Genomic DNA, 144179 nt, shown 5'->3' on the forward strand with positions numbered 1-144179 from the left:
CAGAGGCTGCAGCTGGAACATCACTTGAGCTCAGGATGTCAAGGATGCAGTAAGCTGTGAGCACCACTGCACTCCAGCCTGGTTGACAGAATGAGATGATGCCTCAAAGAAAAACCAAATAGTAAACAAAAAGTTCACATCATAGTAATTGAAGAAATCAGGTAAGTAAATTACTGTACATGGTATGGTACAGTTTTTATTTAAAAATATTTTATATATACATACATACATATATTCATACTCATAATACTCTTCTCTTATATACAAAAATATATGTATCCATGCATGTAAACATTTCTATTACTTGATTTTATTACATCATTTGTACTGCTTATGTTGCAAAACTAAGTTTTTTTTTTTTTTTTTTTTGAGACATGGTCTTGCTCTGTTGCCTGGGCTGGAGTACAGGGGCGGGATCACAGCTCACCGTAACCTTGACCACCCAGGCTCAATGGATCCTTCCCGCTCAGCCTCCTCAGTAGCTGGGAACTACAGGCGTCCGCCACCACGCCCGGCTAAGTTTTTTAGTTTTTGTAGAGGCAGGTTTTACCATATTGCCACGCTGGTCTCGAACTCCTGGCGTCAAAGAATCTGCTGGCCTTGGTGCCCTGGATGCCCTGGCTTCCCAAAGTGCTGGGATTGATTACAGGCGTGAGCTACCGCTCCTGGCCAAAACAAAGTTCTTAAAAATAAAATATGAGCTTTTCGGGTGTATTAAGTACGGAGAAGTTTAAAAAATACACTATAACAAAGTTCACGCCTTTAGTGATCAGTAAATACGAGATTCTCGCTCCTCCCTAGCGACAGGGAGGCACTCAAGCATGAGTTAGAACACGGGGAATATGGATACAGCTGAAAAGATTGAGGCAACAGGTTCGCAGCGGAAGGCCTTTACAGCTTCTTTCGACTCCGATATTTCAGTATCAGCACAATTCTCCCCTATTTACCGCTGAAGCAATCAACTGGGATTATTTAAAAAAATGATTATTTGTATTGACTACTGGATAGTTGACTAGCACTATCGGTTTTGAATGGGGGGTGGTGTGTGAAAAAAAAATCGGGCAGGAGGGAGGGCACCTGTGAATCCCAGCCCACCGTCTCATTGACAGCTCTATGGCTCTCCTTTCCGTGAGTGAGCGGTGGCCCTTAGGCCTCAGACCCGACACCGTCAGTGAAACAGGCGTAACCTAGGAGACTGCTCACCAAGGAGCGGCCGGGGGGAACCGACGCAGAGGAGCGCGGCGCCCTCCCCGGCCGCCTGCGCGTGTCGGGGATGTTCAGGGCTCTTGGGCGTGCGTCAGAGAGGACGACTGCTTTATCTGATTGTAGGTACAGAGCGTGCGCCGCGTAAGGGCGGCTTCTCACTGCCAGGCGCCGGAAAGTCGCCCTGGCTGCTGGCTGACAGCCGAGGGCGCCGAGCGTGGGGACCTAGTCGAGCTCCCTCGCTGCCCCGCTGTGCGTGCCGCCGGGAGGCGGGGGCAGGCAGGGACCGCCGAAGAGGGGCGGGGCGAAGGGGGCGGGGCGGGGCGGGGCGCGCTGCGTGGTCCCGGCCGGCGCCGGGCTCCTCCCCCTCCCGCGCCCAGGCCCGCGCCCAGGCCCGCGGCTAGCTGAGCTCCTCCCCTGGCTCGGTCGCTCTCCCCTCCCCTTCGCCCGGCCGTTCCTCCCTCCCGCCGCCTCCTCTTCCTCGGTGAGGCGCTCCTACAGCGGGCAGACAGCATGGCGGCTGTGGAGACGCGGGTGTGCGAGACAGACGGTTGCAGCAGTGAGGCCAAGCTCCAGTGTCCCACCTGCATCAAGCTGGGCATCCAGGGCTCGTACTTCTGCTCGCAGGTAGACGCCCGCTGCCCCGCGGATCTGCCGCCGCCGCGGGACCCTTCTCGCCTTTCCCCTGCTGGCTCCTCCCGCCCGTGCGGCGAGTCGGGACGCGCTCCTCCTCTTCCTCTCGGCCGCGCTTCCTCCTCCCCCCACCCGCGTCGCCAACGCCCCCTCTGGTCTCCGGGGCCCCCGGTTCCACCCGAGTAGCGCGGGGCTCTCGCGGGGGCGGGGGCGCGGCCAGCCGCGGCCATGTGGGCTGGGGCGGAAGCGGGCGGTCTCGCTAGGGCTCTGCATTTTGCGGCCAGTTCTTTGCGCCGGGGCGGGGGCCGCTAGGTGTGCGGGCTGCCGGGGGGCAGGTAGCGGCGCCGGGATAGCCGGCAGCCAGAGCGCCGCGAGCCTCCATAGCCGCAGCTCCGTCGGGGCTCGGGTCTGGACGCTCTAGGCTACGGGGCTGGGCCGTACCTGGGGTCCCTGCGGGATGGGGGGGCGGAAGCCACCCGCCGGGCTCTGAGAGAGAGGTGGCCCGAGGACTGTCGGAGTCGCAAAGAGGAGGAACGGTAGCTAGCTCTGACCCCACTTCTTTGTGCTTTACTACTGTGGTTTGACACTTAAGCAACTTTGAGGGTGGGTAGGGAGAGGTCTGTGTAATTCATTCTTTTCCTTCAGCATCCAAAATTATTGATTTACAAAACTGTAAGTTAACGGGATTAGTCACCTCTCAGTGACTGAATTTCCCACAGTGAAAAGGACAGTTCCATTGAGGATTAGTCATGAAGGCTGTAGTGTATTAAGTTTTGTGCAGTAGAGAGCAAACCCAGCGTTGAATGGGGTCCTGACTGACGCGTGTGCTCGTGTTTCTGTTTACTAAAGAGTACTAGTGTTGCTGCTTTATTTAGAGACCCAGGATAAGGGCTGGGTGGTAGTAGTATGGCCCTTAGTTACAGTCCAGGTTTACTGAAGAGAGACACATGAATATTCAAATATTAAATTGGTAGTGCCCTGTGGGGAGGAGAGCAGGAATAGTTAGAAGGCCTGACTGGGGCCGTGTCCTTGCCAATTACTGTGAAATCTTGAATTTAGTCAAGTTACTTAATCTTTCTGAGTGCCAGTGTTACCCTGTACAGAAGGGATGATTACAGCTTTCCTTGTAAATTTCACAAGCTTCTTCTGAGACCCAAATTATACGAGGAACGTGAAATGCTGTTGCAATGTAAGGCCTTTTATGTTTTAAAGGATTGTAGTACGATTTGACACTGCCATAAATAAAAATATGAATAATGAAGGCAAATAATATGAACACAATACAAATAATAAAAAATATTTTCCAATATACAACATATATAAATGCAATCTTTACATCATAGTACTTGTAGCTAAGCCATTGCAAGAGGTCTTAGCTGTGTTATATAGTCTTGGTTTTAGATAGGATATGATCCTTGACCTTGTTAGTATCATTTGGAAAAACTTGCACGTGGAGTAGTGTTGCTGGATCTAAAAATAGCATTACTCAACAATCTAAAGGACCTGTACTAGGTTTAACATGTTGAGTATTACTGATGTTAAACCTAGTACAGGTCCATTAGATTCTTTAAAATTTCCAAATTCTGTCTTGTTGTGGCCAGTGTGGGACCTGAACTTAAGAAACAGTAGTTTGCTTTGGACAGTTGTGTGCCATCTGAGTAGAATAACTTTTAAACAGTTATTAATTCATTTATCATTGCATTTTGCAATGATAAATGAATTATATGTATAGACACTCTTCTATATAAAAATTTTAAAACTTAGCATGAAACCACATTCGTGAAACATTGGAGTTTGTGAAAAAAATGTTAGACACATTTGTGAAAACAAAACATTCAGGATTTAGTCTGTATTTTAGGATTGGAGGTTATTTAGATGTTGGATTCTGCAGTTATATTTCTGGTATCACTGTTAGACATTCACATATTCCCAGAGTGGCTGTTGCTGCTGTCTCTTCCGTCATTTCTGTTACCACATCCTATGGCCAGCTTTTAAAATTTCCCACCAAATCAGTTGTCGAGTCTCTTAATTTATTTCTCTACTGTAATTCCTCCCCTTGCAAACACCCACGAAAAACCCCAACCAAACAAAACCTTTTGTACAGAAGTTATTTTTCCCACAGTCTGTTTATGCTTATAACCCCATTGCTTTCAGGATTCCAGCCCCACAATCAGGGCCCCTCTTCTGAGTCTCTTGCTTTAGCCAAAGGCTGTGTTTATATTCTTTCCTTTCTTTTTTTTTTTTTTGAGACGGAGTTTCACTCTTGTTATCCAGGCTGGAGTGCAGTGGCGCGATCTCGGCTCACCACAACCTCCGTCTCCTGGGTTCAAGCAATTCTCCTGCCTCAGCCTCCCGAGTAGCTGGGACTACAGGCGTGCACCACCATGCCCAGCTAATTTTTGTATTTTTAGTAGAGACAGGGTTTCACCATGTTGACCAGGATGGTCTCAATCTCTTGACCTCGTGATCCACCCACTTTGGCCTCCCAAAGTGCTGGGATTACAGGCTTGAGCCACCGCGCCCGGCTTATTCTTTCCTTTCTAAAATGTCAGCTGTATTCTGAAATCACAGCTATTCCCTCAGTCCCAGGTTGAGACCTTGATCAAGTCACTGTAACTTATCCTAAGCCACTTCGTACATCTCTGATAAAATATGGGCTTGGCCGGGCACGGTGGCTCACTTGTGTAATCTCAGTACTTTGGGAGGCACAGGCAGGTGGATCACCTGAGGTCAGGAGTTCGAAATCGGCCTTGGCAACATGTCGACACCCTGTCTCTACTAAAAATACAAAAGTTATCTGGGCATGGTGGCACACACCTGTAGCCCCAGCTACTTGGGAGGCTGAGGCACGAGAATCCCTTGAACCTGGGTGGTGGAGGTTGCAATGAGCCCCGATTGCACCACTGCATTTCATGCTGGGCAGAAGAGTGAGACTCCAACTCAAAAAAGAAGAAATTAGGGATTTTCCTTAACACTTCTGATCATTTTTGCTAGAAGTGGTCTTTGTTCTTTTACTGCTCTGGTCCCTGGCCTGGCTGTCTCGCTTGTCTTTGGGAACAAACAGAACAAACCTGCAAGAGGCCTTTCTATCACACCATTAGCAGAAGTAAAGCATTCCCAGTTACCTGGTCACACCACCTTGTTTATTCCTTTATAATGTTTGTACAGTCTGTGATTACCTCACTTATTAGAAAAATGAGAATATCTGTTTTTTAGTCCTAAGGTGAACTTCATGAATGATCTATCTTGTTCACTGCCCTGTCCTCATTTCCTCATATAATGCTCTCTGTATGCAGTAGGTGGCCATTAAATGTTTGAATTAATGAATAAATACATCAAAAGGCAGAATAGAGAGATATCCTATCATTTACTGGTTATGTGACTTTAGGCAAATAACCTCTCTTTTTCAGCTGTGTCTTTTTACAATGGGGCTATTTATAATAACTATCTCAGGGTTTTGAGGAAGACTACATGCAAAATATGTAAAGCTCTTAGCATATTAGTAAACTTAATGAATGTTAGCTCATTTTACTGTTGTACTGTTTTATGTTTAAGAAGGTGGAAATATTTTATCTAGGATGCTTAATTTTTTTTTTTTTTTTTTTTTGAGGTGGAGTTTGCCCTGTTGCCCAGGCTGGAGTGCAGTGGCATGTTCTCTGCTCATTGCGAACTCCACCTCCTGGATTTAAGCAATTCTCCTGCCTCACCCTCCTGAGTAGCTGGGACTATGGGTGCATGCCACCGCGCCTGGCTAATCTTTTGTATTTTTAGAAGAAACGGGGTTTCCCTGTATTAGCCAGGATGGTCTCCATCTCCTGACCTTGTGATCCACCTGCCTCGGCTCCCAAAGTGCTGGGATTACAGGTGTGAGCCACCACTCAGCGTAGGATGTTTAATTTTAAGAAAAGCTTTTGTTCTTTAGAGGAGCACAACCAGTTTTACTTGAAAATGGAGTTTTCCAAGAGTTCTTGATGTTCGATTGTATTTATTGATAGAAGTGTTCCTTCCTATTTGTGTATGTATTTTTCATTTACGTGTAAGAATTTTTTGAGGACAGAGGGTGTGTGTTACTCATCTTTGTATTTTCCAAAGTGTCTTGCCCATAGTAGGCACTCAGTTCATTAAATGAAAGAAAGGAAGTTAGTGGTCTTGCAAAAGAAAACAAATTGTTTGTTTACATTTTCCTTTGTAAATGCTGAACAGTATACTATATTGTGAATATATTATCATTTATTTGCTTATGGTTGAATTTAGTTACTTTTTTGTTTTTTAGCTGCTGTTTAACTTTGTGAATCGCATAGGACAGTTACTATCTCCTCTGGTTAGAGGATCAGCTGGGAGGGACCTGAGTGATTTGTAGCTGTTTATATTTATAAGGCATAAAAACATAAAAGGTTTAGTAAGCATAGTATAAGTGTAAGGAGACCTGGATTTTGCTCCTGTGTCCCTGGGTAAGTCCCCTCCTATGCCTAATGAAGTATCCTGTTCATGGAGTTGACTGGAAGGTGAATAAGAGAGCGTCCAGAGTGCTTAATACAGTGTATAGTAAATTTGGGCTTTATTATGCATATAACCTCGTATGTAATGTTACTAAAATTAGTACCAAGGAAGGCTTAAAAATCTTTGAAGAGAAATGTTACTTGTTTATGAATATTTTTGATAAATCCCATAATAGATTCTTTAAAAGAAGTGGCAGGTACCATGATTAATGAATTCAGAAAGTCTTTTTTTTTTTTAAATAAGACAATTTTTCTTTTCTTTGAGATGGGGGTCTTACTCTGTCACCCAGGTTAGAGTGTTGGAGTGTGGTGGTATGATCTTGGCTCACTGTAACTTTCACCTCCCAGGTCAAGTGATCCTCCCACCTTAGCCTCCCAAGTAGCTAGGTCCACTGGTCTGAGCCACAACACCTGGCTAATTTTTTGTTATTGGTAGAGACAAAGTTTCTCCATGTTGCCCAGACTGGTCTTAAATTCCTGAGTTCAGGAGATCCACTTGCCTCAGTCTCCCAAAGTGCTGGAATTACAGTCATGAGCCACTGCACTCAGCTGCAAGAAAGTCTTGTTGAATGTCTTGTAGGTTGGAGTTAGAAGGTAGGGAAGGCATGCAGTATCTTTGAAATGCAACCCTGTCCTCTGAAACTTTCTCCTTCAGTAACAACGTTCCTGCCATTGCAGAGTGTTTCTGGAATTCATCTTCATCATTGGAGATATTATCAGTTTCTGCTTTTTTATTTATAGGCATTTTCTTTAAATTCTTCATATCACTTCAGACCACCCTTAGATACTGATTGTAGGTTAGCTGGATTTAGGTACAAATCTCATAGCTTCTTATGAGCAAAAAGGATGAAGGTAAAAGAGAAATGATGAGTCTTTTTAAAACAAAAATAATTTCATGAATTTTTATTATAGAAAAATAGAGAATATAGGTAAAAATAATTAGTTACCCAATGATCATTTCTGTGAAATTTTAAGAACATATTTGCATTCTTCAGAACATATTTGTGTATTTATTCATGTGCACATAGTTGTGTATGTTTTTACAAAAATGGCAACTGTAGTACATATAATCTTAGATAATTTTCTCATCCTTACGTCTTAACCAGTGTTTTGGTAGTGTCATGTCGTGGCTACATTTACATTATCCTTTATAAAGATTGTAATGAATGCACTGTCATTTATTCACTTATAGTTGAATTTAATTTCTTTTCAATTTTTTAGCTGCTGTTTACTCTTCAATAAATGTTCCTGGAAAATTTAAATCATTTTGACTTAGGAACGTAGAATAATGATTCATGAATTGGTACATGAACCCAGGATCGAACCATCCTAAGCTGATTCTATATCCTTGTCCAGAACAGTAGTTCTCACAGTGTACTTAGTGAATTATTATTGGTTTGAGGGCCTTCTGGTCACCTGTGAAGTTCTGGCATGAAGTATACCTGTATTAGAGTAGAATTCGTAAAAAAGAAAAAACAACAACAAAACAAAACAAGCATCATTTGGTTGGTAGGCAATCAAAAGTTATACAAGTCTTTGAGTTATCTTTTTGGAAATTGAAGAGCTATAGGAAATGTGATCTTATACTGTTCACTTAATTTGTGAATTGAAATCAAGTGTTAGTCACGGTTTTTTAAGGTGAATCTTTTTCATGCTTAGCATATTTGCAAAATTTTAGTTAGGTTTTAGTAAATTTGGTAGGGGTGACAGACATGAGTATGTAGCTAAGCTCATTCCGGCTCTAGATATTAGGAAGAAAAGCAGTGGCATGGTAACTGGTTCTGTAATTGTCTTTGGTATTACTATAAATAGCAAACCCTTTTAGATAGATATTAAATAGGCAGAAGTACTTTATAAAGCAACCATTGAGCCTCATTCTGTATTAAAGTTTTAATGTAATGGAATATAAATGTAATTATAACCCTTTCTGCTTGATCCTGAACTTCTCCTGACCTTGCAGTTTTAACACGAAGCATTCTTTTATTCATGCTTGGGCAGGTAGTGCTCCCAGCTCAACAATGATAAGTATTTTACTTTGATTTCTTTGATTGGTATCAGTCTTGTCTCTCGCTTTGAATAAAGAGCAATTCAAAACACTCTGTAAGCCAGGCCTGCTTTCTTCATTTTGTGTGTGTGGGGCAGCTTTTAGATGAAACTAGGATAGGGACCTCATGGACCTTCTCATGCTTTATAAGTTGTAAGTAAGTTCTCTCCTGTTTTTATCTCCAGTATCCTGACTTATTGCAAGTCTCAGTAAAGATTTCTTCCTGATACACCAGAGCTGTGCCATGTCTGTTAGAAAGTGTTTCTAAAAAGGCCAGGCTTGTGGTGGCTTATGCCTGTAATCCCAGCACTTTGAGAGGCTGAGGCATGCAGGTCTCCTGCCGTAAGATCAGCCTGGTCAACATGGCGAAACCCTGTCTCTACTAAAAATATAAAAATTAGGGCCAGGCACGGTGGCTCAAGCCTGTAATCCCAGCACTTTGGGAGGCCGAGGCGGGTGGATCACAAGGTCAAGAGATCGAGACCGTCCTGGTCAACATGGTGAAACCCCGCCTCTACTAAAAATACAAAAAATTAGCTGGGCATGGTGGTGTGTGCCTGTAATCCCAGCTACTCAGGAGGCTGAGGCAGGAGAATTGCCTGAACCCGGGAGGTGGAGGTTGCTGTGAGCCGAGATCGCGCCATTGCACTCCAGCCTGGGTAACAAGAGCAAAACTCCGTCTCAAAAAAAAAAAAAAAAAAAAATTAGCTGGATGGTGATGGTGCATGCCTGTAATCCCGGCTAATACTAAGGAGACTGACGCACAAGAATCGCGTGAACCCAAAAGGTGGAGGTTGCATTGAGCTGAGATTGCACCACTGTACTCTAGCCTGGGCAACAGAATGAGACTCTGTCTCAAAAAAAAAAAAAAAAAAAAAAAAAAAACAACCAGAAAAAGCCCTTGTTAATTGGGGTCTGCTATCTGCTAATGTGACATTTGTCTGGGTCACAGGCTCAAGCCTTTAAAGAGTGGTTAGGATATAAATGATAAGTGAAATTATAACTTCAGCAATTTCCCTTATCATTATAAAGTGGGAGGTAACAGACATCTCGGTGTTTTGAATGTGTGTTTAATGATTCTGCCTTGATTTAAGTTCAAAAGTGCAAACCCATCTTTGCATCACATTCTGAAGGTTAACCCTGTCTTATCCAGCAAGTTACAGGCTTTAAATCGTTCAATAAAATAGGTAAATGTAAGTGCCATTAGGTTTTAGACATGGCATAACTTTTTTTGTCTTCTGAGTGGGGATTTATGTTATTACTAATTATTTCACTAACTGGTAATTGGGATGGGATTGTTAGAATACTGATAATTTCTCACTGTTCTCTACTAAACAAATGATAGAATAATATAATATTGCTTTTGAATTAAAGTTTTAAGGACTATAAAGTCAGAATCTATAGATGTTTGTTTTCTAAATTGTTTTTGATATTGAGTAGAATAAAATATTAGTAAATGTTTGGGGAAAAAGCCTCAAACTTTATTCCCTCTGTTCTCATAGCACAATAGTCATCAACACAAAAGATTTCTATAACCAAATGTATGAGGTGTTTTTCTTCACTATCAAGTGAGCAATTATTTCTGCAGTAGACACCAACTAGGTGTCCTTCAGTTCATTTCCTACACCATTTACCTGGAGATAGTGTCAGATCCCACAGATTGAGGGCTTAGTCTTCAAAACTGCCCCTTTCCCACATCCTTCAGACAGCAGTCACAAGTTTGGACCTCCTGAACTTGAAACTTGACTAGCTTCAAGTTGGAGTTTGCATGCCCCCACTTTGGGTTTGATTGATTTGCTAGAGCAGCTCACAGAACTCAGGAACACTTACTTTGCAAGTTTATTGTAAAGGATATTGCAGAGGATATAGATGAAGAGATGCACAGGGCGAGGTGTGGGGGAAGGGACGCTGAGCTTCCGTGACCTCCACTAGTTCAGTGTTCAGCTAGCTATTTGGAAGCTCTCAGAACCCAGTCCTCTGGGGTTTTTATGGAAGCTTCATTCCTTTAGGGTACAGAGTGGGATATTCTCTGGAATGAGGGTCTTATAATCCACAATCTAAAAGGTGGGGGGTGGGGTTAGAGACCTGCCTTCAGGTAGAGTGAAAGGAAGAGAGCAGGAGAGGTTGGAATGAGTCTGTTTTCCCAGCCCTAAAGCACCCAATATTATGACAGGATTGCAGCAAGGGCTAGGGGAGTTACTAGTCAGGAACTGTGAACAGATACACACACACACACACACACACAATAACACAAGAAATCATACATGGGATCTAAATATGCATGCTATGCATGCTATAGTAATGCCCATTTACTTACCATCTAATTTATTAAAAAGAACATTACCAGGGAAACAAGTGAAAACAGAAGGCTCCTTTGTCCTTGTCCCTCATCCAAGAGGTACTCCGTATCCTGAATTTTGTGTTTGTCATTCATTTGCATTTTCATGTTTGATTTCTTAAAAAATGTATTTTTAATGTTTTCGAAATTTTTTTGTGAAAAATATCATTACATGTATTCTTCTACGACATACTTTTTTTGTTGTTTGTTTGTTATTATGTTCCTGAGATTTATTCTGTTTCAGTGTAGCTCTGGTTTATTCATTTCATTGTTTTCACTGCTGTGTGATATTCCAATGAATTAGTATGTCATAACTTTTTCATTCTTCTGTTAATGGAAATTTGGGTTGTTACACGTTTTTCTATTATAAATAGCACTTCTCTGGACATTCTTATGCCTGACTCTTGGTGCCTGTTTGCAAGAATTTCTCTTGGGTGTACTCCTAGGAGAAAATTTTTGGGTCATAAGTTATATGTTTAGCTTTACTTTGATGATACCAGATGTTTTCCAAAGTGATTGTACTTTAAAATAAAAAAAGGGACATAATTAAAAAGCTTCCGCATGGCAAAAAAAAAAAAAAAAAAATCATCATCAGAGTAAACAGACAACCTAAAGTATGGAGAAAATATTTGCAAACTATGCATCTGACAAAAGACTAATACCCAGAATACAAGGAGCTCAGACAAATCAGCAATAAAATAAAATAAAATAAAAAATCAAATAATCTTATCAAAAAGTGGGCAAATGAACTGAGTAGAACTTTCTGAAAAGATATGGCCAAGAAACATATGAAATATGCTTAATATCACTAATCATCAGGGAAATGCAAATTAAAACCACAATGAGATACCACCTTGCTCCAGCTAGAATAGTCATTACTAAAAAGTAAAAAAAAAAAAAAAAAATAGATGTTGGCATGGAGTGATGAAAAGGGAATGCTTAACTGCTGTTTTGAATGTAAATTAGTACAATCACCGTAGAAACCACTGAATACCCAAAGGAAGAGAAGTCATTATATAACAAAGACATCTGTACACATGTTTATTGCAGCACAATTCACAATTGCAGAGATACAGAACCAATCTAAGTGTCAGCTGATGAGTAGATAAAGAAAATGTGATATATATATATATACATCATGGAATACTACCCAGCCATTAAAAAAAGAATGAAATAATGTCTTTTGTAGCAACTTGGAAGGAACCAGAGGCCATTATTATAAGTGAAGTAACTCAGGGATGGAAAACCAAGTACCATGTGGTCTCACTTATAAGTAGGAGCTAAGCTGTGGGTACTCAAAGACATTCAGAGTAGAGGGAGGGTAGGCTGGAAGTGAGGGATAAGAAACTACATATTTAGTACAATATACAGTACTTGGGTGACTGCACTGAAATCTCAAGACTTCAGCATTAAACAAAAAACAGAAGTGGTTGTACTTATAGAGAGTTTATGTTGTTTCATATGCTAGCCAGGACTTGGTATTAACAGACCTTTTATTTTTGTCAGTTCAGAGTTGTGTATTACTCATGAACAGCAGTGTTCATTGGGCTATTTACATCAGTAAACTTGCAAAAATTTAAAAGGGCTTAACTATCTTTAAAGGGCTTATGTCATTCTTATATAGACAGGAAGTACTGGATAAAAGATAAATGACAAGGAAGTGCTAGTGAAAGTTATAGACAAGGAGCTATTTTTCCTTGAATTTTTAAATAATTTTATTGAGTTTCCCTTTTTATTGTGAAAAATTTCAAACAAATAGAAAGGTTTAAAGAGGAATATAGTATAATTGCAGTATACTCATCACCTAAGTTAACATATTGCTGTATTTATTTTATTTATGTGTGCTCGTGTGTGTATTGGGTGTGTGTATAAATGTATTTGTTGAAACATTTTGGAAATAAGACACAGGAAACACAACACTGCATCTATTAAATATTCAGCAGGCGTTTTCTAATGACAAGGGCATTCTTAACTATAATTCCATTATCACACCTAAGAAAACTAACAGGAATTCTCTAATTTCATCTGATAGGCCAATCTTAAATTTCTCAATTATCTCCCAAATGTCATTCATAAAAGCTTTTTTTGTTTTGCTTTTTGGTTTTAGAATCAGGAACCTATTAAAGCTCACATACAGCATTTGGCTGCCATGTCTCTTAATTTAGAACAGTCCTCTTATTTCCATGATGCTAACTTTTTGAAGAGGCTAGTCAATTGTCTTGTAGAACGTTACACATTTTTGATGATCTGATTATTTCCTCAAAGTATCTGTAAGTTGTTCTTTTGTCCCTTGTAATTTCTGTAAGCCAGAAATCAAGCCCAACTGCTTTATTAGACTTGTGAAACCCTTTTTTGAGAAAATATTTTATTCTGTTGTCCAGGCTGGAGTACAGTGGTGCAGTTGTGGCTCACTGCAGCCCCAACCTCCTGGGCTGAAAGGTTCCTCCCGTCTCAGCCTCCTTAGTAGCTGGGACCACAGGCATGCCACCATGCCTGGCTAATTTTTGTACTTTTTGTAGAGATCGAGATCTCCCTATGATGCCTGGGCTGCTGTCTAACTCCTGGGCTCCAGTGATCTGCCTGCGCCAGCCTCCCAAAGTACTGGGATTACAGGTGTGAGCCACCGCACCTGGCTGTGAAACACTGTTGACAAGACTCACAGGTGATGTTGTCTACCTCACATTTCATCATTTTAGGAGGCACAGAGGGGCTAGTGGTTCTATTCCTAGCAGATCACCGTTGGCACAGGTACTTTTTTTTTTAAGTTCACAATTGGCATGTAATCTGTGGGATGATACTCTGGCATTTAGAGAGTATGCATTTTATCAACAATCTTTCTCCAACTGGTTTTAGCATTGCAGTGATCCTTACCTCATAATTATTTCGGTGGGGGTGGCAAATGGTGATTTTCTCCCAAATTCTGTCATTTAATAGCTGATTTTTTTTTTTTTTTTTTCTGTAAGGAAGAGTTTTCCCTTATCAACTGGTGAATGAACTATGTTCCACCATTCCTACCAAGATAGATAATGGTTGTGTACCGGGCACTTCCAGTAGTTGCAAATGTTTGTTGTTTTCAGTTAAGACCTTTAGACTGTTTTCTTTTTCATATTCAAATTGTCTCAAATTTGATTAGCGTTACTACCTTTAAAGTGGCTTCTATATCCTTTTGAGTCTCTTCCATTACTCTCTGATTGCTTCCTAGCTTTCTGGCGTATGATAAAACACATTCTCTTATACTTTCCTTGCCCAAGATCTGCAATCAGTCTTGTTTCTAAGCAGCTCTGGTTCCTGGTAGGAACGTTTTCAGAAATCTAGATCGGAGTGCTAGGTATGCTTCCTCCTGTAGTGTCCTTGCCTTTGGAAGAAAGGGGTAGTGACATCTTCAAGGAACATGCTGATGTGGAGGACACAGATAAAACAGCTAAAGGACAGGTTTTAAAAGCAGCACAGTGTGAACAAGGGTATAGGTAAAGACAGGCTCTGAAAGGCCTCATGAAGGAGTTAAGAACTGAATTTTGATAAATGAAATAGGTGTGAAAATCAAATAGATGAGTAAATAAATAAAAAGGTGTATATTAAGGTGAAGGAGAGGACATTCTCTGCAGGGAAAGAATATGTTTATGGAAGTAGGAGCAAGCTGAGGCATATATGTGGTAGCAAGTAGATTAGCTTTACTTTAAGGAAGAGTCCAAGTACAGAAATACAAGGAAATGAAATGATTGTTGGAAGGGATAGAGACCTTGCTGTTCAGTTGAATATTTTTTTCCAAAATATGAGTATTTCCTTTAAAAAAATTTTTTTTTTTTTTTGAGATGGAGTTTTGCTGTTGTTACCCAGGCTGGAGTGCAGTGGCACGATCTCGGCTCACCGCAACCTCCGCCTCCTGTGTTCAGGCAATTCTCCTGCCTCAGCCTCCTGAGTAGCTGGGATTACAGGCACGTGCCACCATGCCCAGCTGAATTTTTGTATTTTTAGTAGGGGCGGGGTTTCACCATGTTGACCAGGATAGTCTTGATCTCTTGACCTCGTGATCCACCCGCCTCGGCCTCCCAAAGTGCTGGGATTACAGGCTTGAGCCACCGCGCCCGGCCTTAAATATTTTTTCATAAAAAGCAATACGTGATCTTTGCAGAAATTTAAAACAGAAGTGTGTTAAGTGAAAACTATCATAATTCTAGCATCCTAAAGGGATGGTAACTGTTTGGTTTCTTATCTTTCCAGACTTTAACATATGTATATATAGAGGTTAAGAGCATGGATGTTGTCTTAAGAGGCTTTGCCTTCAAAACCTGGACTTGTCATTAATTACCTCTGTGTTTTTTGGCCTGTTAATCTGTGCCTTAGCTTTCTTATTTGTAAAATGAGATATCTATAATAATAGTACCTACCTCTTGGTGGTGTTGTGAGGATTAACTGTTAATTCTCTGTTTTCTGTAGTGGTTGGATTGTTTTATAATTCCAACACAATGTGCAAGAGTTCTGATTTCTCCACATCCCTGCCAACATTTGTTGTTTTCTGTTTTGCTTTTTTCATAGTAGTCATCCTAATGGGTATGAGCTGATACTTCATAGAGGTTTTGATTTGCGTTTTTCTGGTGATTAGTAATGTTGAGCACCTTTCATGTGCTCTTTGGCTAGTATATATCATCCTTGGAGAAATGTCTATTTAAGTCCTTTGCCCATTTTAAAAATTGTGTAAATGCATTTATTTATGTTGTAGGAGTTTTAAAATACGATCTGGATATCAGGCCATTACCAGATACGTTATTTACAAATCTTTCCTCCCATTCTATAGGTTGCCTTTCACTCTGTACCATAGTGTTGTTATCCCCAGGGGATATTTGGGGAGGGTCAGAACCTTGTAGCCTCCAGCCGCGTGACTCCTGAAACATAATTTCTAATCTTTTGGCTAATTCCTTAGTCCTACAAAGGCAGTCTCGTCTCCAGGCAAGAAGGGTTTGGTTTGGGAAAGAGCTGTTAAATTTGTTTGTTTTAAGTGGTACCCAACCTATTTGGCACCAGGGACCAGTTTTGTAGAAAACAGTTTTTCCATGGACTTCGGGGTAATGGTGACATGGTTTCAGGAGGAAACTGTTCCGCCTCAGATCTTCACGCATTAGTTAGATTCTCATAGGGAGAGTGCAACCTGGATCCTTGCATATGCAGTTTGCAATAGAGTTTGTGCACTCCTGACAGCCTAATGCCACCGCTGATCTGACAGGAGGTGGAGCTCAGGCTCCACCTGGTAAAGCGGTAATGCCAGCCTGTCTGCTGCTCACCTCCTGTTGTGAAGCCTGGTTCCTAACAGGGCACCAACCAGTAGCAGTTCGTAGCCTGGGGTTTGGGGAACCTTTTTTTAAACTATAAGTTTCTCCTAAAGTTAGTTTGGCCTATGCCCAGGAATGAACAAGGACACAGCTTGGAGGTTAGAAACAAGATGGAGTTGGTTAGGTATAAGATCTCTTTCACTGTTTCAGTTACAATTTTGCAATGGTGGTTTCAGTAGGAAACGACTTGTTCTGGAAGTGAAATGAGAGTACCTTCTCTTAACTCTTGACTTTTTCACTCTTCAGTGATTCACAGTACTGGAAATAAGAATTATCTAATAGCAAATTCCCAGAGATTGTGATTTAATTTGAAGAGGAGAAAAGATGGCTCTTTATTTTTAACAAGAGGTCAAACCTCCTTTGTCATATAACCTAACATAGTTACACATTCCTCAGGTTCTGAGGAATAGGACATGGGCATCTTTGAGGGGCCATTATTCTGCTTACCACAATTCCCATCCTCCCCAAAAGACTGAGTTCAGTCTTAGCTTCAAAACGGAAAAATCTTTAATGTTGTAGATACCTTTTTATGCATTTGAAATCTGTTTAGGTTGTAGATTGTAGAGATAGGCTTGACCTGGATTTTCTTTACATAACTGTTGCAGGCTGTGGAGGCTACAGGAAGAGTAAAGAGAAAGTAGGGAAGATTCTAGCACAGGATAGAGAAACTCATTCTTCAGAGCCCCTTGGGCAAACCTTTACAGAAAGCAGCTTTAGTGTAATATGATTTGATCACTATGTCGTCCTAGGGATATTTTTTCTGTGTTTTTTTCTTAGCTTTTTTCATGTCCAAGTCTTACTAGTTTTATGTTTACAAAGATAAAACATCTGTAGGACTTTGTGAATTTTCTTAGTAGCATTTTAAGTAATTTATTTGAGTAATTTTAAACTGTTCGAAGAAGCTGTCAGCCTCAAAACATAAATATTTTAAGTCTATGTCTGGTTGAATTATTCTTTTCATTTATTACTTGAGTTCCTTACTTGAATTCAGTTAATTACTTGGATTCATTTTCCCAGTTTGTCACTTCTATTGTCTGAAATACGTTACATGAATGTTTTTTTATAAATGAAAAATCTTTCTAGTTATTAATCAGTCTGATCATTCAGTGAAGCGTTTGCTGAAACTCTAGCATGTGCCAGGCCCTCTGCTTGGCTCTGGGCAGTGACGGTAAACTTTGCTATAGTCCCTTCCCAGACATAGCTTATGGCCTTAGGGCTGTGTCACATAGCAATTACATGGTTGATGTGTGTATGTGACTGATTGGGAATCTAGTTACTATAAATAAGAATCTGCAAAAATTTTCTTCCAATTTTTTCCAGTGTATGATTGGATAATTGTCTAATGGTTCTTTTGAAATTCTTCAGAATAATTTGTTGACACAGAAATTGAAATATAACTACTATATAACATTTAGCCTAATGTTTCTTACTTGAAGTAAAGTTTAGGTTGCTTTTTGAAGTGAATATTGAACAGGTGTTAAGCTTTTCCCAAATATTTAATTTTTAAAGTTACAGGTCTTGGTTTTTGCAAATAGTTTACAAAAACTATTGCTTATTTTACAATATTTTTTAAAATGTTTCTCATTAAGGAAGACCTAACACTAATTTCCTTTTTTGTTCTTCTAGGAATGTTTTAAAGGAAGTTGGGCTACCCACAAGTTACTACATAAGAAAGCAAGTAAGTACAATCACATATTTTTATACCATTTGTCTTAGAAGTGAAATTAGTGCCAGAAAACAAGAATTCTTCCAGTTCTGAAAGCATAATCCCGAAAACTAGAATTATTACATATTTTAAATTCTTTGTGATATGTAATCCTGTAAATAAAATTTGTCTGAATATCTTAATCTTGCATTACATGTTTAACATGAAAACAAGAGATAATTGTTAGTATAGATGAATTTTGCTTGAGCCATACCTGATAATGCTCTAATCTTTTGACACCTTCTTTGCTAGAAGTATTTGCATATTATAGTCAGGGGTCATGTGAGTGATTTGGCTTCATTTAATCAGATCCTTTTTGCTGTGTTCTTTTTTTTTTTTTTTGAGACGGAGTCTCACTCAGCCACCCAGGCTGGAGTGCAGTGGCACATTCTCAGCTTATGGCAACCTCTGCCTCTTAGGTTCAAGAGATTCTCCAGTCTCAGCCTCTTGAGTAGCTGGGATTACAGGCACACACCACTATGTCTAGCTAACTTCTTTATATTTTTAGTAGAGATGGGGTTTCATCATGTTGGCCAGGCTGGTCTCAAACTCCTGACCTCAGGTGATCCATCCATCTGGGCCTCCCAAAGTGCTGGGATTACAGGCGTGAGCCACCGTGTCCGGCCCCCTTTGCCCTCTTTTAGTTTCAATTTGTATTGACTTTTCTACTCAGAACTCTTACTACTTTGCTTTTGGTGTTTTAATGTTATTACCTGCAGTCTAATGTTTAATTTTATATTTTGAAGTTTTTTGTGTGACACCACAAAGTAAAACTGTTAGCTGCTTCTTAGCTATTGCTGTCAGCCACAGTGATGTAGCTGAGATTCAAATAGGCTTTTTTTGCTCCTGCGAATTTATCCTGTAAATTCATGTCATTAGAGTGCCTGGTCTAAGACCACCTGTCACAGTTGCCGGGATGGATCAAAGCTTGGTGGACAGCATATGGTTCTTGGTATAAGGTCTCTGTTTCTACGTACCTGATCTTAGTGTCTTATATTCATCTTTTTGTGTATTTTTTTTTAGGAGTTAGCTTATTTAATGAAGTTTGAGTGTAGTTTGTTTTTACCAAAACAAATCTTAATTGAAGTCAGCCTAACCACCATTTGAAGGAACAGGGAAATACAAATTTAAAAAATATATATTTTCTGTGGTTGTATAAAGTGACATCTACATTTAATGGACATGCTAGGCTGTTGTGGGAGAAATGTGGTTAGAGATGAGGAAAAATGATGTGACTCAGTGTAAGTTTATCAAAGCATAAAAGGCAGGACTTGTTGATTTGTTGATTTTTGTTACCTCTGTCAAAGTGTAGACATGGATTTAAATAATCTCATTTAACTTTATTCATTCATGCATTACATCCTGTATTTCTAATGTGTCAGGTATTTTGCAGAGCTCTTTGAACCAGTTATTAGCATTTTATACCCAGGAAGTTAAAGCATTGGTAAGTAATAAAGGTTTGAGGTTAAACAGTATGTTAGTAAAAAGTTTAAAATGGGCCTCTACCTCAGATTTGCTAATTCATTGATGTGTGCTTGTTTCTTCACTACTGGATATCTAAGGGCAGGGCTATTTCCCTTTGACTTACACTGCAAAGGAATAAACAGCAGGTGTTCCCTATCTAAAAAGAAGGTAACTATTACAACATTGAATTTAGGCTATTTGCATTTTACTTATACTTCTAATGTTTAGTGTGGTGCCATCTTGTAGCAGGTGTTTTCCTGGTTCTTTTGAGATAACTTTTTTCAGTGATGAGCCTGTTGTTCTTAATCTCTTTGGCTGTGGTGGATAGAGATCATTCTCAGTTGGCCACCTCCGTATCTTTCATACCCTAATAAATTGATTACAAGGACACTGTTGTGAGTGACAGATCTAGAGGAGGGAATGGTGTAGGAAAGGGTGATTTTCAGAGCCAAGAAGAATCTCAGGAAAAGCAATGGGGAAAAAGAATGTTGTGCCAGGAAGGAACCAGTGCATCTTTAAAGTTAATACTTCATTCCAAGAAATGATAGTGAGATAACACATAGCAAGCAGTTCTTGTCATGAAGATGATATATTGGGTTTTTTTTTTTAATTGTAGTGTCTGCTGATCTCTGATTAATATTCATGTGGGATATTGATCTGTAATTTGCTTTTAATATAGTTGACTGCTTTTAGTATTTGAGCAATTCTAGTCTCATGAAATAAAATGGGATATATTTCTGACTTTTGTATTTTCTGGAAGAGACTATGAAGAATTGGTATTATTTGTTCTTTAAATGTTTGGTAGAATTTACCAGTGAATCATCTGGATCTGGAGTTTGTTTAATCATAGAAGCTTAATTTTTTTTTTCCTTTTCCTTTCTTTTCTTTTTTTACTATCTCCAGTAATGGGCATAAGCAAAGAAGCTTAATTTTTTATGCAGGCCTTAGGAAATGTTTAGAATTTGTTTTTTTTACTTGTCATAGTAAAGAAGACCATTCAAGATGGTAAAGTCCTTAATTAAAATGACATAGCGCTGATTCTTGGGTGCATGTTTTTTTACCCTGTATCTTCTGTCACAGTGTACCTTAAGCAGCATTTAATTTTTTAGTATGATCTGTAGAAGTTGTAGCATTTCACATCCCAAGTTGCAGCATTTCACATCTCAAGTGTATTATTGTACATTTTTAAATATATCACTGACATATTCAGTGTGTTTGTTTCTCATTTCCTGTAGTAAAAGGTTGAAGAATTTGACAAGTATCTTCAATAGCCAAAATTAAGGTATAAGAACCACATTTAATAAAAGAACTCTCAGTAATACTTTTTCTTCTACTCCCCTACCCATTCACATTATTCTGCCTGATTTTTGGATTACAGAGAGAAAGTTTTATTTAATGTCTTAAACTGGCTCCCCCAAACTTTTTGCCCATGAGTTACTCTAAGTCTTACCTCCAAAATGCCGGAATCATAGGTTTATGTGAGGATTAAACGGGCAAATCCATGTGAAGTATTTAGTGTGTGTACCATGCATACTAAGTAATCAAAAACTATCATCTGCGGAAGACTTGAGTCAGAATTTTCATCAGAAAATCCTGTCCCATGCAAAGCCTAGATATGTGTAGTTATTTTGTGTCAGCTCACCGGAGGAAGCAGCCTGCATAAAACTTTAATTTAAAGAATAAAGCCTGACTGTGATGAACTTTGGGCCAGACTTTGCATGTATCAGGTACTTAATTGACACTACCTGCATTTTACCTGTGATTGTTGCACTGTGATATTTGGAAGACAGCTTACAAGTATTTATTTACGCTTTCCTATTCTTGAGCAGTCTTTTCAAAAAGACTAGTTATTATGCACTTTTCCTACCAACATCAGCTCAAGTCAGATTTATTAGGTGTCTGTTAATGTGGTTAGCACTTAAGGCTCAGATCAAACTGATCCTAAAATGTAAACAAATTTTCTTTTCAAGTGTGAATTTCCGTTAAGTAAATTGCACCTAGAGATTAGAGAAGAACTTGCCATATTCAACTTTAGTTATCTTGGTAGCTTTTGGGTTATATTATTTGTTTGCTTCAAATTGTTTCTTTGTTTTTGGTTACAGGTTGTTGCTCTGTTGCCCAGGCCAGAGTGCAGTGGTGCGGTCATGGCTGACTGCAGCCTTGACCTCCTGGGCTTGAGCAGTCCTCCTACCTCACCACAGCTTTCCAACTAGCTTGGACTACAAGCGTGCGCCAACATGCCCAGATAATTTTTGTATTTTTTGTGGAGACAGGGATTTTTCATGTTATCCAACGTAGTCTTGAACACCTGAGCTCACGCAGTCTACCCGCTTTGGCCTCCCAAAATGGCTGGGATTACAGGTGTGAGCTGCTGCACCTGGACCTAAATTCTCTTTTGAATATAGACTGTGGGAGGGTAAAGTCCAAATCAACAGGAAGCTTTAAAAGATTTTTATGCCCTCACCTTCTCCCTTTTCCTTCCCCAGGAGTACGTTAGTGCAAAAAGCCTGCGTCTTGATTGCCGTTCTCTACTAGGTTTCGGGAGAAAGATATTCTTGAGGTTCATGTGTCAGACAAAATCAATTACTTGAGGCAATTCATAGCTGAAGCAGGCTCAGTTGGCCCCCATTTTGAACTGTTTTCTGTCATGTTTGACCGAAGTGGCAATGAATGAAGTTTGTTTTTGTCTTGTGATGAGAAAGTTTTCCTATTGATGTTAACTTTCACAGTGGCTTTCTTGAATTCCAGAGGTGAGGAAGCTATTTTAAAATTCAGTAGCATGGTAGAATCTTTCTATTCCTTTATATATTATCTTCCAAAGTAATGTGAATAGATTTTCTGTATTTTTGCATTCTTGTCATTTGTACCTTAAAGGCCTTTACAAAGTTGGTCACATGTTCTTTATCTAAGAGTGCTGGACAGGGGCTAGCATTCTTATGTCACTCTGCTAATGTGAACCACATAGTCTCTGTTTCCTCATGTGTACAATAAAGAAATGACACTAGATTGTCTTTAAGATCCTCTAGCTTTAACATTTTATGATTCCGTCTACTTTCCTTCATTTTATATTTTAAATAGATTGTTTAAGAGGGGTGTTGGTTTTTTTTCCAGACACTTTTAAAATCAGTTTGAAGTTTGACTTTTAAAACCTGTGGTGGAATAACAATAATCAGGAAAAGGTTTGAGTGCACTGGGAGATGTTTAGGCCAATACTTGGTCTACAAGGGACTTGTATTCCTGCTATTTAAAATCTTAGTGGTAGTTTCATTTTACTGTGTAGATAAGAGGTGCAGCCAGTGTGTTGACATTACAGGCACCAGAGAGGATCTTCTGTGTGAGTGGGATTCTTCTGTACATTGCAGTCAGTACACATAGATTAATAACTACATGATTGTGTGTATGGACGTGATTCTTAATTTTTCTGCTGAATTTTCAGTAACTTTAAACTGATTGTTCCTTCCTTTTGTCTTTGCTTTTTTCCTGCCTCTTTCCTTTACCACTTTCTGAAAAGAGGCAAATGATGGTCATAAAGTTGTCAAAGCAATTTGAAATACTGACTTGAAAGCCATTGGTCAGGTTCATGAGAAATAATTTTTTTTGAGACTGAGTCTCACTCTGTTGCTCAGGCTGCAGTGCAGTAGTGCGATATTAGCTCACTGCAACCTCTGCCTCTCTGTTTCAAGCAATTCCCCTGCGCCAGCCTCCTGAGTAGCTGGAATTACAGGTGTGTGCCACCATGCCTGGCTAATTTTTTCTTTTTTTGTATTTTTAGTAGAGATGGAGTTTGACCATGCTGGTTAGACTGGTCTCGAACTCCTGACCTCAGGCAATCCGCCTGCCTCGGCCTCCGAAGTGCTGGAATTACAGGTGTAAGCCACTGTGCCCAGCTGAGAAAGAATTATTTTTGATTTTAAATTTGCTTTGGGATTACTTAGGATCTGTTCTTTTAGTAAGAACATAATTCATTTGTAACATCTGATCTCACTCAGTTGGGTACATTTTATGAGGGCTTATGTTGCATATTTTAAAATGAGCTTTCTGTAAATTGGTGTGGCTAGAATGCATTTAGAAAAGCTGTCTATGCTTTCTTTTTGATGTTGTGTAAAAACTTAGAATTATGTTTACGTGGAGTTTTTTTTCTTCCCAACCCTTAGCTCTTCGAAAAGGTGTTAATGAGGGTTTTGAATATAGCAGTAACGTAGTAGCTTTGGTGATTTAGGTTTGGGCAGAGGTTTGGTGGATTTTTGTGCCTGGGCTTGTTGGCTTGGTTTTAAACAGGTGGTATTCAAAGTATGCTGCTGTTCACTAGCTTGACCACTGAAACATTCCTTTCCCTCCTTCTCCTGCCTCACATCTATTCCTCCGTCTCCCAGAAGATGAAAAGGCAAAGCGAGAAGTGTCTTCGTGGACTGTAGAAGGGGATATTAATACTGACCCATGGGCAGGTTATCGATATACTGGTAAACTCAGACCACATTATCCACTGGTGAGTAAGTAAGGTAATAAGAACTTAACATTCCAATTGTCTATTTTCCAAAAATGATACTTGTAATTTATTTTCCAATAGTGAATCATATAAGCAGGATTGAGTTTACAAAGGAACTTGCATTTTAGCGCTTCAGCTCTTATGGTGCATCATTTGGGAGCTGGTAGTTTGGCAATCATGGAAGAAGTGGAAAAAAAATTCAGGTGAAAGAACTAAAACCCCATCTCTAATAAAAATACAAAAAAAATTTAGCCAGGAGTGGTGGTGCACACCTGTAATCCCAGCTAGATATGGGGTTTCTCCATGTTGGTCAGGCTGGTCTCGAACTCCTGACCTCAGGTGATCCATTTGCCTCAGCCTCGCAAAGTTCTGAGATGAGACGCATCAGCCACTGCTCCTGGCCCACACTTTTTCTTCTTTTAAAATTTTTATTTTTTTCACACACTTCTTTTTAAATTAAAAAAGTTTTAGTTCTTTTCATCTAAATTTTTTTCCACCTCTTTCATGATTGCCAAACTACCAGCTCCCAGATGATGCACCATAAGAGCTTAAGAACTAAAATACAAATTTGAGCTCAAGAGCTAAATACAAATTTTGTAAAAATATAAAATTAGCTGGGCATGGTGGTGCATGCCTGTAATCCCAGCTAGTTAGGAGGCTGAGGCAGGAGAATCACTTGAACCTGGGAGGTGGAGGTTGTGGGGAGCCAAGATCATGCCATTGTACTCCATCCTGGGCAACAAGAGTGAAACTCTGCCTCTAAATAAATAAATAAAATAAAAAGAAGTGTGGGGTAAGGTAGAATAGATATTTTGTTGCTGGCATCATGGTGGTGTGTAGAGTCGTTCCTTGGTATCCATGGATGATTGGTTCTAGGACATCCTCCTCACTCCCCATACAGTTACCAAAATCCACTGATGCTCACGTCCCTTAAAGTGAACCTTCCGTATCATGGATTGTGCATCAACAGATGCGGAGCCCAGAGACGTGGAGGGCTGACCGTATTACACTTTTCTAAAATTACTTTATTATGATATATTTCTCTCTCTCTGTTCTTGGCAGATAGGACTCAGCGTTTTAATATAAGAATTCAAGTTAAAATCTATTTGTCACCCTTAAATATTTAAATTCTCTTTACTGATGATTTTCTTTTTAGAAAAGAAATACATCTTTAATCTTTAAAAATTGGAAATGTAGAGAAAAGTAAAAAAAAAAAAAACAAAAAGAAAAAAAAATTGGAAATGTAGGAAAAACATAACAAAATCTCCTTAATTCTGCCTTCCAGAGATAATGACTAGGAACATGTTGGTATATTTACTTTGAGACATTATTTTATTGTTTATTGTTGTTAGCTTGGCAGTTTGTTTGGAATAATGTGGGTGTCTTATTATTAGTCTCTGTCTAATCTTAAATCTTTGATGACCTTGGGCACTTTCCCTCTTTCTAAAATACTGAGAAAGGGGTGGCATTAACACCAGAAAAAGTAAAGTGTAATCTTAATGAAGTTGATATCTGTTATATTTAAGGTATCATTTAAAACTTTTAAATGGACTTTTTCTTCCCAGTTTTATTTATTTTTTGTTGATAAATCAGTTTTAACTAACTTCTTTGATGTGTTTAGATGCCAACAAGGCCAGTGCCAAGTTATATTCAAAGACCAGATTATGCTGACCATCCCTTAGGTAAGCTCTGCTATGTTGATTCTTCATTTTTCAATTTGTGGGCTTGATGACTACTGCAAAGGGAAGAAATGCTTTTCTTGTAGAATTTTTCAGTGCTATATTTCTAATAAATGTAAACAATGTGTTTTCAAGCAGCATTAAAATGTTGAAGAGAATTAAAGATTCTTGCCCCCATTAGAAATCTACCTACTTCTGAAAACACTGTTTATGTAGCTGTTAAAGACTATATTTAAAATAATACTGTATTTTATGTTGAAATAACAACTTCTAGACTTACTAAAAAACAGTTTTAATTTAAATATTTCCTCCTATCTAAACAATATCTATTTAGGTAAAAGCAGATGGTAGAGGCCTGAGTGAATGCATAACTAAAGACTTTGGACTAACATTAACAGAAGTAGTAATGTTGGTGATAGTGATAGTAATGATGAGAATGATGATGATGGTTCTCTTATAATAACTGGTATTTATTTTTGCTTAACTATGTGTCAGGCACTGTGCTAAGTTCTTTGCACGTGTTACTCCATTTAACACTTTCAACACTGCTGAGGTAGGTTCTGTTGTCTTCTCCATTTTTATAGATAATGATACTGAGACACCCAGTGAAGATAGGTAATTGGCAACACAGGTCAGTGGAACAATCTCTGACCTTAGTGCCTGTACATATAATTAATTTAGGCTTTGTGAAATTACTGATTTTGCATGTCAAAAAGGGTCGACAATCACCAATTTTGTGTGGTTTAATCCAGCAAGCTAAGCTGTGTTTGCTTTGTTCTCTAAGAAGTGGGGAACTGTATTACATACATTCTTATGAATATCATTTAAAAATTTTAGTTAAACTCTACTATTTCAGAAAAATTGAAGGGAAAGATAGTCTGAATGATGGAACACTGTTGAGGATGTATAATTTCATTATTTTTCTATTTAATATTCTTTAGCTTGCATTTAAGAAAAACAAACATAGATAAGGTAAATTCTAACAATAAAATGTTATGTAGTGGCCGGGTGCAGTGGCTCACGCCTGTAATCCCAGCACTTTGGGAGGCCAAGGCGGGTGGATCACGAGGTCGAGAGATCGAAACCATCCTGGTCAACATGGTGAAACCCCGTCTCTACTAAAAATACAAAAAATTAGCTGGGCATGGTGGCACGTGCCTGTAATCCCAGCTACTCAGGAGGCTGAGGCAGGAGAATTGCTTGAACCCAGGAGGCGGAGGTTGTGGTGAGCCGAGATCACGCCGTTGCACTCCAGCCTGCATAACAAGAGCGAAACTCCGTCTCAAAAAAAAAAAAAAAAGTTACGTAGTGAAAGTAAATTCTGTTCCTTAGAGGTAACCACTATTAACCTTTATGTGCAGAACTTTTCAGAACTATTCTATATGTTTAAACACATTAGGACCCCGTCCCTGCCATATGTACACAAATGCCAAAAACCGTCTATACCTTTTCACCTTGCTGTGTTTGCTTAATACGGTCTTAGAAATATTTCATATAAAGCTACCTCCTTTTTGGTGAATGAAGTATTCTGTTATATGGGTGTGTATCATATTTCTTAAGACAGGCTCCTACTAACGAATGTTTAGATCATTTACAGGTTTTTGCTTATTGCAATTTGGCTGCAGTAACTACTCATATCTTTGTCCATGTGTCAGAGTATTTCTGTAGGTTGTTGGTCTAAAATAGGTGGATCAAAGGATGTAGATAGACCTTTTTGATTTTGAGAGATAATAAATTTCAGATACTTTTTGCCAGTTGTTACTTCTATTAAAAATACACGGGAGTCTCTTTTCTGCTCTATTTTTCCCAGCATAGTATGTTACCAAGTTTTATGATCTCTGCTAATCTGAAAGGTGACAAATGTTACTTTGCAATTATTTTAATCTGCATTTTAAAATTATGAGTAAGGTTGAGCATCTTTTCATATATTAAATTCATTTATATTTGCTTCTCTTTTGAAATGTTATTTATATCCTTAGCCTTTTTCCTCTGTTAGATTACTAGTTTTTTCCATATTGATTTATAAATGTTTGTATATAAGGGAAAAGAATCTTTTGATGTATGTTTTTAAAACTGTTTTTTCCCAATTGACCATTTATATTTTGTCATTACATTTATTATAGACTGAGTATCCTAAAATAGTAAAATTTATCAGTGTTTTACAGTGTGTATGGCTTTATGACCCAAAAAGACCCTTTTGGTTCAGAAGTTATAAAAATACATTCCTGTGTTTTCTTCCAGCGTTTTAATGGTTTCTCTCTTTTTTATATATGATAAAAATCATTTCTATATCTGAAACTTACTTAGTATTAAGAGTTAAATAGGGATACAACTTAATTTTATTTTCTCAGAAGAATACCTGGTTATTACATCACCAGTTATTTAAAAAATAAATAAATTTTTAATTTATTTTTATAGACAAATCAGCCTTTCTTTACTGATTTGAAATGTAACCTATATTATTATATTACGTTCTCACATGTCTTTGGGTCTATTTCTGGATTCTGTTCTCTTTCATTAATCCATTTGTCTAATCATGTACCATTGCCAAATTCTTAATTATCATAGCTATATAACGTTTAATATTTGGTAGGCCTTGTTGCCCCTACCTTTCCTCTTTTTCAGAATTTTCCTGGCTATTCTTGCATGTTTGTTTTTCATGTGAAATTTAGCATCACCTTGTCTGGTTCCCAAAATTATCCTGTTGACATTTTTTATTGGGATAGTATTAAATTTATAGATTAATTTTGGAAGAGTTGACATCTTTACAATATAAAGTCTTCCTGTCCAGGAAGAGGGTATGTTTTTAAAATTTTATTTGACTCCTTTTATGTCTTTCAGTGGCTTTTTTAGATTTTCTTCATGTAGGGCTTTCATTGTTAAATTTATTCCTGGGTACTTTATTTTTTTAGTTCTTTTTGTACATAATATCTTCTGTATTTTTTAGTGCATTATTTGTATGTGGGAAAGTTACTGATTTAGATGTATATACTATGTGGGAAAGTTACTGATTTAGATGTATATACCTTACAATATGCCAACTTGCTGAATTCATATTTCTGGTCATTTACCAGGTAATTCACCAGGTAATTCTTATACAGATATGTAATCATATCTGAAATTGATAAGAATTTTGTTCTTTCCTTTCTAGTTTTACATGTCTTCTTTCTTTCTCTTGTTTAATTGCATCTGCTAGTATTGCCAGGACAGCATTAAGTAATATTGCTGATAATGGGCATTCTGTGATGTTGGTTCTCAATTTGAGATTTATATTTATCATGTCAATGTGGTAGTTGGCCATATTATCAGAATTAGTTTCGTTCTAGATGATTATTTATGTTTTATTTCTTAATTTATGAATGATGAATTGGATTAATAGATTTGCCAGTATTGAACTATCCCTGCCTTCTGGTATGAATCTCACTTGCATCCTGATGTATTATGTTTTTCTTTCCCATTAATACTTGTAAATAAGATTAGTTGATGACATTATTTTTGTTAGATTTTTGAGATAATTGGCATCCTGGCTTTATTGCTTTTCATGTATTTAAAATTTTAAGCTAACAAATTTTATTAGTGAAATTTTTTAGGACAGTATTTTAAAAACTTTATCATTAGAAATGGCTTTTATAACAAGATCTTTGTATGGGTATGTGTATGTAAATTAACAGATTTCATGGCAGTACTTATTCTTACTCCATATCATATGAGTATAATACTTCGTTATGCTGGTCTAATATTTTCTATCCCATTTATTTACTTTTAAAAAATATTAACTGTGGCCCAATAAAAGGTCACAAACTGTGGTTTAAAAAACACTTACTTTGGTTCCTGTTAGTGTAAATCATTAGCTGTTGATGTATAGTTGCTTCATGAGATGATTATGAAAGTAATTTGTAAATTCTATGGTACTTTTCAAATGTGTATCATGGACTGAGCTTGAATATCACACTGCCTGGCATATAATAAGTACTGCATAAGTATTGGCTGATTTCTAACAGGTCTGAAAATTTGTCCTGTAGAATTTTTCTTCAATTGGCTTAGCAAGTTTCCTTTTTTAAAAAAATTAAGTTACATTTAATTAATTATTATTATTTTTTTTGAGATGGGTCTCCCTCTGTTGCCCAGGCTGTAGTGGAGTGGCACCATCTAGGCTCACTGCAACCTCCACCTCCCAGGTTCAAGCGATTCTGCTGCCACAGCCTCCCAAGTAGTTGGGACTACAGGTGCGTGCCACCACGCCCGTCTAATTTTTTGTATTTTTCATAGAGATGGGGTTTCACCATATTGATCAGGCTGGTCTTGAACTCCTGACCTTGTGATCCGTTCTCCTTGGCTGGGATTACAGGCTTGAGCCCCTGCGCTCAGCCTATTTTTTAAAATTTTTTGAGATGGAGTCTTACTCTGTTGCCCAGGCTGGAATGTGGTGGCATGATCTCAGCTCACTGCAGCCTCTGCCTCCCAGGTTCAAGCGATTCTCCTGCCTCAGCCTCCTGAGTAGCTGGGACTATGGGCACGTGCCACAATCCCTGGGTAATTTTTTGTATTTTTAGTAGAGATGGGGTTTCACCATGTTGACCTGGGTGATCTTGATCCCCTGACCTCAGGTGATCCACCCGTCTCAGCCTCCCAAAGTGCTAGGATTATAGGTGTGAGCCACCTCACCCGGCCTGCAAGTTTCCTTTTGATGTTGAAAATGTTTTTTTAAAAAAATTTTATCTAGACCATCCCAAATTATGAGTTACTGTTGTGTGAAACAGTGAGACTACTATTTTTATGCCAGAGGTATATAATTATGCTAATAAATACTACATCTTTGCATTCATTTTAGTTTTACTTACCGATTTTTCCTTCCAGGAATGTCTGAATCCGAACAGGCTCTCAAAGGTACTTCTCAGATTAAATTACTCTCATCTGAAGATATAGAAGGGATGCGACTTGTATGTAGGGTAAGAGTTATTTTTTTCCCCATAGGGTAAGAAATGTTTAAGCAGTACCTGACATGGAGTCAGGGATTTGCTGATTTATAAACATAGCAAATGTTATATTGTTAGACTGACTCTCCACATTCTTCATTAAACTATTGTTAGTATATAATTTTAGTCAACAATTGTTTTTTCTTCAAAGCTTATTTCAAAATTAATATGGTGGATAATCTATATTTAGATGATAGTTCTTTACTTTCTGTATTCTTTTTTAAAAGAACCAGGTTTTTAATGATATATAAAAACATTTTTGTCATTTTATTTTCACAAGTCATAACATAGGAGTAAGTTTAAGGCTCAGAGAGTTACACTAAAGGCCTTTTTGTGAAATACCTATGATCAGTGGTAATAGTGGTTGGTACTTCTCAGGTGAAAAAACATATTCTGAAGAAAAATATAGTATGTTCATACTATTCATTTAGATATGATTCTGAAGGTTTTATTCAGTGCTTTAAAAGTGATTTGATTGTAATTTTGTTTGATATTCTGGAGAACTTTCTATTCCTATGATTTACTTGCTGTGATTCTTTGAGGAATTAATTCATGTTTTTTTTTTTTTTTTTTTTTGAGACAGGATCTTGCTGTCACTTAGGCTAGAGTACAGTGGCACAAGTATAAATCATATAGATCATAGCTCACTGTAATCCCAAACTCCTGGGCTCAAGCTACCCCTCCACCTCAGCCTCCTGAGTAGCTGGGATCACAGGCGTGTGCCACTACACCTGATTACTTTCTTTCTTTCTTATTTTTTTTCTTGTAGAAAAAGGATCTACAAAATCTGTTCTCTTCAGGATCTGTTCTTTTCTTTTCCTCCACTTGTCCCCATTATAGAAATGAGAGAAGACTACCTCCATGAGTTGATGATTGTTTAGATTACGTAGGATGTGTATTTTCACATAGAAATCAGCCAAGTTTACTCCTGCTTGCTCATTAGCCCAATTTTTTATAAAATTTACATGTCTGTTTTTATACATTTACATATTATATATTTATATATTTTCTTTAAAATTGTAATATTCAAGGGGAGATTCATTTTTACCATTCTTCCACAGTCGAACAGTAGAAAGGGCGTAGCTTTCTATTTCTATGTCTTTTTTAATGTATTAAGTATTCATTTTTTACAGCTTGCTAGAGAAGTTTTGGATATTGCTGCTGGCATGATTAAACCAGGTGTAACTACTGAAGAAATAGATCACGCTGTACACTTAGTAAGAACTTCACTTTTTTACTTTGAGAAATTTTGTTATGTTACTAGTTGCTTTGAACTTAAACTTAAGTAGACTTTAGTTCTGAGTGTCTAAAGTAACTTGGGTAAGCTCATTTGAAAGCAAATTTTTGCTTTCTTTCAAATATGGAAAACATTCATAATCAGTTTTCCTGTCTTTAAGAATCTATGATATTAAGGTTGGAGGTAAGGTTGAAAAATCTTGTTTCTGAAACAAGATGTTTATAATAAGCATTTCAGTTGAGCTTTTTATAAAATGATTTTTATCTGCTTTAAATAAATCCTGCTATTACAGACATCAAATATTCTGAAATAAAAACAGAATAACACTTCTTGTGCTAGATTAGTTAAATGTTTCCTTTTAAATCTATAGTATCAAGGCAATGAACAGTCCAGATAAATATCTGTAGTAAGTATAGGGATTTTTTTTTTTTTAAATAAAGATTGTCCATCAAAGAGAGACCATAAGACTTTAGTTGATGAGTGCACACATTATATGAATAAATCAAAAAAGATGAGTGATAAGTAATTAATATAACATGGAAAACAGATCAAATGTGTTCTTATAAACGAATGCAAATTATAAAGACCTAGTAAATTCGTAAGTATTTTAAAGATGCTTATATCCATTGATTTGTGGAATGAAGAAACTGGTTCTCTCTTCTGCTTGGTGATGGTATTGTAAATTGGAACAACCCTTTTGAAAGTATTTGACAATGTGTATTGAGCTATGAAAATATTTATAAATTTTTTATTCAGAATCTTATTAATCCTGACTTTTGGTTATTGTTTCATATGTTAGCATAAGATGTATGCAGTAATAGCATTTTGAGTATGTTCTGTAGGCCAGGTGTGCAGGTGCTTCTTTTGCATTAACTCATTTAATCTCACCAACAACCTCTTGAGGATAGGTAATATTGTAATCTCCATTTTATAGGTAAGGAAACTGAGGAGTAGAGAGGTTAATTAATTAAATTGTCCATGGTTACACAACTCGTAAGTGATGGAATTGGCACTTTCAATCGAGAAAGTCTAATTCTGTATACTCTAAACTATATAATGCTATGAGAAGTAGAGAAGTATATTCCTAAATGGGGGGAAAAGCCACAAAGGTAGTTATTGGTTATAAGATTTTTTTTTTCCTAGTTGAGGAAACTTCATATTAATTTAGATTTCCAGTAAGAGTGAAATTGCTAGTAAAATCTTGGTATATTCTACATATTCTACAAATAGTATATTGTGCAACCATTAAAAATATTAGCCTGAAGGCTCTGGAGCGGGATGGACAGAGAAATTATGTATTCTGTGATTACCACTGTATAAAGCATCCAGTAAAGTAAGACTTGTTATGAAAAAGCAGACCATGTTTTTCTCTAAAGGTTCTTTTGTTATTCCACTGAATGTGGTTATTAAAATGTCGGGAAGTACTTGACCATTTATTTTTTCTTTTCTTTCTTTTTTTTTTGAGACGGAGTTCTGTCACCTAGTCTCGAGTGCAGTGGTGCTATCTTGGCTCACCCCAACTTCCGCCACCCAGATTCAAGTGGTTCTCTTGTCTCAGCCACCTGAGTATCTGGGATTACAGGCGCACACCACCATACTTGGCTAATTTTTGTATTTTTAGTAGAGACGGGGGTTTCACCATGTTGGTCAGGCTAGTCTTGGACTCCTGACCTTGTGATCTGCCTGCCTCTGCCTCCCCAAGTTCTGGGATTACAGGTGTGAGCCAATGCGCCTGACCACCATTTCTTAATTATACTATTAGTCATTTTTGGGGCATAAGGATATAGGTTTGTTTCAAGATAAGAATTATAATTACATCAAAAATGCTTGTTAATATTGACTTTAAATATTATGTTTTTACTTTAACTTTTTTTTTTTTTTTTTTTTTGAGACACAGTCTCACTGTGTCACCAGGCACTAGGCTGGAGTGTGGTAGCACAATCTCGGCTCACTGCAACCTACGCCTCCTGGGTTCAAGCAGTTCTCTTGCCTCAGCCTCCCAAGTAGCTGGGACTACAGGTGCACGCCGCCACACCCAGCTAATTTTTTGTATTTTTAGTAGAGACAGGGTTTCACCATGTTGGCCAGGATGGTCTCGATCTCTTGACCTTGTGATCCACCCACTTCGGCCTCCCAAAGTGCTGGGATTACAGGCTTGAGCCACCACGCCCAGCCCTAATTCATAAGGACTAGTTAATTCTAGAGTAATTCTAAAGTAAAATCTTTGTATGTGGTAATATTTATATATATTTGTAATACAGGTTGAGTATCTCTTATCTGAAATGCTTTGGACAAGAAGTGTTTTGGATTTTGGATTTTTTTTTGGGAGGGGGGGATATTTGTATTATACATAACTGATTAAGTATCCCTAATTCCAAAATTTGAAATTCTGAATACTCCAATGGGCTTTCCTTGGAGTGTCCTGTTGGTGTTCAAAAAGTTTCAGATTTTGGAGGATTTCAGATATTTGGATCAGGAATACTTATATGTAATTTTACTTTTCCTTTGTGTAGTTACCAGTAAACTGGTTTGTATATGTGTATCTGACTAAAATAAAATATTAAGGTCTTTATAGTGGCATGTGTACAACTTTTTTCACATTTTTCAAATTTTAAAATCTGATTCATTTCATACAGTTTTTTCTTTTGTGTATCCGAGATTATTTTTTATGTGTTTATTATAGGCATGTATTGCAAGAAATTGCTACCCTTCTCCCTTGAATTATTATAATTTCCCAAAGTCTTGTTGTACCTCAGTGAATGAAGTCATTTGCCATGGAATACCAGACAGACGGCCCTTACAAGAAGGTGACATTGTTAATGGTAAGAAAAATATGTTACTTTCATTACTGTGGGCAAAGAAACAACAAAGCTTGGGGAATCTGATGGTGACTTACGTTTTCTTGACTTACTTCCTGAACTTAGACATTTTCCTGTTTAAAATTCAGTATCACCGTGACTCTTAAATCTACGGAAAGCTTTCTTAAGGTTTTGTGCATGTTCCCTTTAAGATACTTCTGGTGTGATGTGTTTGGTGCAGTGTGTATTTCTTTAATCCTAATCTCATATGTGATTGGTAGGTAGGTCAAAGATGTCAGTGAAATGTGTAAGTGATGGGGAGTCTAGTTGTTATCCACTAGAAGTTCACTTCTCTTCTTTGAAGAGACCAGGGCAGGCTTTGTTATAGATAAAAGAAAACCGTTAGTAATATATGAAGACCTAAAGAGAAAGCTGAAAATCTTGCAGAAGTGCCTTACTTGAGTGAAAGTAGCTTTAAAGACTCCCTATATTCCCCTATATTAAGTTACCTTGGGAAGCTATAAGTATAGAGAGTAGAGGAAGTAGCTTAAAAGACATTAACGAAGACTTTTCTAGATGATACTTGTTTTTGTTTTGTGTTTTATTTTTTTGGAGACAGGGTCTCACTGTCACCCAGGCTGTAGTACAGTGGCGCCATCATGGCTCACTGCAGCCTTGACTTCCCTTGCTCAGGTGATCCTCCCACCTCAGAAGTAGCTGAGACTACAGGCTTTTGCTACCATTCCCAGCTCATTTTTTGTATTTTTGTAGAGATGGGGTTTTGCCATGTTGCCCAGGCTGGTCTCAAAACTCCTGAACTCAAGCAATCTGCCCACTTTGGTCTCCCAAATTCTTGGGATTCTAGGCATGAGCCACCACGTCAGGCCTAGATGGTATTTTAATATTGATGAAATTAGACTCTTTGTTAATAAGATAACTTAAAGGACCTACGTATCAAATGAGGAAGTATGAGCCTAAGTGTTAGAGGCTGCAGATAACTGATTGTGATGCTAGCTGTGAATGATAGCTGAAATTTAACTGTGACACTATTTTTATTAGAATTGCTACTGCTTCAGTTAGGCTATCTGTTCATGAAGTTCCATAGGTTTTGAGGCCAACCCTATTTTTTATATAAACCCTGTTATTTTTATTATATGCAGAATGTATAAGGTTTTTCGGGAAAGTATGTGTTGTGCTAGAACCAAAATATCTGTATTGTGATGTTACAGGTTGATTGAAATATATGGTTTAAAAATACTCAGTGTGCTCCCTAAGTAGATTATAATGGTATAATAGTAATCTGTATTCTTAAACATGGGGACAAAGAGAAGGATGAATACTCACAAGTAAGTGAAAAGCAAATGAGTTTTTAAAAAACAGGTGTACATATATTCTCACTCATAGGTGGGTGTTGAACAATGAGAACACATGGACACAGGGAGGGGAGCACTACACACTGGGGTCCGTTGGGGGGAAATGGGGGAGGGGCGGGGGGGTAGGGAGGTGGGAAGAGATAGCATGGGGAGAAATGACAGATACAGGTGAGGGGATGGAAGGCAGCAAACCACACTGCCAAGTGTGTACCTATGCAACAATCTTGCATGTTCATCACATGTACCCCAAAACCTAAAATGCAATTAAAAAAAAAAAAACAAAAACAGGTGTAGAACAGTGTAAATTTCTGTTTTTCTTTAGCAAGAGTAAGGAACTTGTAGACGATAAATGAATATGGTATTTTGTATTTAATGCTATAATGTAGCAAAGTCTTCAATTTAATGTTACTCTGGTAATTTATCTTGCATGATTTTATCCCACATACATTTTTCTATAAGAGTATAAAAACCCCCATCTGTTTCATGTTCCATGGGCCACATTCCCGCTCTGCATGGTGAGTTCAGTTACATCACACTCAGGGAGCTTCTGTTGGGCGACAACTATCCATTGGTGTCTAACTTGAGAATACGGAAGTTATCTTTTTCATTAAACTGCTAGATGCTGTCATGTTGGACAAACACTTGAATTTTGAAATGAAAATAAGTATGGTCTTTATATTTGCACATTCTCTTGCAGTGGATATCACTCTTTATCGCAATGGTTATCATGGGGACCTGAATGAGACATTTTTCGTTGGAGATGTGGATGATGGAGCACGGAAACTTGTTCAGACCACGTATGAGTGCCTGATGCAAGCCATCGACGCAGGTCAGCCTCAGTGTTGGGCACCTGTTGGCAGTCCTGTGTGTTGATGGGCCAGGAATGACTAGGTGCTGCAGCTCTGTGCATTCCTTGTACCTTCCAGGTTTGCCCCCGTTCAACTTGAGTTAGTTTTGGGCGTTAGCAAGTAATGGATGAAAGGGTGATTTGGGAATCCTTTGGTGGTGATGGACCAGATGAATAGTTAGCGTTTTTTGTTTCTTCTGTGATTTATCTTCCCTTTCTTTGCCTGATAAATGAGGAGGACGGCGAAGATGGTTTTTTAGTGCAACTTTTACTCTGTTTTAAAAATTCAACTACATAAATATTATGTTTTCCTTATAAAAACTGGAGATCGTGAGTGAAAAATGTGATTCTACTTTACACTTGCCTCCCCCCTTTTAATATTTCTGTTTTCTCTAGAGATATCCACTGTTACCATTTAGGTTTTTTCTCTCTCCTATGAATTAATGCACACATGTATGTATGTGTTTAATTAGGTTAAATGGAATCATAATATTTGTAATGTGTAACTGGGCTGTTTTTTCAACTGTCATAGAGATCTTTTCAAGTTACCATATTACCTACAGACATAGATTTACCTCCTTCTTTTTTTTTTTGAAACGGAGTTTCGCTCTTGTTACCCAGGCTGGAGTGCAATGGCGCGATTCTGGCTCACCGCAACCTCCGCCTCCTGGGTTCAGGCAATTCTCCTGCCTCAGCCTCCCAAGTAGCTGGGGCTACAGGCGTGCGCCACCACGCCCAGCTAATTTTTGTATTTTTAGTAGAGACGGGGTTTCACCATGTCGGTCAGGATGGTCTCGATCTCTTGACCATGTGATCCACCTGCCCCGGCCTCCCAAAGTGCTGGGATTACAGGCGTGAGCCACCGTGCCCAGCCAGGAAAGCTTTTAACAGCATCTTGTTGGAGTTGTTAACAAACTGTTAATAAATGGGCAACAGCTTTCTAGTTAATCCTTATCATTTGAACTTTATTATCCAGTGTACTATCTACAACCCTCCCCAATCCCCCCAAATCTTGATGTCATCAACAGAGTAGTGAATAGGACAGAGTTCTTAGACAAATACACAATTATCTCTAATAACATTGATCCAGTTTTAAAAAATTGTTTTTAGTGCATTCTTCAATGTGTATGGGAGATGAAATTTTTACTCAAGTTGGAGGAATGGAAATGAAGGAATATGACATTTTTGTGTATCAATAGGTGAAAAATTTAAAACTTATTCATTGTTGGCTATTTTAATTAATGAATTAATTTACTTTTTTAAGTCGGAGTCTCACTCTTTCAGGCTCTCATCAGGCTGGAGTGCAGTGGTGCAATTTCAGCTCACTGCAACCTCCACCTCCCGGGTTCAAGTGATTCTCCTGCCTCAGCCTCCCAAGTAGCTAGGACTCCAGGCACGTGCCACCACGCCCAACTAATTTGTGTATTTTTAGTAAAGACAGGGTTTCACCATGTTCATCAGGATGGTCTTGATCTGTTGACCTTGTGATCTGCCCGCCTTGGCCTCCCAAAGTGCTGGGATTACAGGCGTGAGCCACCATGCCTGGCCAGATTGTTGATTATTGTTAATACAGGAGGTAGAATTGTGAGACTAAGATTTTTTTTTTTTTTTTTTTGAGACAGAGTTTTGCTCTGTTGCCCAGGCTGGAATGCAGTGGCATGATCTCAGCTCACTGCAACCTCCACCACCCGGGTTCAAGTGATTCCCCTGCCTCAGCCTCCTGAGTAGCTGGGACTACAAGTGCCCATTACCACGCCCGGCTGATTTTTTGTATTTTAATAGAGATGGGGTTTTACCATGTTGGCCAGAATTGTCTCAATCTCCTGACCTCGTGATCCGCCCACCTTGACCTCCCAAAGTGCTGGGATTACAGGTGTGAGCCACCGCGCCCGGCTGTGAGATAATATTTTAATGTTTAGTTTGTATGTGTAAAAGCTTATGTTTGAAATAATTTTTAGCGTTTCTGCCAGATAACATAGTCAGTGTTTCTATTATTTTTGTTTCTCTGTGAATCAACTGAAGAAACAAAAAGAAAAAAAAGGAAGGAAAAAACAGATAGTTAGAATGCTCCTTTATATGATGTATGACTGGAACTTGCCAACAGTCTTCATAACAGTAGCCAGGAAGGAACCTGAATGTTGCTTGCTCTTTGCAAAGTGCTGTGAATACCTTTGTATATGTCATTTTTGCCTCTTTCTTTGCCTCTTTTTTTGCACCCCCCAATTCCCCAGGCAGAGGGTTTGAAAAGCTGTTGAAATTAGGATTCTTTTTTTTTCTTTTCTTTTCTTTTTCTTTTTTCTTTTTATTTTATTTATTTACTTATTTAATTTATTTATTTTGAGATGGAGTTTTGCTCTTGTTACCCAGGCTGGAGTGTAATGGTGCAATCTCGGCTCACTGCAACCTCTGCCTCCTGGGTTCAATCAGTTCTCCTGCCGCAGCCTCCCAAGTAGCTGGGACCACAGGCACGTGCCACCATGCCCAGCTAATTTTTTTGTTTTTTTATTAGAGACGGGGTTTCACCATGTTGACCAGGATGGTCTCGATCTCTTGACCTCGTGATCAACCCGCCTTGGCCTCCCAAAGTGCTGGGATTATAGGCGTGAGCCACCATGCCCGGCCAATTTTATTTATTTTGATTTTTTTGATTTTTTATTTTTTTGAGACAGAGTTTCACTCTTGTTACCCAGGCTGGAGTGCAATGGCACGATCTCGGCTCACCGCAACCTCCGCCTCCTGGGTTCAGGCAGTTCTCCTGCCTCAGCCTCCTGAGTAGCTGGGATTACAGGCACGCGCCACCATGCCCAGCTAATTTTTTTGTATTTTTAGTAGAGATGGGGTTTCACCATGTTGACTAGGATGGTCTCGATCTCTTGACCTTGTGATCCACCCGCCTCGGCCTCCCAAAGTGCTGGGATTACAGGCTTGAGCCACTGCGCCCGGCCAATTTTATTTTTTTTTAAGAGATGGGGTTTTTGCCATGTTGGACAGGCTGGTTTCGAACTTCTGACCTCAGGTGATCCGCCTGCTGGGTTACAGGTGTGAGTCACCGCACCTGGCCAGAAATTAGGATTATTAAGTAGGGATTTTCAGTCTATGCATTTAGTGGCTTTTGGGCCTGATAATTTTTTGTTGGAGAGACCTGTTCTGTGCATGTAAGATGCTTCACAAGCATTTCTGGTGTCTACCCACTAAATGCCAGTTATACCACCACCCTGTGTTTAAAAACCACAAATACTAATGTATCTAGATACTACCCTTGGGGCCACAGTTGGCCCAGTTTGAAAAGTAAGGAAGACTTCCCCTGTCACTCCTTCTATGCAACATGGATTACAATTTTGTTCCCCCTCCTACCTCAGGCTGATAGGAAGGCCTGGATAGGAACGAAAGAAAATCATTATGAAAATCAGCATGATTTTGCTTGTTTGTTTGTTTTGAGATGGAGTCTTGCCCTGTCACTCAGGCTGGAGTGCAGTGACGCAGTCTCGGCTCACTGAAACCTTCGCCTCCCGGGTTCAAGCCATTCTCCTGCCTCAGACTCCCAAGTATCTGGGAGTACAGGCCCCCCACCACCAAACCCGTCAAACTTTTGTATTTTTTTTGTAGAGATGGGGTTTTACCATGTTAGCCAGGCTGGTCTCAAACGCCTGACCTCAGGTGATTCGCCCGCCTTGGCCTCCCAAAGTACTGGGATTACAGGCGTGAGCCACCATGCCCGGCCACAGCATGATTTTTCAAAACTAGAAACCTCCTTCCTTCTCCCCACAAAATCAAGCTGGAAGATGCAGTTAAGGGCAAGTAGAAATGTTAATTAAAATGATTCCTTGAGCTGTTTATCCTGAAATGGATGAGAAAGATACATTGTATCTGAACCTCAGGCTGGGAATCAGGCTGAGTAGGAGGCTCTAGGGAGAGAGTTAAGGATCCCCAGTCATCTTCAGGTTCCCTAGGAGACTTACAGTGCCCAGCTCCTGGGTTTTAGTGCGAGGGAGAACCTTAATAATGATGAGAACCACTTCTTTTGTTTTGTGTTTTATTGAAACACCAGTCAAACTCATAGAAATTAAACAGGTCAGGAAGTGTATATAGTGAGAAGTACCTTTCCTGTACTGTATCTCTAGGCTTGTCTGTAGAGGGAGCTGTGTGTGGAAAGTTTTTATGGGGAATAAAGAAGCCCAGGGGAAGTAAGTCTTTCAGAAGGTGTCCAAGCTGAAACTCAGGATAACTTGTTACTTTTTGGACATTCCTTTCACTCCTGGTGCACTTTCTTACCTCTTCTGCTCACATTAATAGAACACTTGGCCTTAGGGAAGGATGGGAAGAGAAGCCTATTTTCTTCTCTATTGTTTGTTCTCTATTGTTAGAGGAAACAAAAGGTGCCTGCTCCCAACCTTTAATACTGTTGTGAGTCTAACATTTTTGGCATGACAGAAAGAACTACAGATGCTCTTGGTTCCAATTTAGAACTTTATCAATTACTGGCTGTTTGGCCTCTCTGTGCCTCATCTTTAAGTTGAGGCCTGGACACATAAAAGTGCTCTGAAAGCTTCCTAGCACAAAGATAGTACTTGTTTTAGTTTTTTGTTTTTGTTTTTGTTTTTGTTTTTGAGACGCAGTCTTGCTCTCTTGCCAGGCTAGAGTGCAGTGGCGCAATCTCGGCTCACTGCAACCTCGGCCTCCTGGGTTCAAGGGATTCTTCTGCCTCAGCCTCGCAAGTAGCTGGGACCATAGGCGAATGCCACCATGCCCAGCTAATTTTTGTATTTTTTTTTAGTAGAGACGGGATTTCACCGTGTTGGCCAGGATGCAGGATGGTCTCGATCTCTTGACCTCGTGATCCGTCCACCTCAGCCTCCCAAAGTGCTGGGATTACAGGCGTGAGCCACTGCGCCCGGTCTAGTCGTTTTTTTTTATATTGAGACAAGGTCTCTCTCTGTTGCCCAGGCCAGAGTACAGTGGCAGGAACACTACAGTCTCGGCCCCTTGGGCTCTAGTGATCCTCCTGTCTCAGCCTCTCAAGTATAGCTGGGACTATAGACAAGCACCACTATGCAGGGCTAATTTTTATATTTTTTTGTAGAGACAGGGCTTTGCCATGTTGCCCAGGCTGGTCTTGAACTCCTGAGCTCAAGTGATCTTCCTGCCTTGGCCTCTCAAGGTGGCATGAGCCACTGCACCTGGTTGATAGTAATTGCTTAGTACATGTTAGTTATTATTTGTTTGTCATGAATTTTTTCTTTTCCTTTCAGTGAAGCCTGGTGTTCGATACAGAGAATTGGGAAACATCATCCAGAAGCATGCCCAGGCAAATGGGTTTTCAGTTGTTCGAAGCTATTGTGGGCATGGAATCCACAAGCTTTTTCATACTGCCCCCAATGTACCCCACTATGCCAGTAAGTACTATCCAGAGATTTGGTACATGCTTACCATTTATTCAACAAATTCAAATACATTTAACAGTATCTACTATTCTGTATTCACTAGAGTTATCTCTTGGATGTAATAGATTCCCAAAATGTGTATTTGCTGAAATACAGTGCAAGTTCATATCTTACATAATAGTCCAAGGCAGGTGTGTTTGGTCTCTGTGGGAGCAGGGCAGTTACTGTGTGACACAGGGTTTGTCATCTTCGACCTGTGGCTTTCAATGTCATTTCGGGAGTTGTCCTCCTGGTCAGTAGATAGTTGGCAGTATGGAGGTTGAAGCTTGGAGGGAGGGGTATGCTTGGGAAGTTTTAATAGCCTGGAATTAGCATAAATCGCATTTATTTTCCACTGGCAGGAATTCAGTCACGTGGTTACATCTGAATACAAGGGAGGTGGGAAAATGTAATCTAGTTGAGTGTTATAGAAGAAAAGTAAACTTATTTAGGCAAACAGTCAGCAGTCTGCCACAGGCCTAGCCATTACTATTCTGATTCCTTAGGTGAAGTCAGTTCATCTTGCTTGGTTTGAATGCTTAATGTGTGTCAGATACTGTAGTATTTGTTCTTATAAATAGAGGGGAATAAACAAAATACCTTTCCTCAGATTGAGTGCCATATGATATAATTACAAAGAAAGTGTAAGACAGCTAATGTCTTACAGAAACCTTTGCTGTAGAGAGAGAAGACATGTGCAGGAATTAATCTGTTATTTAGTGCTGGAAATGAAAGCTGTCCACAGTAAGTGACCTAGGAAGGAACTTAGCACATATTTAGTGAGCCACTGCTAGATAAACACTTTCATTTCCTTGTGCTTAAATTTTTTCATCTGTACAATAATAGGGAATGGTACCTACTGGAGAATTGTTATGAGGATTAAGTGAGATGATACATGGAAAGCACTTAGAAATCTGCATGAAAACAGTACGTGAAAAGCATTTTATGTTAATGTTTACAATGACAGTAATATGCATCATCTCATCTGATCATTGCAAGTCTATGGATAATTTCTTAGCCCTGTTTTTTTTAAACAACTCTGTGCTTACAGAGGAGGTAATTTACTTGCTCAAGGTCACACGAACTAGTAATTAAATGCCAGACTAGCATTGATACCTGGGTTCTGTCTTGCTTTCTGGAGTCAATTTTTTCTCCCATACTTCATGCTGACGAGTAAGGACTGAAGAAATTTGGTGCTGGATGCTGGGGGAGAGCTAAAGAGTGGTTGAAGTTTTGGTTGGGTGGAAATGAGAAAAAGCTTTCCAGTTGGAGAGGGAACATGAATAGGTGCTTCAAATAGAGATGAACAGAGACAAGATAAGGTTGGCCGAGTTATATGTTAAGTACTAGCAGCAGGCAGTCCAGGTGTGCTGAATGCCAGACTGAAGAAATTTGACTTCTATGTCAGAATCTTCAGAAATACTTTTGTGCAGAAGAATGGCATAACGAAGCTGATGTTTTGAGAAGGCTAATTTGGCAGTGGTGACTAAGATGGATTGCAGGTGGGAGTTATGAAGATAGTTGGCCTGATGGGCAGTTGTTGCTATAGTTCAGGTGTGAGGTGATAAAATCCTAAACATGGATAGTTGTGAAAAGAAAGTGAAATGACTGAGCAACCTTTCTAAAGGAGAAGCTGGAGCAGTCATTCAGAGCAGGGTTCCCCAACCCCCGGGCCACAGACAGGAACCGATCCATGGCCTATTAGGAACTGAGCTGCACAGCAAGAGGGGAGTGGCAAGAAAGCGAGGGTTACCACCGGAGCTCTGCCTCCTGTCAGATTGGCGGTGGCATTAGATTCTCAGAGGAGTTTGAACCCTATTGTTAACAGTGTGTGTGAGAGATGTAGGTTGTTCACTCCTTATGAGAATCTAATGCCTGATGATCTGAGGTGGAACAGTTTCATCCCAAAAACCATTCCCCAAGGCTTGTATCCCCGCAATCACCCTGGTCCATGAAAAAATTCTATTCTATAAAACTGTTCCCTAGTGCAAAATAGCTTGGGGACTGCTGGTTTAGAGCACAGGAACTAATGTGTGTGAATAAATAGTTAGTAGCAGACCACCTAATTCCTTCTATTTAAGCTGTGAATCATACTTGAAATAAAAGCTAGCAACAGAAAATAGGTAAGTGACTTCATTCCTTCCTGTTAAACCCTGTAATCATCTGAATAATGCATTCCCTTTCACAGAATGGAAGGAGCTATTCTGGTTACAGTGAGGGGTGTGTATGTAAGAGTATGTGAAGGGGAGAGAATAAAAACAGTCCCCGTACTTGCAGAGGCAATAAAATTGGAGTGAGAGACTGAAGACAGTAATATTTATGGGAGAAGGGGATTTTGGTCAGTGGTTATAGTGTCAGCAAAATATGTTGCCACTGTTATACAAAATATGTCATGTGAGTTTCCTATTAAAGCATTTAATAGACATTAGAAACAATTATGAAAAAAGGAACAAGGACCAGGTATACTTCATACAGTTTTTTTGAGATGGGATCTTGCTCTGTCACCTAGGTTAAAGTGTAGTGGTTTAATCATGGCTCACTGGAGCCTTGACCTCCCAGGGCTCAAGGAGTCCTCCTACCTCAGCCTCCTGAGTAGGCCACCATCTCTGGCAATTTTTATATTTTTGTAGAGGCAGGGTTTCTCCATGTTGCCCAGGCTGGTAAACTCCTGGGCTTAAAGCAGTCTGCTCACCTCAGCTTCCCAAGGGGCTGGGGTTACAGGCATGAGCCGCCACACCCAACCTTATATATTATGTTTATGAAGAGTCAGATTTATATAAAACAAAATATGCTATGATCACTGTTGAGAAGTGTTAAACTATTGAGGGATATTTTAAATATAGCAGAGCTATCTTTTGAAATGTAAATATTCTCTGCTTTAGTTTGTAACTCTATATTCCTAACCCAAAAGAGAGAAGAACCAGGAAATTATTGTGTAACATTTCTCCACTCCTTCTATGTAGGAGAAATCCTTGTTAGGTGAGAGTTTATTTGCTTCTATATTTGAGTCATTGGGTGGGAAGTAATGATGATAATACCTTACTCCAGGCCCTTGCAATACAGTGAATGTTGCAATAAAGCAAGTCATACAAAGTTTTTGGTTTCCCAGTGCATAAAAAAGTTAGGTTTACACTATATTGTGGTCTGTTGTATGTGTAGTAACAATGCACAAACCTTGATTTAAAAATACTTTATTGCTAAAAAATGCCAACAGTCATTTGAGCTTTTAGTGAATTGTAATCCTCTTGCTGGTGAAAGGTCTTCCCTTGATGTCCACTGACTGATCAGGGTGGTGGTGGCTGAAAGCTGGGATGTGTATTACATTCTCACATTGTTAGAAAGAAATTCCTGAATCTGGGTAATTTATGAAGAAAAGAGGGTTGGCCAGGCATGGTGGCTCACACCTGGTATCTCAGCACTTTGGGAGGCTGAGGTGGGCAGATCACAAAGTTAAAGGATTGAGACCATCCTGGTCAACATGGTGAAACCCCCTCTCTACTAAAAATACAAAAATTATCTAGGCATGTTGGGGCACACCTGTATTTCCAGCTACTTAGGAGGCTGAGTTAGGAGAATCGCTTGAACCCGGGAGGCGGTGTTTGCAGTGAGCCGAGATTGCAGCACTGCACTCCAGCCTGACGACAAAGCAAGAATCCATCTCAAAACAAAAGAAAAAGAAAAGAGGCTTAATTGGCTCATGGTCCTGCAGGCTATTATACAGGAAGCTTGGCAGCATCAGCTTCTGGAGAGGCTTCAGGGAACTTAATCATGGTGGAAGGCAAAGAGGGAGTGTGGTGTCTCACATGGTGGGAGCAGGAGCAAGAGACAGAGCGCATGGGAAGAGGTGCCACATACTTTTAAACGACCAGATCTCATGACAACTGATTCACTATACAGTACCAAGGGAGATGGTGCTAAACCAGTTCATGAGAACTTTGTCCCCATGATGTAGTCACTTTCCACCAGGCCTTACCTCCAACACTGGGAATTACATTTTAACATGAGATTTGGGTGGGAACACAGATCCAAACCATATCAGGGTGGTTGTGGCAATTTCTTGAAATAAGACAACAAAGTTTGTTACATTGATAGACTCCTCCTTTCATGAAGGATTTCTCTGTAGCTGTGATACTGTTTGATAGCATTTTATCCACAGAACTTCTGTCAAAATCTGAGTCAGTTCTCTGAAACCCTGCTCCTGTTTTATCAACTAAGTTTATGTAATATTCTAAGTCTTTTGTTGTCATCTCAACAATATTCACAGCATCTTCACTAGAGAGATTCTATCTCAAGAAACTATTTTTTTGTTTATCCATAAGATGCAGCTACTCATCTGTTCAAGTTTCATCATGAGATTGCAGCAATCCATTTACATCCTCAGCCTACATTTCTAACTCTGTTTCTCTTGCTGTTTCCACCGCATCCACAGTTACATCCTCCACTATGTTTCGAACCCCTCTTGGTCATCCAAAAGGGTTGAAATCTCCTTCTACCCAGCTCATGTTAATACTGATATTTGACTTCCTCTCATGCATCATGAATTTTCCTCCCATGAATCACAATTTTTTTGGTTTCTGTTTGTTTGTTTGTTTTGAGGTAGGGTCTCACTCTGATTGCCAAGACTGGAGTGCTGTGGCATGATCTCGGTTCTCTGCAGCCTCCAACTCCTGGACTCAGGTGATTCGCCCATCTCAGCCTCCTGAGTAGCTGGCATTACAAGTGCACACCACCATGTCCAGCTATTTTTTTTTTTTTTTTTTTTTTTTGTATTTTTAGTAGAAACAGGGTTTCAATAGTTGCCCAGGCTGATCTTGAATTCCTGGACTCACACAGTCTACCCACCTTGGCCTCAGAGAGTGCTGGGATTATAGGTGTGTAGCACTATGCCTGGCCTACAAATGTTTTTGCTGGCATCCAGAATGGTGAATCCTTTCAAGAAGGTTTTTCAGTTTACTTTTGTGCAGATTCATCAGAGGAATCACTGTCTACAGCAGCCTTAGAAAATGTATTTCTTAAATAATAAGACTTGAAAGTCAAAATTCCTTCTTGATCCATGAGCAACAGAATAGATTCCATGTTAGGAGACATGAAAACAACATTCATCTCCTTGTACATCCCCTTTAGAACTCTCGGGCAATCAGGTGCATTGTCAGTGAATAGTAGTATTTTAAGAGGAATCCTTTTCTCTGAGCAGTAGGTTTCAACAGCAGGCTTAAAATATTCAGTAAACCATGCTATAAATTGAGGTGCTGTCATCCAAGCTTTGTTCTTCCATTTCTAGAGCACAGGCAGAGTAGATTTTGCTTCCTTCTTCAGAAATCTTAAGATTTGGGGAATGGTGGATGAGCATTGGCTTTAACTTGAAGTCACAAGCTGTGTGATCCCCTAACAAGAAAGTCAGCCTTTCCTTTGAAGCCACATATTGACTTCTCTCTAGTTAGAAAGTCCTAGGTTGCATTTTCTTCCATTAGAAGGCCGTTTTGATCTGCATTGAAAATCTGTTAGTATGGCCACCTTCATCAATTATTTTAGCTCTGTCTTCTAGCTAATTTGCTACAGTTTCTACATCAGCACTTGCTGCTTCACCTTGCACTTTTATGTAATAGAGATGGATTCTTTAAACCTCATGAGCCAGCCTCTGCTTTCAACTTTTCTTCCGAAGCTTTGTCACCTCTTTTAGCTTTCATAGAATTGAGAGTTAGTCCCTTGCTCTAGATTGGGCTTTGGCTTAAGGGAATGTATGGGTTGTTTGATCTTCTATTCACACCATTCAAGCTTCGTCCATAACAGCAGTAAGACTGTTGTACTTTCTTTGCGTTTGTGGCTTCAGTGGAGTAGTGCTTTCAGTTTCCTTCAAGAACTTTCCCTCTGCATTCACGACTTGGCTCCAGAGACATAGCTTTTGGCCTGTCTAGGCTATTGACCTGCCTTCCTCATTATGTTTAATTATTTCTAGCTTTTGATTCAAAGTGAGAGACATGTGACTCTTCCTTTCAGTGGAATACTTAGAGGCCATTGTAGGGCTATTAAGTGGCCTAATTTCAGTGTTGTGTTTCAGGGACTAGGGAGGCCTGAGGAGAGGGAGAGAGAAGGGGGTCAGGTTGGTGGAGTAGTCAGAATACACATAAACATTTATTAGGTTTGCTGTCTTACATGGGCACAGTTTGTGGTGCCCCAAAACAATTAAAATTGTAACATCAAAGATCATCTATCACAGATCACTATGGCTGATAAAATAATAATGAGAATGTTTGAAATATTGTGAAAATTGCCAAATTGTGAGACAGAGACATGAAGTGAACATGTACTGCTGGAAAAATGACATTGCTAGACTTGCTCAATGCAGGGTGTCCACAAACCTTCAATTTATTTAAAAAAAAACCCAAAAAACAAAAAAGCAGTATCTAGCGGATGTGGTAGCTCATGCCTCTAATTCCAGCGCCTTGGGAGGCTGAGGCAGCCTGATCACTTGAGGACAGGAGTTCAAGACCAACCTGGCCAACATGGTGAAACCACGCTTCTACTAGAAATACAAAAATTAGCTGGGTGTGGTGCACACGCCTGAAGTCCTAGCTTAGGAGGCTGAGGCAGGAGGATCACTTGAACCTCAGAGTTTGGAGGTTGCAGTGAGCTGAGATTATGCCACTGCGCTCCAATCTGGGCAACAGAGCAAGACTCCGTCTCAAAAAAAAAAAAAAAAAAAAAAAAGAGAAAAAGAAAAGCAGTGTCTGTGAAGCACAATACAGTGAAGTATAATAAAACAAGATACTCCTGCGTATTGCAGTCATTCTGTGAGAGACTATAGATTAGGCACAGATTTTTCAAAAAGTACCTAACATGGTATTTGCAATAGTATAGTCACTCAGATAATGTATGTTTGTTGAGTGAGGTATGTTGGGAAACTGAAATTTTAATCCAGGCGTCCCCAAACTACAGCCTGCAGCCCGCGGGCAGCATGCGGCCCCCTGAGACCATTTATCCAGCCCCCCGCCGCACTTCAGGAAGGGGCACCTCTTTTCATTGGTGGTCAGCGAGAGGAGCACAGTATGTGGCGGCCCTCCAACGGTCTGAGGGACAGTGAACTGGCCACCTGTGTAAAAAGTTTGGGGACGCCTGCTTTAATCAGTATAAGAATGATTGAGAGATATTGTACATGTTGGTTTAGTCTTTAAAATGCAAAGTGTTTTTGAACTGATAGCCTGTCTCAATTCTGATTAGCCACTTTTCAAGTACTTTATAGCTGTGTATGGCTAATGCTGCCATATTGGACAGCAGAGTTCTAGATTCTTTCATCCTTTTTACTTTCTGTGACACCACACTGACATTCTTGACATTTTCTTTTTGGTTTCTCCAAGGGAATACAGACCAGTTCTGAATAAATAAGCATGTCATTTTGAGAGAAAGTTTGTGAGTTTAGAAATTAAAAGTCAAATGTTTCTTTTTCTTTTCTTTTTTTAAAATGACCTTAGGATTTTATAGCAGTTTAGAAACTCCAGATTTGAAACCTGCGGTAAGTATAGTTTGGCAATACCTAAGATAGTCGAAAAGAGCACAATAGCTATTCATCTGGAAAGTTATGCAGGAATATACATGTGTAGGGGAGATTAGATCATACCTGGAAAGAGGACAGTTTAGTTGAGTCAGTCTCAACTGGAAGGGAAATTTGCCCTTCATTACCAAAGTTGTGGATCAGAACAACCGCACAGAGGAACCCTGAAAAGCCTATGTATTAGCCATCTGGTGGTCAGGTTGGGCATTGCAGTCATTCACTTAGCTGATAGCCTTATTAGGTTTTGTTTAACGCCGAATTTAAATTAGCTCTCCATTTTTGTCTTAAAAAGCCTATTCTTAGTTTTAATATTTTTGGTCTTTTTGAGGGGTATGGCAGCTCTGGTCACTGTAATTTATTGTTGTATTTCTCATGATGATCCTGAAAAAAAACTTGTATTAATGAACTTGGACAAAGAAACTAAAAAGTATTTGGAGAGAGAAATGGAGTTTGCTTTTTTGCTTTCAGTTAAAAAAGAACGAACGATCTTCCCAGTTTTTTTTGTTTGTTTGTTTTTTTGTTTTGAGAAAGAGTCGCACTCTGGCACTCAGGTTGGAGTGCAGTGGCGCCATCTCAGCTCACTGCAACCTCCGTCTCCTGGTTTTGAGTGATTCCCTGCCTCAGCCTCTTGAGTAGCTGGGATTTCAGCTGCACGCCACCATGCCCAGCTAATTGTTGTATTTTTAGTAGAGACAGGATTTCACCATGTTGGCCAGGCTGGTCTCAAACTCTTGACTTGCCTCAGGTAATCCACTTGCCTTGGCCTCCCAAAGTGCTGGGATTATAGGCTTGAGCCACCACACCAGGCCTATTTTTTAAAAAGTAGGTTTAAAAAGGTTAGTGTGCATAGACTTTGTTCTTCTTTGAAGATGAGAAAAAGACAGTAGCTTGTAAAATGTTATGAAAATTATGTAGTTTCCATGTGCCCTGCCCCTATGTACACACACATACATCCCCCTCCAAGTGGTGGGAGATTTTTGGCATAATCTGAAACGTCTGTCATTCTGCTTGAATTTCTTTACCTGGATGAGTAGTGGAACTCTTGGTTCTGTGATTGCAATTCTAGTCATGAGGTAGTAGAAATCAAGGCAGTTTTCTTTTATTCTTTGTTTTTATTTGCCACTTTTCTTTTTATAGAAGTGATATCATATCTGAAATGCAACCTACAAATACTTATTTTCCCAGAGAACACATAAGCATAATGAAATGTTCCTAGGACAGTATGTACACCATATTAGATGGCTACCAGTATAATACCTGTTTGTTAAACTTTAAGAAAGGGAATCAGGAGAGGACAAAGTAATTAAGAATCACTGATGGGAATTTGAATTGTTTACTCTTTGTAGTTAGCTGTTCAATAGTACACTGTTGGTTTTGCTACCTTCTGAGATTTTTTTTTTCCTTTAATTTCAGAAAATAAAGCAGTTGGAGTGATGAAGTCGGGCCATGTATTTACAATTGAGCCAATGATTTGTGAAGGTGAGAAAAAAGGATACCATGACATTCTTTAATTGAATTTATATGTGTTTTAGGTTATTCATCATGTCAGTGGTCTCTTCTGCCCGCTTGCTTTTTGCTTTCTACTCCCTGTCCCCTCTCAAACTTGATTCAGTGTCATGTGAAGAACTGAAAATTGTGGGGGTTGGCAAGAACGACATGGTTTTTGTCAGGAGATGCTGAAGTGCTTGAATCCTGGTCCCTTTTCATGAGGATCATATCAGAAGGTGCATTGTAATAATGAGGCACCCAGGTCAAGTCTGTGTGGATGTTCTTGCTTGATGTAGGAGAGGGAAGAGGAAGGAGCAAAGTAGAGCATTTGATGAGCTACTCAGTTTGAGGTAGGCATGATTATATGATTTAATTCTTCATAATTTATAAGGTAGGTGTTATCCCCATTATACAGAGTAGGAAACTGGTCCTTGAAGAGGGTAAGTAGCTTGCCTATAACTTAGCTTGTTACTTGGCAGAATTTGTCAGACTCGGCTCATGAGCTGTTCTGACCCTTCATGGTCTGCACCCATATTATCACGTAGCATCATATAGCTATTGTTGGGAAACACACCAAGGACACACTTGGCTCTGGCAGCCTCCCCACTGTCGTCCTTTCCTCCAGACAGGCTTGTAGCAGTGATAGGAGACGTGGGAGTCATGGTTGGGGCTCCTCACTAAGATTTTCAGAATGATTCTAATAATAGAGCTTTCTTGTTCGGGGATGCAAAGTGAGGCAGTAGCAGTAGAGCTTGTGTGTCCTGAGCTCTGTATTAAAGGATACTCTCTCTCTGGAACCTTCCAGTCTATTTATAACCCAGTCTTGGGAATGACTGCCATATTCTCTTTCTTAGAAGTGATTCACTGAATCCAGCCCACACTCAAGGGGAGCAGGAGCTCACACAAGGCCATGCGTGCCAGGAGGGTGGGGATCACTGAAGTCACTTTAGAGGCTGTCTTCTTAAGCTGATTTCTTACTACCTTTTCTGTAAAATGAATATTAGAATCCCTGCCTTGCCAACACCCAAGGCTGCTGTAAGAACTGAGATGATTTGTGTTAATATAAAGTACTTTGTATAATTTAAAGGACTGCACAAATGTAAAGTTTTTGTCATGCTCTTGTAATAAGGATAAAGTTCTGATCATGTGCAACCAGTTGTAAAGATGGTAAGTATTTAGCAGTGAAAAGAAACACAGTGGGAGGAAAGTGTCATTTTGGCTACATATTTCCATTAACTGGCACCTGGTTGATGAGCCATGATGTAGTATTTTCAGTAAGCAAGTAACTTTCTATACACCCAGCACGGGTAATTAATCATCAAATTATCACAGGTATACTTTAGTATAACTCAGCTAGATTAAATCCCAGCTCTGGAATAGAAAGTCTCAAATCTGCAGGAGAATTTCCTCAGAATAGCCAGATATATTTAACTTACCATTACTAAAAATCCTGTTTTATCAGATCACAATAAAATCATAGTAGTGGTGTTTTAAATCTGTTGGTGTAACAACCATTGCACTGAAAAACATCTGTTTACTCATCTTTAGGTGCTTGATGAGGCATGAGTTAACTTTTTTAGGCTGCCTCGTATTTTCTTTTTATCCTGGGATTTAATATTGCGCAAAAGTAGTTTACTTCACTATAGAGTTTATGTTCTAGGATTTGTCTGTCTGAGTCATCAAGTCCTTGAAGTAATATATTTCACCTAAAGATTATTCAAAATGAAAGTATTGATTTTTTTTTTTTTTTTTTTTTTTTTTTACATCTAATTTTGAAACAAGAAAGCTCTGCAAATACACCTTTTACAGTAGTATCTAGAATTGCCTTTCTCATCCCATCTCTGCTTCACATTCTCTTGGGCCTTTGCTTTCTGCTTTCCCTCCTTGTGCCCCCTTCACCCCCTTTCCTGCCTTTCCCTGAGTTTTCTTTCATGGCCTCCCAGATTCTTTCACGGTCCCTTAGCTTCCCTTCTCTGGTTTCAGCTCCTGTCCAGACCATTCTGCTTCATATTTTTCTTATCCTCTCATACCAGTCTTTCTCTTTGTCCCTCTTCTGGTTCCAGAGATAGAGTTCACAAAAATTTCACTGTAAAATCTGTTCTCACCATCTGTTTGTGTGCCAACCATTTTGAAATTATATCAGGAATTGAATGCTATAATGAAACTATAAGATGATTTCCTTCACAATATATGCTGACTATGGTTTTGTCAGATGCCAAAGTTATACTCGGAAAGAGCTAACTTCATTAAGTTGTTTTTCTTTCCAATATTTATTGTAAAATATACATCCCAGTCATTTTTAATGTACAGTTCAGTGTTATTAAATACATTCATAATGCTGTGCACACAGCACCACCATCCGTCTCCAAAAGCCTTTCATCTTGTCAAACTGAAACTCAGCCCATTCAACCCTCCCTTCCCATTCCTCTCCACTCCCAGCCCTTGGCATCCACCGTTCTGCTTTCTGTCTCCATGATTTTGACTACGGTACTTTACCTCATATAAGTGGAATCATTAAGCAAATGCCTTTTAGTGACTGGCTTATTTCACTTAGCATTATGACCTCAAGGTTTATTTGTGTTGTAGCATATTGCAGAATGTCCTTTCAAAAAAATTTCGTATTTTAAAATTGACAATTATTGTACATATTCATAGGGTACGTAGTGATGCTTTGATACATATAATGAAACATCATTAATTAAAGTTTATACTCAAAGTCATGATTGGCATCAATGTGTTGACTAAAATGAAATCCAGCACCTTTATTTTGGAAATTCCATCTTGATTTGATATTTGGGATATATAAAAAAATGTGATTGTAATACATCTGAAGAAATTTAAACATCAGGCATACGGAAGACCGAAATGAAGTTGGAAAGACATTTAGCTAAAACAATTGGCGTGTGACTAAGGATCTTAGTAGTGAATTTTCTACTTGGTTTTCTTCTTGATAAGAGTTCATTTAGAAAACTGAGTGATTGAATTAAGAAATTGTTTTTGTTTAAGGTGGATGGCAGGATGAAACCTGGCCAGATGGCTGGACTGCGGTGACAAGAGATGGAAAGCGGTCTGCTCAGTTTGAGCACACCCTCCTGGTCACGGACACTGGCTGCGAAATCCTAACCCGGCGACTTGACAGTACACGGCCTCACTTCATGTCTCAATTTTAATTCTCCCAAGATGGCACACCTCAGTGATATCTTCTTACTGTACTATGCATTTTATTGAGAGTACAGAAAGGAAGAGGAACCTTTTTTTTTTAATCACTCGTTTTGTTTTGACTATAGATATGAAAGGACTACAGCATTTGATGTGTGTCCTCAAGAACTTGTCTTGGGTCTGAAAAAACTGAGAAGAATAAAGGAAACCTTGCCGAACTCTTCAGCCCCCTCCCCCTGCACACCTATTTTCTCATTTGCCCTTTGAGCACTTTTACTTAAACTTGCTTCTAGTTGCTTTTACCACTGCCACAAAATGGCCATCAAGAGCCAGCTGCTTTCCAGGTGAACATTGGAAATGAAAATCCTTGAACCTTTAGCAATATAAGTTGCACCAGATTTTTAAAATTATATATATGGAAATATATATGTATACATTTTAAATTCCATATACATAATTACCAAACACTATGAGACCCAGGGTTTGTGTTGGTTCTGCTCTGACAGGTTTATATGCTCTCACAAATGGATCTACAGTTTGCAGTGATTTAATTCCTGGTTGGGATTTGGCCTCCCCTCTCCCCCATGCTAACGATTTACCCTTGTAATTGTGCATAGGGAAGCACTCACCCAATGAGACTTTCTCCAATGTGGACTGTGTGTGTGTCAGTGAATGAATGTAGTAAAATTCACTTTGGAAGGTTATCAAGCTTTTTAAAATCTAGTTTATGGCAAAAATAGCCGTTTTCCAAGTGGTAGCTGACTGTTGCAGGGCATGAGAATTTTCATAATACACTGCTATTTCAGACCTCTGTTTGGTCAGAAATGGAAAAGAAAAAGCCCCCTTTCTTCCCTTTTCTGTTTTACTTCAAGGGCATACCCTGGAGGTGATCAGAGAAGGGTGGATGCACCGTGGCAGAGGATGGGGAAAGAGTTCTAAACTGTCTCCAGCTGTGAGCCCAGGAGGTCAAGTGGGCTATTTCAGTCTAACGTTTAGTAAGTAAGCGTGATATCAGTGATGAGAAAGGAACTTTGTGTACTGTAACCTTGCAGTAGGGACGCAGCTGTTGTCGGTGTGCTGAAATACACCTCACCTTTACATAGTTGGGAATCTCAGTAGAAATGACCTCAGCTGCCCAATATCTGTGTTCCTTTCAGCAGTTGTTTAAGTAGGAGTGTATCAATGAGGACATATCAGATCATGAAGTCATTGTCATTAGAGTGTACTTGATTACTGGGCATCCTTGTAATATAATTTCATACCACTGACACATTTTACCTGTAAGAGAACATCTTTCCCAGAGTGCCTCAGACCTTATTGCTTTAAAATATAACGTTTTCATTACTTTTATTATTTTAATGATTTAGTAAAGTTGGCTGAATCTGGTATAGACTTTTGGGGGTATGTGTGTGAGTTTTTATCAAACTGTAATATTTGTGAATGGAATGCCTTGCAATATGAATGTTAATATAATGTGTAAAGGGAGATTAAAAAGTTTGAATGATTATCCCACCATGTAGTCATTAACTTTGCTGCATTTCTTTGGGATTTCAGAGGGAAATGGTGGGAATGGGAAGGCTGTTTGATAATCTAAAATAAATTCATGACCATTTGAGTAGAAATGCTTTTCAGGTGTAATGGCTATACGTAAACTCAGCAGAGCGCCAACAGCATTTGAGATGCAACCATATTTGTGAGAGCTTTTAAGACAGAATGCTGAATATTAGGGGAGGATTTTATGTGCTGATTGTGGAATTAACAGTGTGGCCTTATTCAGTGTCTGTCATTAGAAGATAAGCTCAAGGAAAAAAGATCTTGGTGGTGCAAGAGTTTTTTGGTTAAAAGATAAAACACCACCCTGGTGACAACGCTTTTCTTGGTTTGGGAGATTTTAAAACAATATGGGCTCTAGTCTAATTGCATATATCTAATTACAAATGTTCATTGGATTTAGGTGACAGAACATCTAGTTTCATCATTCTGCCACCTTTTTACAAAATAAGTCAGCTTGGTGTGCGAGCCTGTAGCACTAGCTCCTGAGGAGACTGAGGTGGGGGAATTGCTTGAGCCCAGGAGTTCAAGGTTACACTGAGCTATGATTGTGTCACTACAGCTGGGTGAGAGAGTGAGACCTCATCTCAAAAAAAAAAAAAAAAAAAAAAAAAGGATTAACTTCTTTTTTTAACATTAACCTTTAGAATCTTTCTTTTTTCCTGTCGGAAATATGATCTTCATTTTATGTCTTTTGTTGGTAAAATGGATTAACCAACACCTTTATACCACTTGCACCCGTATATCTAAGTTAATCGGCAAGAGGAGGTGAGACGGTTTAGGAATTTGCCTGATTCCTCGGTTTGTTCTTTAATGACGAGGGTTTTCATTGGATTTGGTTAAAACTGAGAGCAAGATGCTCTCTTTTGCTTAACTTCTGCTCAATGGTATCTGTAAGTGATTTCCTTCTTGTTTTTCCCTGCTTTAAATATTTTTTTATCTCCAACTTTTTATATTTGAAATTTTCAAATTATGGAAAAGTTGAAAGTATAGTATAGTGAAATAATCAAATCCTTTACCTTTAACAATTGTCATTTTGTCACCTTTGCTTTATCTCTGTATAAGCACTTCTCTTTTGAAAGAGGGAACATTATACTTCACCGTATTCTCAGCTTGTGTCTCTTAACCTAAGGACATTCTTTTACATGGTCATAATATAATTAGAAATTTAATACTGATGCCGAATTATCTAATGTATAGTACATAAACTAATTTTCCCCAAAATGTTTTTTGTCTTTTTTTTTTTTTTTTTTTTTTTTCCTTTTTGTGGAGAACAGGGTCTTGCTATGTTGCCCAGGCAGATCTCGAACTCCTGGGCTCAAGCTATCCTCCCGCCTCTGCCTCCCTAAGAGCTGGGATTACAGGCATGAGCCACAGCAGCCGGCCTCCAAAATGTTTTTTAATGCTTCTAAACCCGTGGCATTCCGTTGTCATGTATGTCTAGTCTCTCTCTTTTTTTTTTTGGAGATCGGAGTTTCACTCTTGTCGCACAGGCTGGAGTGCAGTGGCACAATCTTGGCTCGCTGCAACCGCTGCCTCTTGGGTTCAGGCGATTCTCCTGCTCCAGCCTCCTGAGTAGCTGGGATTACAGGCACCTGCCACAACGTCGGCTAATTTTTGTATTTTTAGTAGAGTTGGGGTTTCACCATGTTGGCCAGGCTGGTCTCAAACTCCTGACCGTTGTTGATCCACCTGCCTCGACCTCCCAAAATGCTGGGATTACAGGAGTGAGCCACCGTACCCGGCCTTAGTCTTCTTAACTCTAGCAGCCGTGTCTGATCCATTGAAGCGAGGATCTTTTGCTTATCCGTGGGGGCAGATATCACGAAAATTATGCACGGGCCTTTATTTGAACTCATCAGCTATTGTTAGTGTATTTTGTGTGTGGCCCAGGGAAGCCAACAGGTTGGACACCTGTGCTAGAGTAACCAACACCCATGCTAGAGTAACTCTCACACCTTTTTTGATGTCTTATGAAATGGATAGTTGAAAATTCAGGTTAGTTTACAAAAGTCCATTTGATTGTTCCTCATGAGGATAGATTGAGGATAAACATCTTGGTGGAAGTCACAGGGATGCCAGTTGTATGCCCCATTGATTGTACAATATGAGGTACATAATGTTCTTGGCACCTTATCGCTGATGCGAAGTTTGATCACTTGGTGTTTGTCAGGCCTTTTCACTGTAAAAATACTTTTTTTCTTAAACAGATAGCTGGGAGATTAATATTTGCTCATTTGCTTGATGCTACAAGATAGATACAAAATTGTTTGAAAATTACTACGCCAAAATCACTGTTAACAATAAAGTATGTAATTTCTTTGTGATCCTTTTTTTCTTAGAACATATCATTTGAAGTAATTTAGATCTTACTGTATTCCAAATTTCATAAACCATGGGCTGCTTTTTAACAATGAATGCAGTGAATCTTGGGGGCAAAAAATACAGTAGGGGAAGATATTTTAGTGGTCTGGAAGTTAGAAATACTGGAACTGTTTGAGACAGTATAGTAAGATTCTGCCTACATTTGATGGCATTTAACTTTTACCAAGCTCTGTAGCTACAAGAGAAGCAAATTATACCACATGTAAATTATGCCACACTTGTGGCAGTGTGGCTCGTTTTCCTACTCTTTTATATTAGAACATAACATCTAGACATTCATACCTTAGAAACAAATTGCAGCCTTCATAACATAGGCTGCATTAGGCTAAAACCTATGAAAATTTGTGTTTTGTTCTGTTTTAAAAATCGACACATAAGGAAAGGTTAGCTTAGCACCCAGTCTATGTATGGAAACTCTGGCCCTCTTGTTGCAGCCTTCTCGTCTTCCTTTTGGTGCTAAGTAGGAAAAAGAGAAAAATAGTTTGCATTTATTTGGATGTTTGCAAAATGATGCAGGAATAAGGTGGCCCTGGTTATGTGTTATCTGCTGCTTTTCATTTTGGGGATTGTGGGTGAGCAACAGCAGAATTGTCTATATATGGCGAGTCTGGTTCTTTTTGAAAAAATGTCGACACTGGTATTTTACTAGAATAGTCCAAAAAGTTCATATGTGAAGCACTCAAGGACGTCCTATAAAAATTTTCACATCATTATTGTGCTTGTTAGTCGTTCACAGTATTTTAATAGTTTTTTCTTGTTGCTGTTCCCCAGGCTGGAGGCAGTGGTATGATTATGGCTAACTGCAGCCTTGACCTCCTGGGCTCAAGCAGTCCTCCTACTATGTTGCTCAGGCTGGTCCTTGAACTTCTGGCCTCGAGTGATCCTTCCACTTTGGCCTCCCAAAGTGCTTTGGATTACAGGCATGGGCCACCACACCTGGCTGATTTCTACAATTTCTAAATTGATTCTATGGCTAGGAGAACAAATCACCACATTCTCTGTGGCAGTCTCCTATTTTTTCAGTGATGTGACAACTACCAACTGTTTTATTCTATATAGAATGACTTGCTGTAAAGCAAATTTGTCTTATTTCAGTAGTAGGGTCAGAGATCACTAGACAATCCAGGGTAGAATTTTTTTTAACTTAAATCTGAATTTGAGCCCTGGATGATTCTGAGGAAACAATGCCAAGGATAAGAACATGAAGTATTAACATGTAGATTAGAGAAAGAGATCAATGTATTTTAAAGCGTGTTCTGCTGTTTCATCTTGCTTAACATTATCTCGATATTTTTGGCAGTCAAGAGTACATGTTTAAACCGGAGGTAATTCCATGGTGAGTTATCACTCCTTTCTTGAAAGGAGCATGTGCTTATTTCTCTTATACATAAGGAATTCTGATATGATGTCCAGTTTGATAAAAATCAGTCTGCTTAAGAGCCCATTATGCTGCTTTGTCACCTTAACGTTCCACCAAAAGAAATCTTGTATAATGGAGGACTTTGCACATCCTTGTTCACTTGGTGGTAGTTCCTTAAAGACACAATTGCCTTGGTATAGTTCTATGCAACTATTATCTAAATAGCTGTTTATACAGTACTTAATAAAATGTTTTCCAAATGTGTTTGTGGTAAACTTTTTCTAAAAAGTATTTGCTAACAAAGAATTTGATCTTGTGTGTGAACTGAAAAAAATTGGCTGAAACCAGTTAGTCAACAAAGTGTGTCTGTAGGCCCAAATAACTAACTGTACTTAGGACTTTGATCATCAGCCTGCTTGGCAAATTGGTAGCCAAGCAGAAAGTTCGGAAGCATTCTACGCATATAAAATATGTTTCCCCTTCCCTGCGTCTTTTGATAATTACCAGCTAAGTAAAATTTTCCATTCAAGTGGGATGAACAGAAATAGTGCTATGTATACTTTTGTGGAGCCATTTTTGTTAGGTGTAATGTTGTACACGTTGACTGGCTCCACTGTAGTAAAGTACACTGTTTTTTCCATACCTCCATCCCGAATGACCTCGTCATCCCATACATTCTACTCTGTGTGTTCATCCGTGTGAATAAAGAACTTGTCCCATGTCAAACGTGCCTGTAAATGGACCATCTCCAGTATCAGTAGGTAGGTTAAATAGAAGAGCCAAACGTGCTAAAAATGGCAATGCAGAAAATACTTGAAATTTTTATATATTTCCAATTAAAGATAATAAAGATGCTTAAGTTCCTTACATGGAAATATTTTAGATTGTTTAAAAAAAGTTTTACTAGCTTTAATGAAATATACAGTGGAAGTTACTATCCATCTGTAGTGCAGTTATAGAGCTGTTGTCCAAAAAAGCAGCTTAAAGGTACTTTCAAAAGTTTTCTGACAATATTTATTATATATTTCAAAACAGCTAAAAGAGCAACTTTGGAATGTTCTTTTAGAAATGATCATTGAGGTGATGGATATTTCAGTTACTCTGATTTGATCATTATACATTGTATGTACATGTCAGTATCATGTGCCCTGTAAGTATGCACAACTATTATATATCAATTTAAGAAATTTTCTAACAATACTTCCAAAGTGGTTGAATCCCAATTTTGGACAGCCAAGGTAGATTTGCTGACATGCACATATTGAATGGGTTTTGGCTTTTATTTATTTATTTTTTTGAGACTGAGTCTTACTCTCCACCCAGGCTGGAATGCAGTGGCACCATCTTGGCTCACTGTAACCTCTGCCTCTGAGTTCCAAGTGATTCTCCTCCCTCAGTCTCCCAAGTAGCTGGAATTGCAGGTGTGTGCCACCATGCCCAGCTATTTTTTATTGTTAGTAGAAACAGGGTTTCACTATGTTGGCCAGGCTGGTCTTGAACTCCTGATCTCAAGTGATCCACCTGCCTTAGCCTCCCAAAGTTCTGGGATTACAGGCATGAGCCACGGTGCCCAGCAGTTTTAGCCCTATGCTTTATTTATACTTTGTCCCCAAAACTATTTGGTTCCTCAACATACGTAACATCATCGATTCCATTCCAGACGATGTATTAAAATGACCTTAAAGAGAAAGACTTGACCGGTCATGGTGGCTCACACCTGTTAACCCCAGCACTTAGGGAGGCCCAGGTGGGCAGATCACCTGAGGTCAGGAGTTCAAGACCAGCCTGGCCAACATGGTGAAACCCCATCTCTACAAAAGTACAAAAGTTAGTTGAGCATGGTGGCATGTGTCTGTAATCCCAGTTAGGAGGCTCAGGTGGAAGAATCGCTTGAACCTGGGAGGTGGAGTTTGCAGTGAGCAGAGATCATGCCACTGCACTCCAGCCTGAGCAACAGAGTGAGAGACTGTCTCAAAACAAAAACAACTTGACAACTATAGTCAAGTCTCATGATGCAGGAGTTCTAATAGTAAAGATTTTGTAAAATTGATTTTTATTGTTTTTGTCGCAGGGTTTCACTCTGCCACCCAGCTTAAGCGCAGTGGTGCAATCACAGCTCAGCAGCTTCACCCTCCCAGGCTCAAGCACAGATTTTGTAAAAGTGATTTTTTTTTTTTTGAGACGGAGTTTCACTCTTTTTACCCAGGCTGGAGTGCAATGGCGCGATCTCGGCTCACCGCAACCTCCGCCTCCTGGGTTCAGGCAATTCTCCTGCCTCAGCCTCCCGAGTAGCTGGGATTACAGGCACGCGCCGCCATGCCCAGCTAATTTTTTTGTATTTTTAGTAGAGACGGGGTTTCACCATGTTGACCAGGATGGTCTCGATCTCTTGACCTCGTGATCCACCCACCTTAGCCTCCCAAAGTGCTGGGATTACAGGCGTGAGCCACCGCGCCTGGCAAAAGTGATTCTTTATACTAAATCTCTGAAACAGAGACAGTTGCGCTTTCAGCCAGGAAATGCTAATACTAAACTTAATCAGCTGGCTCAAGAGGATGTACTTTAATCTTTTTTTTTTTTTTTTAAACAGGGTCTCTGTTGCAGACTGTGCAGTGTTGCGATCATGGCTCACTGCAGTCTCGGCCACCAGGGTTTAAGAAGCGATCTTCCAAACTCGGCCCCACAAGTAGCTAGGACCACGGGCACGTGCCACCATGCCTGGCCAATTAAAAGTATTTGTTTTTCTAGAGATAAGGTCTGCCCAGGTTGGTCTTCAACTGAGGCCAAGTGATTCTCCTACATTGGACTTTGAAAGTGCTGGGATTACAGTTGTGAGCCACCACACTTGGCCTATTTTAGTATCTTAAAACTGTTTACATTTTCATAGTGGCAAACCTAAAAATGTTTGCCATTGCATTTCATGTGTATCTCATCTAGTATGAGAAGAAAAGTGAAGGGAATAAGAGCTTTAGGAGTTATTAGCTCTCCTCCATAACTGTTTTATTATTGCAGTTGCCAACATAGGACATTTTTGTTCCTAGAAGGCTGGGCTACACCAAAGATTAGAAGCACATTTCCTACTGGTGGAGTAGAAGCTAGTTTTAATTCCTCCTTACTTCCAGTTCACTTAGGATAATAATTTAGGCCCTCATGTGTCTCCCGCCCTCTAATTACAGCAGGAGGGAAGCTGTACTACATTGTCGGGCACTTCAAATGCACCCAAGTTCTGAAAAGGGAAAGTCCTGACCATAACTACCAGTTTCCCACTTTTCAATCAATAACATATTGCTCTCTCACACAATCCTGTGACAGCATTTAAACCGTATCAATAAATTTTAAAAGCACATAGCGTCAATCCAACCAAAAGATATTTGCATGGTAAACGTGATGCACTGATGAGTCTAAAATACACTATCATGGAGAAAAAAGGGCACAGAATAGTGTTGACAGTATTCCTTTTGTGTAATTTTAAAGGACATGCTATTGTGTGCATAGAAACTTCTGAGAAAATACATAGGAAACTTAACAGTGATCACCCATTTTTTGAGGGGAAGTATATAGCTTTTCTCATTATGTAATATCCTTACAATTTGTATTTTCTAACCCTTAGGTATACTGCATTCATGAATTTATTTTTATGTCAAGGATTATCAGGATGGTAAGATCCTGAACCACTTTTGTTTGTGTCTTTATACTTCTCAGGATTAAATAAATATTACTGCCACCGGGAAGATTTATATATGTGACTACATTAAAACTTTGTTCAACAAAATACCATAAAGTAAAAAGTCACAAAATAGACTAGAAGATATGTGCAACATATAAAACTGACAAATGACTGACGTCTAGAATAAGAACTAAAAATAGAGAAGGAGAAATAATAGAAAGTTGGGCACAGGATATGAATGGGTTCTTCACAATAAAATAAAATAAAATATCCATTAGAATGAAAGATTTAATGAGTAATTGAGGAAAATGCAAACTAAAATCAATAAAACACCATTCCACACTCATGTAATTCACAAAATTACACATCCACTTTAAAGAGCAATTGGTAATGTAAGGCTACATGTGTTTATTCTGTGATACACATCTTAACTAATGCAGTGAGCCCAAAGCAGAATGTTCCACTGCAGTATTTTAATATAGAACCTCTGGAAACAACTTTATGCCTTCAGTTGGAGAACAGATAAATTATGATATAGTTCCCATAATTGAATACTGCTACACAGTACTAAAATTAATGAACGAGAGCTTAACATACAATATAGATTAATTCTACAACAATGAGTGAAAAAAGAAAAGCTGTAGAAAGAGCCAATTTAAGTTGTAAAAACATTAAACAGTCCTAAAGAGTAGATGGTTTAGGATATATACAGTGAAAGTATAGTAACACACAGGAATGATAAACATCAAATTTTGGATGATGGTTATCTTTGGTGAGGAGGAACAGGAATGTGATCTGGAAGTGGCAAAATGTTAAGATTTGACAAAATTAGGTGCTGGGAACTTGGATATCCAGTATGTAATTCACTATAGAAGTAGTACAGCCACAACCAATACACATACACACCTATTTAATCTCAGAATGCCGTTTCAGTATTTGAGTGCTCCCTATGGCTCAGATGACGTACTAGGAATTTGGGGTACAGGTATGAAAAAGGCACAGTACCTGCCTTCAAGATAATCTCACAGAAGCAGGCTTGGATCCCGATTAACTTTGTCACTGATGGCTATGATCTGTTCTTTAAACAACGGGCCTGAGACAATTAAAAGTTTAGCTAATGTTACTGAGGTTCCTCCAGACACTTCCCTGCTTCCCTTACCTTTCCTTTACAGAATGAAGACCATGGGCAGACAAACCATGACAATGATTACAGCATAAAACAATGAAGAGAACTTCCACACAAATGTAGAAATTACTTTTATTATGTTAAAATGTTCCTTAATGAGCTAGCAATTATTTATGTGGAGGAGGGGTCCAGAAAACAGGTTCATGACTGAATTATCCTTGTCCTTAATTACAGAGATGCATGAATTACACATATCACACTATTGTGTGGCGTAGCTGCTGAAGGTCTACGAGGCCGTGAGCTTGGAGGTGCTTCTCCCTGCCTGTTAGGCTGCTCCCATCACATCATGACAGGATGGACGTTATTTTTCTCTTTTGAATTAAATCTTTACAACAGTGCGAATGCTGTAATAGGAAGCAATATACTGTTTTAAATGATACCTTTAAGACCACTAAAATTGTGTTTTTCGACTCTCCATCCCCTCAAACTCCACATTGTTATTACATTCTATGACATATAGTTAAAGAGAAAGCTTACCTCTTTCCAGAATGCATCAGTTCAAAGGCTTTGTTAATTTCATCAAAAGACAGATTGTGAGTCACAAATTCATCAACTTTTATCTTTTTGGACATATACTCAGACACCAACTTTGGGACACTCTCTACACTCTTCCATCCTAAAAGAAATCACACATTAATTTATTCAACAAATTTCTAGAGTAGGCCTATTACTTAGTGGAGGACGCAAAGGCATTTAAGAGAATGAATTTTTTGATGAGTTAAAGAGTAATGAAAAACTCCAAAATAGCATGGAGATGAAGAATTTGACAGTTAAGAAGTAAGTACTTCTGAGAATTTTCCTTTCTCTGTATTAAGATTTACTAAAACTTCATTAAAGTTTTGGCCAACTGAGACTTTTAAACTACCTAGGACAGAACTCTGGAAGTCTCAGCAACAAGCTTATTTAGGTCCACATCAGCAAAGATTTCTATAATCATGATATTCAAGGAAGAAAAACTGATATAATACAGGACTTTATTTTCTTGTTTTGAAATTTAACAATGAATTAGGGATAGCATCTCAGAACAGAAAACTATGAAACTGAAAAATGAAGTAGAACTCTTTAGCTGAATGGTAGGATTTTGAATAAAATTAGGTGCTACAATTTTTCACTGTCTCTAAAGAAGGAATACAATCAACGAGAAGCCTTCTCACCTTCCAAGGATGCATTCAACCATATTTCAAACCTCTTTTGAGCCTTTTCCAAATCTCATTCCTTATATTGCCAAAAATTATTTTTCCCCCACAAATTGGGATTTCTTTCTTCCTTAAATCTCCTGGTAACTGAGATCCCAGAGCCACTCCTGTTGTCTAGACAAACGCTTCTATCATCTTTGGTTCATATTTTAGCAATGCAAGGGGCCTCAATGACACAGCGAATTACCCAACCAGCATGTGGTAGAATGAGGCTTCAGTTAGGGGTTACTACCAATACCCCCTGGATCAGCCAGGGTTGGAATACCCTTTCAAATACAGCTATGGACTTCAAGTTGATGCCCCCGAATAGCATACATGGCTTAAAAAGTTTCTTCTAAGATACTCAGCTGTGCCACATATCTAGAGCTTTGAAGAGGAGGGCAAGTCAGATTGACGTTTTGTGTGTGTGTGTGTTTTTTTTTTTCTTTTGAAATGGAATCTTGCTCTGTGGCCAGGCTGGAGTGCAGTGGCACAATCTCGGCTCACTGCAACCTCTGCCTCATGGGTTCAAGCAATTCTCCTGCCTCAGCCTCCCAAGTAGCTGGGACTACAGGCATGTGCCACCACACCCAGCTAATTTTCATATTTTTAGTAGAGACAGGGTTTCACCATGCTGGCCAGGCTGGTCTAGATCTCTTGACCTCGTGATCTGCCTGCCTCAGCCTCCCAAAGTGCTGGGATTATAAGTGTGAGCCACAAGGCCCGGCCCAGATGGACATTTTCTAAAGCAAATTCTGTAGTATAAAGAAGGAAGACTTTGGCCAAATCCCTCATTTTAGCATACTTTGCAAAAACCTTTTCTTCTGGCCTTCAAAAAAGCTGGCATAATATGAGGTAGAGAACCTTAAAAGACAACCTGTTAAACACAGTTCATTCAAAACACACGCTGTGATTTTTTTTCTTTAGGAAGATGATGAAATATAAATAAATATTTTTAAAGCCCTTTACAAACTTTAGGTTCACTCATCACAACTGTTGGGAAATACGAACACGTGGTATCTTTTCTCTCCTCTGACTGAACAAAGATGGAAAAGACAGAAACTGTTTCCCCGCAACCCCAAGCCTCCAGGGACTTTTTAGGATCACAAAGGGAAACATGATCAGTCTAGCAGCTTTTGATTTTATGATAAGGTTCTGTCCAATTAAATAGTTTCAGTCTGAGACTCATTATTAGTTACTGCTAAAATCAGACAGAGGTATGATCACAACCAGTGACCACTGCTCTCCCTAGAAAAATGAGTAAAAATGTAACAAGCTACTTGAGTCCACAAGATGAAACACACCATGGCTGATACTGCTGTTTGTTTACTTTGCAATCAACTTTCTGCCCCTGCTCTACCAATAACTACTTCCTCACCAACTGAATATTAAGTTTTTCTTTTATAGACTACGTACCAAGTGGCCCTATGCTTCAGGAGAAGGTGAGCACCTCCCCAGTCCCAGGGGTAAACAATGATTGAGTCTGAATCCCTTCTAATAAACAGCCTTGCATGCAACAACTTACAATGAGAAGCTAGCCCATGAAGATTCTTGTTAACAAAAAATTAGGCTGGGATTAAACACCAGTACAAATAAGAAAAGAGAAAATGCAGTCATCTCATCCGTCGAATTACCTCCAAAGGCAGTGCCTTTCCATGTGCGACCTGTTACCAGCTGGAACGGACGAGTGGCAATTTCTTCACCTGAAGCAGCTACTCCAACCACCACGCTGACACCCCAGCCCTTGTGACACGCCTCAAGTGCTGCTCTCTGCAGGCACAGAGATAGGACCAAATCACAGAAGTCGGTGCATTTTCCTGAGAATAACTGCTTCCCCAGAAACTTCAAGTCATGTCATAGTTTTTAGAGAAAATGGCAACGAAAGGCCAAACTTAACATTTAGTGAGCTCAATTACATCGCACAATTTACATTTTTATTTACTTTTTGGATTTTTTTTAGAGATAGTCTCCCTCTGCCACCCAGGCTGGAGTGCAGCGGCATGATCTCGGCTCATGGCAACCTCTGCCTCCCGGGTTCAAGTGATTCTCCTGCCTTAGCCTCCCTGGCAGCTGGGATTACAGATGTGTGCCACAACACTAAGCTAATTTTCATATTTCTAGTAGAGACTGGGTTTTGCCATGTTGCTCAGGCTGGTCTCGAACTCCTGGCCTTAACTGATCCACCTGCCTTGGCCTCCCAAAGTACTGGGATTACAGGTGTGGGCCACCACACCCAGCCTGAACAATTTATTTTAACAAATTAACCTGGTTAAATATTAACATAAATTAAAATAGTGGTTACTTGCTTTCTATTTTAAAAAGTAAACTGTAGTTCAAAACTCGAAAGGATTTAATTTTAAAAAGCGGGCAGCAAAACTATGAGTAATACTTGTCTTGAGTGTCTATGTAGGTATGTTTAAGTAGGTGTTGTTGCTACAGGTTGATTATCTTTTATCTGAAATGCTTGGGACCAGAAATGTTTTGAATCTTGGATTTTTTCGGATTTGGAATATTTGCATTGTATTTATTGGCTGAGCATTCCTAATCTGAAAAACTCCAATGAGCATTTGCTTTGAGCATCATGTTTGTGCTCAAAGTTTCAGATTTTGGAGCATTTTGGATTTTGGATTTTTGGATTAGGGATAGATATTCAACCTGTACCTGCATTTTACAGATGAGGAAACTGAGGTTGAGAGAAGCTGTTTGTTTAGGGTCACGGAGTTAGTAAATGGATGTATATTTGATTCCAAAGCCCATGCTCTGCACGACTGCTTTATCCTGTCTTTTCATTTCATGAGACATGCACTTAGCGGGCATTGAAAGGCAAAGAAACATCTTTTCTCATCTTTCCCTGAGCTGTTCTTGTACTATTTCCCACTGTAGTTCAAACAGATATTTTTCACCTTCTTCCAATACAATAATTCTTACCAAGAGATTTTTCCTTTGCCAAAACAATTTTTAATCTTAAACTGCATTTCAAAAAAAGTTCCATTAAAAAAAAAAAGGAATGAAGCCCATACTCACCATGACCTTCACATTACCAATACATTCAAAGGAATAGTCCACTCCTCCATCAGTCATCTCAATGAGCACTTCCTGGATAGGTTTACTAAAATCCTGAGGGTTAATACATTCAGTGGCTCCAAACTCTTTGGCCCTTGCAAATTTATCTTTATTGATGTCCACACCAATGATCCGGGATGCACCAGCCACTTTACAGCCCATGATAACTGCCAATCCAACTCCTCCCAGGCCAAAGACGGCACAAACAGAGCCAGGCTCAACCTAGGAGTAAAGATAGTTTATAAAGCACTCACTCTACCAGAGGCAAGAGAATCACTGGGTTTCACACAGATGGGCCAATTTCACTTATTCCAGGAAAGTTTCACTGAATTAAATTAGAAGGCAGAAGCGAAAACTCAAGTCAGTCTCTTACCTTGGCAGTGTTCACAGCAGCACCGTAACCAGTTGAAATGCCACAACCTAGAAGGCAGACTTTCTCCAAAGGTGCTAAAGGATCTATTTTAGCAACAGAGATATCAGCCACAACTGTGTATTCAGAAAATGTGCTGGTTCCCATGTAATGTAAAATTGTCTTTCCTTTGCAAGTAAATCTGCTGGTACCATCTGGCATTAATCCTTTCCCTTGAGTGACTCTAAAGAAAATAAGAAAGGAAAAAGGCAAGTTGGAATTAGGTTTCTTAAAACCCATAGGAAAAAGAAATCAGTTTTAAAAATAACCAGTAAATATTCAGAAAGCGTTCTAAACCAAAATTTTGAATGTATTAATAATTTAACACCTTGTAGCAATGCCTTGTGAAGGAAATTTATAAGAAGTGTATCATCTTAGCCATCTTTTCCAATATTCACTATCCTTCTAGATCTTCCTGTCAGAATATTGAACTCACTTTAAGAGGTACAACTTACGGATCAGTGAAATTGCTTTAAAATCCCATCATTAAAATGGTGGGCCGGGTGCAGTGGCTCACTCTTGTAATACCAGCACTTTGGGAGTTGAAACAGGAAGACTGCTTGAACCCAGGAGTTCAAAAGTAGCCTGGGTAACATAGCAACACCCTATCTCTAAAAAAAATAAAATTAGCCAGGTGTGGTGGAGCAAGTGCCTGTAGTCCCAGCTATTCAAGAAGCTAAGGCAGGAGGTTCACTTCAGCCAAGGAGTGAGGCTGCAGTGAGCCATGACTTTGCTCCTGAATTCTAGCCTGGGTGACAGAATGAGACCCTTTCTCAAAATAAAAAAAAAAAAAAACTTCTGTGAGCAAATATAACTTCATAAAGGATAAAGCCAAAACCAGTATCCATGCAAGTAGAGATTACAAACCATTAACCAGATCAGCTGATGAAAACAGATGGCCAAACTGGCTAATTTAGATCTTTTAGGAAGCATTTTTTCTTAAAGTATAACTAACAGTCCTCAAGAATGCAAGTTAAATTACCTCTCCACTTTGTTTTGCCTGTGTACTTGGTTACAGCAATAGGAAAGAAAACCCAAAAAGGTCATGAAGGCCACTTATACCATAAATGGTAACAAAAATTGCTCTTCTTCTTTTTTTTTGAGGAGGAGTTTCACTCTTGTTACCCAGGCTGGAGTGCAGTGGCGCGATCTCGGCTCACCGCAACCTCCACCTCCTGGATTCAGGCAATTCTCCTGCCTCAGCCTCCTGAGTAGCTGGGATTACAGGCATGCGCCACCATGCCCAGCTAATTTTTTGTATTTTTAGTAGAGACGGGGTTTCGCCATGTTGACCAGGATGGTCTCGATCTCCTGACCTCGCGATCCACCCGCCTCGGCCTTCTTTTGCTCTTCTAAACAGAGGTGATATAACATCTTGCTTAGCAGTACCCAGCCTAAAGTTGGAGCACTTGGGTTCAAATTCTGTGTGATCTGAGCAAGTTAACCTTTATGCCTTCGTTTTCTCACTACAAAATGCTGGGAAACAATGTTAACTTTCTTTAAGATCCCCAGAGAAGTCAAATGAGATGTTATGTGAGGCTTTGGCATTGTGTCTGGCACAGAATTGAAGTTTAGTAATTATGTTATTTTTAATAAACACTATAATTTTTTTTTTTTTTGAGACAGCTGAGGCTGGAGTGCATAGCTCACCATAGCCTTGAACACTGAGGCAGGAGGATTCCTTGAGCTTAGGCGATCCTCCTGCATCGAAGTATCAAGTAGCTGGAACTACAGGGGCATATAGACAGGATCTCGCTATGTTGCCCAGGCTGAACACTATAATTTGATGTATAGTCTTAAAATCTTTGGAACATACATGTGAATAAATACATAGATGAAGAGAAAATGGACTGCCTCTAGATTCAAAGCAAATACATTTCCTTTGAGAAAAAAAACAAAAATATGAACAGGTGACGAAGCTCCACCGGAAAGAATTTTTTATTTTTCTTGAGACAGGGTTTTACTCTGTTGCCCAGGTTGGAATGCAGTGGCAAATCATGGCTCATTGCAACCTTGACCTCCAGGGCTCATGATCCTCCCATCACAGCCATTGAGTAGCTGGGAACCCAGGCACATGCCATCAAGCCTGGCTAACTTTTTACATTTTTTATAGAGACAGGGTTTCACCAATGAATTAGGGTGCTCTCTAACTGCTGGACTCAAGTGAACCACCTGCCTCGGCCTCCCAAAGGGCTGGGATTATAGGTGTTACCCACGGCACCTGACTAAAAATAACTTATATCTTACTGAGAACAATTTAAGTTTGTTTAGCCCTCCTTAATGTGAGAATTCACTGTATTCCAGAGGAATTTCTTGAATAAAAGGTGATGTGGAATATATTTTGTGCTTTGAAAGAATCACAAAAAACTCATCACCATTATTATATTTGATGTGTTGCAAAATTTTTAAGACTGTTTAAATTCTCTTTCAAAGTGTTGAGGTTTTTTTTTTTCCTTTAGTTCTAGTTTTACCAAAGTCATTGGATTTGATTTATAAAATAAATGGAGTTTTGTTTTCAAAAAATATAAACTGATTTTGTCAATGGCATTAGAAACAATGGATCTCCCATACAACGCTGGTGCAAGTGTAAACTGGGACAAGTACGCCAAAGAGCTGTAGATGCATAGTCTCTGACCCAGCAACTATAATCTCATGAAAATGCTCAAGAGAAAGCAATGCTATAGCCATCGAAAGGCATGTATAACTAAGAATGTTCCTAGCGGTATTAACTGTAACTGTCCCAAACCGGGAGTAACCTAAATATCCATCAAGAGGAGAATGGATCAATACCGGTATTTTGAATGCAATATGACAGAGCAACAGAAAAGAACTACTGACACACATGCAACTTGGATATATCTCACAGACATTATGAAAGAAAGAAACCTGATGAAAGAGCACACACTGCATGACTCTGTTTATACAAAGGCCAAAGTGAAAGGAATCAGGATAGTGGTTACCGAGGAGGGAGGTTCTCACTTGGGACTTGAGGGATCTTGTCGGGTGCTGGCAGGGTTCTCTACCTTGATCTGGGTGATGGTTCAAACCATCAGGTGTGTATATACATAATCAATCATTGAGCTGTACACTTAAGATCTATAAACTTTAAGTGCTTTATAATATGCATGCTCTACCTCAATTAAAAAAAAATGGAACACATGCAAGGGGATCAAATTTCCTCAACAAGGTAGTTCTTTCAGTGTTGTTACCTACTACAATAAAAACAAGTACCTTTTCTGCGTCAAGGAGTTAGGTTATCTCCTGCAGTCTTCCCAATAGCTTTAGTGGGTACGATTTATCACTCTTCTCACTTAAAGGACAGTAAAATGGTTTATAAAAATGATTTTGTGTTGGGCACGGTGGCTCACGCATGGAATCCCAGCACTTTGGGAAGCCAAGGAGGGCAGATAATGAAGTCAAGAGATGGAGATCATCCTGGTCAACATGGTGAAAGTTAGCTGGGCGTGGTGGCGCATGCCTATAGTCCCAGTTACTCGGGAGGTGGAGGCCAGAGAATCTTGGACCAGGAAGGCAGAGGTTGCAGTGAGCTGAAATCGTGCCACTGCACTCTAGCCGGGGCAACAGAGCGAGACTATGTTTTTTTTTTTAAAAAAAGATTTAGATGAATTGCAAGAGCATGTCTTTCCTTACTACATATTTTGGCAAATTTAGCCTAGTGTTATGTGAAGAGAATGGGTACAGAAAATTCTGTTTCATATCTTAATGGCCGGTGATACTGGGCAAATCCCTTAGTTTCTCTTTTTCGGTAAGAAAAGTCAATATATTTATGGTTTGCTTTATAAGTTACTATAACACAATAGTACACAGTATTGAATTCACAAAAATATAAACAAGTATTTACAGCAAGACACACTCACAACGGAAACATTGCTTCAAAACAAGTTACATCCAGATGACAGAATATATACATACAAACATCCCTAAAACTTAGCGGTTCTCTTCTTTGCAGTGGGAGGAAGGGAGAGAAAAGGAAAAAAAAAAATAGCAGACACCATCAACTCTTCAAAAGCAGAGACTTGTTCAATTAAAAATAAAGGAGTTGAAAGAAAAATGAGCCAACAAATTTCCAGATTACGACAAACCATTCCAGGGGTGGGATGGGGGATCCTGGGGAGAGGAGGGTCCAGGGTCCAAGAACAACCAAGGTTAACACAGAGCATAATAGCTGGGGAAGGTGAGGCCAGGGTGAGGGGTAAGGTGGAGTCACTCCCCTGGTCTCTTCACATCCCCCCAGCTCTTCCTTTTATGGGGTAGAGAGGAATCAGAATGCAGACACTCCTTAGGGGCTGCACAAATTACTTAAATCAGTCACCTCTACAAGCTACGTATTTCCTCATGTGAAAAATAAATGTTTCTTTCTTCAGTTGCACAATTAGGCAGAAAACTGCAAATGGTAGAGAAGGTTGTTGCTGTGCCCAGGTACTCTGTGTCAAAACCTCTTAATTTCGGAGTCTTAATTCTCTCAACTGTGAAACTGGGGACAGTAGTGAGGTTGCTATAAAGATGGAATGAAACCACTGATGCACAACGTACTATGTAAACTGCCACACCATTATTTATTCTTATTATTGTTAATATGACCTTGTGTTTCAAGAAGAACATAAAAAGATACTAACCTTATCTTCTGGCAAAGGTTAGTTTTAGGATTTAGACAAAATTTGCATTCTCCGCACTGTGGGATGTAAAGTGGGATGACAGTGTCACCTGGAAATAAATGCAAAGACATCCTGAATAGGTAGTACCTGTTTCTAAATGAAAACATCAGCTCTTGCAAACTCCTGTCAACTGATGTGACTTTGCAAAGCTAACTTCAAGTCTTAGAACTTCACCTAGGTAACATCACTAGGAATACTGCCTGACCATGCAAAAAGTATGTTTCAAAATTTTTATCTAAATGAAACTCTTTAAACAATAACTGAAGAACAAGGTAGTTATGTGCTTCAAAATCCTGCTTCATTGATGCATCTCTAAAAATTCTTGCTTGATATGCCAAAATTGGTTTTGGAAATGCATTTAAACAGTTTCACACAAACAGTAGTCTGCAAAACCACAGAGGAAAAAAATATCCAAATATTTGTGCTCCCGATGAGGAATAAACTCAATCCTGACAATCTACTTAGATGATACCTTTCCATGAATAGTGTGCAGTTTTATCAGAAAAACAATTTCCCTGTAGGAATAGCCAAAATCATCAAACAAGTGGTTCAAATATTCTCCTTACCTGCCTTGAGCTTAGTAACTCCCTCGCCAACACTTTCCACAATTCCAGCACCTTCATGTCCCAAGATCACTGGAAAACAACCCTCAGGATCAGCTCCGCTCAGAGTATAGGCATCGGTGTGGCAAACTGCAGTGGCCATGATCTATCAGGACATTAAAATAAAGAGCGTTTAAGTGCGTGTGCATGCAATTCAGAGTAAGGTACAGATGAAAGAGTCATTTTATTTTAATACTATATTTCACTGACCGTAGACATATTTCTTTCGTATTTTAACTTTTGTAAAATCAGCATGTGCTTATAATCCATGGCATCTTAACAATCAGGACTGGCAGCAATTTTTTAGCAGTACATAAAAGCAATGGTGTATTTATATGCAACGGAACAGGGAACATTTAGTTCTCCTTTCGGTGTACGTTAGGAAGAGAAGGTAAACATGATCATTTTATGGGCACTATGCCTTCAGGTGTGGAGAGGAACATCACCTGTGTGCAAAACAGGTGGAACCCGCCTAACTGCTAGTTTTCTCACAATAGCTGGGAAATATGATTTTTAAAGCAGTATTGACTATTTCTGAAATATGCCAGTCTGCTGAGTCTGGGACAAAATTCAGAACTTTTAGAGGAACCAGCTCCCTTTTCACGAACCACATACAAGTTCTATTTAAATAAGCCTGTTATCTCTATCTCTCTGGCTTTCAAGTGAGTTATCCTTTTTTTTTTTTTTTTTTTCTGAGACAGTGTCTCGCTCTATTGCCTAGGCTGGAGTGCAGTGGTGCAATTTCGGCTCACTGCAACCTCCTCCTCCGGGGTTCAAGTGACTCCCCTGCCTCAGCCTCTCGAGTAGCTGGAATTACAGGTTTGCACCACCATGCCCAGCTAATTTTTTGTATTTTTAGTAGAGACAGGGTTTCATCATGCTGGCTAGGCTGGTCTTGAACTCCTGACCTTGTGATCCAGCCACCTCAGCCTCCCAAAGTGTTGGAATTACAGGTGTGAGCCACTGCTGGCCGTAACTTATCTTTTAAAGCCACCAAAAGCAAAGAAAGGCAAAATCTTGGAGTGTTTCTATTTATGCTTCTCTGCTCCTGGCTTACATATCCACTTACAGTGTAACAATCTTTGCTACCCGTCTGCAGTTTTGTAGGGAAGATGGCTGTATTCACTGTGTCCATACAGCTCAATGAGCACAATGAATACCCACTGAGCTGTATGGGTACTTCATACATCCAGGACAAACATCTTCAGTGGCAAAATCACAATCAGCATAATTTCTGAATTTGAAGAAAAAAATATATATATAAGATTTCAAATTCCTGGGTATGGGCTGTGAAGGACCTTAAGATGTTATTTGGGTTGGATGCAGTGGCTCACTTGAGGTCAGGAGTTTAAGCCCATCCTGGCCAACACGGTGAAACCCCGTCTCTGCTAAAAATACAAAATTTGCCAGCCGTTGTGGTGCAAGTGCTAATTAGGAGGCTGAGGCAAGAAAATTGCTTGAAACTGGGAGGCAGAGATTGCAGTACGCTGAGATCGTGCCACTGCACTCCAGCCTGGGAGACACAGTGAGACTCTGTCTCAAAAAAGAAAAAAATATGTTATTTGGTTTTGGTCCACTCCATCTGGTATGTGTGATCTTTGGGAGCATGAGCCAGTATGTGTGGTTGTGTTTTGAAAGTGAGATGGTAGGGGAAGTAGACTCTAAGTCACAGCTCTTTTTTGCTGTGACTACTCTTTTCCTAGAATGTTAATAATCACTACTTTAAAGTACTAATTTTATATTAAAACAAGTAACGAGTAGAATGCTAAAAAAAAATTTTATAAATGCCAAGGTTTCAAAGATCTCTCCAGCTGGCTGCCTTGTACAATATGCCTCTCTCCAGGGGTAATGTCATTTCTCTGCCACCAGAGAGGTTGAGAAGCACCAGAATAATGAATTCCCTGAACCCTACCCTTGTCCGCCAGGGTGGGGGCATTTTTAAAGCTCTCTAAGCAAGCTGACTTCACTTGCTTGTTGCTCTATTCAATCAGGAGCCTCTTCCAAAACCTTGTTTAAGTCATTGTAGCAAAACTGAAGACCATTTCTGTCAGAGGCATTTGAACCAGAGAGACTCCATCTTGAATAGGGGCTGGGTAAAATAAGGCTGAGACCTACTAGGGTACATTCCCAGGATGCTAGGCATTCCTAGTTACAGAATGCGATAGGAGGTCAGCATAAAATACAGGTCACGAAGACTCTGCTAATACAGGCTGTGGTAAAGAAGTCAGCTAAAACCCATCAAACCCAAGACCGCAATGGAAGTGACCTCTAGTCATGCTCACTTCTCATTATATGCTAATTGTAATGCATTTATATGCCAAAAGGCAGTCTCACCAGTACCATGAGTTTACAAATGACATAGCAATGTCACAAAGTTACTCTATATGGTCTAAAAGGGGGAGGACACCTTAGTTCTGGAGACTGCCCACCCCTTTCTTAAAAAACTCATGAATAATCTACCCTTTCTTTAGCATATAATCAAGAAATAAGTATACTCAGTTCAGCAGCCCATACTGCTGTTCTGTCTATGGAGTAGCCATTCTTTTCTTTGCTTCTCTAATAAACTTGCTTTCACTTTACTCTATGAACTTACTCCAAATTCTTTCTTGCGTGAGGTACAAAAATCCTCACTGGGGTCAGAATAAGAACCCGTTTCTGATAGCATTTCTTCTTTTGTTTCTAACGTGCCACCATAAAGTTATGTAATCAGCAGAAAAATGAGCATCCTACAGAGTTACCTTAAACCCAAACTGCAGAAGATAAATTGCAATAATCCAGTGACCCACGGGGATGGCTCCTCAGCCCAAGATCAAAGCTAAAAAGATGGAGAAGTGTGCTGCTAAGGTGAGGAATGAGAAGAATGTTGTGATTATAAGGCTGGATGACTTTGAATACCTTTTCTTTGATGCTGTCCTTTGGGATTTATCCTCTGCAGATCTCAGATCTACGCATCTACTCAGAGACCTAATTGTGTCTCTTTTTTTCCAGTGCCTGAAACGTATCATTACCTTGATTCGAACTTCATGAGCCTTTGGGGGTGCCACTTCTATCTCCTCTATGGAGAGAGGCTTTCCAGCCTCCCAGGCAACTGCAGCCTTGCACTTGATAACCTGAAGTGGGGAAAAGAGGCAGTCAGCTGTTTATCCTCCTAAGCAAATGACTACTTAACAGCCAATTTATATACAGATTACTGCTAATCTTAAAAAGCACACCACAGATTCACAAAGAAACATATGTGTCCAAGTGATATATTTTTAGATTTCATACAAATAGTATACATCAAAAATGATTTAACTGAGATGATCACCTGGTCAGATAGAAAAGCATCTTTTGGTTAAAAAGTTGTATTCATCAAATATTTAATGGCCCTCTACAATGCATAACCAAGAGCATGTTAAGAACACAAATTCCAAGAGAATCTGATTCAGGTCTGGCATGGGGTCCAAGGATTCTGCATGCTTAACACGTGCCTGAAGAAGTTCTTTTGCTCTGCCTGTTTTGAATACCACTGGCTTGGTGCAAAACTGCAGGGTGAGTAGGAGAATCAGGAGTGTAACAATGAGGAGCTCTACACCTTGTAAATGCACCAACCAATACAGCAGCCACTTGCCACATGTGACTACTGAGCACTCAGGAAATGGCCACTGGCTGGGCACAGTGGCTCACACCTGTAATCCCAGCACTTTGGTAGGCTGAGGTGGTCAGATCACACGGTCAGGCGTTCAAGACCAATCTGGTCAGCATGGCGAAACCCTATCTCTACTAAAAAAAATTCAAAAATTAGTCGGGCATGGTGGCATGCGCCCATAGTCCCAGCCACTCCCGCGGCTGAGGCAGGAGAATTGCTTGAACCAGGGAGGCAAAGGTTGCAGTGAGACAAGATTGTGCCATTGCACTCCAGCCTGAGTAATAGACTCTGTCTCAAAAAAAGAAAAAGAAAATGGCTTTTCTGAACTGAGATATGCTGTAAATATAGCTGGACTTCGAAGACTTAGTTCAAAGAAAAGTAAAAATATCTCATTAATAGTATTTTTTTAAATGCTGCTTACATGTTGAAATGGTATTTGATATTAGATTAACTATTATAAATAAACTATTAAAACTTCACTTGTTCCTTTTTACTTTGTATTGTGGCTACTGAAAAATTTAAAATTACAAGTGATTACAGCACACAGAGCTGCTTTAGAGATTACAGTCAGTACACCTCCACTACCAGAGAATCACATGTAATGAGAAAGGTTTTGATTAGTTTACATTACGCTTAAGAAATGTATTGACAGACTAAAGGTTGCAAACAACTGGGTTTATAGGAGACAGATTTTAAAGTTAATAATTACAAAGACTGTGATTTAAAGAGACAGGCACAAAGTAATACAGAAAGCAAAAAAGTAAAGGAAGACTGTAGGCTTTGCTTGGTTGGTTCGGGAAAGCTTCACTTCTAAAAAACCAGGATACAGAAAGATGAGGAAAGCTAATGATAAATGGTGATAAAACACCTATATATAGGGTGATTGTGAGGAGTGAATGAAGTCCCTAACACAATCCTTGGCACAGCATAGCTTTGCAAAATACATTAGTAGTTATTGGTAGAATAAAACAGAGGGTTGAGGAAAAAGGAGAGGTGAACTATACAGAGATATAAAGAATGGCCTCTGTAAATCGGTGAAGCTGGAAATGATCGTTTTTAAAATTAAATTGTAGATATTAAATCTCACAGTACAAAGAATCAGAGATTGCATTACAATCTTTTTCACTTCAATGTGCCATAAATTTTAACTCCTTAGGTCAGATGCAGGATACTAACAATTTAGTATCACATGTGACCTAGAAATCCAAAGAAACAAGAATACTAAATTTGATGGCCCGCTCCTTTCAAAAAATGTCTTAAAGGAGCCTAGCCCTTTCCCTTTACTGACAATTCTAAGCAAAACAAAACCCAACTCTAAATCCGTGGGAAATGGCCCTACTTTAACATTTGAACTATAGTAACAATCATAATCTTTCACCTTCTCTGAATAAAGACACTCAGTAATAAGAAAAAGCAATTGCCAGTTTAGGTCTGAAAGACTGTTTAAAGTTTATTTCTTTCCAACTCCAATATTTTTAAGGCCATGTTTTACTAGAAAATGTTCCAAATTTGTAAAGCATTAAAATAATCAGCAACTTTAGACTATTTGTTATTCGTAATTTCTTTCTTTACTGTCTAATATGAATTTTATGAACTTGTCATAGAGGAACAGACTTGGGTCGGAATCTCAGCTGGCCATCGCTGGTGTGACCAAGCACGACCAACCTCAAACCTCAGTTTTTGATACGACGGGGATAACACCTCGCAGAGGTGTTTGTTATGTGAGGACTACAGGGAATCATAAATCTCTTGGTGTTTAAGTGCTCGAAAATGTTTCTGAAAGGAACCTACGAGTCTTTCCAAAATACATTCTTTGTTGGCACAGTAATTAAGCCGTAGGCTCAATTATGAAACACAAGCGGTCTAGGAGTTAGGAGCACGGGCTCCGGCTGCAGCTCTTGCAAAGTATGCAAGCTCCAAGAATGTCCCAGAGCAAGTTAGTTAATTTCGTGTAAGAAGCAACGCGTGGCCGCTCCTAAGCCATTTCCACTAGACTACTGACCTTACGAGCCCCTGTCTCCGACTCCCCCCACCCCTACCCCCACCCCTTTTTGGCAGTCCCAGAAGCAGCGGCGGCTTCCCAACTGAAGAGCGGAGACAAAGCTTCCTTCTCTTTCTGCCCCGCTGAGCCGCTCGCCGGGGGCCCAGTTTCAGAACCAGAGGCCAGATCCCGTCCTAGGCCAACCCTCGCGCGCCCCCAAGGCTAGCAGCCTAGTCCCGACGGGCCGTGCACTCCCTCCCTCGGACTCAGGGCCCTCCGCGATGCTGGCGCTACCTGACTCGCCATGTCTGCGCGTTCTGGTCGGCGCAAGGGGGCGGACATCCGGGGTGGGTCGCGCGTCGCCGGAGGCGTCGGCGTGAGGAGCGCCGGGCGAGGGGGCGGGGCGTGGGGCGGGGCTTGCAATAGCTCCGACCGGAAGGGCGGTGCCTGAGCTGCGGTGCGGGCCTTTAGGTTGTGGGTTCCCAGCTGCGCCTTCCCGCGCGGTTTCGGCGAGGCCGGACGGCGCGGGCTTCGTGGCTAGCATCCGACGGACTTGCTGCAGATGCAGAACTCGTTTTTTTCCTTTGGTCCGGAAAGGGCTTCCCCGCGTAACTTTACACCAGTTTCGTAGATAAGGCTTGCAAATTAGAGATGTGGAAGGTGAGCGAACGGGAATTTCACTGAAAGCGCGTGAGAACCAGTGAGAGGCCTGCAATAGCTTTGTGTTCCACAGGCCGACGCTTCCTCCTCTAATGCATGTTCCGTGTACCTGCGGACGCAGGGATGAGTCAGATACAGCCCCTCAAGGGACTCGCCATGGTGAGAGCACACAGCTGTGAGAAAAAAGGAGAGAGGTGTTTGCCGAAAACTTCCCCACCTCCCATTCCAGCAGTTTCTGAAGGGAAGGTGGGATTTGGGGGAGACAGTGGAACGTGGGCACTTTTTTTTTGTTTTGTTTTGAGACAGAGTCTCCTAGGCTGGAGTGCAATGGCGCCATCTCGGCTCGCTCCCACTTCTCCTGGGTTCAAGCAGTTCTCCTGCCTCAGCCTCCCAGGTAACTTGGACTACAGGCACATGCCACCACACGTCTGGCTAATTTTTGTATTTTTAGTAGAGACAGGGTGTCACCATATTGGTGAAACTCATATAATTAGTTTCCTGATCCTGGAGTGCAGTGGCGTGATCTCCGGTCACTGCAGTCTCCGCCTCCTAGGTTCAAGCGATTCTTGTGCCTCAGCTTCCTGAGTAGCTGGGACTACAGACACACACCACCACACCTGCTCAATTTTGTATTTTTAGTAGGGATTGGGGGAAGGGGCGGTCTCACCATGTTGGCCAGGCTGGTCTCAAACTCCTGACCTCAAATGATCCACCCCCCTCACTTTGAAAAGAGGAGGTGAGGGGAGCAAAAGTCTCCTGATCCTGGACAGTTTTGATGTCTTAAGAGTGGACCAGAGTGCAGAGAGAGAGAGGATGGAGTATTTGCCAGTTTACTCTTTGAGACGGAGTCTCGTTCTGTTGCCCAGGCTGGAGTGCAGTGGCGCGATCTTGGGTCACTGCAATCTCTTCCTCCTAGGTTCAAGCGATTCTCATGCCTCAGTTTCCTGAGTAGCTGGGATTACAGACACACACCACCACACTGGCTCAATTTTGTATTTTTAGTAGGGATGGGGAAAGCGGGGGTCTCACCATGTTGGCCAGGCTGGTCTTGAACTCCTGACCTCAAGTGATTCACCTGCCTCGGCCTCTCAAAGTGTGGGGATTACAGGCGTGAGCCACTGCACCTGGTCTGCCGGTTTACTCTCAAACTGTTGCAAATGCTGAATTTTGTTAAAATAGCTCTATCAGTCCACACACTGCTTTTCTCTGTTTTTCAGTCCTTTTCATGGCTCTTGTCCTGAGTACATAAGGGTAAGAATCTGCCCAAAGTCTTTGCCTCCCTTGACTCCACTCTCTCACTCACACTATGAGTTTTAACTTCTATTTATGGAAAGATGACTACCAGATTATCTTCAATCAGGATGCCTCCTCTAAACTCCAGATTTGGACATATAACTGCCTATTGGATTTCTGTTTCCTCTAAGATATCTCACAATCCAACTCCTAAAACTCATATTAATATTTTCTCCTTAAAGGCACTCTTCCTTCTGTTGGTGTGTTGACACTATCCACGTACTTGTCCCAGCCAGAAACCTGAGAGTCACAACTTCACCCTCTCCCTCAGTTCCTACATTAAATTTGTCACCAAGCCTTTTCTCTCTGGTCCTGTGCCCCTCTCTCTCCCCACTGCTGCTGCATTAGTTCAGGCTTTCATCATTGCTTACAGGATTACTGAAAGAGCTTCCCATCTGATTTCCTTGATGCCAGGCCCTTGAATCTAATACATATAAAGGAATGCCCTGTTAGTGATCTTTTCAAAACATAACATCAATCAATGCCATTTCTTATCTGCCTCCAATAATTTTTGAATGAGGTAGGCTACGAACAAATAAATGTCATTCTTCTATTTAAAAATATTTAAGGGAGAACAAATGGATAAAATCCAAACTCTTTTGGCCAGTCAGATCCTGAATTACTTCATTCTATATACACCTCTATCCTTATTTCCTGCTGTTCTACCAAATTTCACACCAACCTTATGAAACATTTGTAGTTCCTTAAAAGGACTATGCTTTTTCTTGATTCCAGGCCTTTGTGTATGCCAATACTTCTGCTTGGAATGCAGCAAGCAATTTCTAGTGGAAAAAAAGGAGCTTTTGGCAGAGAGTTTTCTTTTTCCTATTGCAGATATATTGTCTATGTTCTGGGAAGAGACACTTGCATTTTGTCATACCTTGTTTAACCATAATAGGCAAGACGTTAGGTTTCTCGTCTGACATGTAAGGAGTTTAGAAGTCATCACTCCATCCTAACAACAAGTAAAAAGCTGAACAAATGAGAAATTAATAACTCTTCTTTGAGTTGTGAGAATTGAGGTCCCAGGAAAAACAGCTTCTCCAAAATTAGAGACACAGATGAGTGGATACAAAGAATCACAACTTACCATAGAAACACACCATTGCAGGAACCCACTGGAGTAGGAAAGTCTGAGCTGTAATTGATGAATTGCTGGAGGCTCATTATGGATTAGTTTGAGAGTTAAAGATTTTTGGGGGACCCAATCATAGGGGGAGCTCTCACACTTTTGTGAGTTTTACCTCCATGAATTCTCCCTGAAGGTCAGAGATTTGATCAGGCACACATAATATACTGGGTCAAAGACATTGCAGTAAATAGGCCTTTAGTAATGTAGTGGTAAGATATACAGGAAGAGAAAAATCCCCAATTATTTCCTTCATGGGGAGTGGAAAAGGAACTATTTTGAAATATTCTAGAGCATTCTGTTTTTAACAAGGCTTGCCATCAAAAGAAACTATTTTGCTAGAGCCTAGTGTACTGGGATGTTTACAAATGGTTAACTGACCGGGGGGAAAGGAAATACTCAATTCCAGTTCCCTCTAGACATTCTGTACTACCTAATGGCATGAAAAAACAAACTAAGAAATGTGAAATTTATAGCCCAGGGACACAGGCTCAATAAAAGATTGAGATAAAATGGTAGAACTGCAGGATACTTCCACTTCCTGTATATCTTACCGCTACATTACTAAAGGCCTATTTACTACAATGTCTTTGACCCAGTATATTATGTGTTCCTTTTAATAAGAAATTACAAGGCACATTAAAAGGCAACACAGTTTGGATGGAGAGAGCAGGCATCAGAACCAAACCCAGAGAATGACAGGGATACTGGTATTATCAGACCATGACTTTAAAACAACTATGATTAATATGCTAAGGGCTTTAATGGGAAAGTAGACAACATGCAAGAACAGATGGATACTGTAAGCAGAGAGATGGAAATTCTAAGAATTGAAAAGAAATGACAGATAATAAATACTGTAACATGAAAAATGCCTTTGATGGGCTCATTAGTAGACTGGATGTGACTAAGGAAAGAATCTCTGAGCCTGAGGATATGTTAATAGAAACTGCCAAAGAGAAGAAATGAATAAATGGAACAGGATATCATATACATATATGGGAACACCAGAAAGAGAAGAAAAAGCAAAAGGAACAGAAGCAATATTTGGAGCAACTATGACTGAGAATTTTTCCATATTCATGCCAGGCAACAAACCATAGATCCGGAAATTTAGAGTACACCAAACAGGTATTCCTTCCAAAACAGAAAGCACAAAGCCCACATGGGTTCACTGATGAATTCTTCCAAACATTTAAAGAATGAATTATACCAGTTTTCTACAATATTTTTCAGAAGATAAAAGCAGAGAGAATACTTCCTAACTCATTTTATGAGGCCAGTATTACTGTAATACCAAAGCCACAGACATGAAAAGTACAGACTAATATCCCTTATGAACCTAGATACAAATATCCCCAACAAAGTATTAGCAAATTGAATCCTACAATGTCTGAGAATAATTACATGCCACAACCATGTGGTACTTATCCCAGGTATACAAGGCTGGTTCAACATTAGAAAATCAGTTAATGTGATCCATCACATCAATGGGCTAAAGAAGAAAATTGCCTAATTATAGCAACAGGTGGAGTAAAAAACATTTCACAGAATTCAGCACCTATTCTTGATGAAAACTTACAGCAAATTAGCATTAGAAGGAAACTGTCTCAGTGTGATAAAGAACATCTACAAAAAGCTTGCAGCTAACATCATACCTCATGGTGAGAAACTAGAAGCTTTCCTGCTAAGACCAGGAACAAGAAAATGATGTCCTGTCTCACCATTCCTTTTCAACATCATACTGAAAATTCTACCTAATGCAATAACATAAGGAGAGGAAATAAAATGTATACTGACTAGAAAGGAAGAAATAAAACTGTCTTTGCTCACAGATGACATTTATCTATTTACAAAATCTGAAAAAATGGACAAAAGTCTCCTGAACTAGTAAGTGATTATAGCAGAGTTGCAGGATACAAGTTTAATGCACACTTTTCAGTCATTTTCCTGTATGACAGCAATGAACAAGTGGAATCTGAAGTTAAGAACCCAATGCCATTTATATTAGCATCCCCAGAAATGAAATGCCTAGATAGAAATCTAACAAAATGTGTACAAGACCTGTGAGGTAAACTACAAAACTCTGATGAAAAAAATGTCAAAGAACTAAATAAATGGAGGAATGTTTCATGTACATGGATATTCTGAATCGACATTGTCAAAATGCCATTTATTTCCACTTGCTGTATAGATTTAACTAAATCCCAATAAAAAGTCCCAGCAAATTATTTTGTGGATATTGACAAACTGATTTCAAAGTTTATGTGGAGAAGCAAAAGACCCAGATTAACCAACTGAATATTGAAAGAGAAGAACAAAGTTGGAGGACTGATACTACCTGACTTCAATTATTACTGTAAAGCTGCAGTGGTCAAGATAGTGTGTTATTAATGAAAGACAAACAAGGGAACAGAAGAGAGAACTGAAAAATAGACCCACATAAATATAGAGACTGTTCTAGGATCAAGGGGTAAAGGCAATACAATCGAGAAAAGATAGTCTTTTCAATAAATAGTGATGGAATAATTGGACTGTGGTACATTCAGACAATGAAATATTATTAAGCACAAAAAACAGAATCTGGACACAGACTTATACCCTTCACAAAAATTTAGTCAATATGGATCACAGACCTACATATAAATTGCAAAACTATAAAATTCATAAAAGATAACTTAGGAGAAAACCTAGATGACGACCTTGGGTGTGGTAATGACATTTACATTACAACACCAAAGGCATCTATGAATGAAATAATTGATAAGCTAGACTTTATTAAAATTAAAATTTCTGTTTTATGAAAGACAGTATCATGAGAAAAGCCACAGACTGACAGAAAATATTCACAGAATATTTACCTGGTAAAAGACTGTTATCCAAAAGACACAAAGAACTCTTAAAATTCAACAATAATAAAACTAACAACCTGATTTAAAAATGGGCAAAAGAGCTGAACAGATTTCTCACCAAAGGAGATTTAAAGATGATAAATAAGCATATGAAAAGGTGTTCATCATCATATTTTATTAGTTAATTGTAAATTAAAACAATGATGAGATATTACTACGTTAGAATGGCCAAAATTCCAAACACTGACAATAGCAAATATTGGTGAGGATGTGGAGCATGAGAAACTCTCATTCATTGCTGATAGGAATGCAAAAATGGTACAGCCACTTTTAAAGATAGTTTGGCAGTTTCTTACAAAATTAACGATATGATTACCATATGATTTAGCACCTGTGCTTTCTAATATTTACCCAAATGAGCTGAAAACTTATTTCCACAAAATAACATGCATACTGATGTTTATAGCAGCTTTATTCATAATTGCCCAAACTTGGATGTCCTTTAGTAGGTGAAGAAATAAATAAACTGCGGTACCTTCAGACAATGAAATATTATTAAGCACTATGAAGAAACAAGCTATCATGCCATGAAAAGACATAGAAGAACTTTAAATGCATATTGTTAAGTGAAAGAAGCCAATCTAAAAAGGCTATATATACATACTGTAAGTTTTCAAAGATACGACATTTTGGAAAAGGCAAAACTAGGAAGATGGTAAAAAGATCAATGATTTTCTTAGGTTTGAGGGGAGGGAGGGATGAATAATTAGAGCGTAGAAAAATTTTAGGACAGTGGCACTATTTTGTATACTATAGTGGTGGATACATGTCGCTACGTACAATGTACAACACCAAAAATGAAGAACAGTAAACTATAGTCTTTGGGCGATAATGATGTGTCAGTGTAGGCTCATTCATTGTAACCAATGGGCCAGATGTGGCTCATGCCTGTGATCCTAGCATTTTGGGAGGATGAGTCTGGAAAATAGAGCAAAACTTCATCTCTACAAAAAACAAAGCAAACAACAACAAAAACCTAGCCAGGCATAGTGATGCATGTCTGTCCCGCTACTCAGGAGGCTGAGGTGGAAGAATTCCTTGAGTCCAGGAGTTTGAGGCTGCAGTGAGCTATGACTGGGCACCACTGCACTCCAGCCTGGGTGATAAGAGTGAGATCCTGTCTCAAACAAAAAAAAAAAAAAAAAAAAAAAGTACACCCTAATATGGGAGGTGGGGTATATTGTGCATGTGTTCAGGCAGGAACTGTATGGCAAGTGTCTATACTTTCTGCTCAATTTTGCTGTGATCCTAAAACTGCTCTAAAAATAAAGTCTATTAAAAATAATAGACAGGAGTTACAAGTACATGTATAAATCACATCTACTTTTTATGAGAAGGAAAAATTGTCACCAGGTGAAATTAAAGGCCATCAGTCTCATTAGGAAATTTTTTCCTGAAGGGTTTTCATAACGTTTGGATATAAGGAGGAATGTACATGAATCAATGCTGGTGTGGACTGTATTAGAAATAAGATTAAGAGTTGGATAATACAGATTATATTTTCAAAGTACAGATCACAAAATGGTCATATATTAGTGTTGGAGAACCTAAACCTTCTGGCATGATTTGAAGCAGACCCTTTATTAAATTCTTATTTTTATTTTTATTTTTTTGAGATGGAGTCCCACTGTGTTGCCCAGGCTGGAGTGCAGTGGTACAATCTTGGCTCACTGCAACCTCCACCTCCCAGGTTCAAGTGATTCTCATGCCTCAGCTTCCTGAGTAGCTGAGGTTACAGGCACCTGCTACCATGACTGACTAATTTTTGTATTTTTGGTAGAGTCAGGGTTTCACCATGTTGGCCAGGCTGGGTTTGAATTCATGACCTTGGGTGATCCACCCGTCTCATTCTCCCAAAGTGCTGGGATTACAGACATGAGCCACCATTCCTGGCCCCTTTATTAAATTGTTGACCTGTCTTTCTGTCATTTCATCCAGCAGAAGAGAGAGGAGATTAAGAGAAGAAACAAAGAGAGAACCTCTAACTTGTACTTAATTTTTACTCCTAAGAAAAGATTATTTTGGACTGAGGGACTCAGTAGGTGAAAATGATTCATCATTTCAGACTTTGTAACAGGGAAGTCAGTATGCACTAGATATAGTCAAACATTTCAAAAATTTGAAGCATATTTTATAAAACTTATAAGAAAGAAAGGTAAGTACTGGATGAATTGAAGGAAGAATTCATAAAACTATATGTGTCTGCTTCATATGGAGGGAAGTTTTTGTTGTTGTTGTTGTTTTACCTCCCACCTACATACTCCATTAGAGTAGAGACAGCCATTGCCACAGCTCCTGTGAATTGCAACAGGAAATTGTCCCTAGTGGAGGCAGTCACAGATGGGTTAAACATGAGGGAGTCAGAAGTGATAGAACGAATTCTAAATACTGAGATTCCATACTGGGAGGTACCAAAGCTACCCACACAACAAACTCTTTTGCACTTGGAAAACACACATACACATGACATAAAACTAAATGGACATTTAGTTTTTAGCTGTTGATCTCAATAGCATTGTGTAATTTTTCCTGTTACTTTTCAAGACCAACACATATCACAGTATAGGGCAACCAGAGACTCCTCAGGGCAGCTCTATGATTCTGAAGCAGTACATTTCTTTTATATTTTTGTAGGTGGTGATTTATTGTAAGTTATCCATAATTGTAAGTAACCCGAGCATATATTTTCCTTGATACTATGGAGAACATGACAGGTTGGAGAAATACAAGGTCTGATTTCATGATTAAATGTAACAGAAAATTTAAAAGGGACTTTACATATGATCTCAGTTTAGCTAAGAACTCAAAGCCAAGCTACAGAGGCACCAAATTACCCCCACATTCTAAAGCAAGGGGCTAGACAACCTTATGTAGGACATGCTAAGAGACAGAGAAATCGCTTCAGTCAGCATTAGCTCATCTTCTATCTCTCACTATGTAGGGAAAGGCAAAGAATTCATGGGGAAGGGTGAAAGTATTTGGAAGTGGAGATTTCTTTGGAGATAGTTGTCACTATGCTGTGTTTGCCCTTCCCATCTCTATGGTGAGGGTGGTGAAAGCACTTCCCCTTCATCTGAAGCCAAGAGAAGAAAACCGCCCAGAAAGCTTAAAATGTTTTATCTGGAATCTAGAAAATTCAAGGTCTGGTATCTGAAAGAAAAATAATTTAAGACAAGAGGCTGCTGTCTTACTCTTTCTGGTGCTATAACAGAATACCTGAGACAACAGCATTATTTCATTCATGAGAGCAGAGCCCTCATTCTCTAATTGTCTTTTATTTTTATTTGTTTTTAGGACAGCATCTCGCCCTGTCACACAGTCTAGAGTGCTGTGGTAATCATAGCTCACTGCCACCTAGAACTCCTGGACTCAAGAGATACTCCTGCCTCAGCCTCCCAAGTAGCTGAAACTACAGGTGTGTGCCACCCTGCCCAGCTTCTTATCACCTCTTAAAGATTCTTCCTAACACCATTACAGTGGCAATTAAATTTCCCTATGAGTTTTGGAGGGAATATTCAAATAGTAGCATCTAGCTAGAGCAGGCTATCTGTTTGCAGAATGAAGTAGAGCAGTTTAGTGGGAACAAGGAAACAAGTGTGTTTTTCATGGATCAGATACAGACTCTGGAAAGGATATAGTTGTGGATTATCTGAAAAATAACTTCACCAAAGAAATAGGTGGACAGATGGACAGGGAAGGTCACCCTAGTGAAAGCCAAGGACTGAATGCAGAATCTTAAATGGCCAGTTCTGGAAAGAATCATCCTTATAAAAGAATTGAGAGAGGAGTTCTCTAATAGGGGAGGATTTTTTTTTTTTTTGTGAAATCCCCAGAAATCTACCCACTCAAAGAAAAAATTCAGTATTGAGAAGGTAGGGCACCAATATCAAATTGCAACTGTACTGGCCATATACAATGTAATCCATTCCTCCAAGCATCCCTTCCCTTCTAGGCAGAACAATGGAGGAGGCTTTAAACAGTAGCTGGCAAGTGGTGGAAGAGATGGAGCAGGGAAGCAGGAAGAAGCAGATTCCTCACTCCTTCACCAGGGTGGCTTTGCTGTTTTGAGGCAGACCTGAGTTGAGAGAGGGGAAAGGGAAGAAGTTTTAATTGGCTGAAACATTTTTTAAGACTGGTCTACACTTTTTTCATTATAAAATTTACTGGAAAAGCTATGAAATCTGCCCAAGATTTCATTCAGGTCAGGAAAAACCAAAACCCAAACCAGTGAGTTTACAAAGGAAGTTTATGATGGATATTTTTCATTATTTTGATACCTGACATTGGAGTCCATGTTATGAGTCTGAAAATATTTCTCCACAGCCAGGGAATACACACATTACTCAGGCTCCACCAAAGAAGTATGTGTCTAAGACCTCAAGTTGAAAGCTGTGGACTACAGAAGGACTCTCTGGCGAAATTGCTGCAAGCATGATTTATTTCTTGGGGCAGCAATGGCAGCCAAGCCAGTGGTGGTATCCTGTGTCCAGGAGTGGTATAGGTCATTCAGTTTGCAGTCTCTGGAACGTAAGGATCAGGAAAATGGTGACCAGATCAGTTTTGCTGCCTTGGATTAGACATAATTTCAAGCTGTATATCTCTAACCCTCCCAATAATTCTATGATCTACACAATATCCTTTAAATAAGTGCCTTATCATTTAAAATAATTTAGAATTGATTTCTGTGACTTGCAATGAAATCAATAAAAAAAAACCAGTATCTGGAGTATTACTAGAAAACAGACCATCAGGGAAATGGGTCAATCTGGGATTAATTTTCTGACCCAGTTTAGGCTGAAGGCAGTGAAAATTCAGACGACTCTAAGGGGTGGAGCAGCTCTAGATATACAGGAGTGGAACAGTTAATTAAAAAATCAACTCTGACTTCCTGAAAGGAAATAAGAAATAAAGGCAAGGGCTTGGAGACCATAGGGTTGTTGCCATGGAAGAATATTGAATAGCATAAGCTATTCGAAGTCTGTAAGGTAGGTGGCTCCTTCATTAAAGTGTTGGGCAGTTTAGTTAAGGAGAATGGTCAGCTCAAAATTTCAGATTCTTGGCTCATGGTATGAACTGAAACCTGAGGATGTTTTATGACGTTAATTCCTTGAAGCCATAAGGTTAAACTAGCCAGAAGCCAAATAAAAAATTAGAGCCTGTAAGTTTCCAGCTTTAGCAGTGATTAAATTCACAGGAACATATAAGATATCTTATGTGAAAACCAAGGCATTGATTGGGAAATAATAGGATCCCAAATATTGTAATGAGGATATATTGAAAGATTCAAATGCCTCAGATGATCCCAAACTCCCGGTCTCCAGTGATCTTTCTTTGCCTAATGAAGCATTTTCCTTTGCCTATCTGATGAGGATGTTACTGCTTGATTTGAGGACCGTAAAAGGACGTTGGCTCAGCAGCAGCTCTGTAAGGGGAAGCTAGTTTCCTCATGTCCTGTTCACTTCCATCTCTCCTTGTCTTCAGACCTGTAATTATAGTCAGACTAAGCAAATTGGAAGGAGAAGGGTTAAATACAAAAATAATAAGTATTATATGTTACTAATTCATGCTGATCAAACTTTGACCAACTCTTGTAAAAATGAATTCTGTGGGGGCCAGGGCAAGTGGGGAAGAACATAATTTTAGATCAAGCTAAATGGGTTGTGATGGGTGCCTTATTAGAGATTCTACATTGATCACACTAGCTAAGCAAACAGAAGTTAAAATTGTTTGTTCTGTTTTATAGGTAGAAATCCAAGCTCAAAAACGATCCATGTTCAATGAAATTGAGATGCCAGATATTTCTTTAGATAATATAAAGGAAGGAATAAAAGGACACAGAGAGAGGAATGTAGGCAGGAATTTATCATGTGCTGCATGCTTACTTAACCCATATTCTATGTTCCTTGAGAGAAGCCCAGAAAGTAAACTATCCACCAAGGGATTGAGAAATAAATTGTTAAGTGGGAGTGCTGTGGTTCGTTTTTCCCTGTAGGTTGGTGGGGGATGCTTTGGTTGAAATGGGCTTCCTGATTTCAACTAGGATACCAGATACTGGGGTGGCAGAGGCTAAGTAGTGAGGCAGGAGAGGCCAGGTAGGCATGGTCACTATGATAGGTTGCTGGAATAGTTTGGTAAATAGTATTGTCTGATCCACTGTAACTTTTGGAGGTGGCAATGGAGGTACCATATGTATCAATGAGATTGTTTTGCCCAAAAATAATAGAAATTTGAGTAAGATAGGCTTAAAAAATGAAGATTTATTATCTCACATAACCAAAAGTCTGGAGGGGATTGGTAAATCCTCCTTTTCAATGATGCCAGGATCCTCTTTCACTTCTCTGCCATTTTCTTGTCTTTCCTATCATGGTTGCAAGACAGCGCTGCAACTCTAGTCTGTCATGTCTTTACATGACAGCATCCAAAAGCAGGAAGGATGGGTCTCCTTTTCACCTTTCCCTATTTCTTTCCTAATTTTTTTTTTAATCAAGAGGGAAATGGCTTCTAAAAGTCCTCCAGCAGACTTCCTTTTATGCCTCATTGACTAGACCTGAGTCATGTTCTCTCCAAATTAGTCATTACCAAGGGGAGTAGAATTAGACGAATCATGGATCATCTCCTGGAGCATAGGGAGAGTCCTGTCTTCCCTGAGCTCATTATTGCCTGTTTCTTGAACAGAATTGGGGTTCTCCTTCTAAGGGAGAAGTGAGGAATGACTGATGAATAGGCAATCAGTGTGGGAGCATCCTCTTGGGGAAGTTCTCAACTATTTATAATGTAACTTAAAAGACTTCTAGCTTTGAGTAGAGCTTAGAGCAGGAGAAGTCTCTTTAGCTGGTCTAAATTGTCATGAGAACATTTCTGATTCCTTCCTTCTATGGAATGAATGGTTTTTAAGCATCTGTGGCAGGTTTTGAATGTAACCTATGGGAAGCTCCAATAGTAGAAGCGTTATGGAGAACCTTGAGTTTTAGAGCAAAGTAATGCTTGTTTCAGTCCTGTTATGATTAAATGCCTCACTATGAGACACACTGGGTGATTGTGCTACCTGAGTTTCTCACCATAACTGGGTGTTATCTGATCCATAGAATTATATGGCTGGACATGCCCAAAAGAATACTATTATTGAGTGGAAGTGATAAATCTGTGCTATCTGAGTGGGTTCTCTCTCTCTCTTTCTCTTCTCTCTCTCTCTCTCTCTCTCTCTCTCTCTGTGTGTGTGTGTGTGTGTGTGTGTATGTGTGTGTGTATGTGTGTGTGTGTTTACATGTATATGTACATACTGGACCCCAGCAGATCCTGAAGTTATGGTAAATTGCCTGGGCAATTAACGCACACTCTTCACTTCCTCTCCTTGGGGAATTTCCTATTAGCAATCCACAGAGCAGGAAGAGAATTACCCTTTGCTTTAGAAATTCTCTGCACAATATTCTGGAAGTTGGTAGTGGCAGACTTGGAAAAATCTTTCTGGAGTGTAGAACTTCAAGCATTATATTTCTGTGAGTCCTCTTGCACATGAGTAAAATAGCCTAAGGTAAAGACCTACATTGATTTATGGGTAGTAATTAATGATTTGGTCAGATGATCAGAGACTTTGAAGGAACATGATTGTAAGATTGGTAACAAGGAAATCTGGAGTAGAGTTGTGATAGACCTTTCATAATGGTCACTGAGTGAGGAAAATTATGTTCCATGTACTTCTTATCGAAAAGTCTGATTTTGAAGGACATTGTCAATAATTAGGTGAACAAGATGATCCACCTTGGGGATGTTGTTCAGCAGGGCATCCAAGTGCTTGCTTAGTGGGCTTGTAAATGTAGTGGTCATGAAGATGAGTGTGGGCCCAACATCATAGATACTTTCACATTAAGGCTGTTCTAGCTCTGCCTCTGCTGAGTACCAGACGGAGAAGTAGCACCACCAATCCTGGGTCCCCAGTATGGTATAATAACTTAAGGGGACTAGACAGTTGCTATGGGACAGATTGATTACATTTGATCCCTTTCATCATGGGGGAGGCAAAAATGTCTTCTCACTGGAACCAACACTTACTCTGGATACAGAATTGTTTTCTGGCTTTGTCATGCTTCCATTTCTACCATCATCCATGAATATATTAATATAAATTAAACATAGACTCAGACTCTGAGATTTAAAAAATTAACGCATAAGCTTTAAATTATACCATTACGCATGTTGGAGGAAAGGAAAGTGCTAATGATTTTCTTTTAACATAGCAGAAAAACTAAAATTCTGCTTAGAAATACAGAGATGTATTCTTACAACATTCTTCCCAGGTCAAAATGTTGTCAGTAAGACAATCAGAATTATAGATTCCTATTGGAGGTTATTTTCACAGGACAAGTCAACACTTTCTAACACTTTGGAGTCCTGTAAGACATTTTGGTTCAAATAACATTTGTATTACAGAGAATGGATTTCTTTTTAGCAAGGAACAGAAGATGTTCTAGTAACAGTTGTGAATATTCACACAGCTCCATATTGCTAAGGAGAACAAACTGATATTTTTGGGAGCATTGTTAATTTAATACCTTATCAAATCAGATATTTTGAAATAGTCTATGATGCAGAATTGTACTTCTCTTTTCATAGTTGCCAAGAGAAGGGACATCTTTTTCTCAGACTTCTTTGGTTAATTATAAAGACTTTTATGTTTAAGGCCAGGTTCTGAATTTTTTTTTTTTTTTTTTTGAGACGGAGTTTTGCTCTTGTTACCCAGGCTGGAGTGCAATGGTGCAGTCTCGGCTCACCGCAACCTCCGCCTCCTGGGTTCAGGCAATTCTCCTGCCTCAGCCTCCTGAGTAGCTGGGATTACAGGCACGCGCCACCATGCCCAGCTAATTTTTTGTATTTTTTTTTTTTTTAGTAGAGACGGGGTTTCACTATGTTGACCAGGATGGTCTCAATCTCTTGACCTCGTGATCCACCCATCTTGGCCTCCCAAAGTGCTGGGATTACAGGCGTGAGCCACCGCGCCCGGCTAAGTTCTGAAATTTTATTAGCTGTATTATAAGCAGGCCTATAGAAGATAATTTTATTGGCAGAAATGGAGAAAGTGATAAAAGTTATTTCATATCAAAACACAGGACAATAGTGTTTTTCTTCTATATTATTAAGTGCCTTGTTTACTTATAATTTCTTTCAAAAAGACCTTGAAACTTCAGAGAAGATACGTGGTCTATCCCTGAGTTTAAAGTTATAGAATAATAGGGCCTATGAGATATAAAAGAAAAAAGTTAAAAAATAAAGTTACAGAATAAGAGCAGTCTGGTTTAATAGCATTTCAGAGTGGATATATTTAGGAATTTTATAAAGCTGAATAGGAGATGGCTGACAAGAGAATACATAGATATGCATTTACTGCCGTATTTTTCCAAATAAGATGTTATTCAGACTGCATATAGAATATTGAGTTTAAGTTATACTTAGAGACATTTAATTAGGAATAGAGAGGACTTGGTGGGAGTGGGAAGAGTAGGGGAGAGGCATGCTGACTGTCTTCTGCTCTCCAAGGAACTGGGCTTGTTCTGTGATGCTCCAGAGAGCAGAACTAGGAAGGCAGAGTTTAGCTCTAGCCATAAAGAACTTGGCCTGTGTATGTGTTAATCCCAAGGTTGGCTGACCTGTCAGACGTATTTTAAAAAGTGATTTCTTTATTGAATTTGGAGTTGGAAACCATCTATCTATCTTTATATATATATATATATATATATATATATATATATATATATATAAAATTGCACTTTAGGTTCTGGGGTACATGTGCAGAACATGCAGGATTGTTGCATAGGTACACACATGGCAATGTGGTTTGCTGCCTCCATCCCCCCATCACCTATATCTGGCATTTCTCCCCATGTTATCCCTTCCTAACCTCCCTACCCCGTGCTGTCCCTCCTCTAGTCCCCTTCAACAGACCCCAGTGTGTGATGCTCCCCTCCCTGTGTCCATGTGTTCTCATTGTTCAACACCTGCCTATGAGTGAGAACATACGGGGTTTGTTTTTCTGTTCTTCTGTCAGTTTGCCGAGAATGATGGTTTCCAGATTCATCCATGTCCCTACAAAGGACACAAACTCATCGTTTTTTATGGCTGCACAGTATTCTGTGGTGTGTATGTGCCACATTTTCCTTGTCCAGTCTATTATTAATGGACATTTGGGATGGGAAACCATCCATCTTTCTTCACTCAACTTTTTAGTTTGAAAAGTTTCAAGATCTCAAAATTTAAAATATAGGACAATAAAATTCTTTATTTCCTTCACCTAGGTGTGCCAATTAATATTTCTTGCCACATTTATTTTCACACACACACACACACACACACACACACACACTTTTTGATGAACTGTTTGAAAGAAGTTGGAAAATTCATGAAATACACCCCATCTTCTTCAGCAAGTATCCCCTAAGAACATAGATGTTTTCCTACTGTTCCCATTCATCCTTAAGATAATGTTTGGTTTGCAGGTGCTATTATTCTCATAAACCAGTAAGAAAAATAGTGCCTGTTCAGGATTCATTCAATAAAGTTAATAAATTCTGCCCTGCCTGCTTCACAAGGTGCATTGCTGGAGGCCTGCTCTCTGCAGGCCTCTCAAAGAATATGAAAATAGTCCTGCCTTCAAGAAGCTGATCAGATGAAATAATACATATGAAAATACTTAAAATGTCAACTATGATATAAATGAAAGATGCTATTAGTCTCTTTGTGAATTCTTTTTCTCAAATAGGAATTAGCAGATGGAAAAAACATAAAAAAACTAAACACTAGAGGGCACGATAGTAGCATTTGTACTAGCATTTGGAAAGCAATGTTTGAAGGCATAGTAAATATATCTTAAAACTGTATTACTTTTTCTTCTCAGAAGAATATACTGTGAATGTATTGCCTTCTAAATTCAGCTATTGTGCACTTCATTAAGTAGTGTTTTTAAAGATATGTAATAATTTTAGACCAAAAGAATAAATTTTTTTTTTTTTACTTAGACCCATGTGTCTTCTTTCTTTTTTTTTTTTTTTAATTGTACTTTAGGTTCTGGGGTACATGTGCAGATCATCCAGGATTGTTGCATAGGTACACACATGGCAATGTGGTTTGCTGCCTCCATCCCCCCCGTCATCTACTTCTGGCATTTCTCCCAAAGTTATCCCTCCCTGACCTCCCGACCCCCCCGCTGTCCCTCCCTTTCCCCCCAACAGACCCCAGTGTGTGATGCTCCCCTCCCTTTGTCCATGTGTTCTCACTGTTCATCACCTGCCTATGAGTGAGAACATGTGGTGTTTGAATCTCTGTTCTCGTGTCAGCTTGCTGAGAATGATGGTTTCCAGATTCATCCATGTCCCTGCAAAGGACACAAACTCATCATTTTTTATGGCTACATAGTATTCGATGGTGTGTATGTGCTACATTTTCCTTTTCCAGTCTATCGTCAGTGGGCATTTGGGTTGGTTCAAGGTCTTTGCTATTGTAAACAGTGCCACTATGAACATACGTGTGCATGTGTCTTTATAATAGAATGATTTATAATCCTTTGGGTATATACCCAGTAATGGGATTGCTGGGTCAAATGGAATTTCTATTTCTAGGTCCGTGAGGAAGCACCATACTATCTTCTGCAATGGTTGAAGTAGTTTACACTCCCATCAAAAGTGTAAAAGTGTTCCTATTTCTCCACATCCTCTCCAGCATCTGTTGTCTCCAGATTTTTTAATGATCACCATTCTGACTGGCGTGAGGTGGTATCTCAATGCAGTTTTGATTTGCATTTCTCTAATAATCAGTGATGATGAGCATTTTTTCATATGTTTGTTGGCCTGATATATGTCTTCTTTGAGAAGTGACTGTTCATATCCTTTGCCCACTTTTGAATGGGTTTGTTTGTTTTTTTCTTGTAAATTTGTTTTAGTTCTTTGTAGAGTCTGGATATTAGCCCTTTGTCAGATGGCTAGATTGCAAAAATTTTTTCCCATTCTGTTGGTTTCTGGTTAACTCTAATGTTTCTTTTGCTGTACAGAAGCTCTGGTGTTTAATTAGGTCCCATTTGCCTATTTTGGCTTTTGTTGCCAATGCTTTTGGTGTTTTAGTCATCAAGTCCTTGCCTGTGCCTATGTCCTGAATGGTTTAGCCTAGATTTTCTTCAAGGGTTTTTATGGTGTTAGGTCTTCTTAAGTCTTTAATCCATCTGGAGTTAATTTTAGTGTAAGGTGTCAGGCAGGGGTCCAGTTTCTGCTTTCTGCACACTGTTAGCCATTTTTCCCAGCACCATTTATTAAACAGGTAATCCTTTCCCCATTGCTTGTTTTTATCATGTTTGTCAAAGATAAGATGGTTGTAGATGTGTGGTGTTGCCTCCGGGGCCTCTGTTCTGTTCCATTGGTCTATATCTCTGTTTTGGTACCAGTACCATGCTGTTTTGATTACTGTAGCTTTGTAGTATAGTTTCAAGTCAGGTAGCGTGATGCCTCCAGCTTTGTTCTTTTTGCTTAGGATTGTTTTGGCTATGTGAGCTCTGTTTTGGTTCCATATGAAGTATAAGGTGTTCTTTTTCCAGTTCGGTGAAGAAGGTCATTGCTAGCTTGATGGAGATACTGTTGAATCTATAAATTACTTTGGGAAGTATGGCCATTTTCATGATATTGATTCTTCCTAACCATGAGCATGGAATGTTTTTACAGCTGTTTGTGTCCTCTCATATTTCCTTGAGCAGTGGTCTGTAGTTCTCCTTGAAGAGGTCCTTCACATCCCTTGTTAGTTGTATTTGTAGGTATCCTATTCTCTTTGTAGCAATTGTGAATGGGAGTTTGCTCATGATTTGGCTCTCTGTTAGTCTGTTATTGGTGTATAGGAATGCTTGTGATTTTTGTACATTGATTTTGTATCCTGAGACTTTGCTGAAGTTTCTTATCAGCTTGAGATTTTGGGCTGAGACAATGGGCTCTTTTAAACTGTTCATTGTAACATCTATGAGTATAATAATTTGAAACCTCCCATTTGCAATTTTTATATGAATCTTTTTATTTGTTAAGTCTTATAACTATAATGTTTACTTACTACATTATTTTAAGTATATCAATTTTTGTCACTTTTACTTGACTATTGAAAATAGCATTAATTAGTGCCAGTTGCAGATCAGTAGCATTAATTAGTGCCAATTACAGATCATTAAGCTCAACATTATGTGTTGTAAAAATTATCAAAGATCACTGATGATTAGAGAAATGTAAATCAAAACCACAATGAGATACCATCTCAGGCCAGTCAGAATGGGTGATTATTAAAAAGTTAAGAAACAACAGATGCTGGTGAGTTTGTAGAGAAAAAGGAACACTTCTACACTGTTGGTGGGAATTTAAATTAGTTCAACCATTGTGGAAGACAGGGTGGTGATTCATCAAAGATCTAGAGGCAGAAATATCATTTGAACCAGCAATCCCATTACCAAGTATATCTCCAAAAGAATATAAATTATTCTGTTTTAAAGATACATGCACATGTATGTTGATCACAGCACCATTCACAATAGCGAAGACATGGAATCAACCCAAATGCCCATCAATAATAGACTGGATAAAGAAAATGTAGTACATATGCACTATGGAATACTATGCAACCATAAAAAGGAACAAAGTCATGTCATTTGCAGGGACATGGATGGAGCTGGAAGTCCTTATCCTCAGTAAACCAATGCAGGGACAGAAAAACAAATATCACATGTTCTCATTTATAAGTGGGAACTGAACAATGAGAATACATAGACACATGGGGGGGAACAACACACACTGGGGCCTGTTGAGGTGGGCAGGGGCAGGGAGAGCATCAGGAAGAATAGCTAAAGGATGCTGGGCTTCATACCTAAGTGATGTGTTGATCTGTGTAGGAAACCACGATGGGACACATTTACCTATGTAACAAACCTGCACATTCTGCACACATACCCCAGAACTTAAAATAAAAGTTGAAGAAAAAAATTATCAAAGCTGAAAGGGCAGTTATGTTATAGAGATAGAAATTTGAGAATGTAGAGATACCTTTTTTTTTTATTTTTAAAATATTCGCTTGGTAAAAAGAGCTTTGTAGAAAGTTGCAGAGGGTGGCTATAAAATAGTAAATTCCTGAGGAAGAACTTGATCCTGAAGAGAGGGACAACTTCCTCCAGCAGCTTTTTAAGTTTATGGAAGACAAAGTTACTCCAATCAAGAAACCACCTGTTTTGGGCTGTAAAGATCTCAGTCTCTTCAAACTGTTCAGACTGGTTTATCATCACGGTGGATATGACAATATTGATAGTGGTGCTCTATGGAAGCAAATTTATATGGACCTTGGCATTCCTATTTTGAAGTCAGCTGCTTCCTACAAAGTAAAAAATGCTTATAGAAAGTATCTCTATGGTTTTGAGGAGTACTGCCATTCAGCAGATATTCAATTCAGAACGATTCATCACCGTGAACCAAAAGTAAAAGAGGAAAAAAAAGACTTAGAAGAATCAATGGAAGAGGCTCTCAAATTAGATCAAGAAATGCCTTTAACAGAAGTGAAAAGTGAACCTGAGGAAAATATTGATTCAGACAGTGAAAACAAAAGAGAAGAGGTATAATTAAAGTCTCCGAATGGACAAAGAAGAATTGCTTGAGATGTAAATTCTATTAAAAAGGAAATTGAAGAAGAGAAAACAGAAGACAAATTAAAAGATAATGATACAGAAAATAAGGATGTAGATGATGACTATGAAACTGCAGAGAAAAAAGAAAATGAGCTACTACTGGGGAGAAAAAACACACTAAAGCAAAAAGAGAAAAAAATTAAAAAACGGAAGGATTCTGACAAAGACGCAGATGAAGAGGAAGAGAAAAGCCAAGAGAGGGAAGAAACTGAAAGCAAATGTGACACTGAAGGAGAAGAAGATGAGGAAGACATGGAACGCTGCCTAACAGGAACCAAAGTGAAAGTAAAATATGGACGAGGGAAGACTCAGAATTATGAAGCCAGTATTAAAAGCACTGAACTTGATGATGGAGAAGTTTATATTTGGTACATTACTATGGATGGACTGTCAGGTATGATGAGTGGGTGAAGCCTGACAGAATAATCTGGCCTGTGGACAAAGGTGGACTAAAGAAAAAAGCTAAAAATAAAGAAGTTAGTGAAAAGGATGAAAAGAGGGATGAGGATAGACAGAAGTCAAAAGGGGGATGACCTCCTTTAAAATCAACCTTTCCTCAAACGTGCTGTATGGCTTATCTAAGACAGCAAACAGTGAAGGAAGATCAGGTGCCAGAAGTGCTCACAGCAATATACCAGACAGCTCACCTCTGTCAAATGGAATGGAAGGTGCTCGATTTTGAGGATCGCTGACTTTAAAAAAATCAATAATATAAATAATAAAACATCCATTGTGTGAAATATTCGTGGTAAAAAAACACATTCACTTAACTAGATTCTGATATCTCCTTACATATGATTGCAGTTAATGATAGAGTGGGGCTAAGTGAAAAGAAATTAACAGACGTTAAAAAGAAAATTATTTAGCAACTTATTTTTAAAAAGTAGCTTGTGGCTTATTGGAGCACAAATTATATAATAGTGTTTTATGTATATATATGTGTATATGTGTGTATATTTTAACATGTATATACAAACACAATCACAAAAATTACTATATGTATTTCTTATATGTAGTTTATATATGTACACATATATATGAAATATAGTGATTTTTTCAAGTAAAAATCTTATTGTAGAAAATCTTTTTTTCTTTATTTTTATTTTAAAAAATTTTTATTTTAATTTTTGTGGATATTAGTAGATGTATATATTTATGGGGTACATGAGATGTTTTGATATAGGTATGCAACATATAATAATCACATCATGTAAAATGGGGTGTCCATCCTCTCAAGCATTTATCCTTTGTATACAAACAATTCATTATACTCTTTTAATCATATTAAAATGTACAATTAAATTACTATTGACTATAGTCTCCCTGTTGTGCTATCAAATACTAGATCTTATTCATTCTTTTTTTAAGTTTCCAACTTTTATTAAGTTCCAGGATACATGTGCAGGATGTGCAGGTTTGTTACATAGATAAACATGTGCCATGGTGGTTTGCTGCACAGATCATCTCACCACTCACGTATTAAGCCCAGCGTCCATTAGCTCTTCTTCCTGATGCTCTCTTCCTGATGCTCTCTCCCCAACTCCCCAACCTCAGTAGGCCCCAGTGTGTGTTGTTCCCCTTCATGTGTCCATGTGTTCTCATCATTTAGCTCCCAGAAATTTTTTTTTTTTTTTGAGACGGAGTTTCACTCTTGTTACCCAGGCTGGAGTGCAATGGCACGGTTTCGGCTCACCACAACCTCCGCCTCCTGAGTTCAGGCAATTCTCCTGCCTAGCCTCCTGAGTAGCTGGGATTACAGGCACGTGCCACCATGCCCAGCTAATTTTTTTGTATTTTTAGTAGAGACGGGGTTCCACCATGTTGACCAGGATGGTCTCAATCTTTTGACCTCATGATCCACCTGCCTCAGCCTCCCAAAGTGCTGAGATTACAGGCGTGAGCCACCACGCTCAGCTCCCAGAAAATTTTTAACATAGACAAAAGTGGAGAGAAAAGTATAATGAAACTCCATGTATTAATTACCCAATCTAAAAAAATTATACACATATGGCCAATCTAGTTTTATTTATTATCTCTTCAATCCCCACTTTCACCTTCACAGAACTAATTTTAAACAATTTCTAAGATTATATGATTCTATTAATAAACACTAGTTATTATTTAACATAGGTAATATTAACATGTAATGAGTACAAAAGCTATAATATTTAAAGCTCTTTTTTTGCCATATAAAATGTAAATATTTGTTTAAACTCATGGCTTTCCTTGGTTCATCAAATCAGATAATTAATTAACCAGACAGGCTTGCATTCAATCAGACAGTATCCAAGTTGCTCCTGGCATCTTCAAAAGGTCAGGATTGTTCGGATGCTGTTAATAACAATAAACCATTAATAAATATAATTTTCATTATAAATTTAACCAAAGCTCACAAGTAAGTTTTGCTTTTTCATTTCAGGATCTGGTCTTCCTTTATAGACATCTAAGTATTAAACCTAATTTCTTTTATCCCATCATCCTCTTCCATTCATTGTGTTAATAATATTTTATACATGTGCTAGTAAACTGGGAGGAAATTGAGGACCCTCACTCATGTTAGACAGTGTCCTTTCTGCTCATTGGTGCTGTTGAGGAGAATTAGAATGTACCAAGGAGGGAATAAGGTTTTAGTTTTGGAATAGTGACTGTTCTTGGATTTCCTATAGCTGAGGGCAAAGTTGAGCATCGAAAGAGGGAGTGGGCATGAAAGCTGGTGTGTTGGGATGCTACTTTATGGGAACCCTGATGTTCTTATTCCTGGATAGCTCCAATATGTAGATGCAAAGAAGGGGATAAGCCTCAAGGACAGAGCAGTCCTTATCTCAGACATTACTGCTGAAGCTGTGGAACTCCTGCTATTAGCAGGGTGCTACGCATAAGTGTTTTCTTCACCCAGGACTGGAAACTACCTCTACCTGTGGAAGGAGAACCTCTGTATACTGTCCTCACTCTGGGGCGGGGTCACTGCACCTCAACAGGCCACTCAGTCATTGTATTTCATCCTCTTCCCTCCCTTCCCTTGCTTCTTTGCAGTTGGGTGGTGGGAGGGCCTGCCCTCTCTTGTGCTTCCTGTGCCCATATGGTGGACACAGCTGAGGAGGCCCAACCTCTGCCTTCCCCAGTGCCACCTTTCCATCTGTATGGGCAGCCAGGTGGTATTCTCAGTGGGCCAGAGAAGGAGCAGGAGGCCTCACTCTGGTGTCTACTCCTAGGCTAATTACCAGGGAAGCCTCCTTGGAGGATATGGGAGACTTGCCCATAAAGTAATGCAGCATTTTCCACCTGGCTGACACTTAGCATTCCTTATGGGTGTATTCCACAATTGAGAACTCTAGGAGAAAAGATTTCTGTTAGAAGATATAAGCACAAGGGTGTAAGGCCTCAAGCTGCAATCCAACTTTTAACTTCTAACTTGAGGAGTATTCTTTGTGGGGATATTGAGATTGTATAAAATATTGCAGGGCTTGTATACTAAGTTTACATGGTGTAGCTTAAAAAATAATGCTTAGGCCGGGCTCGGTGGCTCACGCCTGTAATCCCAGCACTTTGGGAGGCCGAGGTGGGTGGATCATGAGGTCAAGAGATCGAGACCATCCTTGCCATGATGAAACCCAGTCTCCACTAAAAATAAAAAAATTAGCCAGGTGTGGTGGCACACACTTGTAGTCCCAGCTACTTGGGAGGCTGATGTGGAAGAATCGCTTGAACCCAAGAGGCAGAGGTTGCAGTGAGCTGAGACTGTGCCACTGCACTCCAGCTTGGCGACAGAGCAAGACTCCGTCTCAAAAAAAAAAAAAATGCTTATATTTTCTTTTCTTTTTATTGAACTTCCTTTTGATATGTTTTGTCTAACACATTTGCAAATTGGGGAGTTAGTGTCAGTGGGGATATTTCCTCAGGTTTCTTCCCCAAGAAGTAGTCTGGGTCCTCATACCATGAAACTATCTTCTTCTACAACATTTATTCCCTGCTTCAATTTTTTTTTTTTTTTTTTTTTTTTTTTTTTTTTTTTTTTGAGATGGAGTTTTGTTCTTGCTGCTCAGGCCAGAGTGCAATGGTGCTATCTTGGCTCACCACAGTCTCCGCCTCCCAGGTTCTCCTCCCTCAGCCTCCTGAGTAGCTGGGATTACAGGAATGTACTACCATTTTGTATTTTTAGTAGAGATGGGGTTTCACCATGTTGGCTTGGTTGGTCTCGAACTTCTGACCTCAGGTGGTCCACCTGCCTTGGCCTCCCAAAGTGCTGGGATTACAGGCATGAGCCACCACGTCCAGCCCAAATCCCAGTCATTTTAATTTTACTTTAGCCTTTTCCTCCTCTCTTTTGTTGTGTCTTCTCTTTTCATTTCTTCTTTGTCCTGCATCTCCTCTATGTAAGATTGTTCTTAATGTTTTTGACCATACCAGAGGTATCTAACATTATACCGTACAGAAACGTCTCTTTCTAGGGAGCAGCCCCAACTGAGTCAGTGGTTTGTGTAAGGGAAATACGTATCAATTTATACCACGATTCTATATTGTAACAGTGTATAGATGTGCATTATTAAAATGGAAGTTCCCCTTCCCCCTCCATTCACTACCAAATGGCCACTATTTAATCTTTTAAACACATCTAGTACCTGGGATGTAGAAAATGTCAGAAAAAACAAGCTGGTTAGTTCTTAACGTCAAATAAAAATAGAATCATTGTAAACTTTTTTTAAACCATTCAATCATCTATTGGTAATGTACCTTTTTCCTTGGTTCATTAGGTCAAATGCCTCACTGAGTTTGTCAAAAGGCAGGGTGTGGGTCACCAATTCATCCAGATTGAATTTCTTATTTTTATAGTCGGTGACCAGCTTTGGGATAGAATCACTTTTCCAACCTGTAATGTGGACAAAATGCAAAATAAAGACATGGCACTTGACACAAAGTAGTTTAATCAGCATTTGCTGAACAAATGAAATTATTATGTCAGATTTGGGTTGCTTCAAATAGATTAAACTCCTTCCATCTTTAATTTTCTGTACTTATGTCTATTTTTAAAATTTTCATTATAAGAAAAATTCAAGATTATTTTCTGCTCCAGATAAGAAATTACCTCAGTTAGGTCAGTGTTTACGTTTTGTTTCTTTATGTTGGTTCATTCAAATGCAAGTTAAATTTCAATTTGCAAATTAGTTACCTTTTTATATAATTTCTTTACTTATAAGTAATTAATAGTTTTTCTGTAGTCTTTGGATATGCTCTAGGCCAGGCATCCCCAAACTTTTTACACAGGGGGCCAGTTCACTGTCCCTCAGACCGATGTAGGGATGCCACATACTGTGCTCCTCTCACTGACCACCAGTGAAAGAGGTGCCCCTTCCTGAAGTGCAGCGGGGGGGCCGGATAAATGGCCTCAGGGGGCCGCATTTGGCCTGCGGGCCATAGTTTGGGGACACCTGCTCTAGGCACTCGATGTTCGAATAAATTATTTTTATTTCCTTTCAATAATCTTCACTCTAAGAATTTCAGTACCACTGTGAAGAAAATGTAAAGCAATGAAGAAAGAAAAACTCACCACCAAAGAATGTTCCATTTATAGTACGGCCGATTATTAGCTCCTCTGGAAAAATAGTCAATCCTTTGCTGCCAGCAGCTACCCCAATGAAAGTACATGTTCCCCAGCCTGCAATTGTACAGTCCAGGGCTGCTTTCTGTATGATCAAACAAAAAAGACTATTTCAGTCAGTGGAAAACTAGAATATAAACTCCAGCGTGGGAATGTACAATGCTTCAGAAAAAAATTAATCCAACTCTCCATGTAAGATAATGGGATTCAAGCTAATGACATCATAGTATCATTGTAGATTCAGCCTTACACTGGGGTCTGTTGGGGGAAAATGGGGGAGGGGCGGGGGGTGGGGAGGTGGGAAGAGATAGCATGGGGAGAAATGACAGATACAGGTGAGGGGACGGAAGGCAGCAAAGCACACTGCCATGTGTGTACCTATGCAACAATCTTGCATGTTCATCACATGTACCCCAAAACCTAAAATGCAATTAAAAAAAAAAAGAAAAAAAAAAAAAAAGAAAGTCCAGTGTGCCATTACAGGTAGAATGTTCAGCACAGTCTCGGTGCAGGTGACTCATGTCTGTAATCCCAGAACTTTGGGAAGCCAAGGTGTGCAGATCACTTGAGGCCAGGAGTTCAAGACCAGCCTGGCCAACATGGTGAAACCCCATCTCTACTAAAAATATAAAAATTAGCTGGATGTGGTGGTGCCAGCCTGTAGTCTCAGCTACTTGATAAACTGAGGCTGGGGAATTGCCTGAATCCAGGAGGTGAAGGTTGCAGTGAGCTGAGATCATGCCACTGCACTCCAGCCTGGGTGACAGAGTGAGACTCTGTCTCCAAAAAAAAAAAAAAAAAATTAGTAAAATAAAAATAAAGATGTCTCCAAAATCAGCATACATTTGTGTGTAAGTGAATAAGTTTTGTATTTGCCTCTGCTAAATGTTTAAAGTGTCAGGGTTTGGCACAAAGTTGTGAGACTATAAACCCAGCCAGAAACATAGTAATCTATGTTTGTGTGACTTTTTTTTTTTTTTTTTGACAAGACTAATTTAAAATTGTTAGGTCAATAACAGCAGCTAAATCACCTAATTTATCAGAAAAATACCTATGTATTTAACCTTAAAGTTCTCACTTAGGTTTTCACCTGATGTTCAGATTTTAAAAATAGTTAACAAGGATCAGGCATGATGGCTTGCACCTGTAATCCCACCACTTTGGGAGGCCAAGGTGGGTAGATGACTTGAGGTCAGGAGTTCAAGACCAACCTGGCTAACATGGTGAAACCCCGTCTTTAATAAAAATACAAAAACGTAGCCAGGGACCATGGCGTATGCTTGTAGTTCTAGCTACTCAGGAGGCTGAGGCAGGAAAATCGTTTGAGCCCAAGAGGCCGAGGTTGCAGTGAGCCAAGATTGTGCCACTGTGCTCCAGTGGGCGGCAGAGGGAGACTTAGTCTCAAAAAAAAAAAAAAGTTAACAAAGAAATAACTTTAAATAACGACTAGTTCTGCATAATATCTCAGTTTTCAAAAGTTATCTAGACAACTGTTAAAACTTAAAAGGTATATGCAAATGAAATAAATGCTTATAAGTGGACATTTTGTGTAATATAAAATCTGAAAATTACTTTAAATTAAATAATAAATGCTGGATGTCTGAGTCATTTCCGATTACAAAAATTATGATATAGGAAAACATATTTCTAAAATTGTGAAATGATTTCATATATAAAATGCTTACATCTAACAGTTCAGGATTTCTTGCTTTCTAAGGTTCCATGAAAATTTAAGGTTACTAGGAATAAGAATGCTAATTCACATATAAATACATAATTGTATTCTCTCTTTTTTTTGAGGCAGTCTCACTCTGTTGTTCAGGCTAGAGTGCAGTGGGATGATCATGGCTCACTGCAGCCTCAACTGCCTGGGCTTAAGTGATTCTTCCACGTCACCCTCCCAAGTAGCTGGGACTACAGGCGTGTGCCATTGCACTTGCCTAATTTTTGTGCTTTTAGTAGAGGTGGGGTTTTGCCATGTTGCCCAGGCTGCTCTTGAACTCATGGGCTCAAACAGTCCGACCACCTCAGCTTCCCAAAGTGCTGGGATTACAGGCGTGAGCCACTGTGCCTGGCCTGTATTCTTATTAACAAATAATTTTATGTAATTTGTAGATTATTTTAAAGTTATTTATTCAAAAAAAATTTAAAAAACAGTTAGAGGAGAGAAATATAAGGAAAGTTAATCAATATAAAAATATATTTAATAAAAGTTACTAAAAAAGAATAATTTCATATAAAAAAGGATCTTATGGTAAAATCTTGCCCTAAAATAAAATGACTGATTATTTAAAAAAAATTAGAATAAGTCAAAAGCCCAAGCATGTCATAGTTGGTGTGTGTAAGTCATAATAAGGTGCATGAAGAAGAATTTCTTTAAAAAAATTTTGTATATGATTAAATTTGCTATAATTAAAAGAAGATTATTTAGAATAGTCTAAGATTATTTCCCTACATTAAAAGTCTCTTTACAGTATCCATTTGCTCTTAATAAAATTAAAAGAAATTTAACTTTTAATTTTATAATTTGTTTCTTTTGAAAACTTCTCACAATCATATGTCAGAAGTTCAACTTTTGCTATGTCTACCTGCTTTCAGCTTTGTTTCCCCTTGGACTGAGATAACTCTCTCCTTTAGCTTTTTTATTAGCTCTTGTAAGTTTTTTCCTCCAGTTCTTACTATTCTTATGGCCTGATACTAAAATGTTTTATCTTAAAGGTCTAGAAGTGAATATTTTCCTCTACAACTTGATTCTGTACTCTTGGCTTTTCTTCATATCTTTAAATTTTTCAGTGTAATCAGAAAATTTCTCATGCAGTTACTAAGAATTATGTATTCTCCTACTGTACACATAATTCTAAACACACCTTTCTCATGTCTGATTAAATTCTAGTACTTTTCCATCAGGTTTATTGAAATGGGCTTCCCATAAGGAAAAGCAGTCACACTGCAGGTGTTTCTTTCCCTTTCTGGTACTGACTTAAGAAACAAACAACATTTTACATTTTATCAAAATAATTCTGATGTTGCCTTTATTAGGGTTTTAATTGCTTATAAAAACTGAGATCTAACAGGGCTAAGGTTTTTACATCCATATATCCTTATGTATTGCGTTTAAAGTCTTTTGATGATCTATTTGGCTAAATAAGTATTGTTTTACAATGACCTATGGTTCCATTTTAATCAAATGTTTTTACGTCTTTAACATTTTAAACAAACACTTTCAAAATTAAATTCTAAATTAAGTCTCTGACTTATTGCTGGGGCTTGTCAAAACTATAAAAATTAATCACTGCAAGGTTATAAAATCTTCCTACAGCTTTAAGTCAGGTCATAAACTCCAGCATCACTACCTCCAGCTCCTTAAAAGGTCCTTAGCAGGTGTTAGTAAATAATCCTTGTGCTGGTAAGTTACAGGGTGTTGACCCTTGGTTTAGAGGGTTAGAGGTCATTGAAATCAAGTTGATACCCATGACTGAAATCTGCTCTGTAACCTAGGAACATAGCTTTTCCTAGTTGTAGAAACTTTTGGTGGGAGGGTAGGTAACTCATCTTTTGGCGATTAAATAAATCCTTCCCTTTCCATTTGGATTCTCTAATATAAATCTGTTCCATAATTGCAAATACCTTTCATGGTATAGTAAGTCAGTTTAATAATAGAATATGCTAACTTTTAAGTTAGTGGTTTTCAACTTGAGAAATTAATTTTAAAGATGTTGTCAGTGGGCGCCCAGCACACAAGTATATCCTGGGTATGGCCCATTTGTTGGTATTATAAAAACAGTGAAACAACAACCAACCCCTCAGGAAATTCTAGCATATAGCTAGTGTTGAGAATCTCTGTACAAGAAAAATAAGGTTAATAGGCCAAATTTTAGAGTTTGTAAAAAAAAAGAGTCATGGGAAGTGGAGTGATGGATGCGGCATGCTGCAGACTGCAGGTACCAATGTCAATTCAAAAGCAGGGCCTGAGGCCTTGAACACAGGTGAGCAGTGCCAGATATGGAGCCCTTAATGCATGCATTTTCGATAATATCTAATGTTCATTGTGTGCTTAGTACCTGCAAGATACTGTTTTAAGCAGTTTGCATATATTATAATGAGACCGTTCAGAGAAGAATGACTGAGGAACTGCAGCCTGTGGCTCTCACCATAGGTCTTCCTGGGTTTTATTCTTTTATGGGGAATACACTAGTCATGTAAGAACCAAGGGGGAAGAACCAGCACAAAACTTACTTCTGGGAAGTATAGAATTTTATGCTTTATATATTGCCTAGAAGGGCTTGGGAGCTAGGCTGAGTGAAGGTGCACGTAAAAGAAATAACATCACAAGTACTTAATGGCACTCACTAATGAAATAAGAAGAATCTATAGGCAGATAATTCAGTTGATGAATTCTTTGGTCATTTCATTAAAAACAAAAGCAAACAAACAAAAAACAAAACTCCCAAACTCTACTTAGTGTCTTTGAGTAAATACACATTAGGTAATTATTTGCTGATACTCTGAAGAATAAGGCTGAACACTCCAGCAAGGTGACTTTTCAGTATACTGCCTGTATGTTGTGGTTGGCTCTTTATTCCACTTTTTGGAGTGGAATAGACAGGCCAGCTTCATAGTGTGCAACCAGTGCAGTCACTGAGTGCTCTGTAGCCTGTCCTGAGTTGAGAATACAGCTGAATGATACAACATTGTAGTGTTCAGGGAAAAAAAAGATGATTTAAATTTTGTGGTGTGTTATTTTTTGAAATATAGAAAATTTCAAACGTATAATTTGGACCTAATTTTGCAGCCTATTTATTGAGCTGCGATGGACAGAGCTGGGTTGTTTGCAGGTTGCTAGCCTCTCCCTGTTCTACTTTAATATGGGAGCATATGTGTTGTAGCTGTTAAGAAGCACCAGTCACCTCTTTTATTTCTTCCTCTGAATCTGCCTTTTCTATTTTTTTTCTGTGGGGGTAGGGCTCACTTCTCATTAAGCACAATTATTTTAAAATGTTCATTTATAAGTTTTCTCTTTATTTTTTGCTGAATTTCACATAGAATAATAAACAAATATTAATAACATTGATATTAAGGACTAATAGAAATAGTTATACATTAATAAACATTACTTTAAATTGATTATTATATAATGTATGATAAGTATTAACAAATGTTGATTATCATCTATAAATGTGTTAATATTAAATATGTCAATACATGCAAATATTGTTTATTAATTTTAAATATATACTGTTATGTAAAATGTATATGACATTATTAACAAATATTAATATTAATAATGTATATAATGTATAAGATAGCTAAGCAAAACAGGTGTTTTTTCCTATTTATGCTAACTTTTGTTTAGAAAAAGTTTTATTTATTGCAATTGGTTAATTCATCCCTTTATATCTTTTGCTAAAGTATGCTGTCACTTAGTTAATGCACTTGGCATTTTATCTGATTTAAAAGTCAAAAGGAACATTTCTCTAGTTAATTAAAAATGAAGAAACCCCAAAAATTGTCTCCAAGAAACAGATATTGGAATTATCATGGAAAACAAAATTAGAAAATATTATCTCCAGACAAGTAATATTGAGCTTTTAAAAGGGATCTCAAAAGAAAAATCAACATTTATAAATAATGCTGGTATGTCTTCTTATCACAAGAGAAGACTGAACTCACCAAGATATTACTGGCATCTGGGAGTACACAGTCATGAGCAATGAAGGAAATGGAGTATAGCTGAGGGAGTGGGAAATGATTGGTGGCTTACAGTTTTCCTCCCCTGTCATCAATTTGAAAATATTAAGAAGGAATGATTATAGTTACCATAATAAACATAACCACTTTCCCCTATTATTTTATGGTCAAAGAATAAATTGAAAATATGATCCAAGAAAAAAATATGCATACCATGGTTTCAGATCCACCAGCACAGTCAAGGGCAAAATCCACACCTCCCTTGGTCAATTCAATGATAACCTCCTGGACGGGTTTATGTAGGTCTCTAGGATTGAGGCATTCAGTGGCTCCCAGGGCTTTAGCCTTTGCAAACTTCTCACTGTTGATGTCAACACCTATGATCCTGGAAGCTCCTGCCATTTTACAACCAATTACAGCAGAAAGACCCACGCCTCCTAGGCCAAAGACAGCACAAGTCGAGCCAGGGGTGACCTGCAAGCGGGAAAATTATAAAGTAACTTCTAAAGCAGCTGAACCCACTTTTTTTCTTTTAAGGGGCAGGAGGAAGTAAGAACATGAACATAAGAATTAAAGACTGCCTGCTATTAAACTCTATGATATAGCCAATGGAGGAAATCTGCCACTGTGAAAATGGATGCATTACTACCTAAATTTGGAGAATAACTTAATGTTCATTAAGACTATCCACTCATAAGAAACAAACCAAAGTAAAAATAATTTCCTTGTTTTACCTTTTCCCTTCAGTGTTATCAGAACAAAATTTGAAAACCCACACATTCTGAAGGGTTTATTGCTTTCCTTTTAAAATTGAATCACTAGTAATTTGACATATATATTTCTAATAAGACCTCATTTGGTTGTATTCATATTGCAGTGATTTACTTGATCATACCAAGTCACCAATTCATTTCAATGAAATGAAGTCCAATTTTTTTTTTTTTTTTGCATGGCATTGAAGGATTTTTATTGTCTGACCTCTGTTTAGCTCCCCGCTTCATCGCCATGATATTCCCAGTACAACTGCGAACAGATTGTTGCACTTTCTTCTCCTCATGCTGTAGTTGATGCTGTTCCCTCAGACTGATGTACTTTTCACCTAATTTTCTTTAATTAAAATATAACCTCTACTTCTAGGCCTGACTTCAAGGACATTTTATGAAACATTTTTGATTCTTCAGTCAGAAATCAATGCTTATCTTTTCACTTTTCCTGTATCATATAATTTATAACCTGCCTTGATTATGTGTATATGTATGTTTCTTTAAAAGACTGTAAATTTTATGAAGGCAGAGACTTTTTTTTTTTTTTTTTTTGAGATGGAGTCTCCTCTGTCAGCCAGGCCCAAATGCAGTGGTGCGATCTCGCCTCACTGCAACTTCCGCCTCCTGGGTTCAAGCAATTCTCTGCTTCAGCCTCCTGAGTAGCTGGGATTACAGGCATCCACCACCACGCCAGGCTATTTTTTGTATTTTTATTAGAGACGGGGTTTCACCATCTTGGCTGGGCTGGTCTTAAACTCCTGACCTCGCAATCTACCCACCTTGGCCTCCCAAACTGTTGGGATTACAGGCGTGAGTCACTGTGCCTGGCTGGCAGAGACTTTTTAAGTTCCACATTATTATCAAAGAGTCTTCTGTATGTTGAGTCTTTTATAAATATTTGTTTCATTGAATTAAATGGAAATAATAGATAAGATGATAAGAAAAGATGCTGTAACTAGAATATGCTGTTCTGCAGAGTAGTATAGAGATAGAAAAATACTATATACATGGTATTTTCTAATGAGGTTGCATACCCATGTTCAATGAAGCATTATTCACAATAGCCAAGATATGGAATCCATCCAAGGGTCCACAAATGATGAATAGATAAGAAAAATATGGTATATATTATATACACAATGCAGTACTAGTTAGGCTTTAAAAAAGAAGAAAATCCTGTCATGGTGAAAACATGGATGAACCTGGAGGACATTATGTCAGGTGAAATAAGCCAGGTACAGAAAGCCAGATACTGCATGATCTCAGTTATATGTGGAATCTAAAAAAGACAGACTCACAGAAGCAGAGACTAAGATGGTGGTTACCAGAGTCTGCAGGAAGAGGGATAAATGAGGAATGCGATGATGTTGGTTAAAGGATATAAAGTTTCAGTTAGACAGGAGGAATAATTTCCGGGATTCCATTGTACCCAATGGTGACTATAATAGCAATGTATATCAATCTGGAAATTGCTGAGAGAGTAGATTTTTAATGGTCTCACCACAAAAAGGTAAGTATATCAAGTGATGGATACATTATTAGCTTGATTTAATTATTCTACAATGTATACATATATCAAAACATCACATTGTACTTCATAAATATATAATTTTTTTCAACTAATAAGTAATTAAGAAAGAAAGCTGTAGCTGAATCTCTAGTGGTAATAGCTCTTAAAAGGACTGGAGTAGTAAAAGAGGATGGACCGCATGGAGACCCACAAAGGAAGACCTGAAGAGTGATTCTTCTTCCCCAAGTCTCCAGCGCTTTACAGCAGAAAACAGGCTTTGACAGACACATGCGCATCTGCTATCAACTTCACCCTGCTGCCAGTACCCTTCTTTGAAAGCCTCCAGATTGTAGTTTGGTTTCTAATACAATTTTTAAAATTTTAAATTAATGAGTAATTGTATGCATGAATACAGTTTTAAAGAGAGATAACATGCTGATAGCGAAGAGTAGCATTTTTGTCTATGTGCCAGATAAAATTCTGAATGAAGACTCATACTCTGGTATCTTGGCTACTAGATCAACCTGTTATTGTGGTGAGACTGACTTTGTTTCCTTGACACTTCACAACTCCAGGTTACCCAATAAAAAGGACTTCTCTGGATTACAAAGCTGAGGACAAGGCCTCACTAGGATGTTTTAAGGGTTTCACATGCACCTGGTTTTATTTATTCATTCATTGAAAAATTATCAAGCTCCTATTATGTGCCAGGCACAATTCCAGGCTCTGGAGCTATCACAGTGAACAACAGAGAGTTCTTCCCCTTAAGGAACAAATAGTATAACAGGACAAAAAAAAAAGGGAGATTTCTCTATAGTGTGATAAGAATGAAGACAGAGAGTGGTGGTGGCTCGCGCCTGTAATCCCAGCACTTTGGGAGGTTGAGGGGAGGGCTGCTTGAGCCTGGGAGTTCAAGACCTGGGCAACATAGAGAGACCCTGTCTCTATAAAAAATTTCAAAAATAGCCAGGCATGGTGGTGCATGCCTGTAATCTCAGCTATTTGGAGGGCTGAAGTGGGAAGTTTGCTTGAGCCCAGGCGTTCAAAGCTGCAGTGAGCCAGGATCATGCCAGTGCACTCCAGCATGGGGAACAGAGTGAGCCCCGTCTCAAAAAAGAAAAAAAAAATGTTTGGGAAAACTGAGGAACACTCAAAGCATGCCTGAGAGCCTGAAGCAGATCTCTGAGAGGAAGTGATAATCTAATTGGAGTCAGCCTGAAGGAGGTAGGGGAGTCTTCTCTGCACTGTTGCTGGAAGCCAAGTGTGGAAAGCCCGGAGACTACAGTGACGGAAGCATGGAGACTCAGTGGAGGCAAGGGAACAGTGCGCGGTGGAAAGGGAGAAGTAGGAAGTCACCATAGGCTACTGTGGAATTTGACTTCACCCTGAGGGGAAAATGAAAGAATGAAGGAAAAATGAAATCTTCAGACTTGTTGTTTGAAAGGCCACTCTGCCTCCATTTTGCAGTTTTGAGTCAGGAATAAAGATTAATGTCAGGGAGGTTCAAATAAGGAGGTTGTTTGAGATGTCCAGTTGTGAGATCCCTCTTTGATATCTCTCTAGTTCTAGCTTAGATGGTTTGTAAGAGTTTCTAAATTTTAACATAGGATTCTAAGGACACATCTGGTCAACATCAGGGCTGCTACCAGAGACCCTCCTTTGAAGCCACAAAGGGACAGGATGGGAAGCAGAAATGAATTACTACTGATTGATGGGGAGAAATCTATAGCATCAGGGAGAAGACGGTGGTTGTGTGAAGATGAAAATGAGTTTCTGTCATTTTTGTTGCCCTTTGACTGAGTCAGCTGTCCTAGGATGAGCATTCATCTTTAGGAGATGTATTTAAACAGGCTGTATTTAAATCAGGGATGATCTATAACCTAACATGTTAGTATAGCATAAGAACATACGCTGGGAGCCAATTATATGCAGGCTACTGGGCCATATGTTTTACTTATATAATATGATTCTATTATCCTCATAAGTATTTGTAGTAGATTATCCTAGAGGCATTAAATAACTAGCCTAAAATCACAGAGGTAATATATGACACAGCCAATGTTTGAAGATAACTAACTCTAGTTCATCTGTATCCTACCTCCTAGTAACTGCTGTTTTTCACAAACTGTTTTACTATTTACCTTGGCATTGTTGATTGCAGCCCCATAGCCAGTTGAAAAACCACATCCAAGAAGACAAACTCTCTCTAAATTTGCATCATCATCTATTTTGACAAGATTAATATCTGACACCACAGTGTACTGAGAGAATGTACTGACTCCCAAGAAATGATAAACTGGTTTTCCTTTGCAGGTAAACCTGCTGGTTTTGTCTTCCATTAGTTGTTGATCTGTAGCAGGACTTTTAAGATTACTAGAAAATTTTAAAAAGAGAGATATCAAAAAAGAGAAAGTATAATAAATGGAACACTGATCATTTTCCTACAAAATATATTGAGCACTATATATTTGTCATGACAATTTACAAGACAGAAAAATTAGGGGAACAACAAGACTTTTCACAAAATATAATTTCTTGGAAGTATTTTAAAGGTAACAACAATTGTTTTTGTAAAGTGACAGGGTCTCATTTTGTCACTCAGACTGGAGTTCAGGGAACAAACTTTTATTGAATGTTTTTTTGTGTTCCAGAAAAGATTTTAAGGGCTGTATGTGTATTAACTTTAAAATTTTTTTTTATTATGGAACATTTGAACATGTATAAAAGTAGAAGGAATATCATAAAAAAAAAAACCTGTGTATCCATGCCCCAGCTCCAGTAACCATCAACTCATGGTCAATCAAGTTTCATCTATTATTCCTCCACAATACCTGCTCCCTCCCCAACATTGGAATATTTTGAAGCAAATCCCAGATACCACTATTTCATCTGTAGATACATTAGCATGTCTCTCTAAAGGATTCTTTTAGGTTTACGTATTTGTTGTCTCTTAAATTATAGATCTCTTCTCTCTCTCTTTTTCCTCTTGCAGTTTATTTGTTGAAGAAATTGAATTGTTTGTCCTCATTCTGGATTTTGATCATCACATTCCTGTAATCTGGTTGAACATATTTCTCTGTCCCTGTGTCCCCTCTTAAATTAGTAAATTTGGTCTAAACACTTGATCTGATTCAGGTTTTATATTTTTGTGGTAATACTATATTATAGGTGGTAGTGTATATTTCATTTGGAATATCTAATTATCCCTCTTTTATGACATTTATTAGAAAGAATTTATGGCCATTGTCTAAATCTATTATTTCATTAAAGCTTTGCAAAAAAAAATATTAGTTCTTTGACTACCCAGAACAAATCTATGAAGCAGGCATTATTTTGATCCTCATATATGAAAGAATTAAGGCATCTTACAGTAATAGATGTAAGAGTAGTACAGTTTTAGCTTCTTAAGTAACTGCTTTCAATTAGTGTTAAGGACAAAAGGATCCTTCTGTAGTCTCAGTAAAGTAATGACAAGATGATTTAGATTTTAGATTCTGGAGCTATACTGCCTGGGTTAAAAACCTGGCTCTAAGACTTATAACTATGTGGCCTTGGACTAAATTACTTTACTGTGCCTTATTGCATCCCTCTCTCATCCCTATAGAAGTAGTTATTATTCTGAATTTGGCATTTAGTATTTCAGTAATTTATTTATACTTTTACTACATACACGTATAACCATTAAAAAAAGTATTTTTTTATGACATCTTACAACTTGCTTCAGCAACTTGCTTCTTTTCCTTAACATTATGTGTGTGAGATTGTTTTATGTTAATACATGTAGCTCAAGTTTAGCCATTTTCATTTTTGTATAGTGGTCCATTGAGCTACGACATAGCAGTTTTAAAATTCATTCTCTTATGATGGACATTTGTTCTGTTTTAAATTGCTTACTATAATAAACAATGTTGCAATGAACATTCTAGCATGTTTCTTTGTGTGCACTTGCAATAGTATCTTGTACACACCTAGGATTAGAATTAGTGGGTGGAAGGTTTGCACCTCTTCAAGGCCATTAAGGTAATGTCAGTGTCCTTTCCAAAATATTCGTTTGCATTTATATTAACTGTGTAGACTGCTTACCTGATTTTTCCACAAAGATTTGTGAGTGGACTCAGACAAAACTTGCATTTTCTACATCGAGGTGCATAAAGTGGAATTACTTTGTCACCTAGAAAGAAAGGCCATATGTTGGATGGTGCCTAAGATGTTACTTACAACTTCTACCAGATAATTCAATGGAAAACACATTTTCTTTATAGTATACATTTTATATTCAGCAGAAAATATAGGTGGCTATAATATTTCATTACCTTACAAGACTGCAGATTCCCCCAAGGATTGCATTTATTGTATTTTTTTTTTTTACTCTGCTGGGCAGTCAAGCAACAAATCTGTGTTGATATCATCAGACACAGAACTCTGGGACTTTGCTGTCATTGCAACTCTCTACATCATGACTATTGTTTATTGCATTTCCAAACATTGCATATGAAACATAACATCCTTATGTAATAAAATAAGAGAACAATTATAGGCTAGGTATAAACTTTGTATCATTACCATATTTCACCATTTGGATTCACTCTCAAAGTCCACGTTTTTCCACTTTTTACTAAATTCCAATTTAATAGTGGCTTCTTTCATGCCTGAGGTCTAATGATGTTAATTCACATTTGTTCAACATTTAATACATACCACACACCATTATAACTATTTGTATGTATTATTTCAGAACTTAATCCTCAGAAGAACTCTTTGAGATGAGGCCTATTTTTACTCACACTATAGAAAACAGAAATCTGAACTGAATCACAGAAAAGTGACATAACTGGCCAAGATCACATAACCGGTAAGTAACAGAACTGGAACTAAGGGGATTATATTGGCCAGATTCCTTCATTGACACAAAATTTTGGGAAGCATTTTTTTTGTGCAATCTTTTTTGGAATGGAAAGATACTAATATACCTCTAAGTTTGGAGCATTCTCATTAAAAGAGAAAAGACTGGCATCGTTCATCTGGCCTGACAAATGAGGATTACATAGCCCATATTCCAGTATCTGGAGGACCTGTTGTAAAATACGGAGTAAATAATTTCAGCTATTAGGGTGCTTCATTTAGGTATTAGTTTTATCTTGCAAACTTCCAAAAAGACACTTCAGCTAACATTGGCATATGTATTTCTCAATTAAGCTACCTTTAAGTCCTCATTCTTTAGTTTGCTGTTAATAATAAAATAGTTTACTGTTTTATATAGAAGTTGTTATAACATGTCATTAAAAACCTTTTATTTTATAGAAGATGCAGTGGCTCATACTTGTAATCCCAGTGCTTTGGGAGGCCAAATGGGGCAGCCAATATGGTGAAACCCTGTCTCTACTAAAAATACAAAAATTAACTGGGTGTGGTGGCTCACAGCTGTAATCCCAGCTACTACAGAGGCTAAGGCACAAGTATCCCATGAATTCAGGTGGTGGAGTTCAAGACTGTGCCACAGCACTCCAGCCTGGGCAACAGAGTGAGACTCTGTCTCAAAAAATAATAATAATAAAAAGGCCTGGCACAGTAGCTCACACCTGTAATCCCGGCATTTTGGGAGGCCAAGGTGGGTGTATCACTGGAGGTCAGGAGTTCAAGACGAGCTTGGCCAACATGGTAAAACCCTATCTCTTCTAAAATAACAAAAGCCAGGTGTGGTGGCGTGTGTCTGTAGTTCCAGCTACTTGGGAGGCTGAGTCAGGAGAATTGCTTGAAACCAGAAGATGGAGGTTGCAGTGAGCTGAGATTGTGCCATTGCACTCCAGCCTGGGTGACAGAACAAGACTTTGTCTTTTTTATTTCTTTTTTCTTTTTCTGTCTGATGAAACCCAAGAGACGTTGTCCTAAGAGAAACAACACCGATTCAAGATCCAAGATGGCCAAATAGGAACAGCTCTGGAGTGCAGTTCCCAGTGAGAACAGTGCAGCGGGTGAGTGGTCACCGCATTTCCAAACAAGTTTTTACTGCCCACAGACCAGGAGATTCCCAGGCCAAAACACACCATGAGTTTTCAGTGTGGCAGTTTCAACTGGTGCCTAGCCAGCACACAGAAACTCACACAGGTCCTGGTGGTCATTTTGACTGGTGCCTGGAATGCCTGGGAGAGACAGCCATCCATTCAACTGAAAGGGAAGGGGTGGAGACAGGAAGCCAGGCAATCTGGCTCAGCAGGTACCACCCCTACAAAACAAGTAATCTGAAACACTGGATTGAGAGTCTAGCAGCAAGCTCAGCTGGACCCAGGACAGTCTAGCTCAGTAAAGGGAAGGCCAACCACCACTACCAAGGCAGTTCACACAGCAGCTGGGCAGAGCCTCAGGCAGCTCAGCAACACCTCTACTGACACACTGTGATTAGATTACTCCATGCAGGGCAGGGTATCTATGAAAAAAATGCAGCACCATGACAGAAATGTATAAATAAAGCCAACTTTCCTAGGACAGAGCACCTGGGAAAATAAGTGGTAATGAGTTCAGTGCAGCAAACTTAAAGGTACCTGCCCGGCAGCTCTGCATGAAACAACAGAGCTCCCAGCACAGCACTTGAGCTCCTATAAGGGACAGACTGTCTCCTCAAGTAGCTCCCTAACCTGCATATACCCAAAGAGACACCTCATAAAGGAGAGCTCAGGCTGACAACTGGGGGGTGTGTGTGTGTGTGTGTGTGTGTGTGTACCCTTCTGGAATGAGTGTAAGAGGAAGAAACCAGCAGTAACCTGCTGTTCTGCAGCTCCTGTAGGTGATCCCCAGGTGAGCAGGGTCCAAAGTGGATGTCCAGCACTCCTGCAGCAGAGGGGCCTGACTGTTAGAAGGAAAGCTAAGAAGCAGAAAGAAATAGCTTCAACATCAACAAAAAGGATGTCCATGAAGAGACCCCATCTGAAAGTCACCAACTACAAAGACCACAGGTAGATAAAGCCGCTAAGATGGGAAGAAACCAGTGCAAAAATGATGAAAACACCAAAAACCAGAACACCTCTCCTCCTCAAAGGGATAACAATTCCTCACCAGCTAGGGATCAAAGATGGATGGAGAATGAATCTGATGAATTGACAGAAACAGACTTCAGAAGGTGGGTAATAACAAACTTCTCAGAGCTAAAAGAACATGTGCTAACCCAATTCAAAGAAACTAAGAACCTAGAAAAAAGGTTAGATGAGATGCTAACTAGAATAAACAGCTTAGAGAAGAATGTAAACAACTCAATGGAGCTGAAAAACACAGCACAAGAACTTCGTGAAGCATACACAAGTTTCAATAGCCAAATGGACCAAGCAGAAGAAAGGATATCAGAGATTGAAGATCAACTCAATGAAATAAAATGAGAAGGCAGGAACAGAGAAAACAGAGTGAAAAGAAATAAACGAAGCCTCTAAGAAATACAGGATTATGTGAAAAGACCTAATCTACATTTGATAGGTGTATGTGAATGTGACGGAGAGAACGAATGCGAGCTGAAAAACACTCTTCAGGATATTATCCAGGAGAACTTCCCCAACCTACCAAGGCAGGGCAACATTCGAGTCCAAGAAATACAGAAAACATCACAAAGATATTCCTCAAGAAGAGCAATCCCAAGGCAATCCTTTATGGTCAAGCAATTGCTGAGAGACTTTGTCACCACTAGGCCTGCCTTACAAGAGCTCCTGAAAGCAGCACTAAACAAGGAAAGGAAAAACCAGTACCAGCTACTTCAAAAACGTACCAAATGGTAAAGATCATCAACAAAATGAAGAAAATGTGTCAATGCCCTAATCAAAAGACATGGACTGGCAAATTGGATAAAAAGTCAAAAATTATTGGTGTGCTGTATTCAGGAAACACATCTCACGTGCAAGGACACAAATAAGCTCAAAATAAAGTGATGGAGGAAGATTTATCAAGCAAATGGAGAGAAAAAAAAACAAAGCAGGAGTTGCAATCCTACTCTCTGATAAAATAGACTTTAAACCAACAAAGATCAGAAGAGACAAAGAAGGGCATTATATAATGGTAAAAGGATCAATGCATCAAGAAGAACTAACGATCCTAAATATATACATGCCCAATACAGGAGCACCCAGGTACATAAAGCAAGCTCTTAATGACCTACAAAGAGATGTAGACTCCCACACAATAATAGTGGGAGACTCTAACACTCCGCTGTCAATATTAGACAGATCAACAAGACAGAAAATTAACAAGGATATCGAGGACTTGAACTCAGATCTGGACCAAGTGGACCTAATAGACATCACAGAAATCTCCACCCCAAACCCACAGAATATACATTCTTCTCAGCACCACATGGCACCTACTCTAAAATTGACCACACAATTGGAAGGAAAGCACCCCTCAGCAAATGGAAAAGAATAGAAATCATAACAAACAGTCTCTCAGACCACAGGGCAATCAAATTAGAACTCAGAATTAAGAAACTGACTCAGAACCGCACAACTTCATGGAAACTGAACAACTGACTCCTGAATGTTGACTGGATAAACAACGAAATGAAGGTAGAAATAAAGGTGTTATTTGAAACCAGTGAGAATGAAGACACAACGTACCAGAATCTCTGGGACACATTTAAAGCAGTGTCTAGAGGGAAATTTATAGCAATAAATGCCCACATTAGAAGGGAGGAAAGATCTAAAATCAACACCCTATCATCAAAATTGAAAGAGCTAGAGGAGCAAGATAAAAAAAACTCAAAAGCTAGAAGACAAGAAATAACTAAGATCAGAGCAAAACTGAAGGAAACAGAGACACAAAAAACCCTTCAAAAATAAATAAATACAGGAGCTGGTTTTTGGAAAGATCAACAAAATAGACCACTATCCAGATTAATAAAAATGAAAAGGGAGAAGAATCAAATAGATGCAATAAAAAACGATAAAGGGGATATCACCACTTAATCCACAAATTACAATCAGAGATTACTGCAAACAACTCTAAGCACACAAACCAATAAAGCTGGAAGAAATGGATAAATTCCTGGACACTTGCACCCTCCTGAGCCTAAACCAGGAAGAAGTTGAAACCTTGAATAGACCAATAACAAGGGCTGAAGATGAGGCAGCAATTAATAGCCTACCCACCAAAAGAAGTCCAGGTTCAGACGGTTTCACAGCTGAATTCCACCAGACATACAAAGAGGAGTTGGTACCATTCCTTCTGAAACTATTCCAAACAATACAGAAAGAGGGAATCCTTCCCAAATCATTTTATGAGACCAACATCATCTTGATACCAAAACCTGGCAGAGACTCAACAAGAAAAGAAAACTTCACGCCAATATCCATGATGAACATAGATGCAAAAATCTTCAATAAAATACTGGGAAACTGATTGCAACAGCACATCAAGAAGCTTATTCATCACAATCACGTAGTCTTCATGCCAGGGATGCAAGGCTGGTTCAACATATGCAAGTCTATAAATGTTATCTACCACATAAACAGAAATAAAGACAAAAACCACATGATTATCTCAAAAGATGCAGAGAAGGCCTTCACCAAAATTCAACAGCCCTTTATTCTAAAAATTCTCAATAAACTAGGTATTGTAGGAACATATCTCAAAATAATAAAAGCTATTTATGACAAACCTACAGCCGATATCATACTGACTGGGCAAAAACTGGAAGCATTTCCTTTGAAATCTGGCACTAGACAAGGGTGCCCTCTCTCACCACTCCTATTCAATATAGTATTGGAAGTTCTGGCCAGAGCAATTAGGCAAGGAAAAAATATAATAAAATAAAGTGTATTCAATCAGGAAAAGAGGAAGTCAAATTGTCTCTATTTGCAGATGACATGATTGTATATTTATAAGACCCTATCATCTTGGCCCAAAATCTCCTTAAACTGATAAGCAACTTAAGCAAAGTCTCAGGATACAAAATCAATGTGCAAAAATAACAAGCATTTTTATACACCAATAACAAACTAACAGAGAGCCAGATCACGAGCAAACTCCCATTCACAATTGCTACAAACAGAATAAAATACCTAGGAATACAACTAACAAAGGATGTAAAGGACCTCTTCAAGGAGATCTACAAACCACTGCTCAAGGAAAAAAGAGAGGACGCAAACAGATGGAGAAACATTCCATGCTCATGCTTAGGAAGAGTCAATATTGTGAAAATGGCCATACTGCCTAAAGTAATTTATAGATGCAACACTATGACCATCAAGCAACCAATGACCTTATTCACAGAACTGGAAAAAACCACCTTAAACTTCATATGAAACCAAAGGAGAGCTCGCATAGCCAAGAAAATCCTAAGCAAAAAAACAAAGCCAGAGGCATCACACTACCTGATTTCAAACTATACTACAAGCTTACAAGCTACAGTAATCAAAACAGCAGGGTACTGGTACCAAAACAGAGATATAGAACAATGGAACAGAACAGAGGCCTCGGAGCCAACACCACACATCTACAACCACCTGATCTTTGACAAACCTGACAAAAAAAAAGCAATGAGAAAAGGATTCCCTGTTTAATAAGTGGTGTTGGGAAAACTGGCTACCCATGTGCAGAAAGCAGAAACTGGACCCCTTCCTGACACCTTACACTAAAATTAACTCCAGATGGATTAAAGACTTAAACAGAAGACCTAACACCACAAAAACCCTCGAAGAAAACCTAGGCCAAACCATTCAGGACATAGGCATAGGCAAGGACTTCATGACTAAAACACCAAAAGCATTGACAACAAAAGCCAAAATAGACAAATGGGAACTAATTAAACTCCAGAGCTTCTGCACAGCAAAAGAAATATTCATTAGAGTAAATTGGCAACCAATATAATAGGAAAAAATTTTGGCAATCTACCCATCTGACAAAGGACTTTTATCTAGAATCTACAAAGAACTAAAACAGATTTATAAGAAAAAAACAAACAAACCCATTCAAAAGTGGGTGAACGATATGAACAGACACTTCAAAAGAAGTCATATATGAGGCCAACAAACATATGAAAAAATGCTCATCATCCCTGGTCATTAGAGAAATGCAAATCAAAACTACATTGAGATACCATCTCACACCAGTTAGAATGGTGATCATTATAAAATCTGGAGACAACAGATGCTGGAGTGGATGTGGAGAAATAAGGACACTTTTACACTGTTGATGGGAGTGTAAATTAGTTCAACCATTGTGGAAGACAGTGTGGTGGTTCCTCAAGGACCTAGAAATAGAAATTTCATTTGACCCAGCAATTCAATTACTGGGTATATAGCCAAAGGATTATAAATCGTTCTACTATAAGGACACATGCACACGAATGTTCATTGCAGCGCTGTTTATAATAGGAAAGACTTGGAACCAACTGAAATGCCCATTGATAATAGACTGGACAGGGAAAATGTGGCATATATACACCATGGAATACTATGCAGCCATAAAAAATGATGAGTTTATGTCCTTTGTAGTGACATGGATGAATCTGGAAAGCATCATTCTCAGCAAACTGACACAAGAACAGAAAATCAAACACTGCATGTTCTCACTCATAGACAGGTGTTGAACAATGAGAACACGTGGACACGGGGCGGGCATGCATCACACACTGAGGTCTGTGGGAGGGGACTAGGAGAGGGACAGTGGAGGGTAGGGAGTTGGAGAGGGATAACATGGGGAGAAATGCCTGATATAGGTGATGGGGATGAAGGCAGCGAACCACATTGCCATGTATGTACCTATGCAACAATCCTGCATGTTCTTCACATTTACCCCAGAACCTAAAGTGCAATTATATATATATATAATTATATATATATATAATTATATATATATATATATACACCAAAAAAAAAAGAATGGCGATCATTAAAAAATCTGGAGACAACAGATGCTGGAGAGGATGTTGAGAAATAGGAACACTTTTACACTGTTGGTGGGAGTGTAAACTAGTTCAACCATTGTGGAAGGCAGTGTGGCGCTTCCTCAAGGACCTAGAAATAGAAATTTCATTTGACCCAGCAATCTCATTACTGGGTATATACCCAAAGGATTATAAGTCGTTCTATTATAAAGACACATGCATACATATGTTCATAGTGGCACTGTTTACAATAGCAAAGACCTCGAACCAACCCAAATACCCATCAACGATAGACTGGAGAAGGAAAATGTGGCACATATATACCATAGAATACTATGCAGCCACAAAAAACAATGAGTTTGTGTCCTTTGTAGGGACAGGGATAAATCTGGAAACCATAATTCTTAGCAAACTGACACAGGAACAGAAAATCAAACACTGCATGTTCTCACTCATAGGTGGGTGTTGAATAGTGAGAACACGTGGACACAGGGAGGGGAGCATCACATCCTGGGGTTTGTTTCGGGAGGCCAAGGGAGGGACAGTGGGGAGTGGGGTGGGGAGGTCGGGGAAGGATAACATGGGGAAAAATGCCAGATGTAGGTGAGGGGGAGGGAGGCAGCAAACCACATTGCCATATGTGTACCTATGCAACAATCCTGCATGATCTGCACATGTCCCCCAGAACCTAAAGTACAATTTAAAAAAATATACCTTTAATTTTATAATTAGGGGTATATGTGCAGGTTTGTTATATAGGTATACTTGTGTCACGGGGGTTTGGTGTACAGATAATTTTGTCATCCGGGTACTAAGCATATTACCTGACAGTTATTTTTCTGAGCCTCTCCTTCCCTCCATCCTTCATCCTTAAGTAGGTCCCAGTGTCTGTCATTGCCCTATTTGTGTCCATGTTTTCTCATTATTTAGCTCCCACTTATAAGTGAGAACATTCAGTATTTGGCTTTCTGTTCCTGCAATAGTTTGCTAAGGCAAATGGCTGACAGCTTCATCCATATTTCTGCAAAGGACATGGTCTCGTTCTTTTATAAAGTGTCATTTGTTAAACATGAAAGTTTTAGTTTAAGCTAACCTTGTAACTTTGCTTCAGAGGACAATTTCTCAGCGCTATATGTAAACAAACTGACATGTTTCCCAGATTTTATTAGACAGTTCTGATTTCAAATATTCTGTCCCGCTGCTAGACTGTGATAGATTGTGTGTCTCAGTTTTACTTTGGAAAAGATGGTCCCCCTTTGTAAATAGAGATCATTTATAGCATTCCAAGCCAGGACTCTATCAAGAATTATGTCTGAAATACTGTGATGTTTATATTTTATCTGAATAAAATAAAATACCTGGTTTGAAGTTGGTCACTTCTGGCCCAATACTTTCCACAATCCCTGCAGCCTCATGGCCAACGATCACGGGGAAGGATAGGCCCTCAAATTTAGAATCGATAACAGTGGCATCAGTATGGCACAGAGAAGTAGCAATGATCTATAAGGCAATCACAGACTTGAATTATTGAGTTGGATTTTACATATAATATTAGGCATGATATCATTTTGAAACTTTATAGCACTTCTAGAACTCAATAAAAGAATACCCTTTTGAAAAAAAGAACTCATAAAAAATACTACGTTAGATTATTATCTTCTTATAATGCATCTTTGTTTTCTATCTTTTATTGTTGTCAGAAAATCATAAGAGAAATAGGATTGACATTTATTGCCTCCAGGAGAGGAAAAACAAAAGGTAATAGGGCTTATTCAAATTTTGCTGAAATGAAGTTGACATGATACACCTTTTACAGTTGAAAGAGCAGTATCAAAAAAGGATTGTCTAAATTAATTACCAATGCAACCTATATTACTCTTCTTCAAGATTCTGTCCATGAGGATGTCCCATTCACTCTCATGTACAGACACTTAATGTGGGGTCCTCAGGGAAAATATGTCTAGCCAGCTTGGGAAAAATGGGGAAATGGTCCAAACTTGCCATCAGTGATCTCACTCCATTCTGTGCCGTCTCTTCTCCCTGTGACCTACTCCTGTCCCTTTCTCTGGGTACCCAGGACCCTGGGCAGCAAGTCAGGCTTTTCTTCTTTCTTCTTTTAGATCAAATTTCTATCTGCCTTTTAATAACACTTTCAAATAATTGGCAATTGGAAAGCAAAAAAAAAAAGCTTAACTAGTTCAAATCCAAAGTGAATTCTTTGTCTGATTTTTAGGATAAATTATTAATGTTAAGATCAATTAAATTTTAAGCCCATCATTAGAAAATAACTAAAATAATGGATAATTTATTTCTTTTTGGGATAATGTCTATCTGAAACTGAACCTAAAATACAACTTCCCTGTACTAGAAACTCCAAAGCCTCTGAGTCATAGCACATAGGACAGAAGCCCGGTCTCCACTTAGGGCCCTGTCTCTTCCCACCCAGGGAAAGTCTCCACGCACCTTAATTCGAACTTCATGAGCCTTTGGGGGAGCTACTTCAACCTCCTCAATGCAGAGGGGCTTGCCTGCTTCCCAGGCGATGGCTGCTTTGCATTTAATAACCTGAAAGAGAGAAAGAAAAGGAAGAAAGAGATAGAGATAGAGATTTTTACAGGGTTGGGGGTGGGAGAGAGGATATCATGAGAAAAACTTAGAATATATTGATACTATAATTTCATGACAAGGAGTTAAAGAGTTTGTGACTGGATCTTATAGATATTATTTTAAAGACAAGGGATTTTAATTAAAAATAAGTTAAATTCTACATTATAGTCATTGCATTTTTTATTTCTTGAAAAAAAAAAAAAGGTGTATTAAAGTTTACCTTAGTATAATTCCTCAACTTTTCTCCTCTATAGCAGAGAGGAAACTCTATAAAGAGTTTATAGAGTTTGAATAGGGTAGATGGCCTGTAAAAATCTATTGACTGAACTGTTTAAAATCAGCTCTGAATTACCTGAGTTAGATAATTGCTAGAGAATAGATGTGTTTTGCATCTTTGCTACTTGAAGTGTGGTCTTCGAACAAGCATTTACTCACATCACTTGGGAATTTGTTTGAGATGAAATCCCTGCCTCAAATCCACTAAATCAAAATCTGCATTTGAACAATATCCCAGAGAATTCATTAAAAGTCTGAGATGGGCCAGGAGCGGTGGCTCACGCCTGTAATCCCAGCACTTTGGGAGGCTGAGGTGGGTGGATGACGAGGTCAAGAGATCGAGACCATCCTGGTCAACATGGTGAAACCCCGTCTCTACTAAAAATACAAAAAAATTAGCTGGGCATGGTGGCACGTGCCTGTAATCCCAGCTACTCAGGAGGCTGAGGCAGGAGAATTGCCTTAGCCCAGGAAGCGGAGGTTGCGGTGAGCCAAGATCGCACCATTGCACACCAGCCTGGGTAAAAAGAGCGAAACTCCGTCTCAAAAAAAAAAAAAAAGTCTGAGAAATGAGACTTTACTTCATTACTAAATTTATCAGTATGATAGAAATTAAATAAAAAATTGGTCTCTTTGCAAGAATTTGGGCAAAGACACATGAACAAAATTAAGTATTTAGGATTCCATAATCCCAATTTTGTCTAGCCTCAAATTATATTTTTAATTTCAAATATAAGCAACATTGAAGGAAAGTAGAAAGAAACCAACCTATAATCTTTTACCACTACTATGCTTACTTTTGGTATGCTTTTCCCAAAGTCTTTGTCCACATTAGTATCTATTTTTCAATAGTTACATAATTTTGAATTATGTTTTTGAATATTATTTATTTTATTTCAAATGAAGTATATATTAATTATAGGAAGTTTCAAAATCCTAAGGCCTATCAAGTTTTTAAAGATAAAAAAATTCATCTGTAATTTCATAACTTACTTTATGCTTTTGATGCAAATTCTTTGAGTATCCCCAAATAAGATATACTGTATATAGTATTTTGTAATATACATTTTCTACTTATTAATATGCTGTGAATATTTCCCCATATTCTCCTGCAACATTATTTGTAACATATGCATATTCTACTTTATGGTTACAGCGTAGTTACTTAAATCTCTCTACTTTTGGCCATTTAAATAATATTAATATTAACTGAACACTCTCGTAATAAACAGTTTGGCAATCCATGGTTAATTTCCCTAGAATAAATTCCTGGCATTGGGGCTACTCATATCCTCTTGATCAACTCTAAGTCACTGCTTCCTGAGTTCCTAAAGGAAGCTTCTTGTAGCCATATATACAAAGACACAGAAAAGCACTAACTGAACAAAGACACAGATTATTTGCTTACTTTGCCCTTGGTGCTCATTTTCTTTGAGATACTTGTGTTGGAAGGTTCTTTCTGAGTTAAGAAGGCTTCCACTCCTACCCAGGGAGTTCTGTGTCCTATAATGAGCTGGCTTTGAATAAATACCACTCATGTTGCTTTATTCTCCAATCACTTTCTTTCCTTCTTTGTTACTGTAATTCCCAACTCTGACAGCCTCTGACCACGTCATCTGTACTATTGGACTTCGGCTGCAAATCCCATTGCTCCCAGTGAGCTCCAAGGTTTTTTAAATTCTTTTTCTGTTTCGTTGAAAAATATAAAATAATAGAAAAAAGCCAATAATATAAAAATGACTTAACAAATAATTATAAAGCAAAGGAAATTTTCACTCATTAGAATCCCCCATTTAACTTACCTATCTCTCTCCTTCACAACCTGATAATAATTTCCTTGCATATTTAGTGGTTTACTACCCTATTCATGCTTCTCTATACAATAGTTTAATCTAGCAAAGCCTTTTTATGGACTCATAGTGTATGTATTCTTTCACGTTTTTTTTTTTTCTCCCCTCTAGTCTATGTGAGAATCATTCACATTGCCTGTGGCTGTAGCTTATTTCATTACTCTCGAATATTCCACTGTATGAATTGGCCATAATTTACTCACCCATTTTTCTTTTCGCTGTTTTTTTCTTCTTTGCTTGTGATGAATTAGTGGTTACATACAAATTATTTTCATGTACTTGGTTGCATATGTGCTTGAGTTGCCTTAAGGAAAATTCAGAACTGATATTCAGCCAGTACCCACTATGAAGGCGATGCCAATTATCAAAATATTGAAATATTTTTATTCAGCTTGGTAAAAAGTCACTGTCCTGAATCCCCAAGTTCCCCTTGAACTCTGTTGCAGCCCTGAGTATCCTATTTAGTCACTGCTAAGGAGCTACTGTCTGTCTTGCCTGATGCATGTGTGAGCCCTCAATCAGCCCTGATGGATCTGGGTATCTGGCTGTCCCCGCAAACAGAGTAGTTCCTGGAACTCCAGCAGACAAATACCTAGTGTCCATCTGACTTCCTAGGGCTGTGGCCATCAGTGCTGTGAGTCAAAGCTCCCCTGGAATCACATATATATGGGCATTTGTGAGAAGTGGAGTGACCTGTCTGTACTGGTTGTTAAATATTTTGACTAGGAGTGGAATTAAAGTCTTCAACTTTGAAAGGCAGGGCCAAGGAAATTTACAGAACGGCTTCACCTACCAGAGCAGCAGTGTATAAGGGTCCTTATTGCTCCACAACCTAATCCATACTTGGATTTAGCAGACTTTAAAAATTTTCTTCATCTGGTGGTGTATAAAGATATGTAATTGTGTTTTTAATTTGTATTGATCTGATTACTGATAAGGAGAAGCACCAGTCTTGTACTGATTTTGTTGTGCTTACTCTATTAACTACTGAGAGATGTTTAGAAATCATTATGATTACTCTGATTTCATTGTTACACATTGAGTACGTGTATTGAAGTATCGCATGTACTTCATAAATAGGTACAGTTCTTTTTGTACATATTAAAATCAAAAACAAAAATGAACAAATAATAATAAAATTATTTTAAATAACTAAAAATAAAACAGACAATAATACATCATTATCATTAATTGTTAATTTCTGATAGTGCTTTTTTTTACTTTACGTATCTTGAAGCTTGATATTACATACATGCAAGAATTCTGTGTTCCATGGATTTTAAGAAATTTAACAAGGTATTTTTTTTTTTTTTTGAGACGGAGTTTCGCTCTTGTTACCCAGGCTGGAGTGCAATGGCGCGATTTCGGCTCACCGCAACCTCCGTCTCCTGGGTTCAAGCAATTCTCCTGCCTCAGCCTCCTGAGTAGCTGGGATTACAGGCACGTGCCACCATGCCCAGCTAATTTTTTGTATCATTAGTAGAGACGGGGTTTCACCATGTTGACCAGGATGGTCTCGATCTCTTGACCTCGCGATCCACCCACCTCGGCCTCCCAAAGTGCTGGGATTACAGGCTTGAGCCACCGCGCCCGGCAACAAGGTATTTTTACCATCTTTCCTTGGCAGTGTATTTTCATTATCTACATCATTTCTTTTCATTGTCCCCTAGTATTCCACTATCTCTTGAATATTTAAGTTGTTCTATTAAACTTTTTGAAAGCATAATTTATACTCTTTGTCTCCACTTTTTCACTAATCACATTTCACTCTTAACTCATTTGATTTTCATCTTTTTGTTCTATTGAAACTGTTTTCCCCAATGCAATGCATGCCTTTTTTTTCAGTTTGCTCTGACTGGAACATCTACTGTGGCCATCTGGGCCCACTGGCCCCTACGTCTCCTTAAGGTGTGTCTTCAGGTTCCTATCCTGCCTTCCCCACTCTTTCTATTTAGATTTAGTCTTTTTCCTTTTTGAATCTCTGTAGCACTCATGTTTGCATAACTTTTCAGGCACACGCAAATAGCCAAATGAAGCAAAATAAGTTTTGCTTCATTTTGTCTTACATTCTGTTATTGGTATCTTTTTTGACAGTCTCTTTCCTACCTGTAGCATCCTTAACTGTAGAGATTGTATTGTATTTACATTTCACATCTGAAGAGTGTACTTCAGAGCCCCCGCAAAATGCTAGGTGATTACTAAATGCTGGCCAAATTGAATATTGACCTTGGAAACACAATCGGTGCTAGCATTATTGTCTTCTTTTTGGTCTCTCCTTCTATGCTGCACTTTGATGAACTTCTTTGAAGGTAAGGATGGTCTTTTCCTTTCTGTAAATATCAAGAATTATTTTGAGAGAACAGAGAAGTTTCAGAATAATAAATCCTGGACATATGAATGTGAGGGCTTTTTCTAATGGTTAAAAAAAAAAGCATTCTTATGAGAATGGTTTTACCTTTTACTTTTTCATTTTGGACTTCTAGATGCTTTCAAAATTCCCAATGTTTTATATACCTTTAGAAATACAATTTCTCTCCCATTATATTAGCATAAATAATAATATTTTATAATAGTCCATCAATCTCAACTTGAATACCTAAATAGCACATTTGAAACCCAAGATGTTTCAAATTGAACTCATTGGGTTTCTGCACCAACCATGCCTTGCTCCTTATTTTTAAAATAATTGTTTATTTTCTATATCTAATGACATACCTCCTTGATTCTAAAACACTTTCATTTTCATATTAAAATCTCTGAAATCAGTTTCTTCTTACTGTCGATGGCATGTCATAGTTTTATTGGCAACAGTTTTCTTTCATGGTACATAAAATTATGGTGTATCTGAAAATTGATGATAAGCCTTGATGAAATAGATGAGCTGTAAAAATGTGTAGATTGTAATTCCTCAGCATTTCATCCATTTGTCTTTTTTTTTTTTGGAGACAGAGTTTTGCTCTGTCTTGCAGGCTGGAGTGCAATGGCGCAATAACGGCTCACTGCAACCTCCGCCTCCCAGGTTCAAGCAATTCTCCTGCCTCAGCCTCCCAAGTAGCTGGGATTACAAGCGCCTGCCACTGCACCCAGCTAATTTTTGTATTTTTAGTAGAGAAGGGGTTTCACCCTGTTGGCCAGGCTGGTCTTGAACTCCTGACCTCAGATGATCTGCCCACCTCTGCTTCCCAAAGTGCTGGAATTTCAGGCGTGAGCCACCATGCCCAGCCCATTTGTCTTTTTTCTCCCCACACACTTTTACATTGGGGTTCATTTCCAGTTTCTTTTTTTCCTATTAAAAAAAATTGAGATAAAATTTGCTTAACATAAAATTTACCATTTTAACCATTTCAAGGAGTACAACTTAATGTTTTAAAAATATACTCACAATGTTATGCAACCATCACCACTGCTGGTTCCAGAACATTTCAGTCACCCCAAAAGAGGCCCTGTATATGCTAATTCCTCCTTCCATTTAGTTCTGGCAACCACTAATCTCTTTTCTGTTTTTATTGATTTGCCTATTCTGGACATTCCTTGAAAGGGAGTAATAATGCTGGAGAGTTGGAAAAGTGGTGGACATGTTAGAGCAGCAGGAGCCTAGGACAGCCAGAGTGACATCATTTTAAAATAAGCTCTATCTTAAAACTAGCAAGGTGTATTCCTTGCCAGTCATGACCTATGGTCCTAAGATGTTTACCACTAAGGAGGCAGTTTGGTAATGCCTGCAAGGACAGACTCCTACAACAGAAAGCCCAGATGTCACAACACCCATAACAATATATGCTTTCAAGATATAGTTATGCTTTGATGGACTTACGCATTAAAAATATCAATAATAGTTTTCTTTAAATCAATAGAATAATACATTTAGTCATTCTGTCAGCCCACCTGCACATAGGCACAGCTTAGTTTAATCTTTACATAGATAAGATGCCTGTAGAAGAAAAACTTAAAACAAAGACAGTGCATTCCTCTGCTTGCATTTTGAGGATGCTCCACTGGTTAACAGAGTGGCTTTCAGTAAACTGTCTCTTCTCACAGAACTCTGAGGCTCACCCTGAATTTTTTCCTGCGTGAGATCCAAGAACCTTTTATTGAGGTCTGGATCTTGAAAAGATCCTTTTTTAGCAACATCTTCTGGGGACACATGAAGGGACCTTAAGGTGAGACCCAATGCCGAGGAAATTTGGTCTGCACAGCACTCATTGGCCCCTCTGGTAAGTTGGGTCCATCTTGGTGTCCTCTATTAGGTTTAGGCAAAGCTGATATTCAGATTAGAGTCTGAGCCCATGAGGTTAGAGTCCCTGGGGTATAATAAAAATGGAAATGGAAGTAGTGCAAGCTCTTTGCCACTATGTGCTTTGGACTAATCCACTCGGTCCTGTTTGCGAGGTATGGAAAAGCTATAGTTCTCATCATTTTCCAGCTTGATGCCTTTGCTTTTACTGCAGCTCTATGCTGGCCTCATATGGCTGGCCCAGAGGTTCACTACTTTCACTTTTCATGCTTGCCATCTGCTTACCACATCGGAAGTTCTCTGTTTCTCTTTTCTCTCTGCCTGCTTTGAATCTGCTGTGATTAGGCTACAGGTGTTGAGATAAAACTTGCTTCGAGTTACTTGGAGATTTTGTTTTTCTTGTACAGTTCAACCAGTTCTGGCTAAAATGTAAACATTAGAAACTCATTTGAAACTGAAGAATAAAAATGTGAAAAAGCCCTTTTTAAAAAAGCCAACCCCCTTCTAAAGACAACTTTACCCAAAATTTTGGTTCACAGCTTTCACTGGATTACTTACTGGGTGATTTTCAATTAAGAAAGTGTGTGATACAGGAAAACATGTTTCTAAAATTGTGTAATGGCTTTATCTATAAAATGCTATCATCTGACAAACAGTTCAGGATTTCTTCCTAAGTTTTCGAATTCATGGATGAATGAGTGCCCTTTGTTGTCCCTTCCCTTCCCTTTCTTGTCCCTTTTCCTTTTTGCGCTATGCTTAGCCTGCCGAACCCAAGGAGACATGGAGATACCCTTGTTCCTTTATATTCCTGTATTCGGGGATACAGATCCCTGCCTAGGGTTATTGGATCCTTTGGGCCATATCTGCTGAGGAGCCTGGAGTTATGGAATCACCCTGTTAGACAGGGTTTTTTTTTTTTCAGTCTTTAGGGGTATAGGGTTGTGTCTCCCCGATAGATAAGCTGTTTGAGGTACAGAGAAATACTTGTTAGCACCTACTGCTTCTTGGTCCCCTTTTTCTGCTGCATACTTGCTGTATGTGCCTCACTAGTGGTGCATGCCACCCTATTCTTGCATCCCTGAAGTTAATAGCTATCATTTTCTTTCTGGTCTTGATGATTTTTGTTCTTTGAGTTTTTTAATTTGGCATCTCTCTGGATAGCACTGGAGAGAAAAGCCTCCTGGGATCTAGTCTTATTGTGAAAAAGAATGATTTTGTCAAAATCAGAAGTTATCTAAAGGTCAACTCAAATTATGAACCTGAAAATGATTACTTTTGAAACAAGTTGGGAAAGTACCAGTAAGTAGGGGAGAGAGAGACATAAAGAAAGTTATGGATATGAAGGTATACTTTTTGGTAAGGAAGGTTATTAAAAAAAGAATAATTTTGCATGAAAAAGGATCTTGTATGATAAATTTCTGTCCTAAAATAAAATGACTGATTAAGAAGGAATCAAGTTTAGGACAAGTTAGAAAGTCCAACCTTGTTTTAGATGGTTTGTGTAAGTTGTGATAAGCTTTGTGAAGGGGAATTTATGAAAGGAATTTTGTATGTGATTAAGTTGGTTATAATTTTTTTAAAAAATTTATAATAATCTTTTTAGGATTAGTCCCCTATGTTAAAACAAGATTTTCTTAAGGTGTTGATTTACTCTTAATGAAAATGCAAGGAGTTTTACTTTTAATTTTATAATCTATTTCTTTTAAAAATTTCTCAATCATATCTCAGTTCAACCTTTGTGTGTCCTGCTGCTTTCAGATTTTTCTCCCCTTGAGAAAGCCTCAGATAACAACTTTCTCCTTCAGCAATTTTTGTTAGCTCCTGTAACTTTTTTCTTCTGGTTCCAACTGTTGTGGCCTAATGCTAAAATGTTTTATTTTGCAAGTTTAGAGAAGCAATGCTTTCCCCCAGTATAATTTGATTTTGTACTTTTGGCTTTTCTTGATATGTTTAAATTTTCAGTGTAATCAGAAAACTCATGCTCTTCCTAAGAATCGCATATTCCCTTGCTCTACTGACAACCCTGAACACGCCTGTGTCTTGTTAAATTCAAGCACTTTTTTCCCCGTCAAGTTTGACTTCCAGATTATGTAAGTGGGCTTCTCAAAAAGAGAAGCAGTCATGTTGCAGAAGCTTTTTCTTTTTCTTTTTCTTTTTTTTTTTTTTTTTTTGAGACAGAGTTTCGCTCTTATTACCCAGGCTGGAGTGCAATGGCGCGATCTTTGCTCACCGCAACCTCCGCCTCCTGGGTTCAGGCAATTCTCCTGCCTCAGCCTCCTGAGTAGCTGGGATTACAGGCATGCGCCACCATGCCCAGCTAATGTTTTGTATTTTTAGCAGAGGCTGGGTTTCACCATGTTGACCAGGATGGTCTCGATCTCTTGACCTCGTGATCCACCCGCCTCGACCTTCCAAAGTGCTGGGTTTACAGGCTTGAGCCAGTGCGCCTGGCCAGAAGTTTTTTTTTTTTTTTACTTTTTGGTAACTGACTTAAGAAACAATATTTTGTAATACCTATGTGTTTATTAGGTTTTCAACTGCTTTAAAACACTTGAGATTTAAAAGGGTTAAAGTTTTTATATCCATATAACCTTCTGTGTTGTCTTTAAAGTCCTTTAATTACCACTTTGGTTAAGTGAGTAACTATTATTTTACAATGACCTGTGCTTCTGTTTTGATAAAATATTTTAAGTCTTTGTCATTTTTAACAAACATCCATAAAATTAAATCCTAAATAAAATCTGACTAATTACTAGGGGTTATTAAAGCTATAAACATTAATCACACAAAGTTATAAAATATTTTTACAGCTTCCAGTCAGGTCATGGACTTCATTATCACCATCTCTAGCTCCCTTGAAAAAGGTTCTTATCAGGTACTATTAATTAATCCTGTGCTATTAAGTTACAGTGCTTTGACTCCTTAGTACACATATGTTAATCTAAAGAAGGGATTGACTCATGCAAGTATCTAATGTCAAACTCAGGTTAACCAAACCTTGTCTCTGGACCTGTACAAAGGCCATGATCAGAGTAAACAGTTTTCATGAAACACAGGAACAGACAGGTCTGTATACAAAACCATTAAGATTTATTTAATAATTTTGCCTTTACCTTAAATAATCTGTATGTTTTGTTTTACCTCCAGAATTTGAAACTATTAAATTCCCTCTAGGCCCGGAGACTATCACATGAGATTGTAAAGGCTGGTTTTGAGGAATAGAATTAATTCAGCCCCTCAAAATCAAGGATGGTACACAGATTCCTAAACAGATGGACAAAATTCTGTGATTTGTATAGCTAATTGTTAAAAGCCAAGATTGCAGTAGGTCAATGCACAGAATTTATAGATAAGTCAAATTTTGTAACCTTGCTTTTTGGCTTTTGGATTTTGGCATTTATTTTGAATAAAAGAGGTTTTAAGGTTAATGAGTTCCTACCCCCTTTCATTCCCATCTGGCCTAGAGCATTTAGCTGGCTATAAGTCTTTTGACTCTCAGTCCCCTAGCCATAGAGGTTCTACCAAGGTTCATAATGGATCTGGGACAGATTACACAACTTCAGGACATGATTACACACATTCAGCATCTATATGGGATACAATAAAAGCTTGGCATACCTTGACAAAAAAGAGGGGATATAAATGCAATAAAATAAAATAAAATCCTAAAAACCCCAGCAGAATGAACCCCTCTCTTGACTAGAAGGAATAATAATAATTTTAAAAATCTTTAAGGAGTAGTTCAGGCCATGATGGGAAGTTGGGGGTCACATATGTCTTGCTATACATTCCCCACCCCCTTGACCTCAGAATTCAGGCACAACTGACCAGCATTAACATTAAAATAGTGATCATAAGATTGACAGAACAGACTCTTCCGTTTTTAGGATTTTAAATATTTATTTTCAAAATTGTGTTAGTTTTAGGGGAAAAGGTGGCTTTTGGTTACATATTTAAGTTCTTTAGTGGTGATTTCTCAGTTTTGGTATACCCATCATCCAAACAGTATACAGTATACCCAATATGTAGTCTCTGACCCCTCAATCCCTTTTCACCCTTCCTCCCAAATATCCAAAGTCCGTTATATCATTCTCGTGCCTTTAAGTCCTCATAGCTTAGCTCCCACTTGTGAGTAAGAACATAAAATATTTGGTTTTCAATTCCTGAGTTACTTCACTTAGAATAATGGCCTTCAACTCCATTGAAGTTGTTGCATGGGCCATTTTTTCATTTTATTTTATGGCTGAGTTGTATTCCATGGTGTCTATGTTCTATATTTTCTTTATCTACTTGTTGGTCGATAGGCACTTATGTTGGTTCCATATCTTTGCAATTGTGAATTGTGCTGCTATAAACATGTGTGTGCATGTGTCTTTTTCACATACTGACTTTTTTCCCTTTGGGTACTGGGACTGCTGGATTGAATGGTAGTTCTACTTTTAGTTCTTTAAGGAATCTTCACACTGTTTTCCATAGTGGTGGTACTAGTTTACATATCCACCACCAGTGTAAAAGTGTTCTGTTTTCACTACATCCACACCAACATTTATTATTTTTTGATTTTTAAATTATGGCCATTGTTGCAGGAGTAAGGTGGTATCTTATTGTGGTTTTAATTTGAATTTCCCTTTTAATTAGGGATGTTGAGCATTTTTCTCATATGTTTGTTAGCTGTTTGCATATCTTCTTTTGGGAATTGCCTATTCATGTCCTTTGTCTACTTTTTGATGGGATTTTTTTTTCTTATTTATTTGTTTGACTTCCTTGTAGATTCTGGACATTAGTTTTTTTTTTTTTTTTTTTTTTTTTTTTTTTTTTTTTTTATCAGATGCATACTTTGTGAATATTTTCTCCCACTCTGTGGGTTGCCTGTTTATTCTGCTGATTATTATTATTATTATTATTTTTGCTGTGCAGAAACTTTTCAGTTTCATTTGGTCCCATGTATTTATTTTTGTTTTTGTTTCATTTGCTTTCGGGTTCTTGCTCATGAAATGTTTGCATATGTCAGTGTATAGAAGAGTTTCTCCAATGTTATCTTCTAGAATTCTTATGGTTTAAAGACTTAGATTTACGTCTTTGACTCATCTTGTGTTGACTTTCATATGAGATGAGTGATGAGGATCCAGTTTCATTCTTCTACATGTGGCTTGCCAATTATCCCAGCATCTTTTATTGAATAGGGTGTCCTTTCCCCATTTTATGTTTTTGTTTGCTTTATCAAAGATCAGTTGGTTGTAAGTATTTGACATTATTTCTAGGTTCTGTATTCTGTTCCATTGGTCTACATGCCTATTTTTTTAAAATTATACTTTAAATTCTGGGATACATGTGCAGAGCATGCAGGTTTGTTGCATAGTTATACATGTACCATGGTAGTTTGCTGCATCCATCACCCTGTCATCTAAATTTGGTATTTCTCCTAATGCTATTCCTTCCTTGCCCCCACTCACTGACAGGCCCTGGTCTGTGATGTTCCACTCCCTGTGTCCATGTGTTCTTATTGTTTTTTAATTTATTTTATTTTATTTTTACCTTTTAGGTTTGGGGGTACATGTGAAGAACATGCAAGATTGTTGCATAGGTACACACATGGTAGTGTGGTTTGCTGCCTTCCTTCCCCTCACCTGTATCTGTCATTTCTCCCCATGCTATCTCTTCCCACCTCCCCACCTCCCCGTCCCTTCCCCATTCCCCCCCAAAGGACCCCAGCATGTAGTGCTCCCCTCCCTGTGTCCATGTGTTTTCACTGTTCAACACCCACCTATGAGTGAGAACATGCGGTGTTTGATGAAATGACAGAATCAGACTTCAGAAGGTGTTCTTGTTGTTGAACTTCCCCTTATGAGTGAGAATATGCAGGGTTTGGTTTTCTGTTCTTGTGTCAGTTTGTTGAGAATGATGGCTTCCAGCTTCATCCATATCCCTGATAAGGACATGAACACATCCTTTTTTATGGCTGCATAGTATTCCATGGAGTATATGTGCCACATTTTCTTTATCCAGCCTATCATTGACGGTACATGCCTATTTTTATACTAGTATCATGCTGTTTTGGTAACTATAGCCTTATAGTAATAAAGTCAGATAATGTGATGCCTCTAGATGTGTTCTTTTTGCTTATGACAGCTTTGACTATGTGGGCTCTTTTTTGGCTGTATGTAAATTTTAGGATTTTTTTTTTGGTAGGTCTGTGAAGAATGATGATGATATTTTGGTGGGGATCGCATTGAATCTGTAGGTTGCTTTTGGCTATAGGGTATTTTCACAATATTGACTCTATACCCATTCAAGACTATGAGATATGTTTCCAAGTTTGTGTCATCTATGATCTCTTTCAGCAGTGGTTTGTAGTTTTCCTTGTAGAAATCTTTTACCTCCTTGGCTAAGTCTATTCTTAAGTATTTTATTTTATTTTATTTGCAGCTTTTGTAAAAGAGATTGAGTTCTTGATTTGATTCTCAGCTTGGTCGTTGCTGGTGTATAGTAGTGCTACTGATTTGTGTACATTGATTTTGTATCCTGAAACTTTGCTGACTTTATCAGCTCTGAGAGCTTTCTGGATGAGTGTTTAGGTTTTTCTATATATAATCATATCTTCAGCAAACTGCAACAGTTTGACCTCCTCTTTTTAAATTTGGGTATCCTTTATTTCTTTCTTTTGTACAAATCTCAGCTCACTGCAACCTCCGCCTGCTGGGTTCAAGTGATTCTTGTGCATCAGCTGCCTGAGTAGCTGGGATTATGGGTGCACACCACCATGCCTGGCTAATTTTTACATTTTTAATAAAGATGGAGTTTCACCATGCTGGCAAGGCTGCTCTCAAACTCCTGGCCTCAAGTTATCTCCCCACCTTGACCTCCCCACATGTTGGGATTACAGATGTGAGGCACTTTGGCTGTAACAGATTCTTTTTTTTTTTTTTTTTTGAGACAGAGTCTTGCTCTGTCTTCCAGGCTGGAGTGCAGATGTACCCTCCTGAGTCTCAACCTCCCGGTTGTTGCCCTTCCTAAGACCTTTGATAGTTATCTTATTATTAATCTTTGGCCCTTGTTGCTTAACCTCTTGGTAAAGTTTGTGTCTTCTAGATTACAATTCCACCTAAAGATGATACTGACACAAAGCTTTCAATCCATCCCATCTTCTGCCCAGGAAATAAAGACACATAGCCTTTAGGCCTCAGAGATCAGGCATCTAGAGATTTTTACTCCTCCAGTATTTGGCAGGGGCTATGCCCGTAGACTTATCATGATACCATGTAAATGAGGACCTCCTCTGGCTCCGCAGAGGCCAACTGCAGACCCTATGAGAGAATCCTGTCCCAAAAATGAACATCCACTCTCAGCAGGAAGAAGTTACCGAAGACCAGCCTTTGCCCTTTGTCTCCCCTTATGATTATGGGTCCTCTTGTAAGTAGAGTGGGGATGCTAGGAAAGCAGGAGCCTAGATGATTCAGAGTGACACCATTTTAAAATAAACTCCATCTGAAAACTAGTGAGGCATTTACACACATTCGTTTAGGCAAGTATATCCTTAGATAACTGGAAGAAAGAGTGTTATTTTAGAATCTGGCTATAGTTTGTAATAATTGGCCAAAGGAAAAAAAGTTCACATTGGTGTAGGAAAAGTACCCTAACAGTCATGGATAATAATGTAGGACAGTGGTTCTGGTCAGTGATTTGTGGAAGAGGTGTAGATAGTATTTTATTGTAAGTAATAAAATAGGAGAAATATTTGGTCTTTTGCTTTTGGGTGAGTGCAACAGTAGTACGATTACTTGGAAGAGAGGATAGAGAAGGAGAAGAATAGGCTTGAATAAGATGAGTGAGAAGAGAGAAAAATTCCGTAAATGGAGATGGCCAGGGAACACCAGGGCAGCAGAATCTAACTCTAAATTTAATGCTGTTGTCCGTTCATATTGCACCGCACTGTAATCTTTCTATCTTTCCTAAACCATCATAGAAGTCTGTTATCCACTAGGGCCTTGGGCTGGTAGTGCTTTGGGGAATGCCAGAGAGGGAAAGAACAGCAAATGTGCAGTGTTGCAGATGACAGGAAGAAAGCTGGACATTGGGATAATTAAAAAAATAATCCAGTAGAGGTGGGAATTCAGACTATGTAAATGTAAACCCCCAGAAATTCTCAGAAAGCATGGAGGAAGTATTTTCATGGAGATTTTAGCCATTTTCTGTGTGGGAGAGGTACTGAATGAAAGGTGAGGACACAGGCATGGCAAATATGTGGATTACATTGGTAAAACAGTTTTTCCTTCTACCAACGCCTTTAGCTTTTGTTTTAAATTAAATCTTATTATGCTTTTAAGCAGTACAAATGGAGGCTGTTTTCTATGGGTTCTGTCATTTTCTAGGGTTCAGTTATGCATTAATATAATGTTATTTGTTATCAAAATACTTGCAGAGGGGTTAAGAAAATTTCAAGAAACAAAAAATCTTTCTAATGAGCCAAAGGGAAAGTTCTTCACGAAGATTTCATTATAGAGACTCTCTAGTGTTTGTCCTCACTTCCTGAAATCTCACATGTATCTGACTGCCCTGGTGCCCTCCTCAAACATTCATGGTGGGAATTACATGAGCAGTCTGGAGAATCTGAATCCCAGTGGTCTCGCTCCATGGATCTACTTTCTCTTAAAAATAATTCCCCTAAGTTTCTGTCGCTTGGCTGCGGTTTTAGTAGACATCTCTATGTCTCCAGCCAGAACAGCACCAGAATTTCAGGACCAGGGCAATAGAGTCTGATATTAAATTCTCTCTCTCATCTACCTATCTACCTATCTATCTATCTATCTATCTATCTATCTATCTATCTATCGATTGATCGATCGATCTCTCTATCTATCTATCTACCTTCTACAGAACAATTTGTGGGATAGTACCTTTGGAGTCTCTTATCTAGAATGGGCCTGGTCCTCCATGCTGATTCTCCTGGGTGATATTTCTGTTAGTTTGAACAGGAATCACACTTTATTACTGTTTCATCTTTTTTTTTTTTAACTCTTAGACTGATTTTATCATGTGTATAAAACATACTCACACCTACATCCCAAGGATAAACAATAACTCTCGGAAAATATGTGATCTAAAACTGTACTGAGGAGAGGAAGAGAGGACACTTTAATTGCCACATAATTAACACGAAGTCACCACACAGCTTTCACAAATCTACAAGTCATTCTATTTAGGCTAAATCAAGTTCT

At 38.8% G+C, this 144179-nt stretch overlaps 3 protein-coding genes and 1 pseudogene across 3 annotated transcripts; 2 read left to right on the top strand and 2 right to left on the bottom strand.

Moving 5' to 3' along the window:
• The first annotated feature begins 1576 nt into the window (after positions 1-1576).
• METAP1 (methionyl aminopeptidase 1) lies at positions 1577-58103 on the top strand. The gene is made up of 11 exons (XM_003929527.4): positions 1577-1830; positions 17671-17722; positions 23587-23699; positions 25321-25381; positions 30236-30327; positions 31488-31571; positions 34275-34413; positions 36460-36591; positions 41859-42002; positions 50992-51057; positions 54073-58103. The coding sequence occupies exons 1-11, from the start codon at positions 1717-1719 to the stop codon at positions 54234-54236; spliced, it is 1161 nt and encodes a 386-aa protein (XP_003929576.1). The 5' UTR covers positions 1577-1716; the 3' UTR covers positions 54237-58103.
• A 6327-nt stretch (positions 58104-64430) lies between these two features.
• On the bottom strand, positions 64431-80305 carry ADH5 (alcohol dehydrogenase 5 (class III), chi polypeptide). The gene is made up of 9 exons (XM_003929528.4): positions 80203-80305; positions 77308-77409; positions 74264-74405; positions 73659-73746; positions 68986-69205; positions 68574-68834; positions 67184-67319; positions 64852-64990; positions 64431-64718 (listed from the first exon to the last, which is right to left on the bottom strand). The coding sequence occupies exons 1-9, from the start codon at positions 80248-80250 to the stop codon at positions 64694-64696; spliced, it is 1161 nt and encodes a 386-aa protein (XP_003929577.2). The 5' UTR covers positions 80251-80305; the 3' UTR covers positions 64431-64693.
• Positions 80306-100093: 19788 nt separating this feature from the next.
• Positions 100094-101264, top strand: LOC101038026 (AT-rich interactive domain-containing protein 4A pseudogene; annotated as a pseudogene).
• Positions 101265-101664: 400 nt separating this feature from the next.
• ADH4 (alcohol dehydrogenase 4 (class II), pi polypeptide) lies at positions 101665-130394 on the bottom strand. The gene is made up of 9 exons (XM_003929526.4): positions 130289-130394; positions 128461-128562; positions 127356-127497; positions 118224-118311; positions 116282-116513; positions 112080-112340; positions 106128-106263; positions 105314-105449; positions 101665-102913 (listed from the first exon to the last, which is right to left on the bottom strand). The coding sequence occupies exons 1-9, from the start codon at positions 130304-130306 to the stop codon at positions 102889-102891; spliced, it is 1140 nt and encodes a 379-aa protein (XP_003929575.1). The 5' UTR covers positions 130307-130394; the 3' UTR covers positions 101665-102888.
• Between the last annotated feature and the right edge of the window lie 13785 nt (positions 130395-144179).

Source organism: Saimiri boliviensis, chromosome 3, assembly GCF_048565385.1.
Source record: "Saimiri boliviensis isolate mSaiBol1 chromosome 3, mSaiBol1.pri, whole genome shotgun sequence".
NCBI classification, from domain to species: domain Eukaryota; kingdom Metazoa; phylum Chordata; class Mammalia; order Primates; family Cebidae; genus Saimiri; species Saimiri boliviensis.

Coding starts and splice junctions, on each gene's coding strand:
- ADH4 (XM_003929526.4), bottom strand. Junction 127,498..128,460: donor CTCATGAAGTTCGAATTAAG/GTGCGTGGAGAC, acceptor ATTGCCTTATAG/ATCATTGCTACTTCTCTGTG. Junction 116,514..118,223: donor AATCTTTGTGGAAAAATCAG/GTAAGCAGTCTA, acceptor AAAATTTTCTAG/TAATCTTAAAAGTCCTGCTA.
- METAP1 (XM_003929527.4), top strand. CDS start 1,717: ATGGCGGCTGTGGAGACGCGGGTGTGCGAGACAGACGGTTGCAGCAGT. Junction 30,328..31,487: donor GGATGCGACTTGTATGTAGG/GTAAGAGTTATT, acceptor CATTTTTTACAG/CTTGCTAGAGAAGTTTTGGA. Junction 42,003..50,991: donor CAATGTACCCCACTATGCCA/GTAAGTACTATC, acceptor CTTTAATTTCAG/AAAATAAAGCAGTTGGAGTG.
- ADH5 (XM_003929528.4), bottom strand. CDS start 80,250: ATGTCCGCCCCCTTGCGCCGACCAGAACGCGCAGACATGGCGAGTCAG. Junction 74,406..77,307: donor CTCATGAAGTTCGAATCAAG/GTAATGATACGT, acceptor ATGTCCTGATAG/ATCATGGCCACTGCAGTTTG. Junction 64,719..64,851: donor CTGATGCATTCTGGAAAGAG/GTAAGCTTTCTC, acceptor TTCCTATTACAG/CATTCGCACTGTTGTAAAGA.